The following is a 135885-nucleotide window of genomic DNA, read 5'->3' on the forward strand; positions in this document are numbered from 1 at the left end:
TGTATTACTACTCTCGAAAAATCTTATCTTGCCAGCTCAAACTATCAGATCATCAGCCTTAATGATATTCTTACAATTAGCAAGATTTTCATTTATGAAGGAGCCATACAGTTGTCAGAGGAGTCGTAATTACACACCTAGCTGATAGAGTTACTCGGCCTTTCTTGAATAAATTGTCTACTATGGTGTTTGTTTCATCAGTCACATCCTCGATTGACTATCTTTGAAGGGTGAATCACTCAGAAAGGCTTTCTAGAAAACTTAGCGTGACGTCTATAGGTGCGACTTTCTCTATAAAACAGATTGGCCTGATGTGATGCTTATGTCAACACTATTTGTGATGGGGATCATGCTGCTACTGGTGACAGGCTTTGTGCACCATCTTAAAATCTTGAAAATTTCGAGGCATTCTCAAAATACTTTGAACGATTCTGCACAAGAGTTGGACGATCCCACATATGTGAGTGTCATTTGTTATCAAAACATGTGCAAGGGGTTTCATTGACTTCCAAGATAATAGTTTGGTCCAAGGTTTCACTTGAGACCAGATGATCTACGCTCTCAAAAGATATCCTGTTCATGCGCGCATGGAAGACAATTACCTTGGTGGCTCTCAAGTTCACCTGAACGAAAGATCGAAGGCTGTCAGCCAAGACCAAACGTTGACACACTGCATAGTAGTTTTCATCGCCGGTTCCGGATACCATGTCACGTTCCTCAGGTTTCCTCTATTACTTCAAGTGACTACTTTGCTACATACTCCTTCTAAAAAAATTTAAGAAACCACACATTCGTAGACCGTATAGAAACCAAAATGGCCGCAGTCACCGAAATGTCTCAGTTAGGCATGCACGTGTGTAGATCACCAAGGGTCCACGACTCCATATAAACTGAAAGTGGTTAGTTTAACGAGGGCATCGAAGAGCTGAAGTCTGGATATAGTAAAGCTTCTACACAACATGAGCGCTGAATACTCCTTTTCTGCGGCGTCAGATCATGAATGTTCGTATTAGCAAATACCAGATGCATACCTAACCGCAGGCCCATCGTTATTGACATAGACAACGCAAATGTAAGCGAGCCAAAAGGACGCTTTCTCACTTGAATCCGACTCATTGTGAAAAATTAATTAGCTCTGATCTTCGTAGGAAAAGTGTTGTCCAATGATTAAGGCTATCGGGTCGATCTGAGGTGCTATGTACCTACGGACCGGACCGCAGCATACATGAGATTAAACAGAGCTAAGCATATTGACATCTGCTGATGCCGAGATATTCCAAACCAGTTTATCAGCTATGTCCCAACCAGAGCAGCTGAAAGATTGATGAAAATTTCGTCGATCCCTATTTCTCTCCTTTTCCATGAAGAATGGCGGGTGCTGAAGCTATAAGACTCGGTCACCTCTGCCCTCAAAATCAATTCAAGCATTCCGATTTGTCCCTACTCAACCCATTCATTGTATACTTTGGCGTTTCACTAGAAGCGAAAACTCGACAGCACGATGTGAGAAGTCTCGGCAACTCTACAAGTTTCTTCAGACAGAGGCTTACTCGTATTGCGCAGGTTATTCCACCACGTTCTGTGCCTCCCTGGCATTGCCCTGGCGCTCTCAACAATGGCCGCAGCTTGGCCTCATAGCGAAGCTTGCCGTGGTGCCTGGCCTGGTATGTACACTACCAACTCCTCTCCTGTAACTCCACTATCTAACAGATCTGCACAACAGCCGAACCTTGCGCGTACATTGCTGGTCACGCTCTCGTCGCAGGCATTTGCGAGAGCTCATGCGACAGTAGCGATTGTGTGAACGGCTTGGTCTGTCGTCCGCGTCGTTGGATCCGTCACTGCGAGGGTTGCGGCGCCGGCAACAGTTGGGGTCGTGGATACTCGAGCGATTACGGGCCGACTACTTTCTGAATCGGACCCTTGCCTTTCTACGAGACTATAACCGAAACAGTGCAGTTGGATAGGAGGAAGACATGGGTGGGAGAGCAGTGATGGAATGTCTGGCGAAAGAGCCTCTGACTTTCTGTTGAGCGGCTTGCTCCAGGACTCAACTGAACAGTAACTTTCGTGACACAGTTTCAATAGTTCTTCTGCCTTCACGGAGGCAAGGCGGTATTTGTACTGGTCTAGAAGATCAGGTGAGCCATAACGATCTGATGCACTCGAATATGTAGCTTCGGTCTGGATGGTAAGCCTGTTCTTTGGTAGGAACACTTTGGAATTCAAAGTGGCTTTCATTTTATTGATTTGATAATCAATTGGGACGATCAAGTTTGACTGCCTTAACGCTTTCCTTCCAGATCATGCCATTGTAGTTATGTGACAGGTTTCTGTTACACACAAGAATCAATCAAGATACTTAGTCAAAAATCTCTTTATGCTCAGTTTGCCTCTCTTTGCTTACAGTGAATAGACAGACTATTGTAAAGCTCATTAACCCATAGCTAGCTGGAAACGTATTCGAGAGTCATAATGTCTTTTGTATCCTATGTAAACATCAAAGTCATTGAAAAGGAGCATATCCTCCAATAGTATTGAGATGAGCCAGTACAGTCGTATCTCGTCTGCCGCTTGAATTTGAGGGGTTATGACATTTCCTTATTACCCAACATCAATGTGAACCCCGTTCATAATGCTGAGGATATTTCATCGTCCGTTTTGCCTTTCTTATCCGTATCTTCTGTCTTTGACAAGGCGGCTAGTGCTACCTTCCTCTGCAACCACCATCTGGGCCGCCCCGTCATTTGACTCTCTGATCTTTACCGTTTGACGCCAAGTATCCCACTTTTCAATACCAGCTCCAGTATTCATCATTGCTGCCGGTGGCCTTGATAGCAATGCAAGTGTCAATAGTTCACCAGTTCCGCCCCAAGCACCAGTCGACCAGCCCGGCCCACAAGTGCGAAATACTGTAGTATAGAATGCGTACAGAACGACAACACCAGCGTGAATAAGCAAGACGCATATGCCGAAGCGAACCGTAGTACTCCTAAAGCCGTAGCCCCATCCATATCTTTCAACCTTCCAGGTGATCGGAGTCCAGCCATCAACTCTAGACGTATTCAGGTTGACTGGATCTGCTTGCGAAATACCCGCTTGCTGATATAGTTCGACAGTACTGACCGTCCCGTTTCCGTTATCATGTAGATTGAGGCTAAGGTCTGACATGTATGATACACGGCTCAGGCCATCGGCAACTACAAAGGACAGAATTGTAGCCACGGTGTTTGCGATCTCGTCGTGCATCCTGGCGAGTTCGCTGAGATTGTAGTGGGCCGGGTAAAAGCCTCTAAATATCCCATCAACACCATCCAGCGTACCTGAGGTCAAGTATGGCTGGAATAGAGCAGTAATCGCAGTCGTGTCGTTGACCCAATCACTGCCGCCGTCAATAACTGGCCCAACGGGGAGATTCAGCTGATCTGCAAAGCCAGGGGAAATGGGAATGTTGCGGTTGGTCAGACCCCAGGGAATCTGTCCGTCGTCCAATGGTATTCCCGAGTAATAATCTTCTAATACAGAAAGGTCTGATATATTACTCTGCACGACATTGTCCGTCTGAGGGTCCAGTATTGGGAAAACTCCTGCCCATCTCGCATCTATCATGCAGGGAATGACGAGGGCATCTTGGAATGTCACATTCGTTCCATTTCTGTAGGTCACAGTAACAGGCTCCGGAACAGTGAGGACTGCTCCTAAAGAAGGGATGGCGTCTGGGAACCAAGCGGCTACGTCGACCCAGGTGAAATTTGTCGTGTTTAACTCAGTCCTCGTATAATTCCAATATGGCTCCGGCAATTCCCATCCCGTAGTATTTCGATACCAATCAATGTCTTTGTCTGAGTCCATGACAGTACTAAAGTTTCTCATACCTTGCGTCTCAAATTGGGGGATATTTCCTCTCGACTCGGCATAAGTGCTATCCCGCCGGAGATTGCGAGCTGTTGTGTATGAATACACAGAACACTGAACCTGAACAAAAGGCGCGAAGACATTATCCTCAGAAGGGAAGAAACGTGGACGAGTGGCGTTGTTCACCTCGCCAACGTCATGTGTGTTGATGTAGTTCCAGAACGCGCCGACAAGCGCAGCCACTGAAGAGTGTAACGTTGTCGCAACCGCTACACTCTCATCACTAGAGAGTTCCAGCGTTGAGATTAAGTCTCTTCTCACGTCAGAGATTGGCTCCTGAATACTGATTTTCGACTCTATGCCTGCAAGAGCATAGCTCTGTGACCAACCCATGATATCCTTGTATCCGCCCCCAGGACAGATTCTCGACATGGAATCATTGCTCCATGATCGGTCATTGCATTGCACATCACCACTACCCAAAGACGTCGGGAAGACAAGATCCCTTGGGTATGTTATATAGGATGTCATAGCCTCGCCATTGTAGGGCTGTGAGATAGGCCACCAATCCAAATTAGAGATTATCGCTATCGCAGATGACGGTCCCGCCATGTTACAGTACACGACAACTGCTGCGAAAGCCAGACCCATAAGGAAATCATGCGGCTTAGTGAAGGATGCAAAGAAGCTTTTTGAGAACAGCCAGTCCACTGACCCAGTTGGGTATGCTCCTGTGAGAAGTCCGAAAGGCAATCCGTGGCCAAGGAGCCGCAGCCTGACAAAATGCAGGACAATAGCGGACAATGACCCGACAATAAAGATCTCATGTAATTTGGCAGCAAATTGGAGGGCGTTCATGCTTTCTTGCTGTTTCAATCCGAAGAGAAACCATTTGCTCCGCCAGTTATCCTCATCGGCCCAGTAGATGTTTCGGAAGCTGAGTTGCACGATGCCAGCGGTGGCACCCACGGCAAGGGCATGAATAAGCCACGATACTGACTTGAGACTATGAAAAAATCCTGATTCCAGAGCCACTTTTCGAGATTCACTCGAGAAAGCATTGTTCCCGCCATCGCCGACATGAACTGTATGGGGATGCGGTGTTTCGGATTCAAGATAGTAGCCGTAATCAGCTGGACTGTTCATAGCCTCGTTCTTCGAGTTAGTCGACTTCATGTTTGTAAGTGGCGAGCATGAAACATAAATTTGTCTGTGAATATCTGAATATTTGTACACCACCACAATCAACTACTTTTAGACAATGATGGCATATACAGCAGGTTCCGGGTCGAAGAATCACCGTTGAAGAGCTGTGCAAGAGACCTCCAAGTGACTCGTTTGCGATCACATAACCTCGAGGGTTCTGCTCCTCATTTATGTCAGCAGAACAGTCACAACTTATAGGACAGCCTTGTCTCCAAAGTACTCCTGTTACCATAAATGGAATAGTGCATGCATTGTCAGTCTGCAAAGCTGTTCAGCTTGTTGGGGGCTGAAAATTATCTTGGCACCCGGTTTAGAGAGCCTTATCAGAAGTTCACTACATGTCCCACCGGAAGAACTTAATTGCTAGATATGTTCATAGAAGGAAGTCACTACTCGCCGAATGGCGATGGTAACTATAGTTAGTGGCAGGGATTGAGCAAGCCAGCACCTGCCAGTATTATGGAAGACTAAACATCTCACACTGCATGACCCATCGCATTGAGATATTTTCTTGGTTGAGCTATGGAGATAAATAAGATGGGCAAATGGGGTTGTGAAATATGAAGACTTCGTCAGCAAGAAGGCCCTCGTCCACGCTTTCCCGGAGTCGACCGTCGTTGTCGTCATCTTCTTGTCAGGTCTATTAAACTGAGCGGAGTCGACAACGCCATCATCATCCCCGGTGAGATCTCGAATCGAGATGTGCTGATGCCGTCGCCGCTTCCATATTGGCCTCCCTCGCCTGCGCCGGCGTTGCTGTGCCCATTTTGCCCAGTCTGGAGACAGTATTAGTCCACACACGATGACTAGAAGACAAAGTTACTTATGGCAGTTTCCGGGCTGACGTCTCTGTACCCCGCTATCATCTCGTCGGCTACGAGGCTTGGGCAACTTGCTTACATTGAAAAGAGCCTCAGGTCTTACAAGAAATATATCTCAAGAGGTTGTCCGAGCACCCTAGGTTCTCATTTAGGCTACAAATGGCCAATATGAGCCGCATTGACGAGGCTGATCTTCGTCTTTATGGTGCCTGAAAAGGAGATATTGAGAATTCCTCCGATCATGTCTACCTGGCGCTGAAATATGAACCCGAGCAACTTCCGGGTGTTCCTGTCCGGAAAGAGTGCGGACAGCGCGTTGCAGGTCTACCCTTGCTTGCCAAGGACTAAGGTGCAGGTTCGATTTGCCTCATTCCTATCAAGTCAACGTAACGAGTCAGGGACCGAAGGCAGTAAAGGGCCAAGCAATCCAAGGGACAGGTACGTAGTAGCGAAACTGGTGATGTATTGGTGGTGGTGGTGCTACCGTAAGGTAGGAAGTAAGTAGGCCTACGGACGGGGTCATGTGAGTGACCCAACAATTCCCGTGATATTGTTCGAAAGACTAGAATTTATTGCGTTGATTGGGAGATCGCCGTTGCTCAAGTCAGCTACCATGCTTGCAGATGAAAGCTCCTATATTTGGCGGAGTTTCAGCTCCTAGGCATATCCGTTGGTGGTGGGATCCTAAGATGAGCCTGACCTTCCACGCGCTTGTCTTCTCTGCGGTCATTGTGTTTACTGTCGTGTTCCCACCGCTACACGACCTGCTAAGTTTCACGTATTGTAAGGCTCATGTCCGGGGAATAGGATAGTATCACAGGCTTCGACTAGCTACGCTTTATGTAGGCTTCCTGAAGCTATGCTGTGCATTCGTAATGTATTGTTGTTGTCTAGCTAAACTATGCATCTTCCAGAAGTGACAAGCTAAGTAGGAGCTTAGGTGGAGCTAGTGGCAGGCTTATATAAGCCGTTTGTCTGTCCTTCATCCTCACAACACGTATAACTTCCTTCATCCTCACAACACGTATAACTTCCTCCATCCTGGATGCTTTTGCAACAAGATGGTCTGGCTTTAGTGGTAGCTGAGGAGGGGCGCTGTTTTGGACTTCTGCAAATTGATAATTTGATCTCGTCATCTCGAGACCCCTTACTTCTCAAGATGGCCCCGAACATGCTAGGCCTCCGGAGTTGTTTGTTGTGCACCATTCTCGAAGATGATTCACGCCAGCAAGACATGGCACTTGGGGTTGTGATGCCCATGTCTGCTACAGAAATGGCAATTCTGCGTCGCTATTCAGTAGCTTTGTGGCCGATGTAGGTTCTTGACTCTCACTTTGTGTCTTGGGTAGCGTATAGCCTCGCTTATTGTTACCAGTCAGTTTTCTGCCATTTTCAGAATCTCTGGAGCTGAATACTTACTCTACATGCTTGTCGGTGAAACCATAACATAAGAGGCGAACCCGGGAGTGAAAAGTTTTAGGTAGTCCTGGGACAATTTCATCGAGAAATTGTGGACCATACGGTTCGAAGTCATCCAGGTATATGCTGGATGTACACCGAAGGGGGAAGTACGCTTTTCCCAATCCCATTCAGTTTTCAAGAATGGAACACCCGATCTATGATGGAAATCAGGAGGGTTTAGTGAAATTTATAGAAAACCTTGCGATGCTTTCTTCGTCGTCGCTTTCGAAATACAGTATATAGAAATGTCCACGGAGGCAGCAATGCTTCACTGGACTCGACTTTGTCATGACCAGACCACTGTGTATCCATTGCCCCATCACTGCAGCTGCCTGGGATAGGGGAACAGTCTCGGCGGTGTGTGAGAACTGTGTTCGCAACTCGGCATCGAACTCGGTCTGGAAGAGTGTTTGCTGTTGTCATATGAGATCGCTGGCTGCCGATTTCTGTATCCCATGGAATACCTTCACGTCGAACATGGAACCAAACTTTTGGAGGATCTCTTGCTGAGCGGCTGGTGATGATCGTAGCCGGGGACACGACGAGTGTTGTGATAACTGGCGCAATGAGTGTCGGCCATGCTTCGATGGCCTCACTCCTCTCGGCCTTGGCAAAGAGTATGTGGTACTATATAACGGAAACGAGCAAAAAGGTCACCGTCTTCCGGTCCCGTTGTCGTTTGCGGCTAGGTTTCTCTTCAGTGGCCACAATTTTTATAGTGGCCATTAAGTCAGCTTTCTGCAGAGGGAAAGTGATAAGTGTCTGAAAGACCAGGTTAAAGCCTCTTCATAGAACACGTATCGGTGGTAGGCATTTGGAGTTAATTATATAAACTCAAAAAAAAAAAACCCCCCCCGAAAAAAAGAAGTTAATATGACTTAATAATTGATCCCAGCTATCACGTCAACATACGTCTGGGACCATAAGGCAGTAAGGGGCCAGGTAATCCAAGGGACAAGTATGTGGTAGCGAAAGTGGTGATGTATCAGTGTTAGCAGTGGTGGAGGAGCTATCATAAGGTGGGAAGTCAGTAGGCCTACGGAGGGGTCCACGTGAGTGCCCCAACACCAGCACTTATAGGAAGAAGAATAAGGTCAGCGCGAACACTGGAGGCTGGCGACCATCGCCTGATTACTTAAGAGTTAAATATATAAGATGGAAGGCAACCAATTGCATAGGATGATGAGAGGAGCTGGCAACGTTCAACTTCTTATAGTTTGCCCACGTCTCTACTTGATCATCAATTTTGAACTACAAACTTATGGTTACCCATGCTTGCCCTCAGTGACTTCCAACCCCTGCATTGTCATACTTGCAACAACCAGAAATGACTACCAAAGATTGGCTGTCTGTTAGTCCTGTTTGATTACTTGATATGGCTGTGAATATGTAGCAAACTTATTAGTGACGTGCTTAACTCAGGAGTTTCTTGTCAATGCTTGAGATGTTTCCACTGTTTCCATGATGAAGCATTTGAGTTTCCCGGCCAAGTATTACTGTAATAGCTCCTGAATCTTGCCGTCAGGATCGTCAGAACCCTCGCCGCCTGAACAGGCGCTAAACCGCCGCTAAGCAGGACGGGCACAGGCTGGCCACCGGGTGCCCCACGAACATACCTAGGTAGTTTAGCCCAGTTAGCAGTGCTCTGCAACCGTCAGAGATCTGCTACAAGAGTTGTCAACTCTTCGCGAGGGCTATAACAAGGTGTCATTTTGGACGACTCTAACTCACAACTAAACACAGACGGTCTCCTTTCTGTCACCATATGTCCATACAACGGGAATTGTCATCAAGAAACTAGCATAGTAGATCAATACTATGCTATCACCAGAGCTCTCTGTGACTTGAAAGCTTAGCAAGCTAAACTCTATAGAAGAAGATGCAAATTTGAAAAAGAAAAAGCTACTATGAGAGAACCCAATAGTGGCTTAACAGCGCAGTAGAGGATCAAGTATTAGCTACGATCTAACTAAAGAGAGGAAAAGGAAAGAAAGAAAGAAAGAGTAAATATGCTCGCGCACTATATTGTAACGATCCTTCCAGTCTGTAAGGCTAGGGAAAAGCCTTATAGTAGCTGGAGCGCGAGGGTGTCGCCTGTCAGGCGACACTGCTGAATCTTTTGGTTCATTTGGCGTAACGGTCACTCGCGCACGCAGCGTTACAAAGAATTAGTACAGACAGCGAGACAGTATGGCCACATACTCAGACCATGGTCAAGGGTAGTTTTTGACCACACAGCGACATGGCGGCGATGGGTAGGTAAGGTACCTGGAGTCCATCTACTTCATTGTAAGCCTAGAGATGAAGAAACTAGCTCTTTAGCTTTTAATAATATAGTTTGATTCTATAATTACTAGGATCTCTAAGATTACGATCACCTTATGTGTTATATTACTCAAGTGCCCCTCGACCTATCTTAGGACATGAACCTAAAGGACCTTTAGTTACCTATCGAAGTACCTGAAAGAAGGATTTTTACAAGAAGGATATGCTTGATACATATAGATGAACGCAATTTAAGTATTCGGACATGTTGCCGGTGAATATTGTAAACCCAATTGAATAATACTGGACAGGACTCGTCACAACTTACGTGCCAATATACCTAAGTGATAAATATGCAATAGTGCCGCTTGCTATGTGAAGTTTCAATATAATCCTTACGCACCATCAAGTCTAACAAGTCGCTAATTTTCTAACGCCCTTTCTGGTGGGCCCTTATACCGGAGAAAAGTCAGGCCCAAGAGATTGTCGCCGTCTTCTGGATGGTGACGTTTGCACACTACTTATGGACGGTGACGTTTGCATCCCAGTATCGGCGGTTGAGATGTTCGGCTTTGTCTTATCGTCCATGCCGACCAGAAGCCTTTCCACCAAAATTATCATAGCATGCAGAACTCTAAATGACTCCTTTGCTTTAGGGCTAGATGTTACTCGCTTCAGTTTCAAAATGAAATACTCTGTCTCCAGATAAGTGTTTAATAGGGGAATTGCCAGAGATTAGACTGACCGATGAACGCTCGAAAGCACTCCAAAGCTGTCGATCCGAGCAGCACCAGGGCCACGACCTGTCCAAACCCCCAGGTATTCTCGGAATCTCCCGAGAGGTATTCTACATTCGAAGTCCGAAGGGTGAAAAGCATGTAACTATGAAGTGGATACTGGAACAGAGCGATCACAAGAACTAAGAATCGCTGGTCCAGGGCGGGGCTGAGCCATTCTAGCAGATTATCAATCTTGGCCACACTCCCTTCCCATCGAGGCTTTTGACGGAGCTTCCCGATGACCCACGGGAAAGGATAGCCCCCTAATACCGTCAACCCAATGCCAAGACAGTCAAGAGAGAGATTCCAGATTGTGGCGTAAGAAGCAGAAAAGTTCCTCTTGGAATTTCTGGGCTGATCCTGAGCCTCTACTGGTAGTAGGTATAAGTCGAGAATCAATGGTGCAAGGGACGATATTGCCGTCTGAGCCGACAATCCCAAACTCAGGAAGAACCAGACACTGGTAAGTGCGAGGTAGATTGTGTCCACGTAAGGATGCAGTGCTTTTGTGCTCGACATCCTATAGGCGTTGTAGCAGTGCCCGGGAATTTCATCGTCCCATGATTTTAGTTTCAGGCCAAACAAGATGACGAACCCGAGGTAGAGGACCATGAAAACGCCCAAGAGTATAAGTCGATACAGCGATCCGGCTGCTGTTCCGGACACCATAACGAGCGCAGCACATGCTGACACACTGGGAGAAGCAATTTAGTTTGTTGTCTCGCTGTTTGTAGGCCGCATCTTACCCCGTAAAGTTGACGGCATCGTAGACTATATGATAATGATATAGATTGAGAAGGTTGCTTTGTGCGAACGCACCAATCAACAACGCAATGCCTTTTCCCTGTTAGCTTTATCGCTTCTTGCAACAGCGACAAACTCGTAAAAGGCGTATGTGGCCAACCATTTAAAGTCTGAATATCACTGATTGTTGCTAGCAGCCGTCTGATGAGCTTGCTCTTGACCTCCATGTCATGTCGCCTAGTCCCTGACATCCAGTATGTAACTGGGGCTCCTGGCTGTTCAGTATGAGAAGATGCGCGCTTGATAGGAGAAGTCAGAATCCCAAATCGGCTGGTAGCCAACCACCATTTGGATATATAGGTCTCCCCTAGAGGGAGTTCCAGTACCATGGACCAGATCGACAGGATGAACGACAAGCCCCCCTGCATCACGAATGAGAGGATAATCTAGCACGTGTTAGATAGATACCTAGCTGAGGGGTGACGGATCTTTCGAGGGCAGGCAGTGACTGACCCCCAGGCCTGCGATATCGGCATTTGAACTGCCAACATCTCGGCACGGCATTGCGGACACGAGAACCGTATCTAGTCAGTCGGTCAGTCAGTCAGTCAGATAACGAGGGACGGCCAAGAAAATTTATGATATTGATATCGATCAGCGAGGATGCATGGGTAGCAGTCCTCTTGTTGGCAAAGCCCCCGATATTGGAAGGACGAGGCTTTGATTTCGGCAATTGATAGGAGTGCCGCACAACACTTTACTACACGTGCCGCAACCTTACGGGTGCTGCACTTTTTCGCGCTTTTGGCTCGAATTGGGCCTGTCAGTGTTCGCGGACGGACAGAAGAATTCTGCCGCAAGCTCTGCCAGCTGGCCACCAAAAGTACAGCTGTCGTCCGTTCGCGTCGCATCGCGACATCTTCGGTTAGACAAACGGTACACCTCGCAGGAGTACATTATAATGCTTTCACCAAATCCAAATGGCGCCAATATTAGCCGTCGCCGAAATACAATTAGCGCAACCGCTGGCTCTAACCCCACATAATCGCCGCCTTCGTCCAGCAACTTAGCGTAGTCGTCAAACATTTCGATTGTCAGTCTCGAAACACGTCTGAATGGCACGGATGATATTGGTCAGGTCTCTGAAGGATGGCTCAGTCGGCATTATGCCTCTCTGCCTAGGCCTTACGACTCGGCGGGCAAAAATATACCAGGCATCCAGTGGCGGAAATCAGACATCTACTTTCGGGACGACTATCGCACCTCTACCCATCAACCAAGCTAGCTCTTATAGCATGTTGATACCCTGATGCCAGACCCAGCCGAATCTATACGAGAATGGCAACATACGAGCTAATGACGCCGTGACTCTTATCCGGCGCTCTTGTCTCGCTTAGCAGAGCCTGAGGCACTGTAGATTGCGAAACAGCCTGTGCTACTACCTATTCTCGCTGCCGTAGATCCATCAGTGTCTGTTACATAGTGAAATTATGACTGCCCTAAGCTTGGCCCGCCTCCCTGATATATATTATCGTACGGGAGCCTCTACCTCGCTTGCTTTCTCATTTATGTGGGCTGTGGTGTGGCGTTATCTGCTGTAGATTTCGAGACACTAGTTGAGCCAGATGAACGTTATGATGCCTACCTAAGTAGGATACGAAGGGAACGGACAAGGCCATCCATTTGTTCTTGGAAAACACTTGGCAATCTAGGTTACCATAGGTTAAACGACAGATATTCTAATAGCCTAAAGGCTTCGTAAATATCACAAAGCTGGGTTTGGGTTCGTTGGCCCCACGCATCTAAATGGATACAACACAGTCAAGAGGCCCTGGCAGAGGAATACGTGCATGGCAGCACCAGACCGCTGTTTCTCATGATCATCAGTCACCAGCGCTGCCTACCTAGATGTTGAGGTAGGATACAGTCGTTCGAAGTAATTGCTTGCTTCGCTCTTCTATCATCAGCTCTTGCATCAGGAGCGTCGCTCTGTCGTATCAAAGATACAAAGCAATGGTCTCAGGTGCTCAAGTACTGTTGCGATAGTAGTGGCACGACCACAGCAGTGCCCTAGTATCATACTATCTCAAAACGACGCCCCCGAGTCGATCCCCTCGCTTGTTCCGACCGCTAGGAGGGATAGCTGGGCCGAGTCAGCTGTGTGGCTATGTTTCCTATCTATAACTACCCAGGCTTCATCGAACCAGGTCCGTCAGAACACTAAAATCCTAAAGGCAGGCATCATGCCTATGCTGTGCTAGACCACGGGCAGCCGTCTGGTAGGACTAGTCGCTATATCTATGTCGTACTAGTCAATCACAAACACTCCTAAAATGACGTATACTCAAATATATGTAGTCAAGATCGCGAGCTACAACATCCTACGCTGTCCCAACTAGGACCCAATTTGTTCAAACTTTAATTCATTTGTCATGACTATGATGTGTAGCTATGAGTCCTCAATCACAGCCCCTCATACCCATGAATGCTAGAGCGATGCGCTCGATGCCATCTATGAAATGCCAATCCACCCGATTCCCAAAAACACCATTTGATACAGAGCCGCCAAAGCGGCACTCACCAGCCCGGTCTCATTCCGAAGGTGGCGGTGTAAACACGCTGGTATAAAATTCCCTCAACCTCTCACATTGCTCAAAATATGACGTCTCACAGTTCGCCTTGATGATCTCCTCCCACATGACCTTCTCCACATCGTACCCCGACATCTCGATAAGCTTATTATCATCGCCCCACATCCGCATCAGCTTGCCGTTCTCGTTCAACTCGGAAACAGTATCCACAGGGTCGTCCATCTTACGGAGATCGAGTTTCACTATATTGTGATGCAGGAACAGCCATCGCGCACGCTTCTCATTCTTGCCATCCTTTTCTTCCTTGTTGGCTTGGCCCTTATTTCGTTTCAACAGTTGTAAGTTATAGTCCTCGACTGGATCTGCTTGTTTCATCCCCGCTGTTCGGAAGTCCCCTTTGATCCACCTGCCAAGGAAGCCCATGGGCGTCTTGACATCGTAAAATGGCTTCCCTAGCACTGCTGCAGAGTGAAGGAACGTCTCTTTGTCACCCTCACCGTGCGCCCCCTGAGAAAATAGGGGATAATAGTAGTGCGGACCGTAAAAGTTGTAATACGAGGCCAGAATGATGCTCTCGGCATGTCTGCTCTTGTCGTACATCATAATCCCACTCTCTGAGCTCCGCCGGCTCTTAAGCGGCGGGGCTGTCAAATTGGCCAGATCGTAGAACACTGGCGACACCGTTGGCATCCAAAGATCAGGCCATGTCACGAGCCCATATGATTTGTAGGGATTATTGTCAAAGAGGTAATCCGGACTGTGTATCGGAAAGGCATCGGCGTCGAGGAACAGGATATCAGAGAACTCCGAGAAGATGATGGAGAACACTTTGAACTGGAACTTCTCCAGTTTTGGCATGTCGGGTGTGCTAGAGAAGACGTCGTCCATAATGAGACATCTCGCGTTCAACTTCGGTAATCGCTCGTCGCAAAGATGATGGTTGTAGTCCTCCGCCGAGTCCAGGAACAGCTCGACTGGCAAGTTGGACCCAGTTCGCCGTAGCATGAGGAGGGACGTTATAGCCATGCCAATGTACCTGCCTCCCGCCGTCATAACGATTCCCCGGGATCGCTTCTTGTAAGGCATCCTCGGTGCAAGATGTCCCACTGCCGCAGCAAACCGCTCATGAGCATTTTGCAGTCCTTCTCTATCGCTATCGTTGATGCGAATAATATCGGTCGGTTGAGAGCCGTCTGTGTAGGGTTTATTGGGATCCATATCCTCGTCCCTCGGCCGCCCTATGACCTGAACTGGCCCAGCCAAGGGCTTTGCGCCAACCAACTCATTGAGGAGGTCGCTCCAGAATATTTTCAGCTCAGGGCTTGGATATGCAGGATAACTGTCGTCTAATGATGTTGGTAAATGGACTGGTAGGTTCGGCGGTTGGGAGTGCACGTCCAACAGCCAGAAGGAGGTGATTAGAAAGGCGATGAAGAGGGCAAAGAGGGTTCGGGTAGAACACCTCCTGCCTCGATGCGGTGCTGCTAACATGATGTTGTTGCTGTGTCGGCTGTGGTAATCTAATGGTCGCGTGACAATATGATGAGGCCGCGGGGCATCTCAGTGCCTCTCTCCCACCGCAACGACGCCGAATGAGGTCAGAAGGAGCGACTGGCCGAGTGACGGCAGGAACAATGACGACGGCGGCGGCAACGGCGACGATGAAAGACAAACAAAAAGAAGCAGTGAACCGGGAGACAAAGAAGACACGGGAGGCGGACGGCAGCAAGAAACAGTGGCTGGATATGATGGGACGGGATGGGAAGGAACGTGGCCGCCCTCCCGCACCAGGCAGGAACAGAGCGGGCGAGCCAGGGAGATGGGATTTAAACGGCGAAGGCAAGAACGACCGATGATACGGTATATGGGATGGTATGTATGCAGGTGGTACCTGACTCAACCTAGCCCAAGAAAGAGACAGGGGCACTGGTATGGGGTGGTTCTGGCTTCGTAAAGAACTCGAGAGTAATTTGGTTGAAGGCAAGGGATGAAAGAAGACGCCAGGCCCAAGCAGAAGCTGAGAATCCTCTTCTCACCACACCTTGGCGGCTATTGGAGGGAAAAGTGTGAGTGTAAGTGACCAACAAGCAGGGCGCAGTCTGCCGAATGAGCGTCACGACTCTTCGTTTGTTGGCAGCGGGAGTAGGAGCAGGAGCAGGAATAACATCATAAGGAAGGAGCGTCTTGTACAGCCTGCCTTGCCTTACCCGACCTGACCTGACGAGACCAGACGAGACCTTCCTTACCTGGCTTGCCCTACCTTTTTAAGTTTATGACAGCTTGCCACGCTAGTTCAACTAGCTAACCCCCAAGGCAATGTAAGGTAGCAGCATTAGCAATGGCAGGAGCGATGGGAGTGGGTGCGCTGGCGGGCGGGTGAGGGAACGCAGGAACGAGCCGAACGAAACAAACGAGAGAACAAAGCAGTTGGCTCGCATCACGCATCACACATCACACCTGCACCTGTACCTGTACGACGCCCCGTCGCGGACAGCCGCAGGAAGCCCACGGGGCGCCCGGCTTAGGGTCAAACAGACGAGACGATGGCCACGTCCTACTCATTACGCACTCCATCTGGTCTCTTCTCGCCCTCTTCAGATCGCCCGCGCGCACACCCGCAGGGCAGACAATGCGACTCAGTAATGCCAGGGCATAGGCAGGGCTGGGCTGGGCTGGACTGTAACAAGGGATGAGAGAGGAAACGCCTGGAGACAGACAGGCATGCGATGGGGATTGAGATGGTCTGCCCGATGCCCCCACAACTGCGCCGGATACCCTTTAATGCTCCTTAGCTCAGGTCTTGGCAGTCGCGGAGCCAAAGTCAGTTTTGCGTGTTGGTCGTTGTCAGGGACCAGTCAGACCAGTCACGTCGAGCCAACCGCCCTGAAAGGCCGAATATGCGGGGCCCCTGTCGCTGCAAAGAGGCTACCATCGACTACTATGCAGTATGCCGTAGACGCCAGTGGTGCCACCGATTCGCTTTACGAGATACTCATAGGCTAGTTGGCGGCTCGCAGTAAGCAACACGAGAAACACAGGGCAGGGGTTCTAGGATGAATGAAGAGAGATGTATGGTACCTGGCTCGCCTGGGTAGCCCCGAGGGCTTGCAGCATTGCAGCACCTGCATACCTAAGGTAATGAGAGGTAGGCCAAATCAAAGTATGCAGGTGACTAAAGGAAGACCCCGAATCTGGGCAAAGGGCACGCGACACCTCACAATCCTAAATGGGCGGCCGCATAGCGCATTGTCGCCGTGTGATGCGTCCTCTCGGCGCTGCTGTGCTTTTCGGTATAGCCTCGACCGCCGGTTGACGTTGACGTTGGTGCACATCCTTGTTGCTACAAAACGCCTCGTTTGTCTCGCCACATCCCGAACTCATGGTAAAAACTTACCTTTCTTTCCCACTTTCTCAGGGGTTCCCGAGACGTTGACTGGCATGAGCCGCAAAAACATTCATCGGCTCGGGTAACTTTAGGGGACTGATGCGGCACAGCTTACGCGGCGCCAGGCGCACAGATCCCTGAGTCCCTGGACTGCTAGAGAGAAAAGTCCGGCAGTCTAGCATGGCTCGCGGTGGGCGGTGAGAGGCTGCAGTAATGCCATGCTCCAAAAAAAAGTTGAGCTCCAAACTTTGGTGTGGTGATCCCGCGGGGTCTAATCTGTATACCAGGAAAAGTAGGCAGACGCACCTTTCCAATTGAAACGTTTCGGCCTACACCCTGATTCCCCTGCCCAAGATGGGGAACAAGCGAAAGCGCGGCGCAAAAGAGAGCGCAAACGGCGTGCCCCTGTCGCAGAAAAGAGCAAAGACCGAGGCAAAGACAGACGTTTCTGCACCCGCGAAGAAGGCAGCTGTCGATAACAAGAAGTATCTGCTCGATAAGGAGCCCTTCCCCGAACAGCTCACCACCACCCAGGAACGTCTGCGAGAAGGGGCTCTTTATAATTTCCTCGGCAGTGAAGACGACACCGAACGGCTCGATGCAGCCAACACAATCATCTCCGCCCTGCTCGATGGCGAAGGTGTTTCCGAGTCCGTCCTCGACCGGCATCTCGAGAAGCGGCTGTTTCGAGGCCTGGCTAGCGGCCGGAATGCATCGCGACTAGGGTTCAGCATCGTCTTGACCGAGATAATCCAGCAGTTGTTTGGAGAGAAAGACTTATCGTCCTCGAGATACCGAGGTTTGACGTTCGATTTCGTCCTGAATACGTTGATGGAGAAGACCAAGCCTGTGGGAAATATCTCGGGCCAGGAAGAGAGGGATCATTACTTTGGACAATTGTTCGGCATAGAATGCTTCGTCCGGGCCAATGTCGTCTTCCAGGAACAGGAGAGGTGGGAGGCTATCATGAACTGCCTGCTCAAGGTTGCGAAAAAGAAGGTCTCGATGCGCTCACAGTGCGTCTGGGTCATCATCCAGGCCGTGACGCAAATGAAGAAGAAGGTGGCCGAGCAGACACTCCAGAAAATTGCAGATGCAGGCCTGGCCAAGTCCCCCGAGGCAGTTGGCCTTTGGATTGTGGTCTTGGATAAATTCCGTGATTTGCAGGTGCCAGCTAAGACCTGGCGAGATCCACTGGCTTCCAAATCTCTTCAAGATCTTGCGTCCGTTTTGAAGGATAGCGGAAGGTCCGAGGATAACGCTGTTGATGGTGCCCCCAAACACAAGCAAGGCTCATGGAGTGCACAGCTGCATTTTGTATGGGACATCATTCTCGCGCACTTCATTAAGTCATCACTCAAAGGTGATGGCACTTCAGATCAGTTCAAACTCTTCTGGACCCGAGTTGTGGATCAGGGTTTCTTTTCCAAGGGGGCGGCAGATGTGCAGAAATTCTCAGGATTCATGATTTTTCAGAAATTCCTCGAGGGAGGTGCTTCCCAACCCTTCGTCATTGACAATCTCTTCAGTAAGAACCTAATGATCTGTCTGATGAACCAAGCCGCCAAGGAGGATCGATATCTGCACCGTGCTGCAACCAAAGCCCTCAAGGCGATAGAAACAGTCGTTGAGAAGAACCCAGACTTGGTCCTTCCAGTCTTGCAGGAACTTCTGGGCGACAATGGTGCTTACAATTTCGACGAGCGCACTAGGAGCAAGACCATTGAGAAGATTCTACAACACACCCAAGCTAAGCATGGCAAGCTTGTCATTGATGCGATCAGGAGGCTTGTGCTCCTGACGCCTGAAGCGTATGTATATTCCTTCTTCATTACCAATCGATTCGGTACTCCGGACAGCTGCGAGTCTAACAAGGATATAGTGAACATGCTGAGAGTCACGGGAGAGTCTATGGAGAATATCTCTTCAAGCTCACATCAGTGCCATCCGAAGAGCTGCAACCCGGTGAGACACAAGAGGCATCAGTAGCGGGCCAGGCGCTGCTCGAATTCGCCCACTCCTCTTACTCTTCAGACGATTCTTTGCCAGCTCTGACCGAAAAGACGAAGAGTATGCTACGGGGCCGCTTCATGGCAGCTCTGTCGAAATTTGTTAAGAAACCGGAGGACTTCCCCGACTTCTGCAATGCAATTCTCTCAATCGACATCAATAGCGTCGAGATGGATGAGGAGCTGCAGTCTGAGCTTGTTGAGGCTCTGGAAAAGCTACAGTCGCTCATGAAGCCACCGAAGAAGAGCAAGAAGACCGACGAATCGCGGGGACCCAACCAAGGATTAGCCCTGCTTTATGCCGTCGCGATTCTTCAGCTCTATAATGAAGAACCTGATGCTCTGGAGGTTTTGGGTGATTTAAAGCAGTGCTATGCGAGCCTTTCCAGTAAGCAGAAGAGCGATGCAGAGACATCTAGCATCCTTGTGGAGGTTCTCCTCTCTTTGGTAGCTCGGCCATCTAGCCTGCTGCGACAGTCGTCTTTGCGCGTGTTTGAAGCATTCACATCCTTGATGACTGCAGAGTCTCTTCAACTCTTGACAGATACTCTCAACGCCGAAGAAAGTGCAAAGGGTCAGCAAGCTCTCTTCCAGACAGAAGACGAGATGGAGGGTATCGAAGAAGGAGAAGGATCCGATGATGAGGATCTGGACGGGTCTGATATTGATTCTGACGTGGAATTTGTTGGCATGGCAGATGCAAATGGCGCTGAAGAGGAAGGTGAAAATGAAGACGATGAAAACGACAGCGATGATGGGGAAGACGAGGAAGGGGAAGATGACCAGAACCTGAAAGAGCTAGACGATGCCCTAGCCAAGGTTCTCCAAAGCCATCGCTTGGATAAAGACAAGGATGCAGACTCATCTGATAACGACTCGGATATGAGCGACTCGGAGATGATGGAGCTAGACGACAAGCTCACCGAGGTATTCAAGCAGCGCGTCAAGAAGATGAACAAGAAAAAGGACAACAAGGATGCCAAGGAGACGGTCATCAACTTCAAGCATCGCGTTCTGGATTTCCTGGCAATTTACGTTGAGAAGGAGGCAACCAATGCGCTGGCATTCAGCCTCTTGGTACCGCTGCTGCAATGCATGCAAGCTACACAAAACAAGGCCATCGCATCCAAGGCGTGCGAGGTCATCATCAGCTTCTCTCAGGCCTTGCGAAAGGTGCGGAGCCGGAAAGACCCGATTGGTGGACTGAAGAAGAATGAATATCTGGAACTCCTGCAGGAAATCCATGCTGAAGTGCCTAAGGACTTGTCGCACGCTCATGCGAAGGCAGCCTCCACCGCTAATCTCATTGTCATCTCCAGCCTCTTCTACCAAGACGAGAGCAGCTTCCCATCCATTTCTTCCTTATATGCGGAGACGGTGGCGAAATGGGTCCAGGAGAAGACGGCATTCCAGCATTCATTCTTGGCTGAATGGAATTCGTGGATGCTGAGCCAGTGCCAGTCTCCCACAGCTGGCTGAAGGATAATTGATATAGATACCCACAAAACTGTACTGGTAACTCAAGGATAGCTTGAAGAGTCAAAGACAGATAGTGTAATACAGTAGAATCAGGAAAAAACGTAGACTTGAGACGCCCAAGTCCAGCCCGCAAGTTTTCTATGAATCCCTAAGCTACGCCTATAGCGGTATTGATAGTACACGTTTGGTTTTGGTCATTCAACTTTCAGCAACAACGAACGGCGATGATCAGAGGATGTCGTCCTAGTCGTCCATCTTCTCATCGTCCTTCTTATCCTCCTCGTCATCATCACCCTCAAGCGCCTTCTTAGCTAACCGCTCGGCCTCCTCGCGCAGCGCCTTGGGCACCTCCTCGTGCCGGCCCTTGGTGGGGCCGTCGGCGCCGCTGATCCAGCTCATCTCCAGCTCAAACTCCTTGTCCTTGTTGTCGTCGTGCGCCACGTAGATGATGCGCGCCGCCTCCTTGACCGCCTCCTCCAGCGAGATCGAGTCGCCCGCCAGGTCCAGCTTCTCCAGCTCTGCCTTGGCCGCCTGCCGGCCCTTGCCCGTCGCCGCCCCGTAGTAGCCCCAGTACATGCCGCTCGGCTCGATCATGTACAGGAAGGGCCCGCCGTGCTTCTTGCCTGCCACCTTGCCGCCGGCGCCGACGGACGGGCCCCGGCCGACCTCGCCGTCTACGGGCTGCTCGAGCTCTGAGTCGAAGCCGCCGATGATCGCTGTGATGCCGAAGGGGCGCACGGACTGGTAGAGGGTGTAGGCTTGCAGGTAGCCGCCCATGCGGCTGGCCAGGTCAGCGGTGGGGATGGGGGTCTTGAAGGTGTCGCGCCAGGAGCGGGACTCGTCGCGGGCTCTGTCGACGAAATGTCTGCCATCGGGGACCATGCCAGAATAGACCTGGCAGCAGAGTTAGCTTGCCGATCGCTGCTAGTAGATGAAGCCGCCTCAAATCAATCGATAATGCGCATGGGAATGAGAAGAACGTACCACGCCGAGATGTCTGTCGACCGTTGCAATCCGCTTGTTGGCGCCGGACTTCAGCAGCTTGGATGTGACGACCTTCTCAACCGCCAGGACGACGCCATCTCTGCATCGGATGCCGACTGATGTGCCGCCGTTCTCGACCGCCTTGACGGCATATTCCACCTGGAAGTTACGGCCGTCGGGCGAGAAGATGGAGTTTGCGAGATCGTAGCCTGTTCCTATCGACGTCTACGGAAGCGGAAATGTGAGCTAAGAATCGATGGCAATTGCGGAGAGCAGTGCGCTAGGAGCTTACCATCTTGAATTTCTGCTAGCGTGTGAGGTGGTGATGGGTATTGACGGCGATGGGGAGGCACGACGTTGAGGTTCTGAAGCTTGGGGTTGGTTTTACGTCGTTTGGAGACAGCTTCAGGCAACCTGGAGCTGCGTGTTGCTTGCAAAGGTGAGCGAGCTGTGGCGCGTGGGCGCTGGTTGCCTGAGGCTGAGGCTAGCGCTAACCAGCCACTCTTTGCACGGACCACCTTGTATCCATGTTGAAGCTGGCTTACACGACTTCCTAACTGTACGAAATGAATTAACAAGAGATCTTTCAAACATCCAAGCTAAGATGGATTTCGATTTGCTTTCTAGGAGAATAGGTGTCTCGTACTTCTAGCAAGGCATTGTGAGATCAGTTAGGCAACTGTCGTGACCTGGACCTGAGGCACCGCCGAACCGTCCAGTCAGGAGTTAGTAAGGGTTGAGACGGCTTTGGCCACCAGACATAGCTCCTCCCGACAGCTGCGATATTGAGCTAGATGATTCTGCATGACTTTCCTGCCTAAGTGGAGGAAATCTGTCACTGTCTGATGTGGTTGAAAGACATCTGTAGTTTACACATAGATTAGCAACTTGGTGGGTCCTGAGTATTTTCCAAATCGGGAAATTCTTGGCTGCATGTGTGTCAAGTTGATTGGCCAGCATTTTCAGGGTTGATCTCGGAGCTGGTCCAACTCTACGGCTCTTGACGACCATCAAAGAGTGGGTTCAAAATACAATACCGCGCGGGTGTCATGAATCATGCAAAGGCGTTCAGTCTCACTGAAGGAGAGGCGAAAGTAGCAATATCATCATTTCTTCGAAGGAACGTTCATTCAAGCTACAGAATCTGGTACGGCTAGGGTACCCCTTTACGATAAGAGATGTGAAAGATTTTGCCCGTTTATTATTGCTAGGATGGAAACGAATGACTTCCAGTCTATGTATTGAGTGTGCTGTGTCATCAACATGCTTCCGCCGATTGTCTGCGTATTGTCTCCACTATCAAGGGCAGCTGGCGATCTGGATCCAAGGATGCCCGCTCCCACCATATGTTCAAGAAGTTGTTGCAACAGTCCTCCGTCCATACAAACATCTTCAGGCGGTCGAGCAATTGCGCTTTGTTTCTGATTTGCATCAAGTGGACGACGAACTGCAGCCTTGATGAGAACCACTCTGAGTTTTCCTCGTTAGCCCCTTCTGATGTCGCTGCGCCGATGAAGAGCACCCACGCCAGCGCCGGTAGGTGATCTGCCCATGCCATGACATACACGCCACTCGCCTGCAGGGATAGTTTGAGACGCTCAATCAGGATGGACACGATAGCGCCGCCCTTGGGCATTTGGCGCTTCACCGCATATATAAAAACATGTGTGGCAAGTAGGAGCGTCTTGAAGCGATGTGCATCTGGTGACACGGGTTCTGTGGATAGGTGGTCGAGAATGTGGCAATCCGCTATGTTGAAAATGATTCGGACGCCATTTGGAACACAGACCTTGTATCTTTTGCATAGAATGGCCTGACGTAAGAACAGAAATATGGTCTTCAAAATGTTGCTGCCGTATGCAAGACTGTCTAGAAGAGAGAGGCTCGGGCTCTCAGCCTCCGCAATGATGTAGTCGGGTAGAGTGACCTCTTCAAGACCGTGAATAAGTGGCATGAGGGGCCTGCGACCGACTCCAGCAGCAATGTGAATGTCCGCCCTAGATCGTTCAGTTATGTGTTAATGAACGCCACCGCCAGCCTGAGACTTACCAATTCACTGCACGTGCAACGGTAGGATTGTCCTTGAATGCTTGAATTCCTCCCCTGAGACCCACGAGGCGTGCGACAGCCTTCACGTGCATGTCTGCCTCTTCGAATGAGCCTTCAAGGCCCTGCACAAGATTCAATTAGATAACTAGTCCAAAAGGTGACTGATAAAGGTTGTTATCGTAGGGGTGGTCTCCCTTCCGTTGCAAAGTCCGACCCCGAACAGCTAAGAAGTATCGGTCGAGCCATAGAAAGGATGTGATTACGTACCGCAACATTGGCCAGAATGGATACGGCAGCGATGACGTTGTCCGAGACCTCGCCATTGCGTAGATGTCTATTGACTACGCGTATTGTCTCTCCTTTCTGCCAGAGACCTTCCCTTCTCACAACGACATCTTCTGATTTGCAATCTGAAATCCAGAAAGTGGCCGACAGAGCAAGTGTAATGTGCATGATTACGGGCGAAGTCATGGCCAGACCAAACCATGGCCGTTCCTTATCTGTAGTAGCCAAGTTGATCGTGAACTTCGTCAGATCTGCAGAAATTAGTTGAATCAATATGGCGTGTCACGAATTTGAGGTCCGAGTGGGCACGGGCTTACAATACTTGAGGATCTTCTCGACTCTTGAGTTGTTTGGCACCGGTATGATACCGAAAGGGTCAACATATCCGTTAGCAAACCACTGAATAGGGCCAGTGCCCAGCCCCCCATCCACAACCCACAGGGGCTTTTCCGTTTGGAGGCCAATGAATGGCCCAAGAGCTTGAGAAGGCTGCTCCGTGACCGGCTTGGCATCTTTACTCCTTTGTTTCGAGGATGCCTTGCTGTCCAGTCTGAATTTCCCTTTCAAGTTATCCTTCGAGTCCTTGGTCCGTTGCGATTCAGACTGTCCGGATGGGCCCTCGGCGGGATCTTGTGTCTGAGCCGCACGAGTTCTCAGGGCGGTCTTCATGGCATGGCTGCGCATTGCCTTATTCGCCGGCTTGGGCGCCCCATCGGAGACGAAGAATTGGTACTCAGGCATTGTCTCTCGATGTCAAACCAGCTGCAGTACTTGATTTCCAGACAATGCTTATCCTCTAGATACCTGAATGGGTTATAAGTCTTATAACATGCTCGCTCGGTGCGCATAGATTGGCTTAGTGAGCCCTGAGCTAGTTTCGGTTGACAGGCTCGATTTCCATAAACAGCCTTGCCAACACTGGTTGCTCAACAGTATATACGGCCGAGAGCCTCTTGATGAGAGACTATTGAGATCTGATGTGTCAGGGGATCAGTCCAGTAACCACTGCTGAGTACACACTACACTAAAGCGATAATGGGAGAAGTGCTATAAAGTCTGGTACCAAAATAGAAAGACCCGTCTTTATAAGCATATCGTGAGAACCTCAAGAGGACCGGATCGCCACCGGATCTAGGCAATACAAGCCGGCAGAACCATTAAGACCTTGGACGATGAGACGTTTTCCACCACAATGGCCCACTCAGGCAAGGGGACTAGGTGCATGGGACTTATAACAAGCTTACCTAAGGTGTCGACGAGAGATAGGGGGGAGAACAGCGGAATTAACACCCTGTTTCTCAAGATGTGCATGACAAATTTCCGCATCTGAAGGATAGACATCTAATTATGTAACGGCCGTACGAATTACCCGCCCCATCTTGACGAACATGGCATTCTCCGGCGCGCGCGCCTATTGTGTATGTTCGCGGCCATCGGTGTTGGCGGCAGACTTATCGGGCTACTAGCCGAGCAAAATCCTAAGTCTAAAATCCCGGTGCTTCGTCGAATCCTGCTATTTTCGGCCTGGACAAGTAATCGCAACCAATTGAGCCTCGGCCGTGGACAGCCGCTGCGTACATGCGCCAAGAAGCGATAACACCCTGATCTAACGTCGGCGCAGGCAGCTCAGGTAATGAAGAATTATCTGAGGGCCAAGCAGCCAAGGTACTTTTGACTTGCCGTGCCTGGCTCGGATTAGGAGAGCGAAGGCGGTCATTTGGAGTTACCGGGATCTGGACTGAGACGCCGAATAGATGGCCCAGCCAGCTGGTTAGTGGAGATCCCGCATCTGAGGTACTGCGGCCTAGTGCAAGTGACCAACCAACGTGATCAGTAATCCTTTATTTCATTCACCTCGGGCGGACAACGCAGGTAGTATGGCATCGCTGTCAGCAACAACTGTGTTCCTGGTTCGTCAAGTCAGTCATACGATTGTTTAGCCGTGACTGGTTGGATTAGTTAATCAGCCCTGTAGGGCCGCTGGATAAGCACTTTCTTCGGGTGTGGGACCGCCTACTAGGAAGGCTCAAGGCGTGCCTGGTATCTCTCCTTTCTGAGAATCGTCCTTCCAAATCAACTAAAATCGAGTCCCGGCTGATTTAAAGCGAAATCACTCTTTTGATGAATCTTGTAGTCCATTCTCGATACTGCAGCGAGACTAGGAATTTTCTAGAACTGACACGGCGGCATGCCCCAGACGGTGTGTTTTTCTGCAAAAGGACCACGCAGAAGATCGACGGGCTATATCAAGCAACCGTGGTGAACATTATGGAATGCCAGAAAAGTAGTGATTTCGTGTCAAACCTTGCAGTGCTGCCTGGTAAGAATAGTGGTTTTGGGTTTCCTATTCGAGGTATTCACAGCTAAAGGAGCTGAATGTGACGGAGAGTTTCGTTGCCTCGAGCCGCCGTGCTCCAATACAGGCTGTTGGAGAAGAGTTCCCAAGGGACTACATCGAGCGTCCAGGCAACAGATAGCTCGACAAAACATAATTGATTGTATGTTCATTAGCCTTAGGAGTGTTCTCGGTGTTGGATGATGTAAGAATTCCTAACGATACCAATCATCAATGCGCATATTCACATAGAAACATGGATATCTTGAGAGGATTGACATTGGATAGGCGACTTATCCGGAGTCTTCCAAGCTGGAGGTTGTTTCGTCCGATTGTGCCATGAATTACGTCAAGCGGACGGCAGAAAGGCACGAGAGAGTAGGAGAGCCCATTGCAAATAGCCACAGAGCTGTCGCATTTCTTTAGGGAAAGAACGCAACAATACCTACCTCCTTGGGCGTGTAACGAAAACAAAAGCCATCCCATAATCAAGCGAGTCTCGACTTTCACCAGGAAATCTGTGTCTCGGAGAAGGTCCTTGAAGCTTTCGCGAACCACGTTTTCTAAGGATTGATTTAACTCGAGCATAGTCTCCCCGCGGATCTCTCATCCTCTACCTAAATTACCTTGTAGGTCACAAGCTCCTTCGAAGAGATATCTGGATTTCAGCCAGCCCTTCGCTCTTCGCATTTTCGTCCACAAGGTGTGAGCCTCCTTCAACCCTTCGAGAAAGTGATAGTCGATTATACTGACGTCGCAGAGCCTGGAAAGCTCATTCAGATTTCATCTTCAGCCCATCTGCGGCTACTGGTCCTTCACACATCATTCGTCACTGCCACACAATCTATGCAAACACGTAGAATCTTAGCAGACTGAGATCTCCATCATCATACATACCTGCCCTTTCACGCCTTCTCACAATAAGCTCAGATCATTGAGTGACACCCTCACTCTAACCTCAATCAGCATCGACGGTTTTTTTCTTGCACCTCATCTCCCCAGTCACAATGAAGGAACCCAAGGACGACAAGGCCAAGCTGAGAAAGCGGCTCAATACTATTATGAAGTTTGTTGCCAGAAGTGAAATCACTGGCGACGATTTTTTCGGCTTGGTCAATGAGGTTGCACACAAGAGCCTGAGCTGTAAGGCCATGCATTCTGTCAAGGACCTAACCACTGAGGCGAAGATTACCCATCAAGACAGCGAGGAAGAAGAGGAAGAGGAAGAGAAAGTGACAGTTGCAGACAGAAAGGATACGAACGCCGACCTCGAGCAAAAGCTTGCAGATATGTCCAGGAGAATTGCAGAAGTGGAGAATCAACCTATGGTGAAAAAGAAGAAGGCAGCAGAGCTCAAGATGGAGCTTGCAGACACGGCGAAGAGACTGGCCGATGTGGAGAAAACGCTTGCGAACAGCATTAAGAAGGAGGGTGACTTGGAGAAGAGCCTGAAGGAAACAACAAAGTCTCTCACAATCGTGCAGAAGTCGCTTGTGGACCTAAAAGAGGCCACCGAGATGCAGACCAAGAACAGAAGTGCATCGGGAGTTCTTGGTAATACGCAAAGCTCGACCTCCCGTGGAGTTGCCAGCATGGCAGATACATTTTCGCACTATGTAGACACTCAGCCCAGATATTCAGGCAACCGACCTCGCTACGAAGGCACTGAGTCCCCCTACCAAGGTACTCAATATCGTTATCACGGCCTTCAATCTCATTATCCGGATACTCAGTCCACCTATCCAAGCTCTCAGTTCAAGTATTCTAATACTCAGTCCACCTATCCAGCGGCCCAGACCAAGTATCCTGATACTCAGACTACCTATCCAAGTCAATCTTACTACTTGGATACTAAGCCTCGCTACACAACCACTGAAACTTATTACGTAGACACTCAACCTCGTTACCGAGACCAACAGTCTCGCCGCCCAACCGACCAACCGAAGCATAAAGGTGTCTCCCAACCGAAGCGAAGGCGTCATAGCAAGCGCAAATCTGCTGGGGTTATACAGGAGAAACAGGTGGCGCCAAGCAAGCGAGCCAAACGAGAGTGAAGATGGGTAGGATATTTGCAGCATGATGAACGGCAAGGGAAGGAGACCATGGCACGGCGGCTAAGGTCTAGCACACGGCTTATGAAGTTGATTATCGAGAGAATGTATTTTTCTGTGACGGATAGGGAATTAGCTCTTGAATGAAGACGATCTAGGTTGCTATTTTGGGCAGCATCTTCTTATGATTTCCATGTGTACAACATCCGCTTCGTGACAATCGCTGGGGAGGGTCCGAATCAAAGGGCGTGGGCTGAGTACTCATGTACCCGTCTCGTCTTCAACACTGGAAATATGTTTGCTCACATGCTCCAGAAGATTCTTGCTAAAAAGTCTCATTCAAAACTCGTCATACCATTTGCTCGCGCCTAGCAGATTCTATCAGAAGGCCCCTTTCGTGTGGGTCTTTCCTTTTTGGTCTCTATATCGCGCTTTTGTCTACGCATCTGAGAAGATTCAGGATGAAGAATAAGACATCCTCCAAAAACGCCATCCAAATCCCTTTCCTATCTCAACATATCTACAAGCCCCTTTTCTACTTCTCCAGGGCGCTAGGGGGTAGAGCCGCCACCTTCTCCTGGAACAGCTTCTCCGCTCTCGACCACACCGGGTGGTTGCGCCAGTCCTTGAGGCCCAGGAGGCACGGCAGGAGGTCGCTGCTGAATGCCTCGGAGGCTTCTCTCGGCAGCAACGACGGCAGGTGGTCGATGCTGATGACGCTGAGCTTGGGCCCGCTCTCGACCTCGACAGGCACGGTGGGCTTGTCAAAGGTGGTAGCAACGGTGTAGATGGGGACAGGTGTAAATGGCGACGTGGTGTCTGCAGACACATCGCACACCACGCTCAGCTTGCGATCGGCATCCTTGAGGCTCTCAAAGTTGACCTGGGGGAACTCAAGATTAGCTTACATCCAATACACGAAAATGGCGATTCCAGACTCACAAAATGGGGAATCTTAGAGGTGAGATAGATACAGTTGACGAAGATGTCACTGTCGGTGATCTCTTTGTATGGACCAGACTTCGCGGACGTTTCCTGGATATCCCACCGAAGGATATTCTCATCCGGCACACCAGCACGAGTGAAGGCATCCACGGCACCACGGCCACAACGGCCCAGGGCCCCAATGACGATTACACGAGGGAAGCGGCCGGCCTTTGCCTTGCCCTCTGCGAGCGCCTTCTGCACATCTGCAATCAGAGCGTCTTCGTTCGGGTATGAAGCTACGCCGGGGAAGGGGTCGGTATGGTTCAGTTGCCACGCCCACGTCTCAAGCGCCAGAGCTGCACCCTTTAGGCACACAGTCAGCACACTACCAAGACAGGAAGTCAGGATAGATCACATAGCACTTACAGCAAAGCCTGCATGGTAGCCGAACGCAGCGCATCTTCTACCGTTGTCGTCTACAAGGAACTCGAGATCAAGGAGAGTGCCACCGCCGCGAGGGAAGCGGGCCAGGACTGTCTCAAACCCGTCCTGAAATTTATAGCAATGCGCAAAATGCACAAAAACGTGCTTGAGGGGAAAGTCCTCCTCGAGTAGCTCCTTCAAGCCGATGATGATGTGGTCCTTGGGGACATTCGGCCAGCTGCCCTCGGGGACAAGCGTTGCGCCAACGGCCTCGAACTCGCTGTCGTCAAAGATGCGCTCGGGGCTGCGCTCGACATTGATGGTGTAGCCGGCCTCGATCAGCTTCTTGGCTGTGGTGGGCGTCAGGGCACTCCGGTGCTCGAGCGGCTTGGTCTCGGAGCGGAGGTGTAGTATGGTGGAGGCCATCGTGGTGTGGATGCTGCGGAGGGGACGGGACTTTGACGTCGACTGATGGCGGGGTCTGGGACTGGCAGATGCAATTGGGACCGACAGAAGGTGTTGACTGAGAATCTGGAGAGGAGAAAATGTCAATTGGGTTCTACTTGCAAGCGAATACAAAGATATAGCCGAGTATCTGCCCAGCTGTTGACTCATACCTCAGATGCTTTTTTTTTAACGTGCCACTCTGCGCAGTATGCAGTATGCAGTATGGCGAATTTTCTGCCCTGGCAACTTTTTTGGTGACTCTCTCAGCCCACCGCTCTTCGGAGCTCTGCCGTCCTTCTGTCTCTGCTGTGGCTGTCAGTGCTAAAGTGGCTCGAGTGGCTTGACCCCTGCAAACTGGCGGAGAAAACGCTAGGCTGAAACGGTGCTAGACCCGCCGTGGATCAGGAGTCGGGACGGCTCTCCCAGCCCCACGATTTCTCACCGCTAGAAAAACGGCTGGTCCCTATCGTGGTGGCCGCTATCCGTCCAATCCCATCTTGTCCGCAAAGAGCTTGCAGCTTTCGTCCCCAATTGGTTCTGCGCTGAGCTGAGCTGAATAGAGCAGAGTGCAATCTGCGCAAGCAGGCTGCGAGTACTGGAACTGCAGCTCTTCACTTTCGCAAAAGGCCTCATTTCAAGTTCCTATTTTGAGATCAACTCTATATATATATATATTATCGAGCGGTGTAAGCTGCCAGAAAGAGCTCTTACACGCAAAGATGGGCTTCTGGGACTGGGACGGCGGCTCCGTCATCTCGCGGCGCTCGTCGCACCACCACTCGTCCTCGTCGAAGCACCACAAGCACGATAAGCATGACAAGCACCACAAGTCGTCACGGTCCAAGTCGAGGTCCAGGTCCCGCTCCCGCTCGAGGCACCACGGCAGCCAGAGCATCGCCGGCTCCATCTTCGGCGGCGACAGCCACTACCACAAGCACAACTCGAGCAAGTCGAGCTTCTTCGGCCTGCCCAATGTCAGCACGCGCAGCTTCTTCGGCCTGAGTAAGCCCTGCCACATCCAATTCATTCTTCAAGCAAGCCACCCCCTTGTGCACAACGCAGCTCTAACACTCTTTTGCTCCTCTCAGGCCGTCCCTCGTACTACAAGCGCTCGCCCCGGCCCTCCTTCATGTCCCGCACCATCAAGAAGGTCAAGCGCCTCCTGCGCGACCTCGTCTACTACGCCAAGCGGCACCCCGTCAAGGTCTTCATGCTGGTCGTCATGCCGCTCATCACCGGCGGCGCCCTGACCGCCCTGCTGGCCCGCTTCGGGCTCCGCATGCCCGCCGGCCTCGAGCGCGCCCTCGGCATCGGCGCCAAGGCCATGGGCGGCGACAGCATTGGCCTTGTCGGCGAGGCGATGCGCATGGCCGGCGGGCTCGGCGGCGGCGGCGGCGGCAGCGCCCATATTGAGCGGGGCCGCGACGGCGGGATGCAGTGGGAGCGGCGGAGCGTTGAGCGTGACTCCTGGGGCGGAGGCGGTGGTGGTGGTGGCGGCGGTTGGGGAGATGTAGCGGGAATGGTTGGGAAATTCTTTTAAACGAAGTCGAGGTTTAAAGACCATTGTTCACATGAGCATGGTTCAGTAGGTAGATTGTGGCTTGGAAAGATTAATCCCTGTATTTAATGGCGTTTTCTTCCTGGATATGATATGGGATGGCACTTTTCCTTCTTCCGACAAAAGTCAATTTACGCAGACAGTAAATACCCAACACTTTTCACCAGTCATATCGAAAATACGTAGGAGATCAAATCAATACTATTATTAAAAGCCCATACTAGTCTATCAATGCATAATCCCGATTACGCTTTTTGCTCAGGGTATTCTCAGCCACTCATTCCTTTTGCACACTCAACAGATAATGATATTACCTCCCTTTCTTCTTCCGACTTGAGGTGAGAGCGACCTGTTTCTTCTTGGGAGATGATCCCGATGACGATTTTTTCCTTGGCCGCTCGGGACTTGGTGTAGGTTCTCGCTCGACAACGACAATCTCTTCGCGGTTCCTCGAGTCACTTGAGTTTCTAACCCGGGCACCCTGATCACGCTCGTCACTCGTGGTCTCGTCATCTTCACTAGCCTCCTCGCTGGTATCGTCCAGGCTGACACGTCTGGAGGATCTGCCACCCCTGACTGCAGCAGGAACGGCCCCGCGAGGAACATTGACATACTCAGCATTACCAGGTGGTCCCGAAACATGACGACGAGACGGAGCAGCGCCAGTTTCATGGTACGGCGCAGGCGATCCCGCAGTCATATAACGGAATGGATCCAGTGCTGCTTGTTGACGAGAAGAAGTGACAGAAGGGGCCGAAACAGCCGCGTTGGGATTGGGAAACCACGATCCCTCATGATAGTGAGGACCACGCGCGGATTGAGGCCTGGCTGCAGTGTCTGAGACGTGCCTTGTCGATGGCGGCGCAGCTTGAACATAGGAATACCGAAAAGGTGAAGAGCCAGCCTCAGCACCAGCCCCACGGCTTGGCAATCGTTGAGAGGAAGAAGTAGCAGAGCGAGGTCGAGAGCGAGATGCAGAAGGGGGAGGAAAGAATCCCATTGGTGGAAGTCGTTCTTGAGAGTCGTTTGCAGCCTCTGGGGAAGGATGGCGAGGTAAAGCATCGTCAGGATGTAAAGAAGTTGGTCGCTTCTTGCGTGAAGTCGGATCGAGGTGTGAAATCGGCACCGCAAAGCGTTGTTCGGCCTCTTTGCGCTTTCTGCGCTCACTTCCACTAGAGCCGCTTCCTCTGGCTGCTTCAGCCTGCATCCGCTTCCGCCTCCTTTCCAGTGCTGCGAGTTCCTCCTTATTGAGTCTGACTTCTTCCTTTCCTTTAACCTGGGCGCGGCGAATCCTGGCCAAGGCCGACTCGACTAGTGCCTCTTCCTTTCCACGTAGCGTTACTTGTGCCGCATTGTCAGAATCCTCTTCCGAGTCTTGGTCCGAATCATCCTGAGAAGTAACATCATCATCGGAGTGCCCATAAGCGTAGTCCCTGCGTGGCCGAGACATGCCCTCTCCCAAGTCTATACCCGTAAAATTCAATGGATCGCTAACAAATCGAGAACTCCTGGAAGAACTCAAACCAACGCCTTGTGTATCAGTATCATCCCCTGTATCAAGTTCCTCCACAACGCGTCCTCCATTACCCCATAAATCTTGTACAAAGCCAGCGCGCTCCGTGTATCTCCTCCGACCGCGCCTCGATGGTCTTCCCCATTGGGGCGCACGTTTGGGAGCTCGCGGCCGACCACTTAGACCGCCTCCCCGGAAAAAGCCTCCTCGAGAGGCTTATCCATTAGAGCAGCATGGCCAAGAATGACCACACCACTGGCGCCAATCAGCCAGAGGATAGTGCTGAAAGGCGAAGAAATGAGACCGATAGGAATTGCAATGACATAGAGACCAGTGTACAGTTGAGCCGGGGTGATGCGGTTCTGGCCAATCTCGAGGTCACGACCATCGAGTTTTCCAATGAGGTACATGCCGGCGACGACAAAGATGATGTCAAAGAGTAACCAGGGGTTCGTCAGAAGAGCGTAAATGCAGAGCATGACGAAGACGACAGCGTAGTTGCTGGAAAAGTGGCTCAAGTTGTAATTGACGCGGGACTGCATCTCGGCGAAGTTGACAGGCTTCGAGATGCGCTTAATGTCGAGAAACTCGGAGATGGGCCGCAAGTTGGAGAACCGGTTCGTAAGAGATCCGGAACGCATGCCCGCGAAGCGGTCCTGAAGGTTCAGGCGCGACGTCAGGACGTCCAGGGGAATCTGAATGCGAGCCATTTTGCGTGAAGTGAGGAGTGATCCTGGAGACAGAAGAGAGTCAAGAGAACAGTAGTGACGATGCTGCCGCTGGGCTTAAAAAGTCGAGTTGTTTGGTTTGGTTACGTAGGTGGTTGTCGAGCAGAGTCGAAGAAGAACAATGATCGTGAGTATGACGAAAGTCCGCTTGATGGAATGCAGATGTCTCAGGAAGACGTGTTGTCGGGTGAAAAATGAGTGCGCGTGTCAAGATCGTCGTGGGAAAGCCAGAGTTGTGAAAAGATCTGGGTCGACAATTGGAGATCTGTCAAAAAAACACGAAGTTTAGATTGAGCGACGAATTAAATTTTATTTTAGGAAACCACCACTCACAACGTGCGGTAGGGATGAGGCAAGTGGGCGCAATTGCTGTGCTTACGCAACCTGGCAAGAACACCCAGCTTCACCTTCTGGTTGAGGATATGCGGTTTGACAGATGTGTCGAGAACGACGACAAAAGACAGATCTCAATGAGATAGTGAGGACTTGACGATTGCTTCCTCTGATGGTCGTGTAGAGTTTCCTCGAGTAGGGGTAAGACCGTAGGAGGTGGTGATTTTCGTGGATAGTCAGGGGGCGGTTTGATGAGGATGCTGAATGATGTGCCGCTAAACCCAATGCCGTGGCCAAAAACGCTGAAGCCCCTGGCTGCCCAGATCCTCTCCTTCCCAGACCCAGCCGGGCGACTCGGGCCTATCGGAAAGCGTCGTTGTGCCCCTGCGCTGGCTGGTTCAGCTGGATCGTGCTGTATTGTACACGCTTATCGTATCGTACACAGATGGTCGGACGGCTGCTCCTCCCTCCTCATGTCGCCCCGTAAAAGAGAAGCGCGCAGAGGGGAAACCTGCGGCCAGTGCAGGTGTGAGGTGAAGAGGAGTATTTATGGAAAAAGGTAAGGTAAGGAAGAGGAGGCAAGGCAGAAAAAATCGGGCAGGGACGCTCTGCTCACGAACCCGACCGCTCTTTCATCGAATCGAATCGACCTTGCCCTGCTTGATCTTGCCTTGCCTTGCCCTTCCTTGCCTTGCCTTAGGCTTGCCTCTCGCCTAACTGGCCTTGGCCTTAGTAAATGCCGGGTGTGCTGGCCGTGGAGAAGGAGCGACCAGTGGGAGCTGGTGGTGGTGGGGGAAGCTACAAGCTACTGCAGTCAAAAGCCACTCCAAACAACTTTCCAAGAAAAAATAACACTTCAGATTGAGTGGATGGATTGGAAATTCCGTGTAGCCAAACAGCTTACTAGCAATACCTAACCTAAATTTCTTTTGTGCTATTTCATTTTGCCTGACGTTGCCCGATCTCTCGCCCCGTCCGTATATGTGCCCCAAGCTCCAGAGAGCTTTCGACTGGCGGTCCAACCGCATCCACTTGATTAGTTTGCTTACCTTCAATGTCGCCCTACCTTCCCGTTAGCCGGTGGAGGGTGCAAACGGAGGAACGAGTTGCACTCAGGCCGTGGCACGTTGAGAACTTGTCCGGCATAGATTACTCACGACCCAATTGTAGGAGATATTGCCAGGTATCCGGCTAAGATTGGTGATATGCTGCCAAGTCAAGCCAACCTTATCTCGACATGGTTCGAAAAGAGCATTGTATTAATTGACATGTGTTAGTCCAATAGTCCCAATTCTAATCACTGTAAGAGGGCGTTTTGGGGCGGAAGGAGCTCATAGCATTCCTACTCAATCCTCTGTCTTCAGCTCGCCATTCCAGACGACACTCCATTCTACCGGCTAGACCATGATACCGCCACTTACTATGGCTGATTCTAAGCTGAATAGTATTAGTTTAAATATAGCCGCTCGTGCCTTTACCATCAACTGGTATGGTCTGGACAACCCCGAGCTTCTTTCTTATCGGTGGAACAAGTGTGTGTCAGACGGAGGCTGAGGTTCCCTTGTTCCAAAGAAGCTGGTGGTCAGGACCGGGTATCTGGGTGTTTGTCAGGGTAATTTCAAACCACAATTCTCACGGACTATCACATATCAGAGGTGGCTTCAAAAAGATGATTGTGTGTATCTATCTACTGTGCTGAATAACAACGCTCCGCTAAGTAGTATGGCCGCCGTCCGTGGAAGACACAGGCTGTGTCTGATGCGGCCCTCGTCAACTTCTCCAAGAAACGTCATGTTTCATTTAGACAGTCTCTTCAGAATCGTGGATTATCTGAACCTCCTGTGATTATGGCCGACAAAAGCATGTACCGAAACTCCGTACTGAAACCCTTTGGTGCTAGCCTGGGGCCAACGCAATATGTTTCTTGACTTTAGATGCCTACGGCGTGGCTAAACACCTTCGCAGCCAACTGGCTAAGCAGCCTCGACCGATCGTTTTGTGGTAGTTCCTAGAAGGCTCCCAATCAGCATCTTGTGCACCGAGGTCCCGGTTCCAATGGGCCAATACCCACGAGCAACTCGCAGTACTCCCGTTTCTATCCCACCTCCACGCTCGCACTCACCTGGAACACCGCATACACACTCTTCCCCTTCGCATCCCGCACCGCGCCGAGCCTATTCCCTGCTACAGCGCCGGCCAGCAGGCCCGGCACGTTCGCAACGATGAACCCCAGGGCGCCGCCGCTAACGCCGCCGACGACGCCCCAGAACTTGCTGGTCGGCCGCCCGTTCGGCTCCGCCATGCCCTCCTCGCGCAGCATCTCCTCAAATACATCGCCGAACTGCTCGTTCTCGGCATCCTGGCGCGTCTGTCCCGTCTGCGCGCCCGCGCCGCCCTGGTTCTGGCCCGAGAAGAAGTTCCACGCCCAGCTGAAGCCCGACTGGCCGCCGCCCTGCTGCGGGCCGTTGGTGTCGTTCTCGGCGAAGGGGTCGGACGGCGTCGAGCCGCCGAAGAGCTTGCGCTGGGAGTCGTACTCGCGCCGCCGCGTGGCGTCGGACAGCGTGAAGTAGGCGTCGTTGACGAGCTGGAACTTGCGCGTGCGGGCGGGCCGCTCTGGGGAGTCGGCGGGCACCCGGTCGGGGTGGGTTTTCAGCGCGGCTCTGATGAGGGGGACGAACTGTTAGCCTGTGAAGTGCGTTGTGGATGGGCTTGGTGTAAGCTTACTTCTTGTATGCATCTCGAATTTGCTGCGTCGACGCTGATTCTACGACCTCAAGAATAGCATCTGTCAAGTTCCCGGCGTATTAGTCTGGGCTTACAGCCTCGTGCGCGGTGGGGGCAACTTACAGTAGTTGGGAGGCGGTCCAGTGGCCATGCTGTCAAGGTAGGATGATAGTAATTATGACAGCTTATTAGGTTGAAATCAAAGGTAGAGCGTCGAATATTCTTCTAGGAATGAGAAAATCGCCCCCTTTTGGTAGAATAGAAGATGATGATAGGACTGAGACTTGAGGGCAGAGAGGGCAGTTCGAGACATGGTTTCTGGAGAGCAACGTCATCGGGGTGTGGCGTCAACGTGGCTTGATCTCTTGATGACCCGTGACGCACGGACCATGTCTGTAAGTTACCCTACCTGTGACATCGATCAGTAAATCACCATCAGAAACCTTCAAGGTATCTCTACCAACTCTGAAAAGACAAGAAGAGATGCAACGAACCACATTATGCGATGTTTTTACTATTCCATTCAATCTCCTATTAGTCGGCCCATGCGCGAAAAATTTGTTCAAATGGATCGGCTCGACAGTTACTTATTAAAAGGTCAGGTGTAAACTACGGGCTCCGAAGAAAATACTGACAGTATTTTACCACGCCCCTGGATGCAGGTGCAGCCCAACCAATGTGGGGCATGTCAGGCCTGTCTCTGGAACCGCTAACTTATCGCTGCCCTGCACATTATCATATGCTGATATGTGCATCAGGAGTGTGAATTCAAGAATGATGAGCTCATGATGGAGATCTAGCCATTTGCCTTCAGACCACTCTATCTATATCTCGCGACCTCTGAGAAATTCATGCAGCCACTATAGCCCTCTCTGGGCAGCCAGATTTTGTGCAGCTGTGCATTACCTCCATCTCAGATATGCCTCTCTTGGATAGCTGGACAGCCATCGGTGGACTGTCGGCATGTTCTTCGTAGTGCTACTACTGCAGGATCCATCCGGTCGGAAGAGGAGCAGCAGTACATAGTTGATGCAGTCTACAATTCCAACACTAGAAAAGAATAGTTCCTGCTTTGTACCTGTCTCACTCCCCATCAGACTGCTGCTTTGCCCCATCTCGTGTCACACCGTCATTGGAGGGTATGCTCTAGATCAGCTGGAGCACCTGTCGCCGTCTGTGGATGTGGAGGTTCTAGAGCCGTTTCAAGTCGCCTAAACGTGACGCATGACACCTCTTTGAGGGATGGAGCAACTGTAGGACGGCCCAACAAGCTGCCTGGGACTTCTGGGACTAATGGGACTGCTGGGATATCCAGCAATTCTGGGACACGGCAAGGGACGGCTGGTGAATCGCAGAAGTCAAGTCAAGTCACTCGATGAGAGTCGATGAGCAACACAAAGAGCATTCACGAACGATAAAGAGGACATAGCAGATCTTTAGAACACAAGAAGAGATACCTTCCTTCTGAAGAATAGAATAGAATAGGATAGGATGGGAAGCGGCGCTTGGCTGTGCATCCCTCCTTCCTCCCCCACCATCAACACTGTAACTGTAACTGTACATGTACAGTAGCGGACCTGCATTGGGGAACTCGTTGGCGTCTTGTTGGCGTCACCGCCTCGATCGCTCCCCCCCCTTTCTAGGTGCCACTCGTCCCTTACCCAGCGCGCGCCAGGTGCCTGTTTCTGTTCGTGCACCTGCTCAACGAAATTACGGGCTGCCTACCCCTCCTCATTTCATTTTCCCTGCCTGGCCCTCTTTCTTCATCAGATATAAGGTCGCAAACCTGCCGACTTCGCTTTGTTTGCTTCAGCCTCTTTTGCATCATCAACTTTCTCTTTTGCCATTCCCTGATTCTCTCTCGTCACTCTCAAGACGCAAAACAGGGCGTAGCTCCCTCATCAAGAACTGGCCGCCTTCGCCCTTGTGCGAGTCACCGCCCACTAACTGCCCCGCGTTTGGCGCCCTTGCACCAGAGCTACCGTCAGTGAAAGACAGTCACCCGATCGCAGCCGAACGAACAAGTGAACCTCCTGATCCGTTATACCATCGACGCCCGCTGTCCTGCCTCGACGACGGTCTTTGTCTCTTCCGAACGGGATATTCGCCCTCTAATCGTCCTTTTCTTTGACTCTACCCCGGTTTTAATCAGCGTCGAGTAAATAGCATAGTCAATATAAAACAAAGTTGTTACATACAATTCTACCCTCCGCTTACACCAAGCGAGCCGAGAGCATCATCCGCTTCTTACCACCACCCTTCATCATCATTGCCACGCTGGTTGTTCAGCTGACCACTCAGTGCAAACTCTAGCATCTTGCCACTGTCAGAGCTATTGTTGGGCATTATTTGTATGCTGGAGGACAGGAAAATAATCATTTGTCGCATCAATTCTGCACTTCGACGTGCAGCACGGTAAGGCAAAAGCCACTTACATCTGGACGTGAATGTGCTAACTCCCCCTCACAGTTGAACAAGATGATCTTCATCCAACCCAACATGCAGGTTCAGGAGGAGCTGGCCAGTCTCTTCACCCGCAACTTGACCCTTGATCCTTCCCAGCAACTGCCGCCGGAAGAGCCCAAGATAGTGTATATTTCTCAGCACTACAACCACTCCGCACACCTAGCCAAGCAGCAGCAGGATCAGCAGCAAGCTGAGGCTCAGTCTCAAAGCCAGAACCAACCAGAGCCGCAGCAGCCGCAAAGGCCGGCATCTGAGCCTCCTCAGTCCGAGAACCCCGATTTGGAGAACATTCTGAGGACCTATGGCGTAGACACATCTGCACTCTCACCCTCTCAAATCCAGCTCTTCAAAGCGGCCGATGACAGTCAAAAGATGCGGTTGATTCAACTATGGAGCATTTGCCCTCCCACCAACAGCATCGACAACCCTACGCTGGCTTGGAGTTCCACGACCTTGGAGCAGGAGGAGACCCTCGCCAAGATACGAATGGAGCGCAAAGTCCAGGAGCATGAGACCCCCAAGGTGATGAGCCTTGACGGCACCATGCTCACTCCCATACAGGCCGGTGATGGACGGTGGATGCAGCCCCAGAACTACATGGAGCCATATATGGCCTCTGGCTACGAGGAGATGGCCAGGCGTGAGTACGAGGCGTCAGCTAGCCGCGGTGGAGACTACGATATGTCCATGGAGCCGCGATCCAAAGACGTCTACTCGCATTTCGGTACCTCCGTCGGTGGACCGACTTACTCGCCCGCCACAGATCCTGTCTACAAGACTACTAACACCGGCCTGGACTGGCAGAGACAGGCTGCCATGGAGAACCAGTATGGCGCGTACCACCAGTGGCGCGATGAAGAGATGCTGTGAGATAAGAAAGTAGCATCTATCTACAGATACCTTAGATCGTTAGATGACAGCAGGAGCCGGATCATTCTGGAAGCTCTTGGCATATGATTTGATACCATGGAGGCATGAAAGCTAGGATCGGGCATGATGAGATTATTGGCATTAGGTGTTTTCATGACGAGACTGGATTTACATAGTGCAGGATTAGTTTGTTGTCGCAAGGTCTGTTATTGCACTGCATCGAGTAGCAGAGGAAGATTCACCCCCCTATTATGGGCGACGGAGTTTTTTTGAGGGTTCTTCATAGGCATTCACTACCACTACTTGTTTCCTTTTTCTCTACCCCTTAGAGAACTCTTTCTCCCCCGATTTATCAACTGTGCAAAGCGCTAACGTTCTATCTCATTTAGAAGAGTTCAGTGATGCAGCTTATGTGAGGTACGTGAATCTGATCCCTCTCCTGAAGCCCCTATTCCAAATACCCTTCCCAGTCTCAACCAAACACCTATATCAGAGTAAGTATGGCCCCGAGGGCTGCGAGGTAAGCCGTTGGCGGGTTATCGAACCTGTCCTCCATTTTAGTTCGTTAGCAATATGAGCGTAAATCCCGTCATATTTCAAATCAAGATCTTTCAAACCGTGTGTTTGCATATGTGACCGGGCAGACAAATTTCAAGATCATCTCATTTTGATACTGTGCATCATGAACTCCGAGATCTCGCGTAAGACTGTGTTGCTCTTTTCTAACAGGTAGTCTGTCTTTGCTACACCAACTCCATTTTCCGGGAGTCGTCCCCCCCTTTTTTGCCATTCATTGCCTGCGGAACAAGAAGCCAAGAACAGCTCCCGACCCTCAAAATCGATGACTACCTCTTCTTACCCTTCCGCTTGCCACTTTTGCCCTGCTTCTGCTGCGCCTGGCTGCCCGTCGCCTTGCCCAGGTCCTCGACCGACTTGTCTAGCAGCTCGAAGCCGTCGTCGGCCGAGCCCGTGCTGGGGGTCCGCCTGCCCGGCTCCGAGTCGTCCGTGTCCGCCGCGTTGACCTCCTTGTAGTCATCCACGAGGTCGTCCTCCTCGGAGTCCTCGCCCTGCTCCTTCTTGTACAGGACACGGCCGACGGTCAGGCCGTACAGCCAGATTGGCATGCGGTAGAGCGCAGTGTCCTTGATAGAAGGCTTGGGAAGCTCATTGGGCTGAAAGATGTCCGTTAGCATAAAAGTGAAGGTAGATATATGGAGTATGGGGCTTCTTACATCAAGCAGAAACTCTGCTATGTTACCCTCCTCGTCCTCTTGCTCAAGATATACATCACCAAGGGAATCGACGACCAAGACCTTGCCATTCTCAGCAACAACGCGCTTCTTCGCGCCGGTAGGACCGCTCGCTGCCCCAGTGGGAGTCGCAGTGCCCGAATTGCCCGTGCCCAGACGCCGTCCTCCACGGCGCGACGGCTTGCCTTCGCTCGCCGCCTCGCGCTTCGCATCCCGCTCCTGCATCCGTCTCTGCTTGCGGTTCATAGCCATGGGCCGCTCGTCCTCGGCAGGCAGGGGAGGCGCGGGCGCCGGCGTGGCGTCCACGCCGGGGATGTTGATGCCGAGGTTCTCCCCCCAGGCCGCGTGCCTCGCAAACTTGATGTAGCGCTCGACGAACTCGCGCTGGCGCTTCCAGCCCAGGTACAGCGCCAGGTAGTGGGCGGCGCCGCCGCCGAAGAGCAGCACGCCGAACATGACGGTGCCGAGGCCGGGCCGGTAGCGGTTGTAGTAGTAGCCGGTGCCCTTCCACACGGGGAAGCCGTTGGCGAGGAAGTGGTCGTAGCGCTCGCGGCCGGCGCCGCGCAGGATGTTGGCCACGATGGACAGGCGCGCCTGCCGGTCCGAGGCCTGCTTGACGGCCGCCTTGATCTCGGACTGCGTCGGCGGCTTGACAACGTTCACGCCGGGCTTCTTCTTGTCGCTGCCCTTCTTCTTGCTCGCCTTGGTGCGCTCCGCTGCCAGCTGCTGCTTCACCTTGTCCGGATGCAGCGAGCGGGACTTCTTTCGGTAGGCCTTGTTGATCTCATCTTGCGTCGCGGACGGCGTGATGCCGAGGAAGTCGTAGAAGGTCACGTCGGCGCCCTCGTGGACGGCAATCTCGTCGCGGAGGGTGAAGATCTCACGGTCTAGCCAGGGGGAAGAGTTAACGGCAGCTCTGAAGGGAGAGGAAAGTAGGGCGATGGAGTAGGCATACCCTCTTTCGTCCACGCAGCCGTCAGAGGCGTGAGAAGGGCCAAAAGGCCCAGGGAAAGCACCGAGAGCTTCATGATTGCATATTCGTATGTGCAATGGTTTGTCTTCGGCACGGAGGTAGAAGAGTGAAGAGTGTGTCAGGAGCGATGGAGGTACGCAAGGAGGTCGAGCTCCACGGCCGAGTGCTCTAACTAGGTAAGTAAGGCCAGCTGTCAGTATTTAGGCTGTCTTGAATATGGTGGCCACTGAATTTTTTGTGCCTTTCTGCAATGCAGATTCGCTTCCAGACATAGATAGGCCACTCAGAGAAAGTACTGACTTTTGGAGTTCTCACTTAATCAAGGGTCAATTTGGGCGAAAAGTGCAATGTGTCGCTTTTTGCAAGGGCAGCAATTCAATACCAGAGGTGTCGCAACTTGCAACCCAAGCACTTTTTTTAAGCAGTGCCGCATGTGAGGCAGGACCAATGCAGTAGCTCCTAGCCAGCCCCTGTCGCCTTCCCCAAAAAGGGGAGGGGCTTCTGAGATTTGGTGCGCACTAACTCCATGGGTAACAGATATCATAGCCAAAACTAAAGAGAGTACCACGGTGCCAAGATTTCTTATATGTCTACGTGCAACTCATTCATCTTCTCATTTTCCTCACAAAACAAGGAGCAACTATATTACTTTACTATTCAGCATCACATTCATCACTTTGTTCAAGTGAAATGTCACATACTTAGCACTCACGCGTTTCACCAATGAGTTTACCTAGAGCCATAATTATTCCCCCCGCCGAGACTTGTGGGCAATGGCAACGAATAGTCAGAATTCGTCTATACTCTTCACCAAGGTAAACAACATGCGAACAGGCACAATAATTCAAATGTCTCATTATTTCATGTCCTAATCCTTTGCCATATACCCTTGCCCCAGTATAACCGTTTCAGCCATGATGACGAGTAATTACCAATATACGTGACTCTATACTGCTTTTCTTATAGTTGATATCTAAAGTAGATTGAATGGTCTCCCTTTCCGGTGTCAGGGGTACCCTCCTGGATCTTCCTATCCTTTTCTGCATTTCTCCTGGAAAGGATCCACATCATAATCCAGGTGCAGCACCAAGTGAGACCACAAGCCGTCAAGCTCACCGCGTGGCCCGTTTTGTACCATGGCGACTCTCTGCTGAGGTAGATCTGCCCTGCAATGACGCCGCCGGAGTTGCCAATCGTCTGGTTGAGGCCGATGGCGGAGGCACGTTTGAAATGCGGGCTCATGTTGGTGTTGAGCCATGTCAAGTTCAGTCCTGGAATGATGGGCGCGCCAAAGAGGACCAGATAGCATGCAAAGTACCGGACGCCTGGTGTTTTGCTGCCCAGCAAGACAGAATATCCAGTCATGATGAAGATCCCGGCAAAAAGTATAAACGGGCCCCTGCGTTTCACTCTATCGGAAATAGTGGCTACTGTGAAGTATACTATCGAGCCTAGCAAGTAACATGGAATTGTGAGATATTGCGCTTGCAAGCTGGTATATCCGATGTCGTTGATGATGGTGGGCAGAAAGGTCGAGATACCTTGAAGAGTTAGTTGAGCCAAGACTTTGACTTGACTATCATTTAGTCAACTCACTATAGTTGTAAATGTCTGCGTTGAACTGCATAAACCCAGACAACCAACACACAGGGTCTTTGAAAGCCGCTTTCACATCAGCCCAGTCGTAGGGCTCGTAGTTGCCGTGCACCTCGAGGCGTAGTTTGGCGAGTTCCCTTTCTTCGGCGTTCAGGAAATACGCTGTCTCGGGGTTGTCTGGGAAAAGCCAATATGTGGCGATGCCAAGAGCGAATGAGATAGCTCCCTCGATAAAGAAGAGCCACCTCCACCCAGCATAACCTGCGGTACCGTCCATCTGTAAAATTGCCCAGGCAAAGAGACCACCGAATGCGCCTGCCAAAGCGAGGGAAATGCCGATTCCCGAAGCTCGTTTGGCAATCTCTTCTCTCTTCCAGAACATGGACACGTAGAGATTGAGGGAGGGAAATAGTGCTGACTCGCACGCGCCAAGAAGAAGACGACAGGTCAAGAGTCCGCCATAGTTTTGGCAGAAACCTGTACACACAGTGACAAGACTCCAAGATATCATGATAGCAGGAACTGGCTGGCATTAGAAATGGCACTGGGAAAGGAATTAAAAAAGGACATACTCATTTTGGAAGGTCCGACCACCTTAAACAAAACCGTCAATGGAACCTCGAAGACAACATATGTAACATAGAAGATCGATACGGCAACTGTAAATTTTCAGTACTGGTCACACGCCAAAGTGTCTTAATATTGGAAGCCCTACCGTTGAACTGGGTGCCCTCTAAGTGGAGATCTTTCACCAAGCCAGCAACTTTGGCATTCCCAAGATTTGAACGATCCAAGAAACTGAAGAGATAAGTGATCATAAAGACCGGTACAATGAAAATGTCCAGTTTCCTCACAACCTTCTTCTCTTTCTCGGGATCAATGAAGACATGCGAGGAGCTGGCATCTCCAGTAACAAGCACATCTTGGGCGACGCTGTCTGACGCTGTTTTCTCAGACATGATGGGCAAAATCCGCAAGACGCAGATATTGCGATCTTAAAGGTAGCTGTCTGACAACGTTGTCAAATGAATGATGGGATTCTATCTGAGTAAGGCAGCATTTATAGAAATTGGGTCCGTCGGCTATCCGACTTTCTCTTCGCAGTAGGAGTTTACATTAAGTGGGTTTCCACAACTGAAAGTGGTTCCGCAGATAAGCCTATTCTCAACCAGGGGATGCAACCGTCGGGAAACACCCGATGGAATCCAGCGAGTCTCTTTAAATCAGACTAATAAGAGATAAGAAGTTAGTATAGTTCCATCAATCTGGATTTTGTTGCAGCTTATACGGCGGGATCGGCACGATGTTATACTGCTGGCGGCTTAGAGCGTCGAACAACAGCGTTATATCCGGCCCCCGGCACATGAATTGCAACACTTCTTCCGATATGAATACCGATTCAAAGACTGAGTTATCAAGATAAGATATAGCTATCTAGATATGATAAAATGAAAAAGATATGAGAGAAAAACGATATCATATTGTGATAAAACTGGCAAGATAAGGCGCGGCTACTTGCCTACATACCCGATCCGGCTACCGGGGCGCGGCTACTGGCCTTTGTAACCTCCGCTCCTCGCTTCACCATTCTGATTCTTCTAGAACGGCAATCTGACAACGTCTGCAGGTCTCAAGAGTCACATGCTGACATAAGGTAACGTCTAGCTTAGGAAGTGAGGTACGCTGCGTGTCTAAACAGATTACATGTTCTAAGTTTGACAACTCATTATGACAGCGTAACTTAACAACGATGGCTGTTGTCAACCTAGACGAGGTTAAACCTCAGAAAGAAAAGCGTGAACAAAATGGGCAGAAAGCAATCCCGAGCACGGGTGCCCCAGGTGTACGTCTCTCCGGTCATTGTCCTCCCAGAGAACTGACAGAGACCCTACAGGTCTCATACTTCACACCAATACAGAACTACCCCTCTGGAAGCGCCGCCAACCCCCAGCCAGATGGAAAGCCTCTCCCCAAGCTCTTCACGCCCCTCCAGATCCGGGGCCTGACCCTGCACAACCGGATCATGCTCTCGCCGCTCTGCCAGTACTCGGCCGAGAACGGCCACCACACGCTCTGGCACTTCCAGCACCTGGGCGGCATCGTCTCGCGGGGCCCCGGGCTCGCCATGGTCGAGTCGACCGCGGTCCTGCCCGAGGGCCGCGTCACGCCGCAGTGCTCGGGCATCTGGCTCGACAGCCAGATCGAGCCCCTGAAGCGCATGACCGACTTTGCGCACTCGCAGGGGCAGAAGATGGGCATCCAGATCGGCCATGGTGGTCGGAAGGCAAGCACCGTCGCCCCCTGGCTCAGCAAGGGGGCCGTGGCGACGGAGGAGGTCGGGGGCTGGCCGAGCGATGTGAAAGCCCCGTCGGCGATCCCGTACGACAAGGAATATGCAGTCCCCAGAGCCATGACGACCCAGGACATCGAGGACTTCAAGGCCGCCTATGGCGCCGCCGTCAAGCGCGCGCTGAAGGCGGGTTTCGACGTCATTGAGATTCACAGCGGCCACGGGCGTCTGCTGCATCAGTTTCTCTCACCAGCCAGCAACGTGCGGACCGACAAGTACGGCGGCAGCTTCGAGAACCGGACGCGGCTCACGCTGGAGGTTGTCGAGCTGACACGTGCCATCATCCCGGATTCGATGCCACTGTTCATTCGGATCAGTGCCACGGATTGGCTGGAGAACACGCCGTACGAGGGGCCCAGCTGGACCGTCGAGGACTCGGTGCGCTTGGCGCCTCTCCTTGCCGACCGCGGCGTCGATCTCATCGATGTGAGCTCGGGAGGACTGCATCCAGCGCAAAAGATCGACCAGGTGCCGAATTACCAGGCGCCGTTTGCGATGAGGATCAAGAAGGCAGTGGGAGATCGAGCGCTGGTGTCAACGGTGGGCAGGATAGTGAAAGGGAAGCAAGCCAACGATCTACTCGAGGGCAAGGATGGGGAGCCGTTGGATTTGACGGCTGTGGGCAGGATGTTCCAAAAGGAGCCGGGGCTGGTTTGGACTTGGGCAGAGGAGCTGGGCGTACAGATCCACGTTGCTAATCAGATCCGATGGGGATTCTCAAGAGACAAGACTATTGCCCAGAAGTAGACAGATCCATGTAAATTGTACAAGAAAAAAATCGTATCGACGAAGACTCGTGACTAAATGAAGCCATCCACCGAGAGTCGTAGCATAGAAGCCACATGTCCACCTCCATACCTGCGACTTCTCTGTTTCCAAAACACCATGCCTGCTCTTCCACACATGATACAGAGTTACCAAAATGCAACGCTAGAGACAATATCCACCCATCTTTGGTCTCATCACAGATGAGTCATCGTACATTATAATGGAAAAATACTACATGATAAAAAGACAGGAAGGTTCCATATGCCCTCATCGAAGCGAAAAAAGTAATCATGACAACATGGCAACATAGCGACCTCACTCAGCGACCACTGCCGCCGTAGTACTCCCTCGTGCGGCGATGGTCCTCGACGATGATGCGCTCGCGCTCCTGGCTGACCTCGCGCCGCGGGGGGCTGGGCGGGCTCCACCGCCGGGGGGCGTCAACGTATCTGAACGTCTCGAACTCGGGCTGGACGCGCACGGGGACGGGGACGATGCGCTCGCGCTCAATGTAGACCTCGCGCTCGCGGCTGTCGACGTGGCTGCGGCTGCGGCTGTGGCTGGTGCGGCTGGACTTGCTGCTGCGGGTGCTCTTCTCGGACTTGGCGACGTCGACGGCGATGACGTCGATCTGCTCCGGCTCCGACATGGGCGGCGGAGGCGGGAGGGGCATCATCGGGGGCGGAGGGGGCGGCTTGACGATGATGGGGGGCGGCGGTGGTGGGGAGGGCGGGATGATGCGGGTGATCTTCTTCTTGACGGTGACGCTGCCGTTGGTGGGCGGCTCCAGGTATAGGACCTTCTTTGCGCCGCGGTACTTGTGCTCGTGAACCACTGGGTTGCAGTGTTAGTTCTCAGAGTTCTAAGAAGAGGATGCCGCCCTTAACTTGTAATGAAGAGATATACCAATGACACACATGATATGATAAATGGAGGGATATGGAACTGGATGTAGATAGATAGAGGAGTTCTTACTTTTGTAGAGAGCTGAAATTCGCTGTGGGAAAGACTTCTATAAAGCGGGATGGCTGGAACAAGACCGTCGGTCAAGCTGATGCAGCTTTGAAGAGTCCTTTGATATAGGAGGCGGCTCCGAGGTCGATAACAGGGCTCAATAGTAGCACCTGACAAGATGAGAATCTTGTTTCAGGAAGATCAGATGAGAGACAGTAATAGAACAGAACAGAGATGAGATGAGATGAAGTGAGGCGAGAGTGTGGAGAGGATCACGAAGACTGAATGCGGAAGCTAAAGCTCATGGCCAAGTGGTGTTGGTCTGGAGGGAGGGTGTCGGGAAGATATATACGGAATATCGCCTCCCCCCCTTTAGTCTCGACCACACAGCCCACTTACTATGTAAGGCTTCATGACACCGCCGCCGCTACACGCTACACAAAGGGAGTCATAGAGCCTGACTTAACGGTCTACATCGCACTAAGAAAAACGAGAAAATGGTGGGCTAAAGCAGGCTTGGGCTTGGTCAACTGTACAGACAGTCGACCGGGAGGACCCTGAGACCCGCACACCCTGCACCAAGAGCAAAGGACCCGAGGGACCCTGATCAAGGTCGAAGGGGTCGTCGGTGTCTGCTCGCTCGGGCTCACCTGCAAAGCGGGAACAGGCGAATGGCAGCGCAGCGCAGGCATGTTGGAGTTGTGCTCTGGTTGGGCAATGGAGGCCTTATGACGTTAGCAGGGACGTCACGCCAACAATCAAGGCACAGACACCCCGGCTCGGTGGCTTGGGCCTGCCAGCCAATGGCGCGGCTCCACCAGGGACCAGGGAGGGTCCGTCCCATCCCATGCGGCAGAACCCTCTAGTCTCGCTCTCTAGTGTGACTGTAGCTATCTAATCACTTCTCGAAACCGCATCGTCGGGAGGCCAGAAAGCAGCCTTCCGTCGAGCCTTTGCAGTTTTCGCTCAGATGGATCCTCCCGCCGCCCAGGCTCAGGGCTGTGCCTGTCTGGTTGGGCCCTTCGGCATGTCTTTGGGCCTCGAGCACACTGCAGTCTCGGCCGAGTCGGCACTGTCTTGATTCGCGTGTTGGGTGCCCTCATGATCACGGTGGCCTTTGTTGTTCAGTTGCCTTGCATATCGTAGCTGGTCGGTGGCCGACCTCAAGAGCAGAAATCAAGGTCACGGTAGCCGGGTGTAGCCGCATAGCCGGATCAACTATCATCAGTGTGCAATCCAGTGTACAAATCTCCTTTGAACCCCCAAGCATGGAGATGATCTGGATAAGCGCGCGGGGTTTTCAGTGTTGAGATGGATCAAATACTTGTATGATCGTATCTACATATTGGTACAGCTTTGGCACGCATCAAGCACTGCCCTTTCAAATATACTGGTATCTGCACACTTGAGTAGGCAAATGCATACCAGAATCACTTCAGTAGCACATGTATCCAAGATATCTATAGGGTATGTCTAGAAAAAAGTACATCCAAATGACCTTTCGTCAGAGGACCGAAGCGCATCGTGAGCGCTCGATGCCCGACCTAGGCACAAATAGGAAAACATCCTTCCTCTTGCGGGAGGATCGTCGCCGTACATGTTTGTTGGTTATATCTCCAAGCCGCCGTCGGCACCGCCTCCGGGATTGGGAGCTTACCATCAGTCCTCAATCTCGTCAGGCATCCTGACCCCCCTCTTCGTGAAGATGTGGCCTCGGACAGATTATGCAGCCACATGAAGTCGTGTCAGCGAGGCATTTGTCTCCCGGACTGCTGTAAGGCAATGTAAGCCAGCACACGCCGAGGCAGTGATGCATAATAGCCTTGCATGAGGGTGTCGTAAAACACTGCCCAAGGCATGGGCTAGAAAATACGGAGAGTCACTCCGTAGGGCATGCCGGCGTTTGCCCCTTGAAGCCTCACTCACTCCGCAGAGTTCTCCTGCTGCTCCTGCTCCTGCCTCCGCCGCTCCCGCTCCCGGACCAGGTCCTCTTTCTCAGGCAGCCATCTCGCGACGACAGCAAACCACGCCGCCAGGATGACCATGAGCACCCAGATCGCGTACCCGTAGAACCACTGCGTGCGCGCCCCCACGGCAAAGAGGGTGTTGAACAGCGCCGGCGTGAAGGCCCGAATGATGCTGACCCCCGTCAGGGCGAGCGCGTTGAGCGTGCCCAGCACCTGCGGGCTGGGCGTGACATCATTCACCGCCAGCTGGATGGCCGTGAAGCTCATGCTGATGCCGCAGCCAAAGACGAGGACCACGGGCGCGATGACCCAGAACGCCTTGACAGCGGCCTCGGTCTGCTGCTTCAGCATGAGGTTGCCGAGCGGGCACAGGAAGAAGAAGACCGGGTACGCGTAGGCGCATAGCCGCATGACGCCATTCGTGCCGATGCGGTGCTGCAGCGGCGGGAAGATCAGCAGCAGCCAGGTCGCCTGGGCTATGCCGTTGACCGCCATCATGATCGATATCTGCAGCGGCGTGAACCCGAAACCACCGAGCTCCACAGGCGTGTACCAGAAAATTGCAACCAAGCTCGTGTATGAGAATGCTAAGATCATGATATGCGAGCTTGAAAAAAAAAAAGGTCAGCATTTACAACCTGTCTTGGACTCGAAAGTCGAGAACATAAGGCGGCAGTACGCCGGGAAACTAAAGCACTTACTAGACATAGAGCACCATCCCCACACCCGGGGCCTTGACGAGCTTAATGATCGAATGACTGTCTCTCTTGGGCTTGTTCGGATGGTGCACATCGTCGCCAGGCTCCTTCTTGAGCGTCTCCTTCACGAACACCGCCGCCGCTATGGCGCCCGTCAGTCCCACACTGCCGACCACGAAGCTGGACAGCGCATAAGGGTAGTCGATGAAGAACTGGATGTTGCCAAAGGCCTTGGGGTACTGGCCTGCCGGGTCGGCCAATGCGCCACCCAGGAGAGGCCCGAGGAAGATGCCGAGGTTTCCTGAAAAGGCAAACCAGCTGAAGGAGCGCGCCTGGGTCTTCTGGGTGCTGTGCTCTGCAATCATGGTCCGGATGGTGACGATCGTCCCGGCAAACACACCCGCCAGGCAGCGGAACAGAATCATCTGCCAGATGGTCTTGGCCATGCCGAAGATGGACGTTGCGAGGGTGACGCCGAAGAGGGAGAAGACGAGGACGGGTTTGCGGCCGATGCGGTCCGCAGCCTCGCCCCAGAAGATCATGACGATGGCCTGGGTCAGGCTGAACAGCGACTCAATCAGGCCGGCGTAGAAGCCGACATCCTCGGGCTCCAGGCCGCCATTCTCCTGAACCATCTTGTTGATGTAGGGGAAGATGGAGAAGAAAGCCATGGGTTCCACCAGGCGCGCGTAGCACAGGAGGACGATCTGCCATACGGGCAGAGGCTTGTCCTCGTCGTCATGCCCAGCGCTGCCGTTGCCCTCCGTCGCAGCCGCAACCGTCGCCTTGGCTACAAGAGGGTCGGCCGTGGGGGCAATGTCCTTGGTCGCGAGCAGCGGCGTTTGCTCATTGATGCTGTCTTCTTGGTCAATGGCATCGCCCAGAGCCCCTCCGTTGGTGGCGTCCTGATAGGGCGCCTGTTGGCCCTGCGTCATCTTGGTGATGATTGCTGGCCGCCGCCGAATCGCCTGCCGAATTCACAAAAGGCGCGAGAGGCGGCTGAAAGGGCCAAGTATTTATATGCAAAGGAAAGAAATGCACCAAGGGATCGATGCGAGCAAAGTGAAGAGCGAGGCCTGGACGTCTTATCGGTCGCCGGGAGCACGGTGACTCCAATCCTTCAGCAGCCAATTATCGAAATTGGGTCGGCCGACAACAGGCTTCGACGACGACGACGACAAATGCACGCCTAACTTCCAAGCTAAGTGGACAACTCAGGCACCGCCAGCGTACGTTAGCAATGGCTTTAGGCGGTTGTAGGGACTACGCGGCGGCCGACAGTCCATTGCAGTTGTTTCATTGATTCCATTGAGCCGTGTCTGACAAAAAAAGCCCCGGGGCTGTCTTGTGTGCTCTGGCGAAGGAGCAACAGGAGAAGAGGCCTGGATTAGCTACTGAAAAGTGCCCCCAAAAGGCCTTCCTCTTCAGGACAAGGGCGATCTTACGTCTCCTATCCCGACACCACGATCCGAATGCCGTCGGGCCCTTCTATTGGCCCGCCGCCAATTATGGGGCCGGGCTCGGTCCTCAACCCTGCAGAAGAGGTCAAGACCCCCGGCGCCGCATTGGGGCATCACACCGCGATCCTCAGGACATCTCTTGCCCCTTCAAGGAGCTGCTAGTCAGAAGGACTTCCCCAATAAATGAATGAGGCTTGGCGAGAGCCGTCACGGGCGCCTCGCCTGGCTCTCGGTCTAGAATTGCGCTGACGGAATGTCTTATACTAAAGATGAAAGCTGTCCTTTTATTCTCTTATCGAGTGCTCCGATCAGATCTGCATGTCCTTAGAGCTGCAAGCCAAGAGTTCGAAGATGACTGCTTTTGGGTACTCCTTGTACCCAGATTCGAGTCTTGGCTTCCTGTGAGGAGCCACTGAGAAGAGTCGACACTCGCTGGCCTTGAACGAGCACTTCCATAAAGTGGACAAGGCATGTAATTGAGCTACTTATGGAGGCATCTGAGTTAATTCGGGCTTGTGTATACAATGTAGGTACTGATTCCATCGGATGACTTGGTGGAGACATGCAGCCCCCCAATTGTAGTCTTATGTCTTGTCATCCGTGCTCTCCATGGAATCATGCTGCCAGGGGATCCGCGGATTGAGGTGACATCTTGTTGGAATATAATGCCGGGTGGCTTCTAAGTCACATTCCAAGAAACAATAGGTTGTCATCTTAATAGGGATGAGACTGTCAGCGGGAGATTATTATAGACTATGTAGGCGCCATTCCAAGATGACGCAAAGTGGGCAAGTCAATCGGTTGGACATCAGCAAGATTCGCAGCTAATGGTAATGGTTGACCTAGCATTGCTATTCAGTATTCGTATAAAGGTTGAAATGAAGAGGTCTATCTCTTTATTCAGTATGGCCTATGCTCCAGTGTATTCAAACCAGTCTAGGAAGGACATGGGTAGCATTCGCCCCGCCAGCATCTTTGGCTGAACTATATATCCTCGTTTCCAAGAGCTCAAACTCCAATAGGGCACCTGTTCCCGGGTATCAAACGAAAGACAATCAATCCGAGCACATTCAATCATTGCTGGCCAGCCCGACGCGTCTTGGTAGGGAGCATTAGCCTAAAGTCCCACCTAGACCTCCGGGGCTGGCCAACGTTAGGGTACCCCAAGCCGCGGATTTGGAGAGCCCGCAAATCTGCCAATAGACAGCCTCGTTTCCGCCGGACGACCAGCCTCATCCCGTCTCGCCTCCTTTTTGCTCCCGCCACCGTCTTGTCACACGTACCCGCCCCGCGTATAACGCCAGAGCAAACTCGCCCCCTTGAGCGCGGGTACGGCATCCGACTTCACGCCGCCACCTTCCGTCAACCCCACGTCGAGGCTGAGGTGTATGGCGCGCTGAAAGCGCCTCCTGAAACGGCGCCAGTCATCGTTCGTCGGCCACGGATCGTAGAACTCGTTGTCTTCGTCCGGGTTGTCCCTGTCCCAGTCGTCCTTGTCCTCGTCGATGTCCAGCGGGTAGTACAGCAGCTCGTTGACGTGCGGACGCCGCGGCCGATAGTTGATGTTGGCCTCGATGTCGAACTTGAAGCGATACGCCTGGTGCACGAGCTGCGGCCGCGGCATGAGAGTGGGTGCGGTGGGCGGAATTGCGATGGCGTGGCTCGGTAGGCAGCGAAAGTCAAACTCGAACTGAAACTCTTGATGGACCACGAAAATGAGGGTCTTGAGCTTGGGGAAGTCGGCAAAGCGTTGAAGAAGCTTGCCCATGTTGTTCTTGGAGACCTTCCAGCTCAAAACTGGATGGCATATTCCCGTGTACATCCCGTAGGAGGTGCCGAGCGCCAACCGATTGAGGTTGTCACGCACGAGTGGTATCTGACTCATGAAATGCAACGCCCGATGCAGCCGTTTGACGAGCAGGTATGGTTCGAGCAATAATATGTCTCGAGATAGATCGACGAACTTTGTTGTGGAACCAAGGGTCAACGGCTTGTAATTATGTAAGACGAAGAAGCGCGACTCTCGACAGACCGATGCCAATGCCGGAGGCGGTTCGGGATGGATATTAGCAAATATGAGGCCCTTCTGGGCTGGAGTCTTCTGCTTCGCATTTGGAGCATCAAGAACTTCATAAACTCTCGGCTCCGGGAGAGAATACTCCCATATCATATTCCGGATTTCGGCCGGTAACTTGGTAAATCCTCGAAACTCTTCGGACATGATGATCGATAATGGTGGCAACGGTGGGACAAACATTGTGCATGCTGCTCCGACCGATGCGACCTTGATGTTATAGCAATCCAAAGAGCTTTTCCAGCCTGCTTCGATCTCCACTGAGGAGTTGATGTGCTGTGATGTGGCCCTCCAAATAGCCGGCCCAGCCTCTCAGTCGATGGCCACGTCAAGATCCGCAACTCTGGAGATCACTACACCGCTCCCAGTGACACTATGTATAATGCGCCCGAATATAATAGTCGAGAGGTCCACTGCGGACTAATAGCAAGGCAAGACTGGCTTGATTATCTGCAACGATTCAAAATCGATATCCGCTCGAATATCGTGAGGAAGCTTAGCCGCGAGGCTTCGGCAGACGCCAGGGCGCAATGTAGTTATATCGAAAGACTCTTATGATAGAGCGTAAAGGCAGGTAATACAAGAGTAAGCCGCAAGTCAGACACGCTTGCGCCTCTTGTGTTTTTCGTTTCCGTAAAACAGGCCGATTAGAAAGGAATTGGAAGCTGACAAGAGAGTTGAGATTGTAAGAGATTGGGACACGACCAACTTTTGGGGTCTCTGGTGGATTCAGCTCCTGTCACTTGACAGTCTGATCGAAGGCGAACCGCAGTTTGAGCTAGTATAAGCTGTCGGAAAGCTGTCGGAAACGAGTTAGAGGGGTACAAAGCGCAATGGTCTGTGGCGCTCGTCATTGAATGGAAACAGCGAAACCTTCCGGATGAGGAAATCTCCCACACGGCACTGGCTGGCACTGCATGGTCAGAGCGGAGCAAAGCGTCATGGTTTTTCCCTCTGGGTTCGATGCTTGGACGCTTGTTTCTGTGTTTGATGAGCCCAATGTCCCGGGGCATGAGGGTTTGCAGTGTATGCAGAGTTCATCAGCGGGATTGGTCATGGTCATGTCATGAACTCAACATGGCCAGTCAAGCAGCACATGGGCGGGACCCCGAGGGACTCGACTTCCTTGAAAGGCAGCTGCTGCTAGGGGCGGTAGCCGGCTGTAGCTCTGTCATCCAGTGTCGGCCAAAGAGTGGGAGTAGGAAGAAGAGGGGACCGGGGAGTAGAGCTGTCACAGCAGAGTAGAGCTCGGGAGAGGAGAAACAACCACGGACAATGGCCGGTGGTACGTGGATGGTGGTAGGGGATGAGCTATATTTGGCATATAGGGGCCACGTTTTATGGCTGCAGTGTTCCAATTCATTAGCCCGCCGCCTCATAAACTTACCGACATGGGAATCCATGGTAACGTGCCGTCGAAACAGAGTTGCAGTCTGGTACTGCAGCAGCGCCGGCTCGTGTACTGTGATGGTGGAGGAGAGGCTGGCTCGGGTGTGGTCAGGGAGGGGATGAGGTGAGTGAGCCAGGCTAGCGGACGCAGTATATATTGCATTGTAGGGGTGGTTAGGCGACTAGTAGGCGAGCCGAGCTGGGCGGAGGTGACCTGGCGACCGATATTGGGGCGCGGAGGTAAAGCAAAGTGGGCAAACACGGGATGGTGGGACAGCGTTGGCGTGGTGTGCAGGGCAGGGCAGGATAGGACAGGGTAGGGAGTGGGAAGCCAGTCATTCGGGTGTCTGTTTGATCGAGATGGGATCACTGGTGTCACCGGGGGAAGGCTTGATGGTGGTTGAAGATGGTGGAGTGGAGGAGGGTGGGGAGAGAGGGGTCGGTTCTGTCGTTGTTTCGGTAAGATGACCGTGCCGTACGTACATACATACGTACTCGGCGTACATAAGGTATCATCACAATTTTCCTGTTTGGCTTATATGAAATAGGACGAACGAGTAACATAGATAGGGAGGTATATAGGTAGCTGTCATAATACAGCACGGTGCAACAGGCATTGGTAGGCATGACAGAAGCATGGCCGAAGCAAGCAAAGCAGCAACAGCAGCCCAATGAGCATGCGTCGAGGGAGATGGACTTGCACTGCGAGCCGCCCCGGCATCCAGTTCAGGAGTTGTCGAATGCGACTTTGCGAGACCCAAACGACGAGTGTCCCGAGCAGTCATGGCAGATGGCAGTTGCTAGATGACAGATGACCTGTTCCGATTGGGGAACTCGAAAGCACAGGCCGTTCATCGTGCAGTGCCTGCCACTCATAAGAATGAGCAAGATTGCGCAACGGCAGCCCTGGTCGGACTCTTTTAAATTGAGTCTCGACAAGAACGTGGCATTCTTCCGTTCAAGCTTGCGTAGTCATATGAGCGGCGGCGAATCGGTGCAGTCGCAATCCGGAAGGTCTCCGTGTGATGTTGTCTTCTGAATTTGTTTCTCGGCTTTGAGAAACTTGAGCAATGGCAATGCAACTCCACTCCGAGTCGAGTTGTTGCAAATTTGTTTTCCCAGAATTCTCTCAGGCAGTATGGTCGATTCACTTTCCATAGCCACTTTGCGGTATCTTTAACACCTTGTCTCGTCTGGTCATGTCATGCCATGTCATTGAGTGACTTGCATTGCATTGCATCTCAATCTCATCTCATGTCATCTCGTCTCGGGTCGCCTCTTTAAATATAAGCGAGCGGTAACAACGGTTTTCCTTGTTTCAACCAATCTCTCTTAAACTCCCCAAGCCACCAGGCCAGGCAGATGCAAAGAGGCTGCCCATCCAGCATTGCAGCGGGGAAAGAGGATGATAATTGTAAATGACTGCATGGCATGAGTTGAGAAACGGTTTGATGAACAATGGACCAGGATAGCTGGGCGGCGTGTGTGCAGGGGCTTTAATTGATTCCGTGCATTGATTTTCCCAAACCCAACTTGTGGCCTGGTTCTGGACGTTCCTCATCGGGGATACTGCTCAGATCGGCCAACGGAGCCAGGCGTTCTCTTTATTCCGGGTGACTAAGAACAGAAGGGAACAAGTGGGGAGCATTGGTGGCGCTCGGACCACACCGCGACCACTGGCGCGCCTCTACCATAAAAAAATTCGGCGGCAGAATTGAAGCTTCGCTTCTTCTCTTTTTCCCTTTTCTTCTTCGTGCGGCTGGCATGACATGAAAAACATTACCCGTGTTGCTCGAATCCTCTTCCCCATGGATATCACTCGTAGCGTCAGTTGTGCCACAGATGAATCATAAATTGCAGGCCGACCTCCTTCGCCTGTCAGTCCATCTCAGTTATCTTGGGGAGACTCGTCTCCTCGCGCGCACTGGATGGAGGCAGGAGGTTGGACATATCAAACCATCACACAGTGACACACAGACAATTTACCGAGGCAGCACGACTGGATGCGACTAAATAGGGCTCGAGGCTCTGGACACCCTCACCAGCCCCCCATGCCGCAGTCACAGGGTGCAAGAATAGAGCGCTGAAACGCATGTGGCCGGGTCTTAAGGCAGTCCATTCTCTGGTTGCCTTCATGCGCCTCATGTCTGCGTTTCCTGGAGTATGGCTGGTACTCAACCACCAGGATTTTTTTACGACGCATCATCTTATGCCGCATCTCTGACGATCATTAATTTGCCAGTGTTTCCGAGAATCAGGTAGGGAAAAGCCACCTTTGGGCTGAGGGAGGTCTCTTAATTTATGCTCCATTTGCACCCGCTATGCGGAACTTTCTCGTTGCCCATCTATCTGACCAACCTCCAACTCCAATGCCCAGGCTGCACATACCTACCGTAATAGGTGAAAGCGAAGAAGCAACCGTAAATGTCTATCTATCCGGCAGCGTCCTCGTTTTGGGTCGTCCGACTGGCGTAGTTTGAAGAGCTGAGTTTGTCCACACGCCTTGTCCAACCCCCCCCCTGCCGTTGTTCGCCTCGTAGACCTAATGTTCAGCCCTCCCTAATATTTTGGTCTGTTTGTCTACCCCAGCCCCCACGTAGCTTGCCTCTGCCCTTAGGCTTTTGGGAGTTCATTATTCGACGGCCGGCTGGCCTACTCGCCAGGCTCGTCTCCAATCTTCTCCAGCTTGCCCATCTCACGCTTCTCGCCTGACTCTCCAATCAGACGTAGTCGATCTATCCGCGTCTTCTCGCTGGAGCCGTCGCCAGCAACAACGAATACCACCAGGCTGTTGATGTTCTGGAACTTGACGAACCGCAATGGGATGTTAGCCGTGCCTTCGGCGTTCCAGTCGCTTTCAGAGAGCTCAATCTCCTGTGTAGCTGCAAGGTCCTCCGCCTCGTCGAATCCCAGGTTGTGTGAAAGCTTAGTGAACAGCTTAATGACAGCCGGTCTCATCGGCGCATCCTCGTCGTCCGTTGGCGGGATCGAGGTGATTTGGAGAGTATGTAGCTTGACCATAGACTGGAAGGGAATATAGAGCATCAGCTGCTCGTCTGTATCGCTCTCCACCCAGTCCTTCGCAGTTTTCTTGCCTCCGCTCAGAGCGCCCGGCTTCGAGGCATCGAACAGCACTCGAACATCGCCAAAGTCGGAGTCCATGTTGAGTAGCTCGCAGCTTCGCATCTCGATCTGGTCCGTCACATCGCTGTAGCCGCGAGGAACGTCCGCTCCTCTCCAGGCCAGACCGCCGCTGCCGCTGCCGCTGCCGCTAGCCTCTCCGCCACTGCCAACATTCTCAACCTCGGCCGCCAGCTTCTTGACCACTGCTTGCAGTTTGCGTGGATCTGCACCCTGCACCTTCTCTACCGCCTTGCCGTCGCGGAAGACGATGAATGTTGGCAGGGCTGTGACATTATATGCGCCGGCGATCTCCTTCTGCGCTTCGGTGTCAACCTTGGTGAAGGTGACGGTCTTCGGACGAGTGAGCTGGGCAGCAAGCTGCTCGTAGATGGGGGCGATTTGTTTGCACGGTTGGCACCAATCTGCGTAGACTATAGATGAAGCAGAATTAGTAATACGCCTTTGCAACACCGTTCGTGATTATGATCCTCGAGTAGCTAAAGCGGTCATGATTTCGGAGAAGATATAGGTGCTGAATAAAAGGAAGAAGATGCATCCATTCAATATAGCCCTCCTATTCTCTGTGCAGTTGGCAGTGGCCAGAAGAATCGCGGTGTAGGCCGACCACAACATCGCGGGGCAGCGGAGTTGAGGGAGAGGCGAGGGTAACTCACAGTCAGTGACCACGATCTTGGAAGTCTTCAGCAGCTCGCTGAATTGTGCGGGTGATTCTATCTTCACAGGCTTCGACATCGTGAACGTGATGACCAGCCAGGACTCGGGTTGTGTGGGTTAGAAAATGAGAGGTGTTGTGCTTGAAGATGGCCGAAGGAAATGGAAGCTGGGAAGCTTGCCCCGCCACGATCAGTGAGGTAAGGTACGGCGTGGCGCGTACTGGTCGCCTGCCTATGACCCCTGTTACCTCAAAACAAGCTCGGTGCCACCCCCAATAGAGTAGAATCGATCTACCGTGCTGACGACGAACGACCTTCCTCACGCGCCCCTTGAAAACTAATTATGCTCTGGAGAAACAAAAATATATATATAAGGCAGAAAATACTGTGATTTAGAGACCTCTCGCCCTCAAGTTTCTCTCTCATTAAATCTACACGAGAAGCCTCAGGCTTATTCACGGTTATGCTAACCAATATGTGCAAGATAGATTCACGCTGGAGTTGATACTTTTCGTAGTTTCGAGCTCTTTTATATTGCCCTAGGCCCTCGAATCATCTCATAGGCGGGCTCTGGTCCCAGATCAAAGTAATTTATGCTGTTCAGAGCACCTGAGAATATGATAGTGTACTGTGCTTGTAGGAAGCAATAGTTCCCAGGAAGCAAGCTTTGAGTCCACCACAAACTGTTTTAATTTAACGCTAAGCACTCAGCCGAACATATAGTCTCATTTGAATTACCGTGAAACCTCAGAACAGTTGTCTAAGTTACCGTCGCAATCCGTATGGCTCTTAACTGCATGGTCACGCTTCTGGCCGTGACATCATGCTTAGAGTGTACTATAAGGGCAACGACTCTAGTCTTGAGTGTCATAAAGGTAGCGATAGCCATGACTATATCTAATATTAAGAAGGACGCGAGCGACGTATAGTTACTAGACTTTTGATGTTGGGGTGATATAACAGCACCGGCGCTGTCAACCTTGAAAATGGTTCTCTCATCCCGCACATTCATTCTGTCCCTTTCCTACCTAGGTAGCTTAATCAACTAGCTATAATATGCACTCTATTACAAGTTCAGAGAACCAAGAGTCTCACTCGACACTCGCCTTGACGTTCCCCAGCGATTTGACATGCCCTCCCCTACCGGCTCTGCAAATCAACGTTTCAAGCATACTTGACTCTGGCGGGCGAGTGTACGGTGAAAACCTATGGCCTCTAACACCCATGTCTAGTTAGTCGATTTCAACCGAAGCCTCCTTCAAGTCAACCACCGGCTTGACTATAGCTGATCCTAGATTAGGATAAACTAGCAATTACTTAGGTCAAGGGTAGGTCTACCTTAAGCTTACTCTAAGTAACCTTAGTATATGGGTATAAGTAAGACTTGTAGAAGTCTCTAAACTATTATATATGAGCTCTCCGAAAGTTTTGATCTCTCGAAACTCATCCGGGGTCATGGCGGGAAGTCCGCCAAATATATTCCAGCCTCGTAATCTCATCATCCAAAACAATACCCATCTCACGTTCGATCTCTCGGAAGGCTACCAAAAGAGCCATCTGTTGCGACTCATGTGTCATCTTCTCGGCCGCCAATAGTATTGCCGCCACGAAGAGAGGATCGAACTGCTCCTTGAAATGATTCCACACAGCCATTCCCGCGATCTTCTGCGCGTGCCAGCTGTCAGAGCCAAGGCGGGCCTCTGACCGTGAGAGCTTGAGCAGTCGCGGCTTGTGGGCTATCAGGACCATGAACGATAGATGGATGGCCATATTGGCCTGAAGAGCAATGGGAGTGGAATATATCTCGATCGGAAAGGAGGCCGAGTCCTCCACAGATGTCTGGCCACTGTACAACCCGAATATCGGCTCCATTTCTAGAGGCCGGGCCTGATACCAGTGTAGACAGTGTGCCCAGAGACTGTACCATGGGGACCAGGCTTCAGCGGCCTGGTCGATTGCATCTGTTCTAGCGGACAACTTCCCCCGGGAATGCTCCGCAGAACCCGTCTTCAATGGCGCCAGATCATGATAGGTCAGATGTAGACATTGAGCAAGCTGGGAGAGGCAGGCGAGGTATGTTGTTCTGATCGCTGAGTTCGGAGCAGAGACGCTTTGTTCAAGGTAGGATACGAGTGTCGTAGACGGTGGCTCTTTGGCCAGTATGCAAGATGCGAGCTCTACAAGCGATCGCCCAAGTTACTTGATGGTCACACAGTTGAAGAAAAAGGGTCCAAGGAGCAACTTCCGCGCACTTACCAAACTTCCCCTGCATCTGTAAAAGATACCGGAGAGGTTCCTCCAAACCCCCCTTCGAAGGGAGGTAACTACCCCCAACTTTGCTCCAGGACGTCGGGCGTGACCCGAATAACCTTGCGATGAATAGAAGTGACCTAGCCACGTTCGTTGCTAGGGCGTCGTCCACGTGGGCAAGCTCCCCTTCAACAGTATCCAGGGGGTGGCCTCCTCGGTCTTCAAGAGATCCCCTGCCATTCATAGCATATGTAGCCTTATTTCGTGCCTCGACAACTGCTATCATAGCACTGCGAACTGCTGGCTGACACTCGGCCAGACCGACAAGAGAATTTGCGAATCTTGACCCGGGGCAAGTTGAGACGATCCATGGTACGATGTCACTGACGAAGCTCATGAGAAGGCCAGCCTCGGCTCCACCATTGTTGCGTGCCGAACCGCTGCTCGCTGGGGTGTCCGGCCCTCGAACGGCTTGTGTCTCTGTCGAAAGAGGCGTGTAACCGACTTGGTCCTCGAAAGCAGGAGCTTGAGGTAACTGCTGAATCGGCCTAGCATAAAAAGACGATGAAGGCGAGTGTTCCCGGCCCCTAAGACAAGGCTGCTGAGTAGTGAAGTCCACTAACGGTCTGCATCGTTCAACACGAGCGATTGGAGAGCTTTGAAAGTGAAGATTGCCATCAGGACTAACTGAGGTGACAGGCGTCGCTTCAATCTCGGGGCCAGAGTTGGGCTTTCTACCGCTGCTCTGGCTCTCAAAGATGAAGGTAGGCCCTGGGTAAAAACAGCTGACATTCCTAGAGATGCAACTGCCGCATTCTGGCTTCTGTTCGTCGCCTATAAATTGGGGTCTCATAGGTTAATACCCAATGGTTCAAGATGGACGAAGACCCCGCCGGCCAAAGCCCCGGAACTTACATTTACGGTGGCGCTTACGGCAAGGCAGACAACCTGTCCGCGATCGCCTCTTACTATCAGAGATGTGCCTTATCGAAGGCATCCAGCTGATTGTAGGGACACCACAAGCCCGGAGCGCGAGACACGGCCAGCTTGACGAATTGAGATGTGCCAGAGGTGGGAAGCGAGCGTAGGTTACCTTCAAACCGGGGATGTAGTCTACATGCCCAGAAAGGGATTAAGCGCGACAGGGTCGTCGGTATGAGATGGTTAGCGCGGCCGAGTCATGCGCCTTGGGGAACGTGGGGATTATCACCGCGTGGTTAAACCCCCTGAATCAGGCTAGCCGAAACTCCCACGCCTTCCCAAATTAGGCATGATAGCCTACAGGATGCTCGACTCGTCCATCCTCTATAACCTACCTATACCCACGGTAAGGTACCTTCGACCAAACAATGAACCGAGTGCAGCGGTGACCACTGTCGGGGAGCATACTGCATAGTACTGCGTAGTACTCGCCTGCATCTTATCGACGCGTGATATGATGCGCGTCTACCTGGACCATAGTAATTACGATGAACGAGCCAATGACCGAGGTTGATGACCACTTCCCCATAGACCCCCGATTCCTTGAACTCCACCATGAGCTCAGGCACGTTGTGCTGTCTGGCATTGGCAGCCTCAATCCCAGCCCGAGCCGATGGCCCCCACCGGAGCCGGGCCCGGCTGACTATACGACACCGGACCCGACCCCGAACACGGTCTTTGACGGCCCCAGGCCCGACTTCTCCGCGGTTGACATACCGCGGACGCGACTCATCCGATACTTGCAGAACTGGGTGACGGTATGCGCCCCCATCCTTGACAAGCATGACACGAATCTTCAGTTCCAGATTCAGGTGCCGATCATCGCGCGTAGCTCACCCGCCGTCTTGTATGCCATGCTCACGTTTTCGTCCCGGCAGATGGAGAGGCGAGGTGCAGCAGAGGTGGAGGGTTGCTACGACAGTCCTGAATTGTATCAGAAGAGTATCAGGCTGCTGTCTACGGCCCTTCAGGCTCAGGACTCTAATGTCCTTGTGGCGGCTTGCATTCTCGCTGCGTTCGAACTCATGTCATGGAACTCGACCAACTGGAGGCGCCATCTTGAAGGCTGTGCTGCGCTCCTGGACTTCTTCGGTGTGAATGGCTTCTCAGGTGGGATTGCGCAGGCCATGTTCTGGTGCTATGCACGAATGGAAGTATGCGGCGCCATCATCTCTGACGGAACGGAGACCGCGGTACTTCATGTATCCAAGTGGGTGCCGGCAACATTATCTATGCCCTCGACAATGACATCAAATGAAGACTCCGAATTCGTTCGAGCACTGTTACACCACTACGGACGCGAGTGGCATCCAGATATGCATGCCAACTGGGCCACGTATCTTTGCGCCAAGGTCTGCGACTTGCGCTTTAGACGCACACAGCATATAGAGCTTGGGAAGCCCGACGCGCAAGACAGTCGGCCTTTCTCGGACCAATGGTATCAACTATGGAGAGAATTGCAGCGCTGGGCCGAAGAGAGGCCACCGGCGATGCTTTCTATGCCTAATATCATGAGTGACCAGCAACAGAACCCCACCCCCTTTCCCCTCATTCTCTTCTCTCACAACTCTGCCATCTCCGGCAACCAGCTCTATCATACAGCGTGTATCCTTATGCTGGAAATGCGCCCGCCCGTTTTAACCCCAGCACAAGCCATCTCAGCTCCCGCATCGTCTCCTATCTGGCACGCGCGCCGTATCTGCGGCATCTCATGTACGAATCCGCACAAGGGCAGTAGAATTGAGGCCATCCAGCCTCTGTACATTGCAGGTCGCCTATTCACGCACGTCTCGGAGCGCATGGAGATCTCGCGGCTACTCAGGACGATCAGTCGGAATACGGGCTGGGGCGCCTGGTGGAGGTTGCGAGATCTGGAGGCAGAGTGGGGATGTGAATACGACGAGACTTTGACGGCGTCGAGCCAGCCGGACCAGTCATCACGAGTGCCGAAGTCTGTTTCGACCTAAAATCCTATTCAAGATGTCAAGGACGGCTTGGTTTCTCAAGAAGCCTGTGTTTATAATGTCTGGATGAACGAAAAGAAATGCTCCCTGAACCCCTCAGCATTCACACCGACGGCCACCCGACAATTCGGCTTCGGGGGATCGGGCAACTCCAACCGATCCCCGATCATCATTCCTCGCGCCTTGCCATCTCCCGTCACAATATCAACGGCCATATCCTTATACTCGCATAATTCCGGCTTGGACACACATGCTACGGCCAAAGGGTCGTGCATAGGCACCGAGGTCATCTTTGGCCTGCCGGGGAACCTTACGGCCTGGTAATCAATATAAGTCGCCGACGCCTGTCCTGCGAACTTGGCGAATTCCGATGGCGACTTTTTCAGGTTCTCTGCGTCATTCATCGTCAAACGCACTTGGAGTGTGACGTCTAATCCGATCCATCGCTGTGGGATGCCACTATACAGCACCACGCGGGCGGCCTCAGCATCCGTGAACACGTTGAATTCGCCTGGCTTGTTGTGGCTGTACATGCTGCCGAAGAAAACTCCGCCCATAATGACCAGCTCTTTGATGGCCGTCTTGATGCGCGGGTCGAGGAGGATTGCCATGGCGATATTAGTCAAAGGTCCGATTGCTACAATTGTAATCTCGCCTGGGTTGGCCATGATGTGTTCTATCATAGCTACGGCAGCATACCTCCCCGGGACTGGTTTCCGCGCTGTGTTCTTCATAGCGCTTACATGGGGTGCTGGTATGCGGTGCTTTTCAGTGTACAACATGGGTGTTTCCGAGCCACGAACGAGGGGTGTATCTTCGGCTTTGATATCCAAGCGATCCATGAGGACACCGGTAAGAATGGTGGCGCTTTCAACATCTGTGTTGCCGTTTACTGTTGTCACGAGGTCGAGTTGTAGATCGGGGTCGGCGTGGGCCAGGGCCAGGGCGAAGCCATCATCGACGTCTGCCCCGGCGCCCATGGAGAGGTCGGTGTCGAGGATGATGCGTCTCGGCGCCATGTTGACTTTGAGGTTCATCGGGACTGTTCAAGATTTACAATCGAGTTGAAATGAGATTTGGATATTCCGGCTGAGCTTGAATGTCTTTGCGGATGGGCTGAGGATCTCAGGTATTGAGCTTGAAATACAAGAATGTTGAAGAAACCAGGAATTTCAAAGACCGCTCAGTTTGGTCAACACACTAGAGGTAGCATTGAGGAGCCACTAAGCTCAAGTGTCTGAAAGAAAATCCTGACGATGTCGGAATTGGTTGACAGTACTGGTTCTCACTTGGACCTACCTTGATGAAGTAAATTAATGTTGTCGGCGGGTAGTCCGCCCCTAGAGTCTGGAGAACCAACGTCTCAGTCTAACCCGAAACAGGGGTTGTAGCCTATCGTCGCGTGTCTCCACGACCAGCTCGAAACCCAGCCAATCGTGAAGAGTCATGTGTAATAAGGATTCTTGAATTTTTCTCACTATAGGTGACAATGATCCGGCATTTTCTAGACTAATAGGCCGCCGAGTCATTGCAAGCGTACTGTTGTTTTCTGGCACGGTTATTCGGAGCCCTGGTTACTCTGCCGAGACACGCCACCAGCACAGACTCTATGCGGAGAACCATCAACTAACTTGAAATCTTTGCGTCCTCACAGTCTCTAGGGAGTCTGGAAGACGGAAATTAAGCAGAAGTACAATCCTGGACTTGAAATTCCTACCCCACCCCCCACATGGTTGGGAATATACTAGGAGACGCTTAGACCTTAGCCCCGTATATGGGAACCCATGGGGCCGACCATGGGGATGGGGAAAGCGGGCGTGTCTTGATTCAAAGGATTTGTATAAAGTCAACCTCGCTCTCTGGGATATCATCTGTCAATCCACTTCCTCCAGGGTTCAATTTCATTACCTATACGTATCTTGCCCAACATGAGCGCCCATCCCCAGACCGAAGACAAGTCGGTGGCTGTCACCGATCACATCGATGAGCACGGCAATTCCGACAACAATGTCGATTCCAATGCTATCGGCAAGGCGCTTGCTGCGGGTGAAGCTGTCCAGATGCGTTCCGAGCTTGATGACCTGCCCATCCACAAGGCTTTCCGAATTTTCTGGCGTGTTGCTGCGCTGTGTATGCTTGCCGCCTTTGCGTCTGCGCTCGAGGGCTACCGTATGTCTACCTGCGCATTAGATAAGTCACCATACTAACATCAATGATCTGCAGAATACACTCTCACGGCATCTATCGTCGCAAACAAAGGTTTCATCCGGCAGATGTCTAACGGCGGCACGAAACTCGCCGCTGAACATGTAGCCGTCTGGGGAGGCATGTTATCCACAGGTCAATTCGTTGGTGTCTTAGGTCTACAGGCATGCATCGACAAACTGGGCCGAAAATGGGCCATGCACCTTACATGGCTAGCCCTGGTTGTCTCCATCACCGTCGAGTCCGTCTCGAGCAACTGGGTTCACTGGACCGTCGCCAAGTTGATCGCGGGTATGGGGTTGGGCATGATGCAGGCTACGTACCCCGTTTACATCTCAGAGTTGTCGCCAACCCAAATCCGGGGCGGTCTCACAACTGCCTATCAATTGTGAGCTTTCCACTCTGTTGCAGTCAATGCACAGAAACTAACCTTGCTCCAGCTGGAACGTGTTGTCCCATATCTTCTCCCCATTGGCTCTCCGAGAGCTGAGCCATACCGACCCTTACAACTTCAAGGCCCCCATTTACACCCAGTGGGGCATGTTGGCGGTCATGCTCGTCATCAACCTCTTCGTTCCAGAAAGTCCCTGTGAGTTATCCTACATGCCGTGGTCACCTTTTGTTGTGACGAAACTGACTGTGCTTTCTTAGGGTGGCTTGTCCAAAAGAATAGGATCCCTAAAGCCGAGAAGGTCTTGGCATTCGCTTACAAGGGCGTCAAGAGCTACAACGTCAAGGAGCAGCTGTCCATCATCGTCGCCACTGTCGAGCGCCACCGCCTCATCAACGTCGAGGAGAAATCCCAACTCAAGGAGATTTTCACAGGTATCAACCTCTGGCGTCTGCTGATCGCCTTCTGGCCCAAGGCCATGCAGCAACTGGTCGGACAGAGCTTGACCAACAACTACGGCACTTACTTCTTCCAATTGGCCGGAAATTCGGACCCGTTCACCGTCACAATGATCCTCGCCCTCTGCCAGCTCGTGGGCGTCATGGCCTGTGCACTACTCTCAGACAGATTTGGTAAACGATGGTTCACCATTGGCATGTTCGGGTCAGCTGCCGTGGCTGTTCTATGCATTGGTATTGTCGGTTGTTTCAATTACACCAGTAAAGAACTGGGCAGCTTGTTGGTATGTTACTTGTCTAAAACCTGGTAGTATCTGGATATGTTGCTAACGAGATTTCTCACTCTTCAGGTGTTTTTTGGCTGCGTGTCTAACTTTGGTTGCATTGGCGGCGCCGGCATTGCATACACATACGTCGCTGAGATCCCTACCCAGCGTCTCCGTGCTCGAACAGGCTCCGTGGCCCTGCTGGGTTCATTCCTGCTCGGCATCATGTTCAACTATACTGTTCCCTTCATGCTCAAGGCATGGAACGTCAGGGCTGGATTCTTGTAAGTCTATACCCCCCCCTTAGGTCTGGCACATGTGCACAATGAGAGTTGTACGACTGACTCTGCTCCACCTCAGCTTCGGGACTGTTGGCATTCTGTCATGTGTTGTTGGTTGGTACATCCTGCCCGAGATGGCTCGCCGTACCCCCGCCGAGATCGATGAGATGTTCCAGGACAAGATCAAGCCAAGAGCTTTCCGGAAGCATGTCACGCATGTCCAGACTTATCTCGCGGAGAAGGAGGAAAGGGAGAGGGCAGGCCAGGAAAAGCTTGAGTAGAGCTCTGATATGCTGGGTTGGAAGTGTGGTTACTGCCTGAGATCTGTGAGATCCACACCTATATAGCCACGTCAACAGGCCCTAAGGGTCTATCTCGTCACGGCTCTCGTTAGATGTTATTTATATTGTATAGGTGTTTGGCTAAATATCACCTTCTGTATAGTTTAGATAATGCGCTATACAAAAAGTGGGTGGCTATGCCCAATGCTAAAAATATGACTGTCTTGCGAATAAGATCTATCATATCTGAGACTGTGTATCATTCCTAGACATCGTGGCTACCTAGCTATCACGTAGCTAGTCCTGACAGCAAGCCCCTCTTGACAGTGGCGTTAATGGGGAAGATGCATAGTTCAAAGAGGAACGTAAAGAGGAAAATGAAATGAAAGAGAGTCGAGAAAGGATCCAGTGAGGATGAGGATATCCTTAGTAGTCCTCTGGCTTGATGTAGAGTTGGTGGCTAAGAGGAAATTGTATGCGGATCAAGTCAAACTGTGAGTTGCTTAGTCTTAGCTCAGGGCCAGCTCACCTCAGGGCAGCAAGAGCTTACCTTTAAAGGCGGAAATGGATTTCTGGTACACTTGAGTTTCGTCTCAGAATATTGCAGTATTGCCGCATTGCACTGCGGAACCACCTCTGGAAATATGGCCGCGCCAGTTCACTTTATCAGTATTGTTGCCGACATACCTAGCTGCACTTGACAGACGTACATGGTGTCAATGCAATGTATCATTGCATGGCCAAGAAAAAATGTACTACCTTCTTTACTAAATGAAGAGTGCAAGATTGAGCACTTACTCCCGTTCCCATGGAAGTTCCGTGGCGGTTCATTTGCTCCTCTAATCATTTTCGCAACTTCAGACGGAGACTGTCACCCGGACAGACTCAAAAGCATCGTCGAAGCTGGAGTCTCAGACAAGGTGGTCTCTTCTTTGCCAGATGGCGACTACTAGTGGTACGGTGGTGATCGAACAACTAAAGAGCTTTGTTTCCATGGGCAACTTTTGGTCTTAGACTCTAGTGAAACAGACTGTATTAGACTTATAATCATTGGTCTACCTCATAGCTACTTGAATGATACAAACTTTAGTTGAGATGCAGTTATAATAACCGTTTCCAACAAAGCCACCTCTAAACATGTAGCTAGCCAAAGCAAAACTAGCTGTATAGGACTGACGAAGAAGAAGAGTGAAATATTATTGAGCTATAGCTGCTTGAGTAGAGCTAGAGTTCTTTAGTGAATGGTGTTCCCTTTGCGGCTTTGCCACTATTAAATCTAGTTTCAGAGACTTAAATTGTCGTAACTGCGGGTTGTGATAGTCAACTTGCAATCAATAAGAGTATTCTTTCCCCTTAGAGACGTCTTGTGCAATATCAACATCTGCGACACACTAAATTGAGGAAAATTCCGAAAATCCCAATTGGATCAGCAACTCAATCTCTTGCAACGTACTAGGTAGTTCTATCATTAATTCTCGTGATACAACAGTGAACATTTACAGTAAACACCAACAATACGTATTTGCTGGTTACTGCCAGCTGACCGCCAAGTGCAGGCCGCCAGTGGCACTTAGAGCCCATCCACATTAGGCTAGCCCGGCTGGCACAGACCTCATGAAGGCCGTGGCCATTCCTGGCATCTTGAAACAAGTCTCAAACCAGCCGAAGAATTTGGCAGAATACAAAGTGCTGGTCCTCTGTTTCACGATAGTAAACTCGCGGGGCTCGTGTGACGCTCGCCCACCACCGTCAGCTGGCAACAGAGCGGTCTAGCCGGCGCCACCGATCGAGCCCGGCCGGCCAGCCAGCCAGAAGGAGGCTGATGTTGACAATGGTCAAGAGGGATGTGTGCTGTGATGAGACTTGCAGGATGGGATACGAAATCTGGGGTGGCGCGCTTTTCATCTGATCGGGGGGAGACATGCAAGCGCAAGGACGCGATACGTGATGTGAGACCCTCGAAGCTGAAGATGCTGGACCCGGGGGATTCTACATGCTGTTCTGGTCTGATTTCGCCCCGTCCCAACATGGTCTCCTGTCGCAGAGACCCAACAACTTTAACTCTACACGATGCGTGCATGCGCCTGTGCTAGACGGCAGTAAGCCGCATCACAGAGAGATACCCTGCCGTCTGACTCTGACGTCCTGCCTTTGACGAGGGAGAGGCGTAGCAGTCGCCTCCCCTATCACGGAGGCATGGTCCCAGGCGTTTCTCCGCGATGATCGCCGTTTAGCACTTGCATTTCGCCATCCAACCCTTCAAGGCCGGGGGGCAACATGGATGTAGATGAGTTTTAAACTCATAAGCTTGAAGATCTGATCCCTTGATGCCTCGGACCACCCTTCTTCCTGTCCAACCATACCAGAGTTGCCGCTGGCTACCCGCTGCTTCCGCAGTGTGCATTAAGGCCAGAGGGCACACCCCCAACTCATCCGAAGGCATGCAGATGCTGGCCCCGGCTCGGGTCTGTCCAGCTTCTCGGTTCCGTGACCTCGCCACCAAACAAGACGTCTCGTGTGCCTGGCTTTCAGGCCAGGCCGGAGGCCCTTCTGGACGGACAGTCAATCTTCCTTGCAGACGCCCGAGAAGAACATGACTGTTTAGGCCTGCGACTCCTTGTTTGTTCCGAAAGAAATCCCCCTTCTTTATGGTCCGAAGAGATTGGACATCCGAGGTGAGGAATCAGGGCCTTGAACCCTTCACTGGAAGGATCAAGGCGGATCTCGCTCGGCTGTCTCGAGTCGCAGCTGCCAAGTAAATTCGAGCCCACTTGACATATCTGATAAGAAAAGCTTCGCTAGCGACTTCGCCGCGAAGAAGAGCCCTGAATCGAAACCTCTGCAACAAGAGCTTGGCGATCGCGACGAGCCAAGAGCCGTGCAATACCAGGCCATCTCGTTTGGTGAACCTCAAACCCGCGAGAAGCCTTCTGCTTGGCCGATCTCAAATAGTCATGCAGATCTGTAATTCTGTAACACCTGGGCTGGCTGGCTCTCAAACGTCTTTGTCGAATGGTTTCTCGTCAGGGGACCCGGTTTAGGAAGTAATGTGAGAGAGGCGTGGGCGCTTTGGCTTTGATTGGCTGCATGAACGTCCTCTTCGAGATGGGCTCCATTCTTTTCTTCACTTAGCAAACAACAAGATGTTTCGCACAGCAGCGGTTGACGTGTACTACAGAGCTGGAAATAGAAACAAACTGTCCCAGAAGTGCGAACATGCGCAACGCAATGTTTTGCAAAGATTGTTGCTCTCGCGCGTCGGTCTGGCCTGTGAAGCGGACAATTGTCATTGTTCTCGAGAGCTTGCTCTGTGGCGTTCAGGGTCCAGCTGGTGCCAAGTGGAACGCGGCGCCAAATATCTCACCGACTTCATCACATGTGATAGGTAACTATTATGTCTTCGAGGACTTCGATGCGCTGGCTCTACAATCCTTATTGTTACAAGATATGCGAATATCTCAGATAGAAGGTAGTCTCATTCATTGGAGCAACTGCAGATTGCAGCCTGCATCACCACATCTTGCTCTGCCCTTTCCCTAGCGTATTGTTCACGGCACTTTGGTGAAGGGCCACAGTCGTGGCGTCGGGGCATTGGATGACGAAACGGTATAAGCTACTGTACGTAATTAAGGTCGCCCAGCTTGATAGGTGTCTCTCCACCATTTTCCTGCAGGTGATTCCCAAGGCGCCGCACTTGCGACAAGCCTCTCGACAATGGAAGACCTCGTCTCCGCGCTGCGATTGGCCCCTATTTCTACGCCTTCGGGCCGCAAGGCAGGCCTGGCCAGATAGGTAGGTCACTTGGGAGGCGCGATTATAGAACGTCTGTTATTACGGCAGGGGTAGCTCTTCTTCAACGTGAAGCAATGAGGCACGCGGGCCTGGCACAACTCCATCACACCGCCATTCCCGCCGGAGGTGCTAGCGGAGTTTGGTGGTGACCAATTGTGGTGGAAGTTGGCAGTATGTGCGGCTCAAGGGGGGTGGGTTTGTGAGGCAAACTGGCAAGCCTTTACGCATCGACCAGCTGAACAGGCGGGGAGGCCGTCGAGAAAAACTTCAGAAATGTGCAGTAACGTTGTTGTGCGCAAGAGTGATAGATAATCGTGGCGGTCAAGTCTAGCAAAATGTCATGGTTATGATGATCTTCAATGGTGCGGAGCAAAGTACGCGACTCGAGGTTCAGGTGCAGTAGGCAAGGCGAGGAAAAGGGGCTGAAGAGCGATTTGAGTTGCAACACCCCCCGCAATTGCCGGACGAGATGTCCCATCCCGGACAGACGTGCGCCGAGTGTAATTACCATTGTTTGCCTACAAGACAAAGCCCTGAAAAGTTGGCATGGGACGCATGGCTAGGTAGAATCATGACAATTGACAGTCGCCGATTCAGTGATTCAAGACCATGTCTTGAGGAGGTTGGATTAGACACGACTCTGTGCAGGCGGCACGGCTTTCTTGGTTTCTCCAAGCGCTCGGGACGGCTCAAGATTGTGGAGGTGCAAAGCTATTGGCCGCCATATCCTGAGACCTCGGGGAATTCTTGTGATTTAATTTATTTCACTCCCACTGAAACGAACCCTTACTTTACCTTTTGCTTTCGCAGAAACAAGCTCGGTATTTGATAGTGGTACAGCGTACACCGTGCAGGCGCAACGTCGTAAGCGACTGCATTGATGGCCTGACGAAGATGTTCGCTTCCAGAGCGATCAGTATGTCCATCGTACTGTAGGGGTCACTTCCTCTCTCTCTCGCAACGAGCGACAAGACCAATTGGGTGTGAGCAATAACAAGTGACAGTCACATCTTCCAAGGTGAAGTGACCGCAGGTCGAAGCCACAAGTCTGGGTGTGGCTTTTGAGCTGCTGCAGGGCCTCCTGGTTTGTGTCACAAAACCACAGCCTGGGCTTACAAGCGCAAACGTGCAACTGCCCGATCCGGGACCATGCATTTGTGTATGTCTGATCTTGGGAGAAAGAGGAGAGGTGGAAACAGGAGGGGCTGACATCGAGCCCTGTGCTCTGTACTGTACTGTTATGCGGAGGCTTTTCAAGATGACGATGTCTTGGTCGAAGCGTTGGATGAGGGTCAGTAAAATGACAGGCTTTGATTGTGTCTCTCCCTTGCAAAGTATTCATAGTCATACAGCAGGTACCCTCTTGCACCTATCGATACCATCCATATCAGTAGGGCTCTGGGGATGCGATCTGTACCTGCAGAAGGCCGTCTCCCGTCTCACTCGTCAACCTCCTGCATGATACATGATAGCAAAATTCAGGCACAGGCCCCCGGAGCCTCGGCCGGCCGGCTACATGACCACCTAAGGCAGAGTAGAGGAGCCTGCCCACACAAACTAGGGAGGATTTGGGATGACAGCTACAGCTACAGGAAGCTAACCTTTTGTCCACTCATACCAAGTCGATAAACATCAAGCCGTTGTAATTAAAAAAGAAAACCCCCGTTCTTCCAGTTAGTCGCCCTGCTAAGTTGGACTTGGCCCACTTGGATAGAGCCTTTGGAGGTGGACTGGCCATAGGGAGAGACATGTGAGAGCTCATTCCAGTGAAAGACGGATCGTCAGGGTCCTTTCCTTGGAGTCTCTCCAGAGTAGAATAGCAGTTCGCCACGGCCCACTTCACTTCCAGGGCCCGGGCCATTTGGCCATGGCATGAATTTGACCCTATCTTTTGTGAGTGAGTGATAAAATGTGGAATCACGCAGAGATTTCGGGCCATCGCCAATCTCGACAAGATTTGCAGCGCCCCTCCGGGTCCCTCAGGCCACAATCGACCAAGGCTTTGTTGGAAGTGCGCAGGTCCCAATCTTGCGGCGCAAATCATCATGATCCCCAGCCCATTGGCCTGCCCCGGCGGATGGGGACGTGTAGAGTGTGAAGAGGTGAAATACCAACAAAAAAAAAGAGAGAGCCATTCCGTTTCACACGTTGCCAGAAGTGGCCGCCCGCTGGTAGAGTGTCTCGCGGCATGTCCCCCACGAGAGCCTAGACCTCTGATTGGAATGCCCCGGCCGGAGACCGTGGCCCTTGAAATTAATTAAGGACAGGCGGCCGGCGGATATGGACCAGGATCTCGGGAGGCGTGTGGTAGTAACCCATTAACAAATTCCATCACGAGGAGTGCCTCTTTTGTGGCCAAGCGAGCCAACTTCTTGGATTGTACAGTACGTAGTTATTGTGTGCTGTGGCGGGTTGGCTCAAGCCACTCAGCATGTGCCCCGACTGAGTCGTCAACTGGCTTTTGGGCTGCTGTAAGGATTGTCTTGTAGCTATTTCGATGCCTTGCCATGTACCTTCTGTCTGACTGAAGCGTGGTCCTTATTCTACTGCCGCCTTGATCGGCGAGAGTGGATGATGTGAGATAGGCTGATGCCAACCGATCTTTCTCTGCTGGCTGTTGTTTCTGTCATGCTTGTTCAGGCTTCAGCACAGCACCAGCGCTCGAATTCATCCGTGTCAGTGGCCCGTTTTCGGTGTCAAGAAAGCAGTGGCTAGGTTGTCGAGATGGGATCGGGTTTCATGATGCCAGGAACAGGTACCACTCTGGCTAATTATAGCGGCCGTGGTACTTTGTGTTTCAGAACTCTGCTGATGGATGGATTGGATTGCTGTCGAGACCAGATAGCGGCTGTTACTGGTGCCGCGTAGCCAGCGCTGGCTCTTGGTAACTTAGTGAGTCCTGCATAATCTACGCCAGATGCGGCATCGGTCGAGTTACAAGAGTGCTGTTGCAGCGGTAGATGCAGGGCCTCATCTCATCTCACGAAATGGATGCTCTGTCGGACCTATCTCTCCCCCTTACCTGGACGTCGTAGTAACGTTGGTTAGGAGAATGCAGTATACCAGAGTGCATGAGGAGCAACATTGCATGTTCTTGGCACGACACAATAAACAGACTCGCCGAACTGGTATAACAGTGTCGTTCGTTTAGATGTCTAAAATAATTTATGTCTATCTAGGTACTCTGAGTAATATATGACATCTCACAACAGTGAGATCACTATAGTTAAGATGGAGGTGAGCACAATCGGCTGGGAGAGGACGCGGACAGCGCTGGTGAACGAACTTGAATTAGCAGCGCCTCCGCAACATGCAACCCGTCGAAATCTTATTCTCCTTGCCAAGACATAGGTTCCCGTACAGAGAAAGCAGGAGGATTGAGAGATGGGACTAAGAGAGCATATTCGACGCTATCGCTGGGGCTGCCCTGGATTAGTGAGCACTACTGCGTACACACACTACTACACTGCTACGGTATTCCTGTGTGTGTGTGTGTGTATGGGCACTTATACGGGGGCGGCGTGTCTAACGTGAACATTATTACCGAGAAAAGGGCGTGTCTGGAAAAGCTGACCACCACCACTCAAACTTGCCTTTCGCTCTCCCTTCTTGTCGGTGCTTGACTTTCTACCAAATTCTTCCTTCTCCTGCTGTTTGCCGTCGCTCGCTGCCTGTATACGGCCTGTCATTGATTGACCGAGTGGTGATCGTTGGCTGTGACAGCGCAGCACAGCGCAGCACAGCACAGCGCAGCTCCGTGAATAGCAGGTCTATCTGCCTCTTTTGGGCCGCAAGCCGACTGCAGGGCAAAGCAGAGCCGTGGGCCTTGCCGGGCCAGTAATAATATATGCGACGTCAATCAGGGTCATCCAGGCACTCCGAAACTGCAGCAAGCGGCCGGGTGTAGGCACGTTATACGTTATACGTCCTGCACTAGCACCACTGCACCACTGCACCGTACCCGCAGTACCGCTGCTGAGGGCGCGTTAAGCTCTGACCCTCCTCGCCCTCCTCCTCCACTCTCTCTCACCCTCCACCCTCTCCTGGTCCTGGCTTGGGCACTCTCGACTCTTCACCAATTGGCCGCCAAGCGTGTCTGTATCTCGCCCACGCTCTCTTCGCATAGCGGACCATGTCGCAGCTTGCGCTCCAGACCGGCGACCCTCCTCCGTCACGCTCTCCCTCCTACAACCAACCCTTCCCGAAGGCCTCCTCCTCCTCCTCCTCCTCCTTCTACAGCCAGAGCGAGAGCCAGAGCCACAGCCAGAGTCAGAGCAACGTCCAGGATAGCCCTACAATAGGACGCTCGCATCAGATTCTCTCGGCCGGCGCGGGCTTCACCTCGTCTTCCTCCTCCTCCTCCTCCTCCGCTACCACGACTCCCAACAGTCCGTCACCATCCTCTGGTGCCAGGTAAGAAGGCCCACCCTTGTTCTTGTTCTTGTTCTTGTTCTTGACTTGTGCTCGCTGCTTTGCTTTTTCTCGCTCCACTCTTGGCTTCTCTCTCCTCCCCATCCTCTCAAACATTGTGTACATATTCCTTGTACTAGAACATCATCGACGTGGTTGCGATCGAAGGGGTTGAGACCGCGTGCTGGCAGACCATCGCGGCTGGCTACCCCGGAAGTCGTTTGCTGTCAGACGCTGCTGTGCTGCTGTGGAACCTTGCAGCACGTACGTCGTGACAACTCGAGACTAATACGTTGCCCTCCCCGTCTAGACACTACCGGAGAGCAGCACCCCCTCCGAGCCCTCTACATAATACCACCGCGATCTCGCCGCCCTCGAGTGCGAGCCCTACCAAGTTCAACTTCGACTTTGAGGTTCATGAGCCTACATACGCCAGCGTGCCGCAGATCGTGACGACGGGCCCCGAAGAGCCCCGTTCGCCGCGTGATAACCAGAGCACCTATCTCGCTGCCGACAAGTCCTACTACGACAGCGATTCATCAGGTGCTGCAACGCCTGACGAGAAGATCCCTGGGTTCGTCATCGTCCCGCTTCATTCATCTCGGCTTCGCGGTCGACCCTTATACCTGAGGGAAAATGTCATTGTCCCCTACTAACAATTCTTCATTACATAGGCCACCGCTGTCCTCACGCTTTCCGAATGACACAAGAAGTGTGTCCGACCCCGTTGTGACCAAGAAGCCTCTCGGAGGCTCCACCATAGCCACCTCGCCCACGGCCATGGCAGGCTCGTCCCGAATGGAGGCCGTCAACGGCGCTGGTAGAACTTCATCGAGGGACTCGGCAATGTCTGCAGGCTCGATGAAGAGCTCACAAGAAGCCTCGAGTCCGGCAGACGTCGAAAAGTTGATCAAGGCTGCCGGAAGCCCAGAGGCAGTAATACAATATTTGCTGAAGGAGAAGCATTCACAATCACAGCAAAACGCACAACTATGGCGGCTCGTTGATAAACAACGGGCTATGATCCTTGGCCTGAACAAGGATCTGGAAAGGTCACTTAAAGATAAGGAGAAATACAGAAAGAAGTTGAAAGAGGTCATGGGGCCTCAGCAAGTCCCTCCCTTACCGACCAGCTCAACTGAAAAGAGCGTCCAAGGGGCGCCCGCGAAGAGCGTACCTCGAATTGATGTTGACAGGCCGAAGGAGCAGACGCTGGAAATCCCACTATCTCCTGGTTTGGACTCGGACAGCCAAAAACAGTCACCTATTGATGTGTCATTGGCACCATACCCGATCACGCCTCCTGCGGACTTGATTCCGATCATGAACGGGCCACCATCCGCCGTTGGTGAACTGCTGGATCCATCACACGCGATGCCCAAGGCCTCAGAACATGCCTTGGATCAGTACGACCACGAAGCTCAGGATAGAGCAGCAGACGCAGCCAGGAAAGAGGCAGACGCAGCAAGGGATATTCCGCTCAATCTAGGGCTCCCCCCATCTAGGAGCCTACCGAGCGAGCCTCCTCGGATGCCTCCTCCAGCACCACCTACCGCACAGCCTGAAGAAGTAATACAATTCCTCCCACCTTCCGCTCCCCCACCGCGTAAGCCGCCACCGGCACCACTACAACTTCGTGAGGCCAAACTCAGTCCCACTATACCACCAGACGAGGACTTTGATACGGATTCCGATTATGATGATATTCTTGAGGTCGATGAAATTCCGTTTGAGAAGCGTGGACGCAGGAAAACAAGAGAAGAGGATGACCGTGAACGAGAAATTCTCGCCAGAAAGGAGGCAGAAATACGAAGTCTGTCCAAGAAGAGCAAGCAGAGTAACAGCAGCGCAAAAGGCACGCCTAAGCAAGCCTCTCCCGAGATTATACCCACTGAAACCGCAGCAAGCCCCAGAACAGTACCCCCGCCTATGCCATTCCGAGAGAACTTGACGGCATCCTTGGCCGGCATGCTGAGCGGAGATCAGAGTGAACTACGGGTGACGGAACTACAGGCACCAATGCTCAGCCCAGGCTTACCAGCAAGTCCACGACCGATGAACCTCAGATCGCCCGTGAGTTCGCCGCCGTTATCTCCTCGCATGGGGGGAATGCCATCTGGCCCGCTCTCTCCGAGGCCGCCTCGGCAGCCTATTCCTCTACCACCAAACACGCCTCTTCATACGCCTCCCGAGACATTGGATCTCAAGTCGCCCAAACCCCTGAATATCATCAAAAAGGCAACGGAAAATGCGACGGCCTCAAGCCCGACGAACAGCAGTCGTGACAGCCCAATTAGCGGTCGCACTCACGTTTTCAAGGGTCTTGTTACGGAGGAGTACCCTAATCTGTTACTTCCTCCAAATGCCTTGCCTTCTATTGACATCAGGGTTGCATCATCTCGGATGAAGCCATCTAGAGCTAGTCTCGTGTCACTGACTCAACTAGAAGAGGACCCCGTTTTCACTCTTGCAATCCTCTCCAGGGCGGATGGTGGAGAACTTTGGCGAGTTGAAAAAGATTCGGCTTCACTTGCTAAGCTGGACCAGCGGTTGAAACAGTGCCCCGCTTTTACCGCCAGAACGCCTGATAGATCTCTCTTCAGCGGTCATGCTCCAGCCAAATTGGATGCTCGTAGAGTAGCTCTCGACCAGTATTTGGACGAGCTGCTGAACACTGCACTGGATTTACCGACAGCTTTGGAATTGTGCAGGTATCTATCTACGAATACTTTGCCTCCAAATGCGGATGAGACAGGTTCGTCTGGTAACTCTATCAACGAGGTTGCACCAAAGGCTGGACCTGGTGGGCGACCGTTTAAGCACGGATATCTCACCAAACGCGGCAAGAACTTCGGCGGCTGGAAGGCCAGATTCTTTGTGCTTGATGGTCCGCAGCTGAAGTATTACGAAACGCCTGGAGGAGCACATCTTGGTACTATCAAGCTGCAGAATGCCCAGATTGGCAAGCAGTCACACCACACGGACAGCAACTCGTCGCCAGCTCGTCCTCAGGGTGGAAATGAGGAGATCGACAATCAATATCGCCACGCCTTCTTGATCCTGGAGCCGAAGAAGAAGGACCCCAGCGCTGTCACTAAGCATGTCCTTTGTGCTGAGAGTGACAGGGAGCGTGATCAATGGGTCGACACTCTTCTGCGATGGATTGACTATCGAGATCCTGATGATGAAGATCCCAAGGAGAGCAACCGCCCTGGCTCAGGTAATGAACGAGCCAGCGGAGCCAACGCAAAGAAGAAGATGTACGGTCAAGCAAAGAGTCAACAGCATCAACCACGGGACAGCGATGATGCTCTTATTGGCGTTAGTTACGAGGCTACTAAGCAGGGAGACGCGCCTCATGGGGCGCCTTCGCGACCAAAGACTTCCGGTGGATTTGATGATATTCCCCCGACAATGAGCTCCCAGTCCGGGTATACGATCTCAGCACCGCGAGACCCGCAGGTCATTTCTGACTCGTCTTCTTGGGGTTCCAAGATGGGTATGGGGGGCATGGGTGGATTGGCCCCGCCTCCCGGTCCGGACGAAAAGAAGGCCAGGAAGCGCAGCTTCTTCGGATTTGGCCCGAAGACCAGGACTTCAAGTGATGGGACAGACTCATTGTTTGGTGATGGCAATGGTGCGGCAAGCTCTGGCAATGTTGTGTACTCAGGTCCTGTTCGCCAGGTGTTTGGTGCTCCCCTCGCAGAAGCTGTGAGGTTCAACTCTCCAGTAGACGTTCGGGTGCCACTCCCCGCTGTCGTCTATCGATGCATTCAGTATCTCGATGCCAAGAATGCAATCAACGAGGAGGGCATTTTCCGTCTCAGCGGCTCGAACGTGGTGATCAAGCAGCTGCGTGAGCGTTTCAACAATGAGAGCGATATCAACCTGCTCACGGATGAGCAGTACCACGATATCCACGCTGTTGCCTCGCTGCTAAAGCTATACCTTCGCGAGCTGCCGACGACAATACTCACCAGAGACCTGCATCTTCACTTCCTGTCTGTCACTGAGCTGCCGAGTCAAGCTGAGAAGGTTGCTGCCCTCGGCGAGCTTGTCCAGAGGCTCCCTCAGGCCAATGGTACTCTGTTGAAGTATCTAATCGCTTTCTTGATCAAGATTATCAACAATGCGAACGTCAATAAGATGACCGTCCGCAATGTTGGCATCGTCTTCTCTCCTACCCTCAACATTCCTGCGCCAGTCTTTGCGATGTTCCTTCAGAATTACGAGGGCATCTTCGGCATTGAGGCCGAAGAGTATGAGTTGCCATCGCCCGTTTCTTTGGACGAGAGCCGACCATCAATTGATATGCCGCCTCAACCACGGCCTGTTACTTCAGGAACTCGAGAGTCACCTCATCGACAGCGATTGATGGAGGCTATTCAGGATGGTCAGCGAACAACCCCTACACCTCCACCAGCGGCCATGAACCCACTTCAAGGCTATACACAGCAGTTGAGAGCAACACCTACCCCGCCACCTCAGCGCCAGTTGAGCTATGAGCCTCAATACCTTGCGCAGCAGAATGTTGCCGGCTCACATGTCTCTCTCCGACCAGCGTATGAGAGTGGATTTGTCGTGCCGCAGGGCTATGACCCAACCCAGCTTCAGACACCAACGCAGCGAGTTGCGAACCCTGGCTATGACCAGCCCATCTACGAAAGGGGCAGTGTGATGCCGACCGGCTACGATCAATCGTACGGCATGAGGAACAACCGCCGTGAGAGTGCCATCTTTGGTATGGGCCTCACACCCCAAGGCTCGAGGAGCCGCCTAAGAGACGAGGCGCAATTCTAAGCGTCCGTTCTCTTTGTTACATTAGTAACCTCTCATTGCATGAGCCCTCAAGATTGTGCTTGAGCAGCGCGTTCTTTTTCGACACGATATATCGACTGTCATTTTTATACATCGCTTTTACAGATACCATTTGCTTTATCGCAGAGCTCAAATCATTTTTCAGCACTCTTTATATTGCCGACTAATCTAGCCATGATGCGCATTTCACCGCAGAGGATTTTCAAAATACCATATAACAAACTCGACGACAACGGACTGGCGCCTATCGTCCCAACCGACTTATTGGTTAATCTCAATCGTTGGGGGATAACAACTTGCCGCATAGTTGTTCACGGCATGCTAGGCCTCTCCGTTTCCGCAACCCCTCACATATATACATACACGCGGACGGGGAGGCCTAGCCATCATTTGCGTCTAGAGGAGTTCTGACATTTGTATCCCCATGATACCTTACCTGGAGATGAGTGGGGGCCTCTTTCCATCCAAAAAGATGTACAATATATATGAAATTTCTGGTCTCTTGGTCGGCGGAGTCCTGCTTCTTAATGCGTCATGTTCCTTGAAGCCTCAACCTTCTATTCAGGCTCGGAACAAACCCCTCACATGAATCTTTGGAGCTGCGTGATGCTCGGCTCGGCAGCATGGCGTTCGATGGGGTTTTCCAACAAACTCGGTGGCTCTTTATTTTTGTTTTGCATCTCGTTTCTCATAGCTACTACTTATTGTATGCTTTGTGTGTATCTGGTACGAAGCCACAAATTGTCAGTCAGACTTGATGAAGATGAAAGGGAGGGAGGAGGGAGGGATGATGGACGGATTTGAACGAGCTGTATGTGTACGGTAGTGAGAACTAGCTTGAATGAGGAATGGATTGTAATGCACAATGAAGAAAAAGCCTTTGAACTTGAATGATATTTGCCGCCCAAGCTGTCGTAATGCAGATTTCTAAGGTGTGTTACAAAAAATGACGCGAAGTAAAGGTCAAGAGCATCACCTCCAAGAATTACCCACCCGAGTGGCTAATGTTGATAACGAACTTTCAAACAGGGCAGCAGTGCCAGTGTGCTGACCAAGTGTAATGTAAGAATCAATGACCCCACCACACGCACATACAATGGCGCCTGCAAGGTCAATTTGGGCAAAAAGAAGTGTCGTGAGTGACCGGTACCGTAGGTAGGTCAGAAGCTTGGAAAGGTGCTAAGCTAATGTAATCTGAAGAGCCTCAAGAGAGTGCGTGCAAGCAAAATAGCCTAGTCTGCCAACCGTACAGGCCGTATCCCCCAATCAAAACAAACCGAAAAACTAACATACATATCATAAGTCATATATCTCCGTTCTGGTCTGTGAGGTAGGAAACAATGCATGCCTGGGGAATCTGATCTTAACACAGATTGACGTCACCCTCTTCCGAACGGCAGGGGAGGGCTGTTCTCCTGTAGGACCTCGACTGTGTTGTGTTGTGCCTGAGTTGCCCTTGACGGGGTGCTATCTGATACGGTCTTGTTCTCGGACATTGATAGCTGATGCTGGCTTTGATTGAAGGATGATTCGGTGTAAATCGGTCCTGCACCATTCTGTTGCGAGAGTGGTGTCTGATGATGGTTGGACAGACTGACACCAAGACTTACGTCCTGGCCATTCGTTCGTATTGGCTGGTCGCTATACAAGAGCCGCGCACGTCTGAGTTGACTAGCAAAGTCTGCCGCCTGCTCGTTTGTTTCATTGTCGTCATAGTCATCGTCGCGCTCTTCGTTCAGACGCGCCTTGCGCGAATCGTCCCCACCCAGTATGTGAGCACGAAAACGATCATGCTCAGTCGTTAGTCTCTCGACTGCCTGGAAGTGAGAATACCTCAGCTGTGGCTGAAACCCCTTGCCTATCAGATTTGGGTTTTCGGCCTCGTATCTTGCAAGAGAGGCAGCCACAGCAAATGCGTTCCGGACCTGCCTCCCATTCCAGGCGCCCTTTCCTTTGGGGTGCTTGTTGTAATGGTCGGTGGCAAAGCGTAGGATCTCGTGCTCCATAATGAATAATGGCGGTTCTTTGCTGAAACTCTCCTGTTGGATTTCCATTTTTCTCAGCCGATCGATGTTGTCTCGAAAGACGTTTTCTAGTTCAAGCAAACCGAGTCGTTTGTAGTGTAAAGTCAAATCTGGATTACATGAAGGTAAGTAATGTGCTTGTACCCTAATCCATATTGTACAACGAGTGTTAGCTTGGTCTAGAATAGCATATTGATCTAGTATTTTACGAAGGAAAAAAGAAAAAGAAAAACAAGAGAATGATGCACACATATGTAACCTTGACCAGAGAGCATCTCAGAAGGGTTTGTCTCGGATTGACATTCTTATCGATCAAACAACGACAGAGACTCTAGCACAGACGACGATCATCAGGCTGTGGATAGAAGCAACCCATGGAGTTGTTAAATATGTGAGCGAAGATATGCAGTCTATTCAAGCCGGGCAGGTTGGACTTCAACAGTCGATAGAAAGCGTATGCGACAAGCATACGGAGGGCCTCCAAGAATTGGCAGGCCTCATGGATCAAAAGCTTGAGTCTGCTGCTTCGAACTTGAAGGCAGAGATAAGGACAGTGCAAGTGTTGTTACAGAACGCTATTTCTGAGAACAGCACTAGGAGAGGAATTCAAAGTCAATTTGAGACAGACATTGCTAACATAGAGTCAGGGTCTACCACAGCGATCCAGAATTCATGCATAGTCTCACAGCAGAAACTGGCGTCATATTCTAACATCTTCATCTGCCTTGAGTTTTTTTATCTCTCATTTCTGATTACCGACATAGAGGGTGTTCTAAGGGCAGGTAACAATATAGCCGGTATTGCGCGCAGCAAATGGCTTTTTGTGACCCCTCGATTCCACTATTGGGTTTGCGAGCCAGAACGAAGATCCGATCTAATACTCGTTCATGGACAGCTATGCAAGATGGCGGAAGGGAAGATCTCAGCCCTCTCTGTACTGGCTGCTCTGTCCGCAAGCACCAGAAAGGGGAGGTTCTCGTGCTTTACCACTTTTGCGGCCTGCATTCTCGCCAAGGAGATCCCTCTAGCGGTCCTCGAGGACTTCTTCAGAGCTTAATCGCACAACTACTCATATACTTGGACCGCCAATGTCAAGGAGTTGCTGGCTTGCTGATTACAAGCAATCAATTACTATACGATGTTGCCCGGCACGATGTACTTGCCTCTTGCGTACTGCTAGGCCAATTGATAGCGCAAGTAGCCCAAGGCGTCATGATATATTGTGTTCTCGATAATATTTCAGAGTTTGAGACGTCGATAGGGAACTGGGATCAAGAAATCCAAGGGGCTGTAAGCTTTCTGCAACACCTGGTCAACGAAGTAAGAGAAGGCCCTGTTTTGAAAATTCTCATTTTGGCTCCAATGAGAAGCATCCAGGTCGATAGGCAGATTCCTGCCAGCGATCAAATATGGCTGAGTTCTGGTAATCTTCTGTCGAATTCTGTGCAGCAAGATGCCTTTACGCACGACTTCCAACGTGCTGTGTTCCAGCAGCGAAACTCAGAAGATCTTCATACAACGAATGCATAACATATAGCTAGCCAGGTTAGAGAGTACATAATTGCCATGGTGCTAATAGCCATACTTGAATCTGTAGAGCGACCTATAAGATTTGGGATTAAAGGATAAAATCTCATCAAAAGACTTCGAATCATGGTATTTTGCATGCTCTCTACATGGCCGATGATGCGCTTGGAGTCGTAACTTGTAAGCCCCTTAAAGACCGGTCTTCGGTGTTTAGGTTGGCCGCGTCCTGGCAGGGAGGACCACGTGCTAATATACTAACAGTATCATCTATGGCTGTCGCCGGCTAGTGTTATCCAAGTAGCACCTATGCAACCACGTCAGCTGGTGTGCCGGCATTCCGGAAGTTGGAGCAGTCACTTAAAAGAGGCCCCAGTTTCTCCGCCTCTGTCAGTACCCACGGCGGTCGGTTTCTGTCTCCTCCGCGAACCTCATCGCCGCCGAGCAAGCTAGGAACCCAGATAACCTTAGTTAAGGTGCTGATGCACTTGGCCCTGCCGTCGGCTCCATGGATGCCTCCGCTCTCGATCCTCGCCTGCGAGCCTCCGACGACATCGCATCATCGTCGCCGACCACGTCTCCCACCGTAGCAGGGAACCACCATCACGGCACCTCGGCTTTCCTTGCCACCGCGCAAGCTTCGACCGGATCTCCTGTCGCTGCGACCGGTCACTTACAGCAGCAGCAGCATCATCCAGCGTCACACCCAACACCCTATTCGACGACCTCTGCGGCGTTTACGCCGGAAACGCCCACCACGGCGACGCCTGGCACCGTAGCAGGCGTCACGTCGACCACCCATAGCAACAATCACAGCCATGGCACTCCTCCCTCCGCCGTCTCCGGGCCCCATGGCGATGGCGATGACACGCCAATCGACCCTAATGCGCCCCCCGGCACCGACCCGAAGAAGCCGCGTGCGTGCGAGGCCTGCCGCGGTCTGAAGGTGCGATGCGAGCCCGACCCGACGAATCCGGACGGGCCGTGCAAGCGCTGCGCAAAGGCCGGGCGGGAGTGCCTGATTACCCAGCCGACCCGCAAGCGCCAGAAGAAGACGGACAGCAGGGTCGCCGAGCTCGAGAAGAAGATCGATGCGCTGACGGCGACGCTGAGCGCTACGCGCGGTGGTGGGGTGGCAGTTGGTGGTGGTGTTGGCGGGCCCGGCCAGCAGAGAGACGAGATCGTCGCTCACGGCTTGTATGGACGGCCTTCGATGGACTGGGCCGGTGCGAACGTCGGTTCGAGGGACCACTCGGCTCCGGCGAAGCCGGCTCAGACCCAATCGCCGTTCGGAGGGATCGGCGACGGCAGACAGGCGGCATATGCACCCCCAATGGTCCTTGCCGGCCAGAAGAGAAAACACACCGAGACGCGGGACAGTGCTTCTGAGGACGTCAGGGCCAGCCCGTCGATGGCGACATCTTCTCTTGGCCAGGATACGAGGAATCGCGAGTATTCTGACGTCGTAGACCGCGGGGTCATCACCATGGAGAAGGCCGCTGAGCTGTTTGCGCGGTACAACGAGCAAATGGTGCCTCACCTTCCGGGTGTTGTCTTCCCGGAGGGCACATTGGTCAGTGAGATCAGAAAGTCCAAACCACTCTTGTTCCTGGCGATCATGTCCGCTGCATCGTCCGAGACTCCTAATACGCAGCGCGTACTGGTGAAGGAACTGATGCAAATATTTGCCGAGAAAATTATCATGACAGGTGAGAAGAGCCTTGAGCTAGTGCAAGCTTTGCACGTCGCCGTCATATGGTATTGGCCACCAGAGCACTTTGAGGAGCTCAAGTTCTATCAGCTGGTGCATATAGCAGCTGTCATGGCTATTGATATAGGACTGGGGCGCAAGAAGCCAGGCAAGCACAGGAGAAATATTCCCTACGCATGGCAAGATCACCCCTTCAGGAAACACCCGCCGCCAGATCCGACAAGCATAGAGGCGAGGAGGTGCTGGTTGACAAGCTACTTCCTGACCGCAAATACATCAATGGCACTGCACCGGCCGAATCTAGTGACTTGGACAGCTTTCATGACAGAATGCATGGATGTTCTAGAGTCATCACCCGAGGCTGCTCCGACGGACAAGTATCTATGCCATCTTGTCTGGACGCATAGGCTCTCCGAGGAAGTTGGCATTCAGTTCGCCATGGATGATCCCAACGTGTTCATCAATATTGCGGATGCCAGAACGCAATACGCGTTGAGGGGTTTCGAGCGGGACTTGGAGAAATATCGTAACTCTGTTCCGAAGGACTTACATCAGCGTAAGCCGCCATTTTATACCCAACGTTGATCATTTGCTAATGAATGTTGCACAGCATCCCTCGAACTAGGTTTCCATGTGCTCAACCTGTATATGCATGAGATTGCTCTGCACGTAGAGGCTGGCAATAACAAGCCTCAGACATTGATCACTGAAGCTCTTCGCGAAGGCTTCATCAGTGACGGGCCCCTTACTCCTGCTCACATCAATGCCCTCTCTTGTTGTTTGACCGCAATTGACGGCATATTTGAGACCTTCCTGTCTCTTGATGTCGCATCCATCCGCTGTCTACCCGTCTTCAACTTGGTGCGGGTGGCTTACGCTACTGTCGTGTTGATCAAGATGTACTTCGCGGCCACCAGTCCAAACTCTGAGCTGGGCAAGGTCATCAACAAGGACAACATGAAAGTCGAGCAGCATCTGGAGGGCCTGCTCGAGAAGTTCCGCGACACAGCTGCCGACGACAAGTCCCGACCGGCGGCGAAGTTCCTCGTCGTGCTAGTCATGATTCGCTCCTGGTTCCAGAAGCAGGGCTTCGGCAGCGGCGATGCAAACAAGCTCCGCGATGGCGGTGCCACACCCGGCTCGCAGTCCAGGGAGGCCGGGCCCATCACGCCCGCGCCGCCGGAGTATGCCGCCACGGCCAACACTCCACTGCAGCTACTCTCCGAGATCGCGACGCACGACCAGGCCGCGGCGTCGAACGCTGCCAGCGCCAGCGCCAACCGGTCCGGGCGCGCGTCCAACCCGCCACTGCACTACAGCTTGACTCAAATGCAGCCTTTCATGTACGACTCGGCCGCCTCCGGCAGCTCCGGGGAGACGCCGAGCACGATCGCCAACACGGGCACGACGCCCGTGCCTGGGACGGATGCCCAGCAACAGTTCAACGGCCCCGTTGGCCCACCCATGCCATGGCTCAACAACAGCTTCAACTCGGACTTTGACTATGCTAGCATCAATGGCCTCACGCAGGCTATGGACCTGACGCTGGCGGGGCTGACGGACGGCGACGATATCGGAGGCTTTGACTACGGCATGCGCTATGTCATGGGCGATCCCATTTTCGGGGGCCTTGTGAGTGATATACCCGGTGCGAACTTCAACTTCCAGCTCTGAGTCAGGTCACGAAAATGAGGATGAGGTCGCAATGTGCTATGATTAGGAGAGAGCCAGATGACTAATGTGAGATGTACTCCACGGCCGAGGGGCCGCTAGCGTTTGTTTTACGGCAATGTCATCAGTGATGTTCTCAGCGTCTGCTCACAAGTCTTGCTATTGCGCGGAACTTTGTAGACGTCACTCGGCGAGGTAGCTTTTGGTTTGCTTGAAAAGAAGCATGGCGCACACGCAAGATGGCGGGTTTGTTGTATCAATATTATTAGCTACGTGACATTAGCGGTTCTGCGAATTACACAAGCAAATAGCAGTTGACGTTAATCCATGCACATGTATGATATATAGGCTTGAAAGGAAAAAGGCTGTGGACATTCCAATCCAGTTTCTATATTCCTGCCCATTCCTGGGATTTTGAATCGGGGAGATACAGGCTATTTGCTCGTTTCAATCATTCTGTTCATGTCCGTTTAGATGCCACCTCCATCCTAGTTCACTGTCGGGGCCCTGTCCGTGAAGCAACTTCCAAGTCCATACATTGCCGATCCGCCAGGAATTGTCTTCTACAGACCGTCCCCTGAAGCTCCCGTGGCTATTCGTACATTCTCTCATCTCCTCATACGCAGTAACCGCCCTTCACTCTGGTTAAGTCGGGACCAGTAGAACGCCGCTGCTTTTCTTCGTTTCCGGGTTTTCCGATATCCATTGAGCAATTTTCGAAGTTGTTGTCAACAAATCTTCACACCACTTCCGGCAATTCCATAGTGCTACAAACTGATAGTGAAGAAATCGATAGACAGATGTTGGCCGTGCCACCTAGGTCAAATATCAAGAAACCGGAAGCTGAGACGCCGTTGACCAGAAGTATGATTTCCATTTCCTCTCCAGTAAAGAGTTATCCCCTTCAACGCCGGTAAAAGCGAGCAGGTAGTCAAGCGAAGGTGGTGAAGCTATCACTCACAGGCGGTGCTGTGCGATGGCGGTCGAATATGCCTAGCAATACATGCTTGGCAAGCTGATCCGAGGTGAGTACTGGTGGGTATCTGACATATGTCGCGGAGGCAGTATGACTTGTATTTGTACATCAGGCTTCGAAGTTGATGACGACAAGCCTTCAGTCCATGTAGAAGTCACCCTTGAGTATCCTCTCCTGGAAGTGATCAGGCTTAGGCCGTGCCTCACGTTGAGATCGTGGCTTGGGGGCTTGTGCTGGTGGTGCTGGCATGTCCGATACCGATTTAGCACGGTCATGATGAGCGCCAGCTGGTGGGCCTGCCCCGGTGCGAGGTGGTGAAGTACCCATCGCACCAGACCCGAAAGAAAAGGATGGTCGCGGACCGGAGGCAACCGTGCTCTCCGCGCGGGATCTAAGCTGCTCAGACCAGTTGAAGCCTGAATCTGGACGAGAAGCAGAGTACATGTCAGAAGTGGCTCTGGAATGACTTGTATTGCTTGCCTGAAGAGAGTTTGGGGGTTTCCAAGACGACGAGGCACTGTTTGGGGGAGTTGGCGGCGCAGCGTAGGTGCCTCGTCGCTGAAGAGAAGGGGTTGCAGCAGATTGGGCGTTTGGCCTACCATTGCTTGAGCCCGGACTGTTTCCACCTTGGCGTGCTCCACGCATGGCTTGGGCTCCAAAGCTCATGCGACGGGCGAAGGGTGTGGTCGGTGCAGTGCGGGCATTGGATGGGCCCTCTTCCTCATCTATTGCGTTCTCGTCGACAGAGTCCGAGTTGTTGGTCGACAAGCTTGCTCGACGAAGGCCAAATGGAGTCTGGGTGGTCGGCGACGAGCCCGACAACCCCAAGGTCGAGATCGAGAGTCGCCTGCGCTGGTCGGTCATAGCAGCAGTGGTGATAGCGCTAGGGAAGACCGCTGTTCCCGTCGATGTGGAATTGCTCCTCTGGAAGAGGTTGGTCAGGGCGGCGGAGGTGACGGAGCCACGGCGTGGGCGCTGCATTTCGGCTGGTGGTTGTTTGTTGGAGTTGTCGTTTGACATTGTGGCGGTCCGAGTCGAAGTGAGGGAATGGGAGTGATTTCTTATACAAAGGATGGAAGAGAATAGTTGCAAAGTGCCGAATCCGGATGGGACGTTTTTTCGAGTAAATGGTTCGAGAAGTGTACGACCCCGGGTGCGGCAAACGCTTGAGCGTGAAACGCGAAGTGGGCGCGATGGTGAGGTTCTTGTAATATATGGCCCGAAGGGTGGGACGAGCAGATGATTCGTTAGCGGGCGGTGTGTGCCAGGATGCTTTGCCTTAACGTCGATCAAGGGGTGTCGTGGACCTTTCTTTGTCCGGGCGGGAAGATGCGACAAGGCCGAATGGGCAGTGCAGAGATGACGACTGATCGACGGACCCCCCTTTTGGGACGCAGGTAAGCGAAGTCGAAGCGGTGGATGACTGTGATGCACTGCTTTTGGCTATTTGAGATGCCTTCCCCTGCGTCGTGGAGATGACGTCGAGAACAGGACCGAATAGGAATTGGAGACGGCAATCCGAGGCTAGATCGAGAAAGCGCTGAACTCTTGAGTCGGTCCCTTATTGCGTCCAGATAGATAAGATTAATTGGTGAAGAAGAGAGGTACAATACACAGGAGGTAGGGTTGGCGGCGCCCGTGGTAGAGTTCAGCTGCTTGGATTGCGGGGAAGTCTAAAACAGACCGGGGCCGGGCTGGACTGGACCGGACTGCTGCTGGCGTAGATAGCGCTCGGTGGTGGCCGCAGCGCACAGAGGAGAGCTAAAGGAACTTGAGACTGTGTCTAGTATCACACAAGTGCGGCGGCGGGATGGCGGTGTGTTTTCTACTTTGAAGGAGTGAAGTGTGTATCGGGTCTTGTTGTGAGTAAATCGTCGATGAGGTGAGAAGGAGGGACCGGGAAGGGGAGTGAAGAGAGTCAAGGAGCGTTTGTTTAGTGGATGAGATGAACGGAGGGGGAAGATGGACCGAATCGAAGATGATGAGAGGGAAGGAGAGATGGATGAGAAAGACAGAGATGCACTTTCCCCCAAGACAACTAAGCTAACGAGGTAGAGCAGGCACGCTAGTTTAGTCTAGTTCAGGCTGCTTGATGCTTGCTTGCTGTACCGGTATTCTACCACTAAGCAGAAGTTGAGGTGATGAGGATGGATGGAATGGATGCCTCTTTGGTGTGCATTGGGTGGAATGGAACTTCAGTAATGGGGGGTCTGAGATGATCGAGAGAGCGCTATCAGCACCGCTATTCGCCCAGCTGGAGGGGAGGCGACAGCAGAGTTACGGCAAGTGGCACCCCAAGCAGCGATGCAGCAAAAGCCGCTAAGACAGTCCGTCCTATGGGATGCAGCGGACACTTGACATGGACCAGGGCGTGACTGCATGGAAGGTGCAAGGGTCTCTCTGCTCCTTCCCACGACCTCCGGCGGCGCCTGCCCTGCACTAACGAGGACCGTCCCTGCTCGCGCCTACGTCACATGGAATACCACCCAATCGTCCTATTTGCGGGGTAAGAGTGATTGCCATCTTGAGCCAAGATGGTTACTTCCCCTTGGGTAAGGTTGTCTGCTTAGGTACCCTCACTTCAAGCCTTCCTGCAGCAAGGTTAGGAGAATTCACGGCATCGTAATTGCCATCTCTGTTTAAGGCATTCATCAATATTGTGATCCATCGACGAGTTGGACCCCTAATCATCATCATATCTAATCAGATACGACTGGGGTTGTGATAAGCCAAGTTCGACTGCTCAGACTCGCATCATGTGGCTGCAGTCGACCGTTCTTTTGGCATGTTTAGCGGCCACGCAATCCGTGCAATCATGCTCCAGCAACATCCCGACTTTGGTTGGAGATTAAATGCGGCCGTTCCTCCCTACTCTACAATTTGAAGGTTGTTGCAGTCAACAAGTCTTTCGCTTGCCCAGGTTACCACCACAAGCTGATCATCTTTTTGGTATCGACTACGCAGCGAGCCACTTCAGCCTGCCCATATTCGTACATTCAAGGACGACAATGTCAGGGAATCATGCTCGTACGTTCCACAGGACTAATATTGAGGCTAAAGAGACACCGTGGGGCCTGATCGCAGCGTTCTCCATGTCGATACCTTCTATTCCAGCAACAAAGTCTGGGGATAGAGGCGGTTCAGGGTCCACCGGCAAAGAAGCCAAGCCAAGCCGACCAACGGGCGACCTCTTTAACCTGTCTATCACGCACTTCTGGAATTGCCTCCTCCTGGCCTCGATGCCCTACCAGCCTGCCCCCCACAGTAATAAAGGTGGATGTCCAGTACAGTAGTGGCATGCAGCTTGGTTCAAACGACCAAGCATGCAAGCCCAAGAGCCGTTTGCCAATATGCAGCATAACTAGGCCTCCATACTATTGGGCTGTCTGGCTTCTCACCAATCTCCGCTGAGGTAGGTGTAGCTGCTCCTGTAGCGAGGCGACAATATGTCAGCTACCTAAGGCTGAACCAACCAATGTCCTGCACGATAGATAAACACACCTCTGGTGCATGCATTCTGGGAAGCAACCCCCCATCTCACCCGTCTCGCCGTGTCTTGTCTTGTCTTGCATCTTCCCTGCCGGTCTGAATTCTCCTGGTCTAGGTAGGGGTGGGCAGAAGCAATACCAGCCGAGCCCTCTTTTCTGCACACACTTACGCAACCCACCTACTCTATGGCTCTCCTGCCCTCCATCACGAGCCGCCCAATCGACGGGTCTGGGCAATATAATTAGGGAGGATCTACCCAATGATCTCCCTCCGTTGCCAACAAGGTACAGATTCGCGAAGTATCCCCCGCCTATCACAGCATCCGGGGTCTACTCCAGGTGCCGTCTTCCATGGCATTTCCCTGAATCCTCGGCTACGCTTGCAGCGTGCGGTACAGTAGCTCTGTTTGCTTTCTTTTTCCTTCTCGAGAGTGGGCGCCTCCATCAGCTTTGGGGGGGTTTCTTCATATCTCCTGAGGATCGATGGTTTCTGGGCTCCATCGTAGGACGGGGCTTATCTACCGCATCTCGTATGCGAGCGCCCTCGCCTTGCTGGCATGGCATGGCATAGATCGAAACTCTCAACTCCGCACGAACACGTCGGACAAGCTGAGCATGAGGGGCTGCTTGGGCATGTCACAACTGCGAGATCTGAGTGGATTTCCCTGTCAAAACAGTCATGAAGCTTGCGCCAGTAGCTGCATTGCTCTTGTCACACACTTCGTGTCATCGTAACAGACGACTTAGAATCGTACATTCACTGCTGGAAGGTCAATCATGCTGGTGGGATGTTGCTTGGTAGAGATGACCTTGAAACTCCAGTATACACAAACGACCAAGATATTGCATTTGGACTGCAACACATGCACTCCCAGCATCGTTCGAGAATCTACATTTCTGGTCCGAGAAATAGATGACCCACGGCACCATGCACTGATCCCTTGTATTCTCCATTATTAGAGTTTAGCTGGGGATGGGGCCGTCTCAGACAAAGCCGTCTTGAGACGGCTTGACTTGCTATGTTAGTTGGCGGCATCTGTCGATTCCCCGCCTTGCCAGCACTAAAATCGGCACATGGTCCATTAAACCTCCAGTTCCACAGCATCACTACCAAAGAGGAGCCAGGAGCCCTTTCACGACGATCCAGACTGCCAATAGTCTCCGAACCCTCTACGACGGGCATCTGTCCAGAAAAGCCGAGTCAAGCCAGGATCTCCCTTCCTGGGCCATCTGAAACTCTGTTCGTCCCCAGTTTTGGGTCGCATCAAGCCCGTCTTGTCTGCCCTGGCAACACCCGCCGGAATGTCTCTGCGGACGACACTACTAGAACATCACGGGAGTTCACAGACCTGCCTCTCGCAGTGCCGACATCCGAAAGAGACATTGGCGCAGTGGGCGCTTCACTGAGCAGCCCTCTCAGCCAGAATACAACTACGAGAGACTATTAATGGATGCTGGTTGATTCTTTTGTCATGCAGGGCTTCGGAGCGTCCATCCGGCTCCACAACAGAGTGAGCACTACCACAAAGCATGCTTATCGCAATTCCTACCATCATCGTGAAGGTGGGCGAGGCGCTAATTACAAGCTTCAATCTCAGGAGGGGAGGACAACTTACACGAGAGGTGACTTTGGCCAGTTAGCCTCTCTCGCCCTCCGGGGCCTTGAAGGCATGCTCCCTTGGGATTGCTACGATAAGCTGAGTCAGGTGAACTGCCCTGCATCGACTTCCCCAGGGAATGAATTGAGCATCTGACACGGTGGGGAAGTCCATTGTGTCAGTATACCGAAGGATTCTCGGTTGATTGCAAGCCTCTGTACTACGTGGGGGGTGGTCAACTTCGTTTTGATGTGAACTTCGTAACCATCTGAGAATGTGGGATTCATGTCCTCTTAGCATACTCGTCTTCGCGTTGATAGAACGGGTAGGTGACTATGATAGTCTCTGCGTAGAAGATTAGAGGTCTCAAAGTATCCGGTAGGTCGCTTGACATTTGACAGCAGCTAGGTGTAAGATAACGCAGTCACTGCCGTCGTATTGAAGCATATAGAGATATGATTGGCTAGTTGCCTCTGCTTCTCCTCGCGGATGACTTCCATCTCTAATGCTATGAGGCCTGGTCACCCAACGTATCTCTTCTCCGTGTAGATGACTTGTTGAAGGATTCCTTTTCGCAAACCATGAAGTGCGAAATTCGGCCGAATTTTGCGATGCTCCATGTTCTTCTGAACAACGCGGGCTCATTAGTTATTCCCGTAAACCGGGGTTGACCACCACCGACCCGAAGCCCGTCGGTACAGGTGCGACTAAACCATCAAATCTGCTTCGAACATCGCTGCGGCGAGGTTCGGCATTATTAATCAGATCATGATCCAAGATACATAAGTTGTCTTGGTCTCCGGTGATTCGATTGGCTTTCTGGGAGTGTGATTGGCCGTTTGTTGCAACACGCACTATGAGGCAGTGGGTTATCCGTGACAAAGGGAGCTTCGACTCTCTCAAGCTCGAGGAGGCTTCGATCCCAGAAGTGGGAGAAAATGAAGTCCTGGTCAAGATGCATGCCGTGTCTCTGAACTACAGAGACTTAATGATGGCGACGGTATGTTTCTAGTAGAAGCCATTTACCCCTGAGAACACTGGGATTATTCGACCCCTATTCGTAATAGCTGCTAATCATACTATCAGGGAACCTACTATTGGGGCCAGTCTGATCCCGTCGTACCTGTCTCCGATGGAGCAGGAGAGGTCATCAGCGTCGGTAGCAAGGTCAGGCGATTCAAACTAGGCGACGGTGTCATCCCGACTTTCTATCAATGGTTCACTGCCGGCACTCTCAACTGGCAAATCATAGACTCGTCCCTTGGCGCAAAAGCAGACGGGGTGCTACGCGAATATGCTGTATTCAACGAAGAAGGCCTCGTCCACATGCCCTCTAACCTGTCCTACGAAGAAGCTGCAACGCTTCCCTGCGCCGGCCTCACAGCCTGGAACTGCCTTTATGGTCCACGATCACTGCGAGCCGGTGACACCGTCGTGACCCAGGGCACTGGCGGTGTTAGCATGTTCGCTCTGCAATTTGCGGTGGCTGCAGGCGCAGAGGTCATTTCAACGACAAGCTCGAAGGACAAGGCCGAGCGTCTAACGCAGCTCGGCGCTCGTCATGTTATCAACTACAAGGAAGACGCAAACTGGGGCGAGACAGCAAAGAAACTGTCTGTGGGTCAGCAAGGAGCCAACTATGTAATTGAGATAGGCGGACCGGCCACCATTCATCAGAGCTCTAAGGCTGCTGCGGTGGGAGGCGAGGTAACCATCGTTGGCAGACGCAGTGTGGAGGCGGGCAGCAAGGAAGTCGCTGCTTGGAATCCACATGGCGTGGTTCATGGGACAAGGCGCATTACGGTGGGCAGTCGAGTCGAGTTCGAAGCAATGAACAGGGCAATCGAGGTGAATAAGATCCAGCCGGTCATTGATGATAGGATCTTTGCTTTTGAGGAGGCAAAGGAAGCTTTCCAATACCTGTGGGACCAGAAGCATATTGGAAAGGTGATCATCAAGATCAGATGAGACTGTGACGACAGAAATCTGATATGGACCCCCGCGAGGAACCAAGAGAAAAATGGCCGAAAAAGAAAAGCGTTAATTCTTACAAGAATCGAACTCGACCCCTTCAGGGACACAATACTCCCAGGGAACTAGGTAAACAATCCAAAAAAGGAAAAAAATATCGTCTGCGTTTGGGTGCCTTGCCGCTGATTTGACCCGAATACCCGACACCAACTTGGGCACCGCCCTCAGGACATGTTTGAATTTAGGACGTTTTAGATTCATTATAAGACCTTTCCCACCAATACCAGATATCAGGCAGTCTCTAGCGAGGATACCTCCCCCTTTCTTTGTATCACGCCTGACTTGCTGCCTTGATGAGATTTCCATAACCCTAAATCACTATCACGTAATTGCTTATGGATATCAGAGTCCTGTAGCCTAGCTTTATTCTATGTAACTATGAAATTGACTGCGATATGATCATCCGTGGAATAAAACGCGTTTGTTTACTCAACGTAGCACATATTAGAATTTATGGTATACTTTGATATACAAGACTCGAACCATCCTGAGCCACACATGAGTTTATGAGCACACCAGAACACGATACGAGGAAGTATGTGCTTGCAGATGATCAGAGGATCAGGCCAGCCTTTCTGAACATCTCGAAGGCATCCAGCCAGCCCTGAACAGGATCTTTAGCCCCTTCAAACCCGGTCTCCCTCAACCTTGTCAGGCTCATCTGTCGATCGAAAGTAAGCCAGTATCCTACGCTATCCAACTGGCGGCTGCCGACTCCAACACCTCCATTGGCGGCTTTGACACGACCATGTTGCCCGAAGATGTCCCTGTACTTGGCGACATACTCTCCAGGCGTCGGGGCTGAAGTTGTAAGAAGCATGCCAACTCCCAACGATGCATTATCCGAAGCTTGCGAGGTCTCGGCTGGTCCAACGCCCACCAGGCCAAACCATTTCGCTAAATGCGCCCAGATATCGCCATATGTAGACGGGGTCTCGTTGTCGGCAATATTGAATAGCCTGCCATCACCGCACGTTTCGGGATGCAGCGACGCGTATATCATGAAACGAGCGATAATGCTGCTCGAAGCAGGGGAGAATAACGAGCTGGCACCAGCCGCGTTACCGGGAAACGGTACTTCGACGGCGCTTGGCTGAGCGTCCGTTGTGCATGGCCCGATGCCGTGGTTATAGGCATACAAAGAAAGATACTGAGCCCAGTGTAGAGCAAGACTGAACTGCGAACCGTTCGGAGTGAAACCAATCTCGAGAAGGATTAGCAATGCTTTGTCACTTCGAGATGATGGAACTTACTATGGCATCAGGACAGACCTCACACCATGTCCAATTTTTACCCTCGCTCGCCGTGCTCAGAAGCTCGCGATATGCCGGATACACGACTGTCTTGGCATAGTCAGGCGGCAGGTTTTTGACCATGTCCTCTGTCAATGGCGGGCTGAAGGTGCCTCCAGGGACGTAAATGCCGTACCCCTGGTTTTTTTTTTTTAGCATGCATTACTTGAAAGGAAGATGTTGCACTTACTCGTGTCCCCCCAGCGAATGCTATGAATTGCAGATTTGGGCTGAGCATGGATTGGGCTTCGACGACATTCTGGAACATGCGACGATTCGTCGCGACCTCCTCAATATCATCATCGATCGCCGTAAAGACTATTGATGGTAAGTCCTGTACGGGGACGTTGCACTGGTAATATACCAAGGTAATAGATGTGAGTGACAGTTTCGACGTCTTTCACCACCAATTTCAAATAATCTGCCAATGTAGTTCTGCCGCCATGCCGAAGATTGACACCTGAGACAAGCTGCAGGTCTGGCTGGTTCAAATTCTCGGGCCAGAAGGATTCGGGAGCCCTGAGCGGACGGTTGGTGACAGCAGTGACCTTTGAGAACGGGCCAGAACCGCCGCCGCAACGCAAGAGCTCGTCGACTACGGCCCAGCCAATTATTCCAGACGCCCCGAAGACAATTGCGTGTTTCGAGCTGTCAGCCATTTTGGAGGGAGTAATGGACAAAATGTGTACTCATTGTCTTCGAGATAGAGCTGCCTTTTCTTGGACTCGCCCAATCCTGTCTTTTAGCGTCAATGAAGCAATGAGCCACGATGATTCATTCTCTACTTTTATTACGGTGGAGCCAACCGATCATTAACTAATGCGAGAAGTTGAGAAAACAAAGCAATCCAAAATACAAACTTTAGTAATAGAAGCTCCTGATATTTCTCAGAGCACCAAGTTGTCCAAAAATAATGGAGCTTGTTTCTGTGCTGTGTTTGTACAGCAGTTGCTCTTTTAGGAAATTTGATATGCTATACCAAAACCAGCTGCTTTGTCACGGTAACGCTACACTTATCAATCAAGACTACCACTCCGCCGGGTAATAAGTATTGGTTCGACAAGGGTTTACTACCTTTATAGAAATTGATAGACCAATAATAATAAACAGAATATTCGAGAACTTGATGAATATTATAACCCTCGACATTAAGTATCTTCACCCTTGAACAATTAACGTTTTTACCCTGGTGCAGGAGTAAATTTGAAGTCTGGGTCAATGAATGACACTGCCAACACGTAGCTCACATCCTTGTAAAAGGGCAAGTGCATTCATTCAGAACCAGTCGTATCTCAATCTACGAAAGAGGCTATCATACGTAGAAGCATGGCATCCGCGTGCACGATCGAGCACTACGCACAAGTTCCGTCTCAGGGTCTCCTTAGGTATCCGGGTATCTCAGTCCGAAGCAAGAAAACGTCCTCCTGAACGCCAATGTCATCTGCAAACATCAGTGTTCCACGACAACTAGGGAAATCTGAAAATGTCCATCCATCCGTCCTGGCTCCAAATCAGAACCAGGGAAATCTGTAAATGACCCATCCATCCATCCTAGTCCTCCTAGGCTACTATGCGTTACTTGAAATTGGGCTGACCGGAAGATACCCCCTTGTCTGTAGCAACGGGGCCCGAGGCCGTGTTCAAGTTGTAGATCACAGGAAGACCTTGCTGTGAAGAAGTGATAGGCAGAGAGGTGACTCTGGCTCTGGCTCTGGTAGCTGAGCTTGCGGAGCCACCGTTCGCAGTATGAAGCTGCGGAGCAGTACGAGTGCCGTTGTATGCTTGAATGACGAGAGCATTCAAGACACGGCGTTGAATTGCGGGAACAAGGCGCAGACAGCCACTCTGTCCGAAGAACATGTTGTCTTCCATGATGAAGTGGTGCACTGCCATCCACTCAGTCTCATAGCGGGCCCAGGCGGGGTTCAGTACAATGAATCCGTAGAAGGTTGCGACGAGTCTAGCCATGGCAAGACGCAAGCCGCGCATAATCCACTGGTCAGGCTGTTCATACATGATGAGCAGCGCGCGGCGGAGAGGCTCCTGAAAGCTCTCGACGTTCATGTGGGCCAAGTCAGGGGCAGCTGTCTCGATGATCTCGCCGGCACCCTCCAGATTGTTAATGGCCATATCCATCATGTTACGACAGCGGACACTTGTTGCGGCGATGTACATGGCGACGTTGGTAACGATACAACCTGTCTCGTAAGGATACTCGGGGTCCATCTCTCCGTGCTCGAATCCTATTCTATATGTTAGCTTCAGACATGGAAAGGTTAGATAGAGGAGGTTACCTACGGCGAAGATACATGAATTGCAAGGCATTGCCGAGCATTCTTGGATCATGAGAGTCCAGTTTCCAGGTGACAGGCGCCTTGTTCTGAAAAGAATTAGTTACAACAGCCGCAGAAGAGATCAAGGGTGGACGCTGACCGGAAGCTTGGGCGGAATGTATTTGGCCATCCACTCCGGCGACTGCTCGCAGAGAATATCGCGATGGACGCGCCAAGTGTGACCACGGCACTGAATCAAGACATCCCAACCGACGTTGTTCTCCCACAAACTTCCGATGCCGATGTTAGTAAGTTCTCTCGAGAGGAGAACGTGAGGTGAGTCGTAGCAGAATACATACGGAGTGTCGCCTTGATCAAGAGCGCGAAGCATTGCCTCCTTGAGGTCAGACTCCTTGCGCTTCTTCTCGTCACCCGCGGAAGAGGTCTCAACTGAAGTGATTGAAAGATGCTCGGTCGCCTTGGAGAGATCCTCGGTCGTGGATGAATTCTTCTCGGTGGACGGCTCCTTGCCTTTGCCCTTGGCGAATCGCGGCATCAGATCAGCTCGCTTCGTCAAGCTGGACGCCTGGGAATCGGAGCCGATGCTCTCAGGTCTGGTTGACTTCGCTTCGGTAGACTTTGGACCGGCGCCGGCAGGCTCAGCGTCATCGTCCATCGGGTTGGAGACTTGGACCTCGACATCCGTAGGTGCTGTCATCTTGACGGTAGGAGCGTTGTCAGCCGTACCTGAGGTGTTGGTGAGCTGATTAGAATTCTTGTAGCCCTCAAAATTTGGGCTGGAAGATCCCTCAGCTGAGCTCATAGGTGTAGTCATGTTGCCAGCTGACAAGAGTTCCGAATGCGCTTTGCCAGGTTTGGGCTCAACGGAGTCTGAGTGTGAGTCAAGAGCATCCTGAGAGGCGTTGCTGATGGAGTAGCCTGGGTTGTGAAGGCAGCATTCATCGTATTCATTCTCGGAGAATGAATCACTAGGGTTCCAGAGCTTCTTCTCCATTCTTAGGGCAGTACCAGCAGTCCTTGCATCTTTACAGGACAATGGTTCTGCCGATGACGTCCAAGGTCGTGAGGCGCCCACGACAGTGGATTCGGGTGAGGATGGGGGTGACAGCAGCGGATCAACATGGAAAGGAGGTATAAGATAGTCGCCTACAAGCTCTTCGAGCTCTGAAAATGGCCCAACTGGTGCAGTGATGGTTTGATCAGACCCAGAGTTGTTGAGCTGCTGAGAACTCTGCTCCATTCGGATGGACAAGTGGCGGCCGTCAGCCACCTCAGCGTACGTCAAGCGCCTCTCGTCCATTGTGCATCTCGGCCAGTCAGTTGTGACAATGAAGGGTAGGTGGGTGAAAGAGAACTCAGAGAGGCGGGTAGGCTGGGAGAGGTAGACGTGGTGGGTGAGCCAAGGCCAAGAGTATGTGACCTTGGAAAGGCAGAGGTGATATGGTGAAAGAAAACCTGGGAGGATAGGCTTGGGGAAGCAGCAGACGTGACGTGCTGGTTGACCTCATTATAAGACGTGTTGTTTTGTTTTGTTTTCTCCAGGTGGAAAATCCGTACAAATTATGATTTCCTTCATCTAAAAATGATGAGTTTCTGTGCAGGCCTGTCAATTTGTTTCTTGACAGAAAAGTGAGTGGCCATCTCGTTTTCATCTTTATTCTGAGAGGCTTGCCCTGGGCCTTACTCTGTAATCAATTGCTTATTTACCTTGAAAAGACACATCCGTGCTCACTACCACTGCCCAAACCACATAATCTGAGGACGATAGCTCGAGTCTTGTTTGTCAAAATCCCCATATCTCAAGAATTGGCTTTATCTCATTTTGATGGACAAACAAATGCCCAAACCCTGACACGGTCATTATCTTTGTAATATGTATCATTGAGATCTATTTTGATCATGTCTTTATCATAAAAATCTACAATACAGCAATGTCAGTAACAAGTCAACATCTTAAAGAGCCAAAGAACATACCTGATTTAACGCCTGCTGATCCATGACTGCTGCCCGTTTTTGGGCTATGAAACGCCTTCTTGCAAGATGCCGCCCAGAAACTCCTGAAACCGGCGTTGAATACCCACTACCTGTGGGAGTAGATTCGGGTGTGTCTGCTGGTGTTGGTTCCATAGAGCTATTTAACTTCTTGCTCTTGTCTTTCTTTCGTGGCTTTTCCACTGTCTCTGAAGCGACCTCACCTTCTGTCACAGCCGCTTCCTCTTTCCTTTGCTTCTTCTTATCCTTCCGTCGGGAGACAGCCTCGCTTTGACTCTGATCATCGTCTTGAGCTTTCTGCTTCTTCCGTTTTTTGCTCTTTGACTCCGAATCGCCCTCCGCCTTACGTTTTTTTGACTTCTTCTCCTTCAAAGGTTTCTTCTCAGCTTCGTCAGCCGAAGATGAACTGGACACCTCCGCGGAAGCTTCGATCTTGATCTGTGTGGTTTTCACTGCCAGTTGCTCTAATACTTGATCACCGACAAGAAAGCCGCCCTTGACAAATCGCATGGTGCCAAATTTCCTGTGGATATAGACGTTCATTTGATGGTCCGCCTTTGCCTTCCTCTCTGTCTCGAGAACTTCCTCGCTCTTGCCATTGAGCCGACCCAGCAGCTGTTGAAAAGCGTCCAGTCCAGTACATTCATCTCCCTGATTGCGCTTTGCACCAAGACCGAGGTTGTCTTCCTTCAGTACGGCCCGTACGTGTGACGAGTTCGCTGCGGTATGAAACTCTGCATGAGGTGCATCTTTAGCTCCAAGGTAGTCTCCCGGTTGCCAACCCTGTGAGAGCAGAATCTTGTGGCCAAAGCCGTCGGTGTTTCGAGACCACTTTGTATTGTTGGGATCTTTGGCTAACTTCCGCTTGCTGTAAGTATTGTCAGTGGAAATGTATCATGAAGGGAGCCAGCAAGCTTTTACTTCTTCGCTCCTGCGAGACCCATTGTATCATCTCGAGGTGGATGTGAGCCCACCTGTGTTTGGAGGAACTTTTGGGCGGAGGTTGCTGGCCAGGAAAAGATGCAAGGGAAAAATGAAAAAGTTGCAGCGTGGTCTAACAACTTTGTATAGTTTAATCATCAAAATCTGTTAGTACACTGGATGCAAGTCTTTGGTGGGGCGCTGCCACCTTCAAGGATGGCCTAGGCGGTTTGCAAAATTTGGGGAAGGGGCCGATAAGATATGGGTGGATCTTATCGTTGAAGCTAAGCAGGCGTGCCTGCCGTTGATGCTTCCGTTCTTGCTCTTGCCTGCCGCAAGAGACTACCACAGAGGTTCACAGGCATCACTCACACTCCCATGCCTCAACAATTGACTGCCGTGAATTACTTCAAAGGTCTGGTCGAATCGCGGCAATCCCAGCCTTCACTTTCCTGATCAAAGAGTAACCAGAAAAAACATCGTCTTCGCCCAGTACTGTCACTAAAATGCCCCCAAAGAATAATCAGACCATCGGCGGGACCCAAAACGATTCAGGTATCGAGATGGAGGATACCGTTTCTACAGCGGACTATATCCACATAAAGGGCCAGGTGGAAAATGTTTGCAGACAACCCCTCTTAAATGATGCTATGAAGTGTTTCTGACAGTATCAATTGGAGTAGATCAAGCAGAAGCGGAATGCCAAGAGAGAGTCACAAGAAGCCAGCTTGAAGGCGGCAGCCCGTGAGCTTCACGCTCGCATCGAGGAACAAGGTGCGGTTCGCTCCAAAGAAATGTGAGTAATACATTGACCTCCTATGATATCATCTATGATTGAACTGGAAAGACTGATTGCATTCGAATAGCGAGATGGCCCAAAGTCAGCGAGTTACAAGTCTCACTCGCGCAATGGAGAAGCGATATGAGCTCGAGAAGGCAATCGCTGCCAAGCTTGAGGAGTCGCAGCGCGAATTCGCAAATCTGACGAATTTGATTGAGTCGGTCTATGACGGCCGGCTAGAAGAGTTGCGCAAAGCCACCCTAGCACCACCGCAGGTGCCTCATGATGAACGCGTGGAGCACGATTCTTGACTTGATCACTCTGCCTGACAGCTTACAAACAACTCATGAAGGGTGTCTAGACGGATCAGTCTTGTAGACGACTGGCATAATAGCGATTCGAAGTCGGAAAGCTGGCGTTATGTGGCTTGCTATATGGGAGATACCCCCGGGTGAGATCGATACTGAAATCATGCTTAAAAGAGCTTTGGTGCAGCCAATGATTGTTCATTAGAACCAATCTAATACTAGGACATTTGCAATCCTTCATTGACATCATAAACCATCTTTATGCAAGTGTTTTGTGAAATTCCTCCAACGCCGAGTTCCATCCATCCAGAGCATGCACTTTGCGAAGTGCTTGTAAACATAGGAGGGGACCGAGTGCAAATGCTCATGTATTCCGTTTTCTTAATATCGTACAGCGCTCATCCTTTCTGGTTGACTAACAGCCTTCTCAGACAGTGAAGCCGAAACCCGCCATGCAGGTTCTGTACTGCTCGATAGTCGACTTGCAGTCTTTGGCTGGGTCCGCGGCGTTCGAGAACAGCATGCACTCGTCGCGTCGAGATTTCTCGTCTTTGCATACACAGCAGGGCTAAGAAAACGGGAGTGTATTAGATTTTGTTTTCGATGAGTGTTGCGGGAGAAATGGCGGTTGGCGCAAAGTCAGGCGACTCACCTTTGGCTTCGACGCAGCATCGGTACTCGGCGCAACTTGAGCCTTTGTGGCTGGAGCTGCGCATGCGTCAGTTCCACAGTTCTCGATCTTGAGAGTGCTCGAGGAAGGGACCGTACTCGTGGATACAGCTTGCGACGCCATTGTGAATTATTTTGCAGGCCAAGTTTTGCTGACGGGAAGGTCGGGACAGAAAAGTTTGGGAGCTCCAGATCATCAAAGATGCCGAGTGCTGGGAATTGCCTGACGATGATTTGTCAGTCACTGTTAGTGAGCTTTTGGCCGAGACTTTCCGACGACGCACGTGCCAAGTCACGTTCTGACATAGACCCCATCCCCTGAATATGTGCGATCCTTCACATATTAGACTGCTTTTGGACATTGACATTGCGTTCTAAAGCAAAGCCTGCTCTTCTTTGCATTATTATCACAGTGGCTAGACTGAGAACAATGGCCTCTTGATTTTCTTGTTACTATATGGTTGTGCGCTTTTCCTGAAGACCCTGACAGGTTCAGCGCAGTAAACGATATACCTTCATGCAACAACCAATGTTGCATTCTTGTCTGATTAAGCCAGCTTGGAAACCCTGACTTAGAACATTTGATAGCTGTGTATGACCTGAGAGGCAAATTCGCTGTTTAAGATATTGTTCTAGATCTTGATATATCTATATCAGGTAGAAATCAAACCCTGATATTTGGTATTAGCCGTGCCTACCAGACAATGTTGTCGATCGAGGAGACTTTGGCACTGGCCAAACCGGACCCTGAGTTCGTTGAGGTCAGTTCCTTCATAAAATTATCTGATTTATCTTATTCTAAATGATTAATCTAGGCAAGTGAGCCCCTGAGAGTCTTTGGCGCACTCAACGGCTGGGACCTGGACACGGATTTAACCGAGCAACGTGAGATGCTTGCGCAGGCGCGAGCAAATATGCCACGAACCCCCCCATCTTGTCTTACTGAGGATATTGAGGTCACTGTAAGAGACGGAACTGTCATTCAAGCGCGAGTTTACAAGCCCAAAACTGTCCCTGATGACGGCTGTCCCGGCTTCATGATATACCACGGCGGCGGTTTTTGTGTCGGCGACAAAGAGTTTGAAGCCTGGCTCTGCGACTTGATCACAACACTTGGAGGAATAGCTATTGATGTTCAGTATCGTCTTGCTCCTGAAAATCCCTTTCCGATCCCTATCTATGATTCTTTCGATAGCTTGAAATGGGTTTGTATAGATACCACCTCATTCATGCAGCTCTGTTGTTAATATTTGTCCCAGGTTGCACAGCATCATCAGGAGCTTGGTATCAATCCTAAGAAGGGTTTCTTAGTTGGTGGTGAAAGCTCTGGTGCCGACATTGCACTAGCTGTCGCCCATCTGTCCCGAGACGAGAATGATATTCCTCCACTGACAGGACTGTATATTGCTGTCCCCTCGGCCTTATCTAAGGATAATGTGCCAGAGAAGTACAAAGATAGATTTCTCTCAAGGGAGCAAAACGCCCAGGCTCTATTGTGGAATGAGTCGTCCATGGAGTTTGTCCATCGTAAGTGTTCTTCCCTTCGAAAGGCTAACAACAGCTGACAGGTGTCGAAAAGGACAATACAAACCTGATCTCAGTAGCCCTCTAGCTTCGCCTGTCCTATTTGATCACACCGGAATTCCGAAGACATACTTCGTTGCTTGCGGCGGCGACCTGCTCCGAGACTGTACACTCATATTGGAGCAGGTTTGGAAAGATGAGGGCATCCCGACGCGACTCGATATATACCCAGGGATTCCTCATGCTGGATGGGTCTTCTTTCCAGAAACTAATTTCGCACGCAAGCACGTTGAAGATTCCCGGGAGGCGCTGCGATGGTTGATGTCTTCGTGAAAGGAAGATTCTGCAGCTTATTCCTTGATGGTCTAGGTCGTGTCGGCAGATGATGGGTGGGGGTTGTTGCTGCCTTAGGTGGCGGACTCAAGATACCCATATAGCAGTGAATAAGGACGAGATCTGATTTCTGATGAGTTCGTCGGGCGGTAAATCGAGAGCAGAGCACTCTTGAGTTAATGGCTCTACCAGTCATTAGTTTGGGACGACCCAACACACACTGTAAACTCGATTTGTTCGGTTCTAGTACTGCCAGTAGCTCGCTGGTGGAAAGTTTTTGTTATCTTTTGCCAGCCGCGATATTTCCCTACTCATTCCCCAGCTAAATCGACAATCATAGAGGTTGCTTCGTCATTCAGATTCTGGAGGATGGAATAAGGATTTATTGCACCTACAATGCTTGTCTACGTGGAGTTACTAAGGAAATAAAACAGACATCACATAGCCAAGGGTCGCTGTACAAATTCTTTCTTCCAGTCATCAAGTACTTGCTTACATTGCTATATCATCTCGCCCATGAGCAACATTCTATACTTCTCCATGCCATCTCTAAGACGTATTAATATACCAGCAGCGAGCATTTTGACCTCATTCTCCTCGCCTCCGTCCTCACCCCTAGTTCCCTCAAACACCTGAACCACCCACTCCTGAGTCTCAACCACTTCTTTCCCCTGAAACTGACACAGATCTCGCATTCGGTTCTCATTTACGTCAAGAAGCGTCAAGAGCGTAAATAGAACTGCACGTGTAACCCCAAGATCCCCCACTGCGTGAGCACGGATACTGCTGCCCAGCAGCAGACCCCAAAGCTCCGAAGTCATATCAGGGAGGGAAAGCGTACTTGGACCAGCCGCGTGTAAGAGCAGAGCCAGGGTCTTGAGGTAGAGAGATAACAACAGAGGCTGAAACACTATCCCGTGCAGGCGCCCGGCAGTCGAATGCAACGCATTCTGGAAGCGAGCTGTGAGGGGGAAAAAGAATGATGTCGATATAATTTGCGCGGTAGTGTTTGGGATGGCACGTACTCGAGGCTTAGGTTTGGCTTTGGCGTTGATTTGCGATTTATCCTTCATGCGGGACGTAAATGTTGATAGTTTGAGGGCATCCGGTCCCGTTGCAGCATCTGCGGCTTCAGCCGCTAAAGGTGCAAGAAACGTGGATGTGAGGGATTTCGATATGGTGTCAAGGGCATTCGGTGGGAGTGCTTTCAACGCTGATGAGGCTTGCAGTTGGCTTCTTGATCCTCCATCGTTGAGGTAAAGCTTTTCGATTCTCTCGGGGAGCTTCTTTGACGCAAATTCTGTTGTGGTAGCGTACTCAGAAGTCTCGAACCCAGCCAGCTCACGGGCACTCAAGCCCATAACCGTCAAGATCGACGCTCTTTGTGAGACAGAATAATCGCCATCGAAGAACGTCTTACCGAACCATTGACCCATTATTTGCGGCTGAGCAACAACAAGAGCGACCATTCCCTGAATTTGGAGGTTGTGAAAGTCCTCTAGCTCATATTTATCTTGAAGGCCGACAAGGAGAGATGCAAGCTCTTCTGCGTGCTCCTTTACCTCCGTCCCGTAACCGGCTTTCCGTCGTATCAAGACTGGGGCGGTGGTCAACGCAAGTTTCTGACGGTCATAATTCTCCGTATCTCTAAAATAGGTGATGAGATCCCGGATGTACACAGGTGCCTTTGGCTTGTCCCTTCTAACCAAAGTTGGATCATCGTCTGAGTCTTCTTCATCCGAGTCAGGCTTAGCATAAGCTTTGAGGCCTTCGTCCTCGCTTTCTGAATCTACCTCCTCTATGATTGCCTTTGCTTTACTGATTGTTGGGACTGCCTTTTTCTCCTTATGCTTTGGCTGTTGCTTTGGCGTAATCATCTTCGAAGCCTTGGTCGTACTTTTGGGTCGTAGCATATCAACGGGTCCTATCGAGTCAGAGATGTTGACCAACTCTTTGTACCAAGTCGCCTCCTCTGACGACGTCTCTTCCATTTTGAAGTTGAGCTTAGTCTCAACATTATGCACAAGTTGTGAAAGTGCTTCGCCAACAATCATCCCTAGGAGTCGAGCCCTGTTCTGAGAGGCTGCCAGCCGGTTTGAAATGCCGGTCATGAAAGTGCTTGATCTCAGTTGAATCGATAGCTTGATAGGTGATAGTCTTTGAACATAACCGGCGGCTAAGAGAAGCACCTGAGCGTGTGCTGTGGAAAGGAAAATCAGCGATTGTCATTATGCAGAGATGATAAGTAACCTACCTTCTTGTTGCAACATCGGTGAATGTTTGATGTAAAGCTGATCTCCAAATTGGCTGAGACTCTTCTCAAAAACGAGTATAATATCATCGCGATTTTGCGCTATAGTAGCGATAACTGCTCGACGAATACCAACATTGTCGCCCATACCAGCCCCGGTCGAACTGGTCAGCCATGTGATCAGACTGGTTCTTCCTGCCGCATCTGGCCCAACAAAGCTATTAATGACACCTGCAGTGGCTGAGATAATATCTTGCCCAGAAGATAACTTCGATGCGTCGATGTGGTTTAGGTGTAGGTCTGTAAGTATCCTGAGTACGGCGTAGAGAATCTTCCTTTGCTCGAGATGCGGAAGGCCGTTGAGAATTCCTCTAACTCGCTCAGCGGCACCATTTGTATTTTCCAGAAGGGCATCCAAGAGAATCTGGACGACATTTTCTACATCTATTAGCCTTAGTTCACGTTAATATGATTGATCAAGCTTACGGTGGTATCCCAGACGCAGAGTCTTTCCCGCCAGATCTGAACATAACTTTGTATCCTCAACCGAGGGCTTTGACGAAGACCACTCAAGGATGTTTCTGGTGAGCCATGTCGAATAGCGCAAGCCATCAGCGATCCATAACCCATCCCCTTTGGCATCATGTATAGCCAGATGTTGAGCTTCAGCAGCTAGGGAGATGATACGCCCACTACCGAGTAAACTTAGAAACTCCTGGCTCACGGGTTTTCTTATTACTGGATCTGTTGTCTTCCTAGAAGTCGATAGCCACAAGGCTCGCACGCGAAAGTCGCCGTCAAGCAATGCGGACAGAAGCTCTAGGATGATGCCCAAATTCAAATCTGTGTCAGAGCGTTTGACATCACCATTCTCTGCCTTCTTCTCCTGTATCAAAGCCCGCAGGCGAGTCAAGCAAGCATTTAGCCCGGTCACACTTCTGAGACAGTCCAAGAATAGATCGATGTCTGTAAGTCTTGACGTCTTGCTGTGCTGCTCCGTAGTTGGCTCTATTTCTTTCAGAAGGGCCCAATAGTTGGGGGCAATATCCGCAACGAGGATTTGGACGACTTTGGCGCTCTGCGGACTAGGAGTTGCAATGTTGAAGACTTCACCGGCCTGGTCACCCTTGACAAGGAATCTCAAGACCGAGATCAAAGTATTGTAATCCGGCTCATTCCTTAGAGCCTCTATAGCTTCGTTGACAGATGTTGCCTTGAATGCCGTTCTGGTTGTGATTGGCTTGATTTCCGTGGATTGCACCTCTTGTAGCAAGGGCGCTTCCTTCCTGTAGCTCCGGCTGATAGGAGTAAGGAGCTCGTCCATATTGCAGCGCGACCTTCAAAGACAAGGCATCTCAGCATGCTCCGTGCCACTCGGAAATGCCCTTTTCACTCCGGTCATCACGGTTATCAAAGGTGAGGCTCAGTCCATGAAATCGATGCTGTCAGGAACCGAGACACTAGTTCTAGGCACAGTTCTAGCTGCAGTAGTGGGCATTACAGTGGGCAGCACGGCTCCATGCCGCCAACTGCTGCCTGAAAATCCCCTAAACCTTATCGGATGCTCGATAAGAATGACCGAACTACCCCTCCAAATCACCTTAGGTCAGCTCTTCTACCATTCCTAATCATCACCGCAACGATCCGCATTTTGGGGGTTTCTCCAAGATGGCTGCCGCAGACATTCAGCCAGGTGCTGAGGTGTCCTCAAGATGGTAAGATACTTAGTAGGAGTGTCGATAAAAGGTCTATACTGACAAAGCACGCCGTAGGCTTTACCTCGACAAGATACGCACGACCCCAGGCCCATTTACAGACACGAGCGAGGAGTCGGGATACGACCCGGAATCTGTGATATCCAGGATGGACAGCATCAAAATCCTAGTGATTGGAGCCGGTGGTTTAGGGTGTGAGATTCTCAAGAACCTTGCGCTGTCAGGCTTTAAGGATATCCATGTCATTGATATGGACACGATTGATATCTCGAACCTCAATCGGCAGTTCTTGTTCAGGAAGGCGGACGTTGGGAAGTCCAAGGCGGAGGTAGCAGCAAAGTTCGTCGAGAAGCGTGTCAAAGGAGTCAAGATTACACCCCACAACTGCCGGATCCAGGATTATGACGAGGATTTCTACATGCAATTCCAGATGGTGGTGTGTGGCTTGGACAGCATCGAAGCTCGACGGTGGATTAATGCTACCTTGGTGAACATGGTGGACATGGAGAACCCAGACAGCTTGAAGCCGATGATTGACGGGGGCACAGAAGGCAAGGAGCATCACCTTCAAGACCTAGAGTGACTGACTAACTGGTCACAGGCTTCAAGGGGCAATCCAGGGTCATTATTCCCACGATGACCTCATGTATTGAATGTCAACTGGATCTCTATGCTCCCCGAGCAGCGGTACCGCTCTGCACACTGGCCACAATCCCTCGACAACCGGAGCACTGCATTGAGTGGGCACACATCATTGCTTGGGACCAGGAGAAACCCTTTCCTAAACTGGACAAGGATGACCCGGAGCATATTCAATGGCTTTACCAAAAGGCGCTCATTCGTGCTATGCAGTTCAAAATCCCAGGAGTCACCTATTCATTAACACAGGGTGTTATCAAGAATATTATTCCCGCTATCGCCTCGACCAATGCCATCATCGCCGCAAGTTGCTGCAACGAGGCCCTGAAGATCGCAAGTGGTTGCGCGCCGGCTCTGGGCTTCACCGACAACTATATGACATACTCAGGAAACGAGAGCATCTACACTAATACGTTTAATTACGAGAAGAAAGATGACTGCCCGGTCTGTGGGCAGGTGGCGCGCCCGCTGGAGGTCAACCCAGACCGGACGTTACAGGAGCTCTTGGATTCTCTCGCAGGCCGACCAGAAGCACAGTTGAAGAAGCCTTCTATCACTGCCGAAGGCAAGACGTTATATATGCGGTCCCCGCCGGGCCTAGAAGAACAGACTAGACCAAATCTAGACAAGACATTGAAGGAGCTTGGCCTGATAGATAACCAGGAGGTTGCTGTCACGGATCCGGCTTTTGCGACAGTATCTTTCACATTCATACTGCAATTTCGATAATAAGGGAGACGGACCATTCTGCTGGCATGCAAGTCAAAGCGAGCATTTGATGACTCTCTTGGGTGTATCATAGCTTCCAAAAATAGACATGACGATATGAATAGCATTAAATTTGACAAGTCCAGTTTTCCTGCCGGTCCTTCTTTGACTCCGTACGCCATATCTAAATGCTAGGATTTTGGATGGGAAAAGGTAGGGTATGCTACCTGACCATATTGACAACATCCTTCTCCAACTTTTTGCACTTATTCTTCAAGTGCTTGATCGACTCAAGGAACAGCTCATCCGAGTCCCACTGTCCGGTGCTCTCGATCTGGAAGATGAAATGGTCCCTCCTCCTGCCTAGCTGGACCTTGCCCTTGAATTCGTCATGTCGCAGACATTCTCTGCTGACTGTGTCCTTCATTGGGTCTTCCACGACGGCCTTAAGTTCGCCCTCATGGCCCTCATACTCGCTGCCTCGCTTCGCCTCCTTTTTGGTGACCTTCTCAAGTCCGATGACTCCTGGAGGAAAGCACTGCTGAAACTTCTCGGCATCTTGGCCGAGGATGGGGCGGGTGATTTTAATCGTAGGTAGCAGGCGGTACGAAGCCGTGCACACAGGCGAGAATTTGGCGTGGTCGGCTCCGATACCCTTATGCATGTGCATCTCGCAGTCGATCTCTTGTCCCGGGCGCAGCTTAGCGATAAGGATGTCCGGGTTGACCGGCGCTATGGCATCCTCCCCTGAGAAAAATTCCGACTGCCTGCCCTGGGGGCAGAACTTGATGTCGCTCGCATAGACGGCGGAGTGCTCAAATATCTTCTTTGGATCCGTCTCACCGGGCGCGGCGTCCTGTCTCCGCGTGCACCGGACCTTCAGCTCGAGCTTGACAGTGTTAAAGTCGTAGGCGCCGTCGAAGTCGGTCTCGGATGTGGGTTTCTTGTACCACTTCATAAAGTCGAACAGACCGGGCTTTCCGCCTTTGAACGGGATTAGTCCCAGGCGATGCGCCAGGACCTCATCCTGGATCACGCTTGTGTTGTTCTCAAAGTAAACGGTCTCGATGGCTAGAGTCGGCACCTCAGAGATCATAATGCGGCGGAAGGCGTTGGCGATCGAGGCGTCGACGCCAATCAGGCTGAAAGAGGCATCGTGCTCGCTGTTCTCGTGGAAGTCGACCGTGAAACTCCGCCGGAACGCATCTATGTCCCAAGAATGGTCCTCGCCTGGCCAGTGGCCCGGGTAGTCGGTCGAGGTGACATCGGTGACGGTTTCGGAATTAATCCCGACAATCTGGAGAAATGTGTTAGAAGAAGTTTCTTATATTTATTAGAGGTGATCATATCGTACCTTCCGTCGGTCAAGCTCCTCTTGGCTGGCTGTTATGCTCGGCATCTTGACTGCGCATGGTGGGGTGGTCTCGCAGTGTAGGAGAGTGACAGTAAATTTTTGGAGTGGGAAACTTTTTGGAGGGGAAAATTTTCACCGAGCTCACCGAACCCCACAATAGCTTCTCACCGCTCACCTTCTCTATGCAAGGTACCCGCGTGTAAATATTAAACGAACGGTGTCCAGGTGCTGTACCTCCCTGGGTAGTAGCTTATGACATTAATGTTCTTAACTTTGTCATTTGGAAACAGTTTGCCCAACACAAGTATACATCAACATTTTGCAACGATATTTCTGGCAAATCTTGGGTATCATTCCAACTAGGAGCTTCATAATACATTCTCAGGACAACTTATTCATCTTCGCCTCGAGATCTTTCACCCAACCCTCCACAACCTTCATGTTACCACTCACGGACGACTCGCCGTCCTTGACTGCCGCCTCAATCTTATCAAGTCCTTCCCTCCACTGTTTGATATCTAAAGCCATGTCTGCCTGCCGCTTCTCTATACGCTCCAGCGTTTCGCCAGCCGTTGCTGCATCGGCATGCATAGCTCGTAGGGACCTCAACCTATCTAGCAGCGGCGGCAGAAGAGGCGTCAGGTTCTCAATGGTTGGTAATGTGCCATAGAGTGCATTGATCTTCGCAATCTGCTCCGAGTCGCCCGAAGACGTTCCCTCTGCTGGAGTGGCACCTGTTGACGACAACGCATCTTGAGCAGCCTTTGCTTGTCGGCGTGATTTCTCCAGCTGCTCTGCCTCTTGAATAAGAGTGCGCACTCGGCGGCTGATGCTGTCTAAGTTCGAAGTTGAGGCCTCTGATAGTGTTGAGATTTGCTTCTGTAGCGTTTCGAGCGTGGGCACGATCGCTCTAGGTAGTCCCGACGAGTCCACTTCAGAAAAGGCCGACGATCCAATGCCGATGGCTTTCTCTAATGAAAGGAGCCGACGGTCGAAGTCTGCGGCTTTTGCTAGGGCATGACTTTCTTGGTATGTCGGTGTGTACGTGACGGTGTAGGTTGCGTTTGCATCTCCAAGATCAGTGCCTGGCTCCTTTGTCCCGGTCCCTGGTTCTGGTACTATCCTTGCTGGTCGGAAACCCAGACCCTGGGCCAGTTCCTCTGGATGCTTCGAGATTTCGTCCAGGATCTGGCTGAGAGAGGCCAGTTCTAGCTCCTGAGCGGCGTCTTCCGAAGGGCCATTCGTCTTTGCCTCCTTTTGCTTGCCGTATTCCTCCTTGGCCTCTTCGATCTCTCGCTTCAACCGGGCAATCTTTCGTGCCAAGTTCTCCCCGTCATCTTCGTCACTAAAATCTCCAAGCTCCTCAGTGCCATCGTCCAAGATTCGCTGTCGTCGGTTCGAGGTCTTGTACGATTTTCGTTTGCCATTCAGTCTGTCTGAGAAGTCGACGTCCCTTGCATCGACTTGTGCGGGCAGAAAGCGCGACCGAGCCTGGTCTATTCGTAATCGTGTGCGAGAGATGCCAGCGCTGTCCACATCGTCATCCTCGTCGAATTCGTCATCTGAATGTGACTTCACGGTTGTTGTCTGAACGTCATGTCAGCATAGGCTCTACAGATCGGAGCTTAATATACCCACGGGGACGGTAGAGTTGTCATCGGTAAGCTCTGGGGTTTCGTAGATGTCTGGTGCCGAATCCTGGAGGTATAATCAGAGGCAGATCGGGTCAGTTAAGCTTGCAGAGCTCACCAAGTCAGGCAGGGCGGCGTATTTCCTATTCAGAGCCATTGCAACGGCAAATTAAGAAGCCCCAGCCTCAAAAGCCTCCACAAAGTTGACACTGGATTATGCGAGAGAGAAAAGAGGTAAGGTGGAAGCTTCTTGGGGGAGGTGCTGTCAAAACGTCAAGCCCCTGGGAGCTTAGGATGATGCGCGTCTGTGCTCCCCAAGCACGCGTTTAGAGTGGCCCTAAAACGGCCCCAGATTAAATCGGTCCAGTGAGGGCTACAGCGCACAAGTGACCCTGAAGGCGGGAGCCGCCGTTACCTAGGTATTCCTTTAGGCGGCGATGCAGCTATCCGAGCACAGAACCGGAGCTAGAAGTCTACCCAATTTTTTTTTCTTTTGGTGAGCCGAAAATTGTCTCTTCCCTTCACCAAGCTGCGCGAGATATTTTTCTCTGTGCAAGCACCTGGCCTCACGGTAAGTCTTACTTCCTGCTTTTGTTCTTCGTATGTTTCTACGCTGTTGAATGATGACTCAAAAAGCATGTATTACCTGACTTTCAATGATGTTTCTTAACTATCAAGATCACTGACAACACATCCACTCTTCGCTGTTATTGATCAAGTTTATTGCGTTTGACACAGTTCACTGACAGTTATGACGTCTAGGTGATGCGATGACTATCATCCCGAAGCCTCCCAAGGGGCATTTCAACCTCCTCTACTTCGCTAGTGCCAGCTCCTTGACCGGTAAAGAGTTCGAGGCATTCCCCGCGCCTCTCTCGCTGCAGAAGCTCTTCCCTTTCCTAGAAGAGCGCTATAATGGCATCACGCGCAAAGTTCTGGACTCTTGCCTGGTGACGATCAATATGAATTATGTCGATATGCCATCTGAGAGTGATGCTGTCGACAACGCGGCTGAAGAGACAGTGATCCAGGAGGGCGATGAGGTCGCCATCATTCCTCCTGTAAGCTCGGGCTGAGAGAGCGTGGTCTTGTTTGACTCGATGCATGTGATTTCCAACCAAACGAGCTTTCACGGTTCTAGTAGAGGCTGTTGCTCGGCCGCTGTCGCCGGCTTCTCTCGTCGGCGAAACCTTAGCTTCGAGGGCCATGATCTCCAGTCATGCCTCCACAGCTTATACCACTCTGGGTGTTGCTTGTGATGTCTACGCAGCCTGATGATGGCGAAGATGATGAGGAATATCAATAGCAAGCCAAGCATCGTGGAGACGATTGATATGATGGCGGTCAGGCTGGTGATGGTAGACACTTGACAGCCTAGAGGCCGAGTGCGAATCTCCCACCGCCCCGCCCAGTGCGGGCAGATATTCTCATCGTAAGCCGGTGCTAGGGCAGGTATTGTGTAATTATTTGGCACGCAAGACCATGACTATGACAAGCGTCAACCAGCTGCTGTGTCAAGAGCTCGGCGAAAGGATGCTTACGAATGGGCACCAGGCGCAGTTGTCTTCGTGAAGGCAGCCTTTGCAGTCCTGGTGAGCCCAGCAGCGCAGAAGGTGCTTGTCATCATCCCAATCGACAGTTACGTTCATGGCTATAATATATGCAGATGTATTTACTTGCTGTCTTCGCAGAGTTTCAGCTGATTGATTGTGATGATAAGTGAACGAGGCTGGGAAGCCAATTGAGGTGGGGTTGACTCTTAAAGTCCAAGGTTGAGTCTACTTAGGTACTACCTAGATACCTACTTAGAACCTTGTCTTGGCTGCGACAGTTAGACAGAGCCGCAAACAACATCAAGCACACCACAAAACCGAGGTTTCTTTAGCCACTAACGAGGTGATATCTGATTTGCAATTGAAGAGCCTGGCCATTACATATGGTGATAGTACTTGAAATCATGCAATTCACTCATCCGGGGGTTACGGCGAAAACGGATTTCTCAGCCTATGCCGCCGATCTATATCAATAATGCGCTACGTTCAGGTAGAGCTATGCCATTAAGCCCTCACATATGCTAATTCTTTTTATGTCTCCTTGTCTTTTCCTAAACCCGTACCAAGTTCCTGGCCTTCCTCCGTTCGTCCTCGCTCAGCACCCATTGTATGCCCGTCTCCGGATCTTCAGCGGACAGCTCCTCCCACTCATCATCCTCCATGTTGGCCACCATGAGGATCTGTGTGACCTTGGCAAACAGCTCCCGCACACTATAATTCCCCTTGGACACCGTGCTGATAATGCCCGAGAAGTCGCGCTCCATGCGGATAGCGCCGAATGCATTGGTACGTCCCGCATAACTCCAAACTCGCTTTTCTAGGAGGCGGGATAGATACCGCGCAGTCAAGTCCAACAATGTGGTGAATGTGCTGGGGGTCATAATTCGTGATATCGGCTTCATGAGAGCATCCCATCCGTGCTCAAACCGACGGGACACTGCCTCTAGAAGCTCCTCCTCGTCTTCGTCATTCGCCTCGGCAAGCTCAGCCAGCTCATCCTCTGTGAATGTGTAGTCGACATCTCGGAAGGTGTCAGTAAGCACAGGTCGTAGGCGAGGCTTTACCACCTGGTTAAACAGGACCTGTATGCCTTCATTCAGGAGCTCTGTAGTTTTTGTGGAGAATGCCGAGTTCAATGTTGCCAGAGCGTTTGCTACAAAGATAGCATCACGCTCGAGGGGAAAGAAGTCTTTCAGCGGTGTGTGGGGCCCCGCTCCGTTCCTCTGGTCCTTTGAGGTGCCTAGTCGTGTGTCCACGATCCGCTCTAGATACTCGTTAGAGACATCGAGACTATTGATCAGCACGATGAAAGACACAATTTTGTCTTCGGGCGGGAAGCCGCTTTGTATCGCGGGCTTAGGGTATGATTCGTCGCGCATCTTCCTCTGGATCATGCGGACGAAATCCGAGCTGAGCACTCGCCCCACATTAGGTATAACTTGGGCGATCACATCTCTCTGAGACGTTGACATTGACTTTTGAATGACTGTATTGACAATGTACATGACATCGTCAACTGCTGATATTATGAATGGCGGATTGCTGTCGATAGGACTGTGCATGTTAAGCGACAGTCCCGTGGGAGGTTCATCTAGTTGGAAAGCCTTCTCCACTGAACGTCGGCAGAAAAAGGTCGTCATGGTATTGTATGGTTCTGTAAGCTTGCCAGAAACCTTTCGACTTAGGTTGGCTTTTGTAAGTACTTCTGGAGTGACGAGAGGGGCGTCTTCGGGCGCATCTGGCTCCTGGTTTTGAGTCAGCTAACGAAGCTCTCTCAAAAAAATTCTTGGGCATACCTTGCACTTCCCAGCGAGAAATCGTGAGTACAAGGACCACCGTCCCAGCATCACGGCAATCTCGCTAAGCAAACCGTCCACTTCCTTCATGTTTACGCCCTCGTCCTCACTGTCCCGCTGGTTGTTCGATCCACTACCGAGGGCTGGAGAGTTGACTCTTGGTGTTCCTGTTATGCCTCGTTGCTGAGGTAGCAAGCTCTGAACCAAGAATGAGAAGGGGTAGCTCTTCACATCGGTCAGTTTTCTATCAATTCCTCGCTCGTCACTCCAAGAATCAAGTATGATGCCTCCTTGGACATCGGCCTCCATCTGAAGTCTCTCGATGACTTTGACCAACTTGCCGGTGCCATAATGCCTTTCTACAAGGCCTCCATGGCCTTCCACGATTTGTGCGATATGTTCAAACAGTTTCGTCAAAGCGTTTGCGTAGAAGAAGCCATCTTTCCGCCCATGGCCGCCAGTGCCCTCCTTCAACGTAGATCTCGCCGTGCCCGCCACACCTTGACAAACATATCGGCCGTAGACGTCGAGCCCAACGTCTCCCCTTCCAATCAGAGGAAACAGCTTGAAGAACCGCGTGACCTTGGTCCCGTCCCCCTCCTTGGCGGCCTTCTCAAACTCCCGCAGGAACAGCCCGCACAGCGACTCCTTCGCGCTCTCGAGCGTCACCCACGGCGGATCCGGCACCTCGACGGTCGGCACCACCGCGGCCGCGAAGCCGCCGCGCACAATCTCCTCGGGGACCCTGCTCGCGCGCGCAATGTAGCCCGCCGCGGCCTCCCAGTCCTGCGGGGCGCCCATGCTGCCGACCACGCCGGCGACGCACGCCTTGAGCTCGGCGACCTGCTCGACGACGCGCAGCGTGTCCTCGACCCGCTGCTTCTCGAGGTCGAGCTGCCGCACCCGGCCCGAGAGCCGCCCCGCCGTGTCCGCCGCACCCGCCAGCATGGCGTTGCCGATGCCGCGCGCCGCGATGACCTGCGCCCCGAGCCCGGCACGCAGGTTGTCGAGCCGCCCCAGGTCGCGGTCGAGGTCCGCCTGCGAGGCGAGCATGGCGCCCAGGCGGGCGGTGAGGCCGTGCTCGCGGGCGTGTAGGGCTGCGAGTGCTGCGCGGACCTGGGCGGGCGAGGACGCACTGCGGATGGAATCGTGGTCGGTTATGCTGAGTACCGTGGCGGCAGCAATGTCGTTGTCGTGAGGCCTGGCGCCGCTGACGGTCGACCTCCGGTCCCTTGTGACTGTAGAGACGCCATTGGGGAGGGAAGACATCGGAGCGGCCGAGTCGAGTAGCGGCGCATAGCTGCTCGACTGTGTAGGTATAATGTGTCGTTTGTGGGATGTGAACGGTGAGCTGCTTGTTCTGTGCAATGCTGTGCTGTGCTGGCCCCTCGAATTAGCGTGAGTAGGCGGGTGAGTGGCCCGCTACGTAATTCTGTGGGCTGTGTCCAGTGGCTGCATCCAAGCGAATTTCAGGGGTCCCCGTTGAGCCTCATGCTTTAGGTAGGGGCGAGCTTGAATCTTGAATTTCGGAATTTATGCCACTGGACGACGCTTCTGTCTAATCATCCACTACACAAGCACATTATGCAGTTTGTGTGATATTAGTCGATTGTACAGTAGTGTTCTATGTGCAGATGAGGCTATGCTTGCTTATACACGTCTTCTTTTACACAGCTTGACTATAGCCACCAAGCCTCTTCTTCCCATACTTCAGCCATTTCCGCAATTCATCCGCCCAAAACACCGTGCTGCAGAGCAGAAGAAGGCCCACCAGGTCAAAGAATCCCAGAGCCTCTGTTTGAAAGACCTCCTGAAGCCATGGGAAGTATATAACGAGTAATTGGCCTGCCAAGCTGAGTGAAACTGCCCAGTTGAACAAAGCGTTGGAGAACAAGCCGACTTCGCCTCGAAGCACTGACTTAGACTCGGATCGACAGGTCAGGGCGTTAAACATGTCGAATAACACAAAACAGGTGAAAGTCATGGTTGTGTCGCGGCGGGTAACCTGTCCATCCTCAAGCATCTCATGCCTGTACACCATCATAGTACCAAACATGATGATGAACGCGGATGTTGCCACCCGTTGAATCAATTTGCGCGTGAGAACGGGGTCGTTCCGTTTCCGTGGAGGCCGGTTCATCACATCAGGATCAACAGCTTCAACACCAAGGGATTGAGCGGGAGGTCCATCCATAATAATATCTAGACATGATCAGTAGGCGAATCTTAGCTCGAAATGGATTAAAACTCACTGATCCAAAGAATCTGCATGGCATTGAGAGGTGATTTGAAACCCAAGCACGTGCAGAGCAACACCAACGATAGGCCAGCAGCGCTGGTGCTCAATTGGAAAGTTAGGAAATTCTGGATGTTATTGAAGATTCCCTTACCCTCCTCAATGGCGTGGAGGATCGTAGAGAAGTCATCATCCGTTAATATCATATCGGCAGCTTCCTTTGCAACATCTGTTCCGTGTCGACCCATCGCAATACCGATATCCGCCTTCTTCAATGCTGGAGCGTCATTCACGCCGTCTCCGGTCATGGCAACAATATCACCGCGCGACTGAAGCGCTCGGATGATCTTCATCTTGTGGTCAGGATTCGTTCGTGCAAAGATGGTGGTATTTTGCATCGCCAGGGCTAAGTCGTCCTCGGACAACTCATCCACATCCCTTCCTGTAAGTACGGGTTTCACAGACACCTGACTAGTACTGTGCTCTCGAGGTACGGCAATCTCCATACCGAGTTGTCGTCCAATTGCGACTGCTGTCGTTTCAGCATCGCCTGTGATCATGATTACCTTGACCCCGCCGCGCATCAGTCTCCTAATTGAGCGTCCGACGCCGGGTCGCGGAGGATCACTCATGCCAACAAGGCCAGCAAAGGTCAAACCCTTGTGTAATTCATCATGAGTCTGCGGATGAGGACTCTCACTTTTTTCTCCGGCCGGAGTGCCGCTTCGGCCCGCGGACGTCCCACCAGACTTGGCACGGCTAGACTTAGTAACTGGACCACTGGCAAAGGCCAAGACACGGAGACCACGGATCGCCATTGTCTCGGCTGCGTCGATCGCTTCTTGTCTGCGGATTGAATCCATAACGAATTCTCGACCGTCCTTTGTTATGTATGTATCACATGCCTCTAGGATTCGATCAAGCGCGCCTTTGATATAAGCAAACTCCTTGTCAGATTTCCCGCCGTCTGCACCGATGGTGACCCCCATCCATTTTCGTTCAGAACTGAAAGGAGTCTCAGTGACACGGGGGCCTATCGAATCTCGAACATCATGTTCCTTGAATCTGTCAAGGAGGTCAAGCATAGCGACATCTGTAGGTTGGCCTACCCATCGCGTATAGGTTGAAGCCTCATCTCTTCCTTGAGTCGACGAGAGCACGGCTTTGGCGGCAGCTCCATTCTCTGTATACCGTCGGGCAAGACGCGCATTATTGGCGATATTGCCGATCCGTAGTATTCTCAACGTGGCTGCATCTGGCTGAGATTCGGTAGCCTCATCGTCTGAATCCACATCGACGGCCTTGTCAGCACCGAAGTACCACATCTTGGCCGTAGTCATATGATTTGTGGTAAGAGTGCCTGTCTTGTCTGAGCATACAACATTGACAGAGCCCAAGGTCTCGACCTTTGGCATCTTTCGGACAATTGCGTTGTGCTTGGCCATACGGTGGACACCCAAAGCCAGGGTTACAGTAACGATGATTGGTAGACCTTCTGGAATGGCAGCAACTGCCAGAGATATCGAAATAGTGAAGATTTCCAGTAGCTTCTTCCCTTGAAGCCACCCTACAACAGATATAAGACCAATGACGACGAATGAGAACTTGCTCAGCTGTGCACCAAGCTCGTCCATAGAAAGCTGGAGCGGCGACCGAGGGCTCTCAGTTCCAGAAACACTGGTTGCTATAGTGCCAAACTGGGTGTTGCCTCCTGTCGCGAAGACAATACCTTGCCCATGACCTGACTTGACCAGAGTTCCCATGAAAGCGATGTTGTGTACATCCGGGTCAGTCCTGGGCGAATGTGGGGATTCGGTCTGAGTTGCGAAAGACGGGCTTGGGAGCTGTAGTGAGGTGCCTCCCAGCAGCCCAGCGGAAAGCAGCGTCCGCGACCGAGGTTCAGCTGTGACCCTCACAGGCTCAGTCTCTCCTGTAAGATTCGACGCATCAATGGTAAGGTCTGCGGCCTTGGTAACGCGAACATCTGCGGGTATGCGGTCGCCAGTAGTGAAAAGAATGAGATCGCCGGGCACTAGCTGGGCAGCCATCACTTTAGAGGAGGTAGCCTCTAAGATCTCCTCTGCGGGTGTCGCAGCACCCGAAGAGTCTCCATTACTCAATTCATCCTTGGAAGGCGGCCAATTTGGTGAGCGGGCACCACCAGCGGGTTTCGCTAGCTGACTGCGAATCAGGTGCGCATGATTCGGCACGAGATGGTTCAATGCCTCAATGGACTTCTCTGATCTGTATTCTTGCACGAATCCCACGGTCACCACGATTGTGACGGCCACAGTGATGCTCACGGCATCATCTACATTTCCCAGGAGAATCGATGCGCCGGCAGATACGAGCAGTAGCAGTATGAGCGGTTCCTTGAACTGTCCAATAAAGCGCAGCCATAGAGGCTCGGGCGGGTCATGGGGGATCTCGTTCGGACCGTGGTCGCGCAGTCTCGAGAGAGCTTCGGAGGGTGTGAGGCCATGCGTTAATGAAGTTCTTAGTCGGGAGGCCGTTTCGGCTTGACTGAGGAAAGAATACTCCTCCGCCACGCTCTTGAGACGGGAGTTAGCCAGTTAATTAGATGAGTGAGGGTTCAGGAGAGTGGTACCCGTGACTGCGCTGAAGTTGTCCGGAGATGTCCTGGGGAGCGAGAGCCTGATCGCTCTTCATCACCCCAAGTCGACAGAGGAGTGTTCACGGTAGGTGGCGCATTGTGTAAGGGGAGAACGGGAGGGCCGCTGGTCGAGCGGTCCATCTCAACATAGAATGTTCCGTAGGCGTAGGGGGGGCGCAATCGCACACGAGACCATCGGGAGACTCAAGGGCTCGATCAAGTCAAGTGCAGTGAGAGGTGAGGGGACTACCTGGGTAGGAAGATGGTCGCCAGACGGGGGAGTGGCCGTCAGAGAAGCCACACGGGAGCCGTGGATGAGGGAGAACAAAAAGCAGAGCTGCACATCAATTGCAAAGGATAGAGTTCATGTGCATCGTAATGGTTCCGTGGTGGGAACTGAGAGCTTCCGCGAAGATGGCTGTGCTGGTAGCTGCAGTGTTGCCGTGATGCTGCTGCTGACGACGGCTGCGGGTCTGTAGTCTGGTCTGGATTCTGGATTCTGGGTTCTGGGTTCTGGGTTTTGGATGTCGACGACGTGTAAGAATCGCTTTTCTTTTTTGGCGTGTCAGGCCTGTCCCGCTGACAATGGGACTACCTAGCTCCTAGGTACCTAAGAACCAAGCAATTGAGGCTGATGCCACGACGCGAGCCGTGCTGCTACAGGCATTACCCCCCCCTACAAGGTCGAATTTAGAGCAGGGCGATTGGCTACCGGCCGGCCAGCACCCCGTGTGCCAATTACGCACCGCATTAACGTTACCCATGGGCAGGCTCTTGAAGACGTCTTCCCCCTGACAGCTTGCAGCTGAGGAGCTAGATGAATACATCTTTTCAAAGGAACTTGTCGACCGTAATCTACGCAGCAAAATCGAGCACATGCCCAAATGCCAGAACAGTTCTAGTCCCCATGATCTTACCCTAGGAGTCCCTGAAAGGGCATACCTGGTGAAGGGTAGCCAATCTTCCAGGCAAGGCGTTCCTTATATTACACGATCTCAAGCTTCCCCAGTCACGCAAAGCTCAAGCTACCTAGGTACCTATATAGCAGGTGCTTAGAGTATAGACAATGCTTTCTTCATCGCCTAGAGTTTGCTAAGCTACTACAATAGAATGTGTAAAAGATATATATGTACACAAGATCAGTGGATAGTCATTAAGCAAGACACTATACAATAACTTTATTTGAGAACTTCAACGCCCATAGAATGAAGGCTTTCGGCCTTGGGGAATAAATGACTCGGTTCTCCTTTCGTCGACTTACAAACGAGAAAACAGTAGGAACACAACATCTTTTTCTTGAAACGGTAAGCAACGGTCATGCCAGTCACTCAGTACTATTTTACTGTTCGGAGTATTCTTTACAGGAAGTGCCCCATCAAGATCCCAGGCCGACCGTTTCGGCTGTGGCTGCATCACGAACCGGTTGCACGCAAGCCACCCGGTTTATAGGTACCGGTACCTTGGTCAGTCAACGTCAACAGCTTCAGTCGCTTGGATCCTGGATGTGGGACGAGTCAAGCTGCATCCGGCATTGGAATGGAGAAAACGGGGATTGTCCCTTAACGCTAACGTTAGCTGGCCGTTCTAAGCTACAGTATTGTTAGTCCAGTCCAGTCCGTGCACGTGACTGGGAGCGGACGAAAACTTTACGAGTGGCTGGGGAGCCCAGAAATTGGCGGCAGGCGGGCCACCCAGCCTCCAAATTTCCCGCCAGCAGGCCCCATCACCCAGCACTCAGCAGGTTATCAGCGACACTTGCGGCGCCAGGGCCCATCCACACGATTTCCCCCTCCAATTCTTGTCTGGTTCCCAATCTCTCCTTCCCGCCCGTCCGCTTCGTTGCTTTCATCCCACCGCAACGCAACGCAACGCAACGCAACGCAGACGCCTCTCCTTTGCTGTCGCTGTCGATTCGAGAGCCTTCATCATCAAGTGAGGCGATATCTCTAGACACGCCGACCGCTTGCGCCGCGTCTTTCGACGTCCTTTTCCGTGCAGCGTTCCAGGTCTCCAATATCAACGCGACCCGCATCCGTGGAAAACAACGCGCGCCTCCTTGTTTACCTCCGCCACTCTCCCACTCTCCCTCGCCCACTTCTGTCGCGTTCTTGCTTCGAACATCACGAGAGCGCTCGAGTCTGCACGTTTTGCTTCCCTTCAGGCATCATCATCAACTGTTAGAGTCGCCAGAATCATTACCGCGACCTCGTCGCCGCCGTAGCTACCGCTGCAAACACCATCACCATGTTCTATTCGACTACCCTCTTCCAGAGGAACGGGGCTCTGTCCCGGGTCTGGCTGTCGGCCAACATAGAGCGCAAGATCTCCAAGCAGCAGGTCTTGCAGGCCGACGTTCACGACAGTGTTCAGACCATTATTACTCCCGAGGTACCACTGGCTCTTCGCCTCAGTGGCCAGCTGCTCTTGGGTGTCGTCAGAATTTATAGCCGCAAGGCGCGTTACCTTCTGGACGACTGCAATGAAGCATTGATGAAGATCAAGATGGTATGTCATGTCACTCTCCCCTACCCATGTCGCCATCATTGCTAACCTTGATACAGGCCTTCCGGTCATCGGGAAACAATGATATTCCCGCCAACCTACATATCCCTAATCGCGAGGCCCTCTTGCTTCCTGATAGGATCACACCGTATGATAACCTCGATTTGCTACCGGGACCGGATGCCAACTTCTTGCTTTCTGCCGATCATGATATCACCGCAACTCCGGTTGGCCGCAAAGGTCGGGTCAGCAACCGAGACATTAACTTGCAAGAGGATTTCAACAACAGTCAGTTCTTGCATGACGCAACTCAGAAGGACGATGACTTGGCTATTGCACCGGATCTGGACGATCTAGACTTGGACCTGGACTTTGGTATGGATATCGATGAGCGACCAAGCAGAATTGACCAAAGTGTGGAAATGGGACGAGACGCGCCTGCACCCAGACCTGTCGAAGACGACATCTTCAGCGATTTCGATATTCAGCGTCCCAACAAGGAAACTCTCGGCCGCGATCAGTCACCCACTCTCGACTTTGGAAATGGTGGTGTGCGCATCGCTGATGACGATGGTGACATCAACATGGGCGACGATGACTTCCAATTTGACATGGCCGATCAATCCGCTGTTCCGGTGTCCGGCGTATCTGACCTCAAGCGCGCACGTATTTCTGAGTCGCCTCTGTCTGATATTGACGAGAACTTTGCCAAAGAGATGGAGCTTGAGTACTCGCGACATGTTAACAACACAGACATGTACGAGCCTGGAGATGATACAGAGACCACCGTTGTTCGCAACGCTCCCCAGAGAGCTAGAAAGAGGAAGATTATCGCACCGGACGACCAGACCATGTTAACAAGTGCGGTGATCAAGGAGCAGCAGTCGAAGCACGACAATATCCTGAAGCCCCAGGTGTTCTTGCCAAGAGATCCATACCTTCTGGCCTTGATGGAAATGCAGAAGACCGGTGGCTTTGTTGCTAACATCATGCTTGAAGGTCGAAGCACAAGCTGGGCTCCTGAGTTGAAGGGCCTGCTCTCACTCGAAGCTCTCCGACAACCAAATGAGCTGAAGCGCAAGAGAGATAGCGGTATTGCAGATATGGACACCGATCAGGAACTAAACGCCTCAAAGTCGCCCCGTCTTGACGAGGACCCATTCGGTGTGAACCAGACTGTGGCTGCCGATGGAACCATCCTGGAAATCCCTGGTGATGATGGTATGGTCCTCCACGACGACGATGACGGCCGCCCGCTGTCCCGCGACGGAGCTAGCTTCATGCCTGGCTTTGATGACACAACTGCACCTATTGTGCACCCAGCTGATAGCGGCCCCGTGTCAGTCGGCACAAAGCATGCCGTGCATATTCTGCGTGACCTCTTTGGATCTGAGGCTGCAACAAACGCCGAAAAGCGCAAGAAGACGTCCGTCGTCTTCCAAGAACTCCTACCGGAGAAGAAGACTACCAAGGCAGATGCCACAAAGATGTTCTTCGAATGCTTGGTTCTTGCGACAAAGGATGCCATCAAGGTCGAGCAGCCAGAGGGCTCCCTTGGAGGTCCTATCCGGGTGCGAGGCAAGCGTGGCCTCTGGGGCGCTTGGGCCGAGCGTGAAGCTGGCGGAGAAATTGATCAGGAAGAGGAGGCTGCTCCCATGGAGCCTCAACCGGCTATTGCCACCAGCTCGTCGGCAGTCGCAGTCTCAGCATAAAGTTGTTCGGTTATTGTTGATGGAATCTTGGCTTGTATAAACTAGGGGTTTGTTGGATTCATGTGCGTTTTACTTGTTTCCCACGACCAAAAGGCGTTAGGCGCGAGAGGTGGAAGATACCACATGGCTCAAGGAGGTCAGGGTTTGAACATCGTATGAAAATAGGGGGCTGGCTGGTTGGTTGGCTCAACTTTGTAGTGTTGGACGAAAGACCTGTGCGGCAGTCCGTACAGCTGGAGGCTTGGGCCTTGAAGGTCTTGTTGGTGTAGAGTTGTAGGATACCTCAGTCTCTGTAGATAGGTTATTCGAGCATTTGTCTACCTAATTGATCCGCATTCACATTGAAAACTCGTGTCTTGAACTTCGATGTAAAGATGTCGCCGCCTGGCCTAAACTACCTTGTAGTTTGAGAAACGCGATTTCAAACTCCAAACCGCGAATTTTGCCCCGCCAACCCCGCCAGATTACATCAACGAGCAACAGGCAACACTCTTTCAATAAAAGAACCTTGAGCAAGCAGGGTCCCCCTATCTTGGCCGAATCGATTCTCAAATTTACTCATCCTGTTTCTCATTCTACATCTTGAGAACCTAAAAGCATTCATTGCCTTCCCGCAGAAGAGTCAGAGACCACCACAATGCCAGCGCCGTCGCAGCTCAGCATTGCGACGCAGTCGGTGCAGAGACTGGTCAAGGAGGAGACGTACTACCACAAGGAGCTGGCGAGCCAGAAGGCGCGGATCGAGAAGCTCGAGGCGGACATTAAGGAGGGCAGCAACGAGCTGGATGACAATGCCGAATTCGTGCTGAGGCAAGAGGTACGTGATGTGCGGCTGTCCGTTTACGCCTCCCACGACATGTGATTGCGTCGACTTTCATGAGGCCAGGCTCACCTTCACACCCCCTGAGCATGTCGACATGTATGGAGCAGTACAGAATATCAGCTGACAGGACACATAGCAACAAGCCATGGACGAGACAAAGGCCGTCTTTGGGCCGCTGAGAAAGCGCATCACGGACGCGGTGCAGAAGCTCGAGGAGCAGATCGCCATCAGCGAGAGCGACGAGGGTGCGCCGGAGGCGGAGCTAACCAAGGCGAAGGAGGCCCTGCAGCAGGGGCAGGACGCAGTCAAGGATGAGGCATAGAAGCGTTCTTCTCTCTCTTTGCTTCCCTTTTTGACGTCGCGAGGGTTGGTAGCGTGGTTGACTATGGCATCGATATAGGAGGCATTCACAAACTGCCGCAGCATATCTAGTCATTGCTTGCTACTTTATGGGTATCACGTTTTACATGTAATTATTGTACATCTTTCAAAAGGGGGCCTTTGGCTTTTTTCGCTCTGCTGATGACTGGGATGGTTTTAAAAGCTAGAGAGCCCCTAATATCCATTACGTTGTCCCTCTGAGCGCTCGAAGATCGCTCTGTGACTTGACCTAGACCGCAGCCGCCTCAATGCTTGTGTTCGCATAGTTGTCAATCAAGTTGTATCCATCTTATCGTCGTCCACCTCCTGACCTTCGACTGTGATGCGAGGAGTATCTTCCCCTTGCGTACCTTCGATCGGAGTCTCACCAGCCCGCGCTGATTCATCCATAACAACATCCTCTCCTTCCTCTGTGTCTCGAGCCGGAGAACCTTCGCGGCTCGGGCCACGGCTACCATTCTGTGAAAAGCTGCCAGAAGCATCCGGCAGTGGCTTAAGCCCTTCATGGCCGCTAGGTGCAGGACTATCCCGCATCGGCGTCCTTCCACCAGTCGAAGCTGCTGCTGGAGTACCCGAACCATCGCCGCTATCCAGTCCGCGCGGCACGGCGGAAGCCGCACCACTATCTGGCCGAGGCGTAGCATTTCCACTAGCGATACCAGGTCTCGGTGTCTGACTTGCCTCTCCTTCCGCATCTCCGGCGCCGCCATCGCCGCCCTCATCGTCCATGCCCTCGCGTCTCTCCACCTCCTCCTTCTCGTCGCGGATGATGCTTCGCAGCCGCATGCTCTCGTCCATGATGCGCGAGAACTGCTCCTTGCGCTCGAGCCACGTGCCCGCGTACGTCTCGCTCTCGGCCTCCAGCTGGCGGCACTCCTCCTCGAGCTTGAGCAGGTTGGCCTCCTGCTCGGAGCGCACGCGCAGCAGCTTGTTGTTGGAGATCTTCTCGGCCAGCTTGTCGAACTTCTTGCGCTGCGCGAGCGTCGCCCGCGCCTGGTCGAGCTGCCCGCGCAGCTGCGTCGTGTTGTCGCGCACGCTCTGGCACGTGTCGAGGATCTGCACCCGCTCCGCCGCGTACTTCTCGCGCTGCTTCTCGTTCGCCGAGAGCAGGAACTGCAGCCGCGCAATGGTGCCGTCGAACGCGGCGAAATCGAAGGTAATGTCTTCCTTGAGCTGGGCGAGGTCGAGCGCCGGCGCCTCTCTGGTAGCGGAGGAGGACGCTGCCTGGTCGCCGTTGCTCTCGGGAGGCGGTGTCAACACCTGTCTCACTTTGGAGTTTGCGAGGCCATTGATAGCGCCGAGGCGTTTAGTGATACGTTTGAAGGGCTTCTCTTCGATGCTGAAGAGGCGCGATTTGTGAAGCTGATTTTCGTCGTCGACGTCGAGGAGCTGCCAGGACGCCATCGTGATGTGAGGAGAGCTGTCGCAATGGACAGGAAGGCGTTCTCGAAGTTCAGCTTCAGTATTTGACCATGGAGGGAAAGAACAGTGGCTTCCGCTTGCGCTTTGCGATGCTCGTTGAGCCGTTTGACAACAGGCTGAAGGTGACGAAAATTGAGTTTTGAGGTGGACTGGTTCGCTTGGATGAGTACCAAATTTCACGGGAGGTGAGGCTGAAAGTTTCAGTGGCCGGCATGCTATAACTACAGCACAGTAATAAGGCTGACGCAGCCCGGCCGGCTGGCGACAGGGCAAGCGGGGTTGCATCAGCCAGCCAGCCACTTAAGATGGCGCTACAGTGCGCTACGGGCGGTCGCAGTGCGGCTGCTTCAACATTGTGAACTTAACACTTACACATTTCATCCCAAGTAATCCGATGGCCACGACTATGCTTCTGGGGCAGACACCGCCATCTCGACGGCGTCGATCTTCCCATTCACTACAGAGACCGTTCATCTTGCGATGATGATCCTTCATCCCGGTCTATCTTCGCAAATACAATAATCTTTTGTAGCATTCGAGCTATCCGGATGGGACACTGCACTGAACCTCGTCTTTGGAGTGCCTGAACAAAGCCTACATCCCAGTCCACTACACCTCGACTTACACGTCTCGGAGCACACGATTCGGACCCCCTTTCTTCTATACTACAGACCCTCAAGTCAAAGAACTTCTCCTCCCTCATCAACCTCGACAGCCCTGTTAAAGAATCACTGAATTACTCTCTCTATCCAACTCAGCCGTTCACAATATTGTCCAGGTCACCATGGACGACATCAACATACCCGTCAAAGGGCCCCGGTCCTTATTTCAGATGTGCAAAGAAGTCTGCGTTCAAAACATTGCACAAATCACCGACCTCGGCGAATTATCCTACGAACTCGTCAAAGACATCCTCGAGAAAGTCCACAATGCCAACCAGCTTCGACTGATCGAAGCCAACTCGCCCCATTTCCTCAGCGAGACCGAGGGCCTCTGGCGGGCCTTGATCAGAAAGAAGTTCCCGTCTGAGAGCGCAGAGCATAGATATGAGCCGGATCTATTTAAGGACGAGTCCTGGGCCGACATCTATGACAGATACAATCTTGAGCAGAAGCAGAAGGATGCCGCGGCGGAGGCACAGCTCAAGATGGCATTTGCTGGTCTGAAGAACCAGAAGGAGCAGAGCACCACCAGGATTGTTGCTGCTAAGTCCCTCCCGAACATTAAGAAGGTGACGCGGAGTGGTGGCGGCTTCGGCCCCAAGAGACACGGCGGCCCCAGTGGCTCGAGCCGTCTAGCTTTCGGTGGAGGTAGTCGTACGACCGGTATCATTCAGAAAGCAAGACGGGAGGCTCGCGAAGCCGCCAACAGACGTCAACTGTCCACAGCCTCCGGCAGCCTTCTTGTTCGGCCTGGTCAGATCAAGGCCGCCCCTGAAGCTATGGTCAATGACCACCGCATTAGTGCCCAGCCCAAGCTCAAAATCGTTGCTCCGGGTAGGAACAGGAACATCTCGAAACGACCATTCGGGGAAGATGATCTACTAAGCAGAGAAGAGAGGCTGCGGCAAGCCAAGAAAGCAAAAATTGCTACAAGTCCTACCGAGAACTCCACGCTGGGTGCACACAACGAGGCCGTGGCTCGGACCAGAGCTTCGGTGCCACAGTCCACAGTATTGCCCACAAGGAAGATCCGCCGAGGTATACTGTCGAACGCCCCTCGGCCAAGGGAGGAGAAGAATATCAGAGTTGTCTCCCCGGATAAGGAAGAACCAAAGATCCTCCCCCGGGTCCCGGTCATCAACAAGACCTACACCCCGCCGCAACTCCTTCCTGCTAACCCACGACCGAAGGCGAAGCCCACCAACATTCGGCCGCCTCGAAGAACCCCAAGTCCATCTCCCCCGCATGGGCTCCGCGAGGACACACCCCCATACGCGTCCCCTGGCTCTTCGCCCTTGAGGAAGCCGGTCCAGCCCTCCAGTCCTGTATTAGGCGCAGCTCGGAGCCCAGAGAGAGGCCCAATGATGATGCCGCGCAAGAAGAAGCCCGCGGATATTTTCATGAAGACGAAGAAGACAGGTCGCTAAGCATCCTAGGTGTCGAGACGGGTGCTTGGGCTTAACGAGCACTGTAGAGGTTAGACTAATGCATGAATGACAGTTGGCACGGCTGGTTTAGAAGGTATCAGGCACAGGAGTATTGGAAGGACAATGGATACCCGCATAAGGATTGCGCTGATTGCTTAGGAACTGTACGATATGACACCGCGGATAGTCATGTGTCAAGCTCTGTAAGACATAGATCATTGAAACATCAAACCTCATGAAATCGTCCATCTCCGTCTCACGGCGCATATCAACACATCGTAATATTCATGCTGCCTTTTTCTCGGGCAGCAGACGAACGTAGAGTAGCGAGAAGCGAGTCGTATTTGCATGCAAACTCCGAGCGTATGAACATGCTCAAGCTGCGATATCTAATCCGTAGAATTCTTCCCTGTGCTGTCCGGTAAACGCCAAAGAAGATGCCTCTCTCTCACACACACACGGTCGGCGAACGGTTCGAGAAGACAAGACCATTCTCTGCCAGTCTCTCCTCCGCCTCAGCCTCCTCCTCCATTCTAGTCCCCCTAATCATGCTCGGTATGTTGTCGTCGTCCGTTCCAGAGGTAACGAGGCCCACGATATCAGCTGATCAGTAGACACTGAAGTATCTGCCTCCCCTAAGAGCGAGAACAAGATGGAGGGTAGCGCCTCCCTCGAGCGCATAGTCCGAAGCCGTCTTGTCGTCGACCCTAAAAGTAAGAGGTACGCCAATTAGTCCAAGTGCCTTATTGTGGGTTGTAGGAGGAATTGCATTCTATTCAGGGTAGAAGGGGTGCCTACATCTGCTTTCCGCCGAAAATCAGGCGTTGCTGGACGGGCGGGATGCCTTCTTTCTCCTCGACTTTCTCCTTGATTTGAGCGACCTGTCGGAAAAGCATTTGTTAGTGTCGTGAGAGAGCTAGCGGAAACCTTCCAATAACATCCATCAGCTAGGGCAGGCATACCTTGTAGTCGGGCTCGATGTCGAGCTCGATCTCCTTGCCGGTCAACGTGCGCACCCTGGGGGAAGAGAGTCAGCTTGTTTTGGATTTGCGCCGGGGAAGGAAGCTACGAACTTGATGAGCATCTTGGCAGTGGTTTGAAGTACGTGCTGCTGAACAGTTCAACTTGATGTGAGGACAAGAAAGGCAAGGACGGTCCACGGAGAGAAGGCGGAAAGGTATTTGTCAGGCCCAAAGGTCGTGATCTTCCCGTTGTGTTGGTAGGCAGTGGGAATCACTTGTGGCGGGGTGCTTTCATGACGGATGGTGGGGCACAGGGGATGATGGGCGGGATATGTGGGCACCTAGAGCTGGTCGCCCGGAACTAGGAGCTAGGTGAACAAACGGTACCGTTGTTGGACAGAGAGCCTCAAAATGAATCCTTTCAAAAAGGAAAGACCATTCAACAGTAACAAATCTGGATATTTAGAAACATGTTATCATGATTGCATAAATAGATGACTTGCTCCTAAACAACACCATTATATAAGATATTCCATCAAATCTCTTGTAGCTCTTGAAAGTTCATCAAGCGCAAGGCATTCAAAGGTCAAGATACTCAGCTCACGCGTAACAGCGTGGATGTAGTCACATTATTTTTACAGTAGAATTTTCCCTTTCCCTAACATACAGTGGAGATTCAGTCCCATTTTTGATCAGATGCTCACTTCTTGTTTTCTCCCTCGGTCTTCTCGAAAACATTGAGGCCCAAGCCTTCAGCGTCCAGAAGTAACCTGTTCTTGCCTCCTGCCTCCTGGATTGATTGCGCAATGGCTCTGGCATTCTCCAGCTTCTTCAACTCAACATAAGACTTGCTCTTCTTGATAGCCTCACCGATCAGCTCTGCTGAACGAGCCTCACCCTGTGCCTTGACGACCATAGCCTGCTTCTCCTGGCGAGCCTTGTCGACAACGAAAGCCGCTCTCTGAGCCTCCTGCTGGGCGACCTGCTTGGCTTCGACGGCGGCCGTAAACTCGGGTGAGAAAGCCAGATGCTGTAAACATGTTAAATCAGACATTCATTGTTACAGACGGGCTTGGAGAATACATACCGTGAGTGATACATCATCCAGCAGGATGTTGAACCGGGCAGCTCTCCGAGAGAGATTCTCTCTCACTAATCTGGCCACCATCTCTCTCTGGGTGATCAACTGGCTGGCATTGAACTGCGCCACCACGCTCTTCAGCACCTCGTTCACAATAGAAGGCAGGACTCTTTCATCGTAATCCTGTCCCAGAGTTCGGTAGATTTGAGGCAGGGCCTGGACCTCTGGCCTAGAAAGCACACGGCATGTGATGTTGACCATCTGCAGATCCTTTGTACCCGTAAGAGACGACACGTTACGCGGCTTCGCTCGGACATCATAGACAATGGGAGTCTCCAACCAGGGGATGAGGAAATGGGTTCCTAAATGAGGTCAGCTATTGAACCTTTTACGAGTATTTCGGCTTGCGGCACGAACCTTCTGTGTAGATCTCCTTGCTCACACCACTTATTCTTCTGTATTTGATTGCCCTGTGACCACCGTCGACGTTGAAAAGAGCGTTCTGCAAGACGTAGGCGCCAGTTCCGAGTAAGACAGCTCCCGCAACGAGTGCGCCAGCTCCTCGCGGGACGGGCGGCATGCCGCCGCCGGGGAAGCCACCTCTACCTTGCGGCTGTCTGGCGAGCTGCTGAAGCCGCTGAACATAATCCTGCATCGGGTTCCGATTCGACATGATGGCAGTTGTGTTGTGGCCGGAAACCACAATTTGAATCTTGGCGAATGTCGAATGGAGCTTTAGCAGAGCTTGATGAGAGCCGTTCGCGATCAAATCATCACTACGAGGTGATCCGTGCACCTGCACCTGCACCCACTCAGCAACGCCCTAGATCCCTGTATGAGTTGTGGGGCCGGAATAACCATCCGTCCGCAGAGCTTAAGCTACCTAACTTTACCTGCCGCATCAACACCTCACTAGAACTTATCACTCACTCCTTGCGCAATACAATTGAGCAACAATTAGTAGACGACTTGAGCCAATACTGGGTCATTACCCCTTGCAAGCTTACACCTCTTCCAGATACAGGAACAACAGCGGTTTTCGGCAGTGGGCACGTCATTGAAGTGTGGTTGCGGAAGGAAATTTCCAAGGCTTTGTTGCTACCTAGCCTGCTAATGGCAGTCATTGTTCAGTCCTTCACTTCCCATTGTCTTGAGTGACTGTGTCCTATCTACTGCTCTCCTCGCCCACCCAGCTCTGCTACTTTGTGACCAAAGAGCATTCAGTCATTGCTGTGTGGGGAAAGAATCTCCGCATCTCAATTGCCCATTTGCATTGGTTGTGTTTCATTAGTCTTCCAATATGTCGACCAAACCCCCCTCCCGGGTGGTTTTTGTGGGAAATATCCCGTATGGTATGTCATGCCTAGGACTCACAACTATGCAATAACTCACAGAACTCCAGGACTCTCAGAGGAACAAATCAGCGACATCTTCAGCGGCGCTGGAAAGGTGCTCAACTTCCGCCTCGTCTACGATCGCGAAACCGGGCGACCAAAGGGGTTCGGCTTCGCAGAGTACCCAGATGCCGGTAGGTTACTAGCTCCGAAGCAGGTTTTAAAGAAACGGTTACCTAACTTGGCTTTGGAACAGATTCGGCGTCATCAGCAGTCCGCAACCT

General features: G+C 51.9%; 36 protein-coding genes across 36 annotated transcripts in view; 16 read left to right on the forward strand and 20 right to left on the reverse strand.

Annotated features, from left to right (window-relative positions):
* Positions 1–13722: 13722 nt before the first annotated feature.
* UCRPA7_99 (putative alpha- -mannosyltransferase protein) lies at positions 13723–14748 on the reverse strand (the record flags this gene model as incomplete). The annotated part of the gene is made up of 1 exon (XM_007912697.1): positions 13723–14748. One exon carries the CDS (start codon positions 14746–14748, stop codon positions 13723–13725), a length of 1026 nt encoding a protein of 341 aa, XP_007910888.1.
* A 2713-nt stretch (positions 14749–17461) lies between these two features.
* Positions 17462–20595, forward strand: UCRPA7_100 (putative dna polymerase v-like protein; the record flags this gene model as incomplete). The annotated part of the gene is made up of 2 exons (XM_007912698.1): positions 17462–18918; positions 18990–20595. 2 exons carry the CDS (start codon positions 17462–17464, stop codon positions 20593–20595), a joined length of 3063 nt encoding a protein of 1020 aa, XP_007910889.1.
* Positions 20596–20838: 243 nt separating this feature from the next.
* Positions 20839–21874, reverse strand: UCRPA7_101 (putative proteasome component c1 protein; the record flags this gene model as incomplete). The annotated part of the gene is made up of 3 exons (XM_007912699.1): positions 20839–21489; positions 21580–21804; positions 21872–21874. The coding sequence occupies 3 exons, from the start codon at positions 21872–21874 to the stop codon at positions 20839–20841; spliced, it is 879 nt and encodes a 292-aa protein (XP_007910890.1).
* Positions 21875–23063: 1189 nt separating this feature from the next.
* Positions 23064–24654, reverse strand: UCRPA7_102 (putative tachykinin family protein; the record flags this gene model as incomplete). The annotated part of the gene is made up of 5 exons (XM_007912700.1): positions 23064–23082; positions 23145–23576; positions 23629–23750; positions 23896–24164; positions 24231–24654. 5 exons carry the CDS (start codon positions 24652–24654, stop codon positions 23064–23066), a joined length of 1266 nt encoding a protein of 421 aa, XP_007910891.1.
* Positions 24655–27255: 2601 nt separating this feature from the next.
* On the forward strand, positions 27256–28016 carry UCRPA7_103 (hypothetical protein; the record flags this gene model as incomplete). The annotated part of the gene is made up of 2 exons (XM_007912701.1): positions 27256–27931; positions 27982–28016. The coding sequence occupies 2 exons, from the start codon at positions 27256–27258 to the stop codon at positions 28014–28016; spliced, it is 711 nt and encodes a 236-aa protein (XP_007910892.1).
* Positions 28017–28834: 818 nt separating this feature from the next.
* Positions 28835–30075, reverse strand: UCRPA7_104 (putative saccharopine dehydrogenase protein; the record flags this gene model as incomplete). The annotated part of the gene is made up of 3 exons (XM_007912702.1): positions 28835–29182; positions 29242–29589; positions 29653–30075. 3 exons carry the CDS (start codon positions 30073–30075, stop codon positions 28835–28837), a joined length of 1119 nt encoding a protein of 372 aa, XP_007910893.1.
* Positions 30076–30815: 740 nt separating this feature from the next.
* Positions 30816–31636, forward strand: UCRPA7_105 (hypothetical protein; the record flags this gene model as incomplete). Its single annotated transcript, XM_007912703.1, has 2 exons — positions 30816–31098; positions 31185–31636. 2 exons carry the CDS (start codon positions 30816–30818, stop codon positions 31634–31636), a joined length of 735 nt encoding a protein of 244 aa, XP_007910894.1.
* A 1710-nt stretch (positions 31637–33346) lies between these two features.
* UCRPA7_106 (putative prenylated rab acceptor 1 protein) lies at positions 33347–33877 on the reverse strand (the record flags this gene model as incomplete). Its single annotated transcript, XM_007912704.1, has 1 exon — positions 33347–33877. The coding sequence occupies one exon, from the start codon at positions 33875–33877 to the stop codon at positions 33347–33349; it is 531 nt and encodes a 176-aa protein (XP_007910895.1).
* Positions 33878–36323: 2446 nt separating this feature from the next.
* Positions 36324–37103, reverse strand: UCRPA7_107 (putative dnaj domain-containing protein; the record flags this gene model as incomplete). The annotated part of the gene is made up of 3 exons (XM_007912705.1): positions 36324–36888; positions 36953–37013; positions 37076–37103. 3 exons carry the CDS (start codon positions 37101–37103, stop codon positions 36324–36326), a joined length of 654 nt encoding a protein of 217 aa, XP_007910896.1.
* Positions 37104–39430: 2327 nt separating this feature from the next.
* UCRPA7_108 (hypothetical protein) lies at positions 39431–40288 on the forward strand (the record flags this gene model as incomplete). The annotated part of the gene is made up of 1 exon (XM_007912706.1): positions 39431–40288. One exon carries the CDS (start codon positions 39431–39433, stop codon positions 40286–40288), a length of 858 nt encoding a protein of 285 aa, XP_007910897.1.
* Positions 40289–41133: 845 nt separating this feature from the next.
* Positions 41134–42566, reverse strand: UCRPA7_109 (hypothetical protein; the record flags this gene model as incomplete). The annotated part of the gene is made up of 3 exons (XM_007912707.1): positions 41134–41460; positions 41521–42425; positions 42494–42566. The coding sequence occupies 3 exons, from the start codon at positions 42564–42566 to the stop codon at positions 41134–41136; spliced, it is 1305 nt and encodes a 434-aa protein (XP_007910898.1).
* Positions 42567–45857: 3291 nt separating this feature from the next.
* Positions 45858–47204, forward strand: UCRPA7_110 (putative nadh-dependent flavin protein; the record flags this gene model as incomplete). The annotated part of the gene is made up of 1 exon (XM_007912708.1): positions 45858–47204. One exon carries the CDS (start codon positions 45858–45860, stop codon positions 47202–47204), a length of 1347 nt encoding a protein of 448 aa, XP_007910899.1.
* Positions 47205–47544: 340 nt separating this feature from the next.
* Positions 47545–48144, reverse strand: UCRPA7_111 (hypothetical protein; the record flags this gene model as incomplete). Its single annotated transcript, XM_007912709.1, has 2 exons — positions 47545–48059; positions 48132–48144. 2 exons carry the CDS (start codon positions 48142–48144, stop codon positions 47545–47547), a joined length of 528 nt encoding a protein of 175 aa, XP_007910900.1.
* Positions 48145–50101: 1957 nt separating this feature from the next.
* UCRPA7_112 (putative major facilitator superfamily transporter protein) lies at positions 50102–51779 on the reverse strand (the record flags this gene model as incomplete). The annotated part of the gene is made up of 2 exons (XM_007912710.1): positions 50102–50753; positions 50848–51779. The coding sequence occupies 2 exons, from the start codon at positions 51777–51779 to the stop codon at positions 50102–50104; spliced, it is 1584 nt and encodes a 527-aa protein (XP_007910901.1).
* A 1798-nt stretch (positions 51780–53577) lies between these two features.
* UCRPA7_113 (hypothetical protein) lies at positions 53578–54126 on the reverse strand (the record flags this gene model as incomplete). The annotated part of the gene is made up of 1 exon (XM_007912711.1): positions 53578–54126. One exon carries the CDS (start codon positions 54124–54126, stop codon positions 53578–53580), a length of 549 nt encoding a protein of 182 aa, XP_007910902.1.
* Positions 54127–58419: 4293 nt separating this feature from the next.
* UCRPA7_114 (putative thioredoxin protein) lies at positions 58420–59643 on the reverse strand (the record flags this gene model as incomplete). Its single annotated transcript, XM_007912712.1, has 2 exons — positions 58420–59321; positions 59565–59643. The coding sequence occupies 2 exons, from the start codon at positions 59641–59643 to the stop codon at positions 58420–58422; spliced, it is 981 nt and encodes a 326-aa protein (XP_007910903.1).
* Positions 59644–64812: 5169 nt separating this feature from the next.
* On the reverse strand, positions 64813–65778 carry UCRPA7_115 (putative inosine uridine-preferring nucleoside hydrolase protein; the record flags this gene model as incomplete). The annotated part of the gene is made up of 1 exon (XM_007912713.1): positions 64813–65778. The coding sequence occupies one exon, from the start codon at positions 65776–65778 to the stop codon at positions 64813–64815; it is 966 nt and encodes a 321-aa protein (XP_007910904.1).
* A 909-nt stretch (positions 65779–66687) lies between these two features.
* Positions 66688–68641, forward strand: UCRPA7_116 (hypothetical protein; the record flags this gene model as incomplete). The annotated part of the gene is made up of 6 exons (XM_007912714.1): positions 66688–66928; positions 66983–67352; positions 67405–67553; positions 67616–68097; positions 68164–68363; positions 68440–68641. The coding sequence occupies 6 exons, from the start codon at positions 66688–66690 to the stop codon at positions 68639–68641; spliced, it is 1644 nt and encodes a 547-aa protein (XP_007910905.1).
* An 8103-nt stretch (positions 68642–76744) lies between these two features.
* On the reverse strand, positions 76745–76960 carry UCRPA7_117 (hypothetical protein; the record flags this gene model as incomplete). Its single annotated transcript, XM_007912715.1, has 1 exon — positions 76745–76960. One exon carries the CDS (start codon positions 76958–76960, stop codon positions 76745–76747), a length of 216 nt encoding a protein of 71 aa, XP_007910906.1.
* Positions 76961–79583: 2623 nt separating this feature from the next.
* Positions 79584–81643, forward strand: UCRPA7_118 (hypothetical protein; the record flags this gene model as incomplete). Its single annotated transcript, XM_007912716.1, has 2 exons — positions 79584–79598; positions 79664–81643. 2 exons carry the CDS (start codon positions 79584–79586, stop codon positions 81641–81643), a joined length of 1995 nt encoding a protein of 664 aa, XP_007910907.1.
* Positions 81644–85717: 4074 nt separating this feature from the next.
* Positions 85718–88594, forward strand: UCRPA7_119 (putative fungal specific transcription protein; the record flags this gene model as incomplete). The annotated part of the gene is made up of 2 exons (XM_007912717.1): positions 85718–87476; positions 87531–88594. The coding sequence occupies 2 exons, from the start codon at positions 85718–85720 to the stop codon at positions 88592–88594; spliced, it is 2823 nt and encodes a 940-aa protein (XP_007910908.1).
* Positions 88595–95641: 7047 nt separating this feature from the next.
* Positions 95642–96621, forward strand: UCRPA7_120 (putative alcohol dehydrogenase protein; the record flags this gene model as incomplete). Its single annotated transcript, XM_007912718.1, has 2 exons — positions 95642–95653; positions 95740–96621. The coding sequence occupies 2 exons, from the start codon at positions 95642–95644 to the stop codon at positions 96619–96621; spliced, it is 894 nt and encodes a 297-aa protein (XP_007910909.1).
* Positions 96622–97237: 616 nt separating this feature from the next.
* Positions 97238–98244, reverse strand: UCRPA7_121 (putative sirq protein; the record flags this gene model as incomplete). Its single annotated transcript, XM_007912719.1, has 3 exons — positions 97238–97888; positions 97956–98114; positions 98167–98244. The coding sequence occupies 3 exons, from the start codon at positions 98242–98244 to the stop codon at positions 97238–97240; spliced, it is 888 nt and encodes a 295-aa protein (XP_007910910.1).
* A 1307-nt stretch (positions 98245–99551) lies between these two features.
* UCRPA7_122 (putative g-patch domain-containing protein) lies at positions 99552–103206 on the reverse strand (the record flags this gene model as incomplete). The annotated part of the gene is made up of 6 exons (XM_007912720.1): positions 99552–100219; positions 100275–100356; positions 100410–101642; positions 102245–102273; positions 102355–103130; positions 103184–103206. The coding sequence occupies 6 exons, from the start codon at positions 103204–103206 to the stop codon at positions 99552–99554; spliced, it is 2811 nt and encodes a 936-aa protein (XP_007910911.1).
* A 483-nt stretch (positions 103207–103689) lies between these two features.
* UCRPA7_123 (hypothetical protein) lies at positions 103690–104275 on the forward strand (the record flags this gene model as incomplete). The annotated part of the gene is made up of 3 exons (XM_007912721.1): positions 103690–103803; positions 103867–103979; positions 104050–104275. 3 exons carry the CDS (start codon positions 103690–103692, stop codon positions 104273–104275), a joined length of 453 nt encoding a protein of 150 aa, XP_007910912.1.
* Positions 104276–110717: 6442 nt separating this feature from the next.
* UCRPA7_124 (putative nedd8-activating enzyme e1 catalytic subunit protein) lies at positions 110718–111347 on the forward strand (the record flags this gene model as incomplete). The annotated part of the gene is made up of 2 exons (XM_007912722.1): positions 110718–110764; positions 110822–111347. 2 exons carry the CDS (start codon positions 110718–110720, stop codon positions 111345–111347), a joined length of 573 nt encoding a protein of 190 aa, XP_007910913.1.
* A 53-nt stretch (positions 111348–111400) lies between these two features.
* On the forward strand, positions 111401–112132 carry UCRPA7_125 (putative nedd8-activating enzyme e1 catalytic subunit protein; the record flags this gene model as incomplete). Its single annotated transcript, XM_007912723.1, has 1 exon — positions 111401–112132. One exon carries the CDS (start codon positions 111401–111403, stop codon positions 112130–112132), a length of 732 nt encoding a protein of 243 aa, XP_007910914.1.
* A 202-nt stretch (positions 112133–112334) lies between these two features.
* UCRPA7_126 (putative rna polymerase rpb3 insert domain-containing protein) lies at positions 112335–113510 on the reverse strand (the record flags this gene model as incomplete). The annotated part of the gene is made up of 2 exons (XM_007912724.1): positions 112335–113408; positions 113466–113510. 2 exons carry the CDS (start codon positions 113508–113510, stop codon positions 112335–112337), a joined length of 1119 nt encoding a protein of 372 aa, XP_007910915.1.
* A 336-nt stretch (positions 113511–113846) lies between these two features.
* On the reverse strand, positions 113847–115253 carry UCRPA7_127 (putative dynactin subunit protein; the record flags this gene model as incomplete). Its single annotated transcript, XM_007912725.1, has 3 exons — positions 113847–115027; positions 115100–115163; positions 115215–115253. The coding sequence occupies 3 exons, from the start codon at positions 115251–115253 to the stop codon at positions 113847–113849; spliced, it is 1284 nt and encodes a 427-aa protein (XP_007910916.1).
* Positions 115254–117200: 1947 nt separating this feature from the next.
* Positions 117201–123393, reverse strand: UCRPA7_128 (putative calcium-transporting atpase type 2c member 1 protein; the record flags this gene model as incomplete). The annotated part of the gene is made up of 5 exons (XM_007912726.1): positions 117201–118394; positions 118446–119745; positions 120365–120647; positions 120698–123231; positions 123380–123393. 5 exons carry the CDS (start codon positions 123391–123393, stop codon positions 117201–117203), a joined length of 5325 nt encoding a protein of 1774 aa, XP_007910917.1.
* Positions 123394–125539: 2146 nt separating this feature from the next.
* On the forward strand, positions 125540–127509 carry UCRPA7_129 (putative double-strand-break repair protein rad21 protein; the record flags this gene model as incomplete). The annotated part of the gene is made up of 2 exons (XM_007912727.1): positions 125540–125800; positions 125857–127509. The coding sequence occupies 2 exons, from the start codon at positions 125540–125542 to the stop codon at positions 127507–127509; spliced, it is 1914 nt and encodes a 637-aa protein (XP_007910918.1).
* A 637-nt stretch (positions 127510–128146) lies between these two features.
* On the forward strand, positions 128147–128654 carry UCRPA7_130 (putative tubulin-specific chaperone rbl2 protein; the record flags this gene model as incomplete). The annotated part of the gene is made up of 2 exons (XM_007912728.1): positions 128147–128326; positions 128469–128654. The coding sequence occupies 2 exons, from the start codon at positions 128147–128149 to the stop codon at positions 128652–128654; spliced, it is 366 nt and encodes a 121-aa protein (XP_007910919.1).
* A 332-nt stretch (positions 128655–128986) lies between these two features.
* UCRPA7_131 (putative tho complex subunit 7 protein) lies at positions 128987–130117 on the reverse strand (the record flags this gene model as incomplete). The annotated part of the gene is made up of 1 exon (XM_007912729.1): positions 128987–130117. The coding sequence occupies one exon, from the start codon at positions 130115–130117 to the stop codon at positions 128987–128989; it is 1131 nt and encodes a 376-aa protein (XP_007910920.1).
* An 850-nt stretch (positions 130118–130967) lies between these two features.
* Positions 130968–132224, forward strand: UCRPA7_132 (putative rna polymerase ii transcription factor siii subunit a protein; the record flags this gene model as incomplete). The annotated part of the gene is made up of 1 exon (XM_007912730.1): positions 130968–132224. The coding sequence occupies one exon, from the start codon at positions 130968–130970 to the stop codon at positions 132222–132224; it is 1257 nt and encodes a 418-aa protein (XP_007910921.1).
* Positions 132225–133886: 1662 nt separating this feature from the next.
* UCRPA7_133 (putative prohibitin-2 protein) lies at positions 133887–134940 on the reverse strand (the record flags this gene model as incomplete). The annotated part of the gene is made up of 3 exons (XM_007912731.1): positions 133887–134216; positions 134274–134629; positions 134685–134940. 3 exons carry the CDS (start codon positions 134938–134940, stop codon positions 133887–133889), a joined length of 942 nt encoding a protein of 313 aa, XP_007910922.1.
* A 627-nt stretch (positions 134941–135567) lies between these two features.
* Positions 135568–135885, forward strand: part of UCRPA7_134 (putative rna recognition domain-containing protein) — a gene marked incomplete at both ends in the record, with an annotated part of 1003 nt that continues 685 nt past the window's right edge. The window contains 3 exons of the mRNA XM_007912732.1: positions 135568–135619; positions 135670–135795; positions 135858–135885. The exon at positions 135858–135885 is cut by the window's right edge and continues 685 nt beyond it. Of these exons, the coding sequence (XP_007910923.1) occupies positions 135568–135619; positions 135670–135795; positions 135858–135885 (206 nt within the window). The remainder of the gene's footprint in view (positions 135620–135669; positions 135796–135857) is intronic.

Source organism: Phaeoacremonium minimum (genome assembly GCF_000392275.1).
Source record: "Phaeoacremonium minimum UCRPA7 unplaced genomic scaffold PA7_03_scaffold_7, whole genome shotgun sequence".
NCBI lineage: Eukaryota > Fungi > Ascomycota > Sordariomycetes > Togniniales > Togniniaceae > Phaeoacremonium > Phaeoacremonium minimum.